The sequence below is a fragment of the Enhydra lutris genome, unplaced genomic scaffold, assembly GCF_002288905.1.
Source record: "Enhydra lutris kenyoni isolate GAN:26980312 unplaced genomic scaffold, ASM228890v2 scaffoldscaffold66, whole genome shotgun sequence".
NCBI lineage: Eukaryota > Metazoa > Chordata > Mammalia > Carnivora > Mustelidae > Enhydra > Enhydra lutris.
Window position 1 is genome coordinate 5,889,187 of NW_019154150.1, and position 144,179 is coordinate 6,033,365.

General features: G+C 41.5%; 1 protein-coding gene and 1 pseudogene across 7 annotated transcripts; both read right to left on the minus strand.

Annotated features, from left to right (window-relative positions):
- Nucleotides 1–604: 604 nt before the first annotated feature.
- On the minus strand, nucleotides 605–58,735 carry LOC111159116 (SNF related kinase). 7 transcript variants are annotated; one of them, XM_022521529.1, is made up of 8 exons: nucleotides 58,678–58,729; nucleotides 45,125–45,186; nucleotides 41,987–42,112; nucleotides 41,418–41,891; nucleotides 16,484–16,625; nucleotides 10,644–10,856; nucleotides 8,223–8,357; nucleotides 605–4,497 (listed from the first exon to the last, which is right to left on the minus strand). In XM_022521529.1, the coding sequence occupies exons 3-8, from the start codon at nucleotides 42,057–42,059 to the stop codon at nucleotides 3,306–3,308; spliced, it is 2,229 nt and encodes a 742-aa protein (XP_022377237.1). In that variant the 5' UTR covers nucleotides 42,060–42,112; nucleotides 45,125–45,186; nucleotides 58,678–58,729; the 3' UTR covers nucleotides 605–3,305. The 7 variants fall into 7 exon arrangements, with proteins under 7 accessions (XP_022377237.1, XP_022377236.1, XP_022377233.1 ...); XM_022521528.1 differs by lacking the exon at nucleotides 58,678–58,729 and adding an exon at nucleotides 58,547–58,572; XM_022521525.1 differs by having other exon boundaries at nucleotides 41,418–42,112; nucleotides 58,678–58,735.
- A 45,299-nt stretch (nucleotides 58,736–104,034) lies between these two features.
- Nucleotides 104,035–104,456, minus strand: LOC111159011 (annotated as a pseudogene).
- Between the last annotated feature and the right edge of the window lie 39,723 nt (nucleotides 104,457–144,179).

Genomic DNA, 144,179 nt, shown 5'->3' on the forward strand with positions numbered 1-144,179 from the left:
TGACCTTGAGCAAAGCAGTTATAGTGGGGTGACAGCGGCAAGAGCCTGATTGGAAGGGTTCAAAGAGCAAAGATGAGCGAGAACAATAAAGACATCTCTTTAAGGTAGGGGAATAAATTCACATTTGTTTTACTTGCTGTTAGGAATGACCTAGCAGTGAAGTGAAGATTGATGATGCAAGAAAGAAGAGAATGAGTAGTCCTTGTGGCTGCCTCACTCATCCCCATAAAGCCTCAAGATGTGAGTAAGGGAACTGACCTTGGGATCACACAACGAGGAGCAAGGGCGGGGCATGAGGACTCAGATGAAGGTGGGAGGGTGAAGAGGGAGACTGTGGCAGTTCTAATGGCTTCAGTTTACTCCATTATCTGGGAGCATGGTGACAAGCCAAGTGAGGGAAGCAATGAGTTGGGGAAATAAAGTAAAATTAATGGGGCCTGGGGCCACCTGAGACTTGTGGTCGAGTTCAAGGCAGGGACAGTCACAATGATATCTTTCCAGTCACACCTGGCAGCGCAGGTGCATTGCACATGCAAAGTTGTGAGTCACCCAGGCTGGGTCTGTACAAGGCTACGTTCAGAAGAAATAGAAACATGGGACGTGGTTTATATTGCTGAACACCAATATGCCACTTTATTATTTGGATTTTTTTTTTTCCCATTTGTCACATACCTGTCAATGTTTACACAATGAGGAAAATCAACCAGCAGTGGAAGCGACTGACCAAATCAGCTGATAATTCTGTACCCTCTTAACACACATCAATTCTTACTTGGTAGGGATATCTTTACTTTGATTCAGTCTCACAGCTATTCTTAAAATCGGTGTCAAGATTGTCACATCTTTAAATACAGATAGAATTGCCAGAAGTACATAATTTTATATATATATATGTATATATATATATGTGTATATATATATAATATATGTACACACACATACAGAAAAATACAAGACTAATTGTTTTTCCACAATATTTAATTTACACACTACTATAACTCTATGCAATTTCTGAAGACAGGTTAAGGGGTACAAGAAACTGTTTAGAGCTAGTAAATAGTTTGGTCCAATATTATCTTAATGTAATGGTTATTTGCTCCCTCCCTTTTATGTGACGACATACTATGACATACAACACATGCACAATCATTCACTTATGAACAAATGAGTAAGACGCCACTCAGACTAACATCTGTATACCCAGAGGGTCAACCAACCACACACAACTAATAAGGCTATAATACAGCTATGCAGCATAAACGGTCAACACTGCTGATCCTAAAGTGAGCACCATATATACATCTGAATATAAAAAAACTATTGAAAACCAAACACATACGGGTTAGTTAAAAGGTGCCATTCCAAGGCTATACATAATCACAGGAAGAAGTATTTACATTACTTGGAAAACAGCTGCAACAAAGAGTTTATTGCCAATGCCCTTTATAAACTTCTCTCCTACGTTTAATACAGATGTTACGCTCACTATCTATGTGAACCACACATCTTATTTCTGGCCCTTTATAAGATCCCTGCTCAAGAATTTCAAGCAAATATGTTCTATGGCTTCACCCACACATCTTTTCTGGTAGCTTTCAATTATAAATATCACAATGAACTAGAGCTGTAGCTTAAAACATATCTAGCCTAGGTCTAGAAAGCAAAATAAGTATTTTAGGTATCATCTTAGTTTAGTAAGTATATTGTGAAATTCAGAGTTCGGAGTAAAATCTATGAATCCTAAGTAGCAGAGTCAGTGTGTACTTGGAGAAACCGTGACCAATGAAATGCAGTCCTTTGGTGCTCTGCCCACTCTACAGACAAAGTGACTGTCACTTCAGAGCCATGAAGGAAAGCTGCTGAGTGTGGGAAGGTCCCCCTCCCCCAACTCCGCCCAGCCACATCCTATCACCAATGTGGATAAGGGTTGCTTTGAAGACCCCCAGGGCACAGCCTGAAAAAGTAGCATCTGGCCCCTTCCAAAATTAGCAATCTGCAATATACTGCGTCTTACAAGATAAAATGCCATGAAAGATGATTATCTGGTCAAAGTAGTCTTTGTACAGGAACAGTTTAAAGCAAGAGTTCTTTGATTATTGTTTTGGCAGGAAGGCAAAGTGAAAAACACTCCCAGAAAAAAAAAAAAAAAAAAAAGCGAAAACCAAAACGACAACAACAAAAAACAAAGCAGGCTTTGTGCATTTTTGTTTGCTGTATGTGTGAATTTTGGTCTTTTATATGTGTTTTTGACCAGCCAGTTTTCATAGCTTACTAAGCTAAAGGACATAGTAGAATGGAAAAAACAAGAGAGACAGCCTAATTACCAAACTCCTAAAAATCAAATCCCAGTAGTTTTTTTTTTTTTAATTTATAGGGTTTAGACTTTGCCAACCTCTGTGTGCACCTTTGCTCCCATATTAGGCCCTACAGTTTCTTCTATCTACATGGTTTTAAAGGAAAGCCTAGGGTGTGCCCTCTAGGAAGGAATTTACACCGAGCATCTGTTTGTTCTGTTAGACAGACTATACACTCTATAAGTAGAGTTAAGACACCTTCAGTTCATTTCATCACATTACAAAATAGGATTGTCTGCTTGTAATTTATCACTACGGGGAAGCCGCCTTATAAATCGAAGTACTTCGTATCACCTCGTACAAAACAAGAAAATCTTTTTCAGGTACATTTTAAGAGCCCAAACTTGTTTTCGCACTATAGCTTAAGACAAACAGGTGTGGGTGTGTTGAAATCATGGTTTTAAGGTTCTCAGTGCCGACCCCCGCTGTACTCTGCTCCGCACAGGCCTCGGAAGGTGGGGCGCGCATGCGCTCACAGGCTCCAGGCCTGTCGGCATCACCACGTTATTGCTTTGGTTCTGTCTCAGACACCACAGAGTGTGCCTCCGAGCACGGAGTCCCCGTTAGCACAGAAGGTCAGGACAGGAATTTAGATTTTTCACAAGGAAACAAAAGCATTTTTTTCTCTCTAGATTAAGTGCAGAACATCAAATTTCTAAGTGCTCCATTTATATTAGGTTCCAAATATACATTTTAATTTAATCCTGATCATCCACATTAAAATTATAAATGTAAAAATTACACAACAGACTTCTCGGCTGGAAAAGAAGTGTCTAGCAGCATGCACAAAGACCATGCATTGTCACATCGTCAGGCGAACAAATGAAAAGGTAATAAATAACTGCTTCTAACGCCCACTTTAAAGAGTAAAACCAAAAAGAGAAGAGTGAAGCGAGCCAGTCTTCACCGCTTCGAGCAGGAAGAGTGCCCCGTGGCCAGAGCGGGCTGCAGTCAGATGACATGGCAGCAGCTGGCCTGGCTGGAGGCGCACAGCAGCCCGTCCTTAGGGTTCCGCTGGATGTTCACAGAGATGGTCTTTTCACACAGAGGTAGCTGTAGCACGTTATTTTTCAGGTTCTTGCTCTTTATCCGTTCTAACTCAGTGCTGCTGTCTGCCACGTGGTCAGAGAAGAACTTTATGCTGCCCACGCCTGGGGCCTGGCCCGCGTTCCCCGTGGAGCTGATGCACATCTTCCACGTGGACTTCTCCTGGACCTTGACGCTGGAGAAGGACAAGCCGCCCTGCGGGTCGAGAATGTACTTGGCGCCGCCGTGCAGCTGGGAGCCGAGGCAGAGGCTCATGAGTTTGAGGCTCTGCACCAGCTCGCCGGGCCCGGGGCCGGCGCAGCGGCGCGTGCTGCCCGATGTGCCGGTGGGCTTGCCGCCCGAGCCACCTGCAGGACTGCCCCCGCCTGCGTTGTTCTCGCTCGGGCTGGCCTTGTCCGCACCGCTGCTGCCGGCGCTAGGCTTGCCCTGGCCCCCGCCATCGCCCTCGCTGCCAGGGGGCCCCTCGCTGCTATCCCGCCGGTGCCAGGAGTAGGTGAAGCCGCTGTCTTTGTCCAGCCGCCGCCGGCTCTCGGAGTCGTCGTCGCTGGTCTCTGAGCTGCTACAGCTGGAGCCACGGCCCTGGCTTTTCCTGCGGTGGTAGCGCTTGTGCACCGTGCCTGGGGAGGCGATGTTCATCTTGAGTCGGCTCAGCTTGGGGGGCAGGTTCTCATCCATGTCAAACTCGTCATCTGACTCCCCTTCCTCAAAGATCTGGTTGAGGACGGGAGCGCTCTTCCTTGACGTCAACCGGTTGGTCACTGAGGGCTTCCGGCGCAGAACCACTTGTGTCGAGAGGGACATAGGCTTCTTGTCCTCCTCATCTTCCTCTTCGTCCTCCTCCACGCGGAACAGGCACTTGCGCCCGCTGGCCGTGGGTTTCAAGCTTGCCGAGGACACCGTGGAGAGTGCCGGTCCGGCCAACTCAGGGAGGTCGTCCTTTTTAGACGAGTCACACAGGCCTTTGCTCCTGTGGCCATTGAGGACATTGTCGGCAGCCCGAGCAGGAGACTGAGGGACAGTCGCATGGGACAGAGGAGTGGCCGTGAGATCATCCTCAAGGTCCTGGGGTACATCAATTTTGGTGGGCCATGACTGTCTGTGTAAACAGATTGGAAGAAGAAAGCCATGTAATATGCAGACTTTACTCAAACTACATCACATAACACTGACTGGGGCAAAATCCACAGACTAAGAAAAGAAATATATAAAAGAGAAAAGAAAAGAAGAAAAGAAATAGTAGCTTCGCAAACCCATTCAACATCCTATAAAGATCAGCAAGGACACCAGCAGGGCACATGTGCTTCTGAAACATGGCTCAGTCTGTGGCTAACCAGGCAGATAAGAACTTCATCAGAGCTGTCAGGACAAGAGGGCCAAGAGCTATACTCCATCTTCCCTATATGAGTCTTACACAAGAAAAACAATTTTAAAAAGCACAAGGGAGATCACCAAAGCAAAACCAAAACACCACACATTTTGTTCCTCTGGGTCTTAGGTCACAACCTTTGAAGGCATATGGTTTGCTAATAAAATTCACCTAAAAATATATATATATATAATTCACCTGAAATTTCCAGTCTTCCAGATATGACGGGATGGTGTAAAAGTTTTGTTTATAAAAATAAATAGAAATAGTTCAGTGGATTAAACATAGGAATATGGCAAAGAAAAGTCAATGTGCATGGGCACACATACAACTCTTCTTCATCAATTAAAAAAACATGATGCTAAATATGAATCCATGTATTTTTAAATGTCCACCCAAGTGTAGTAAGTAACATATCCACAATTATTTAAACTTTGATTTTACTCCCCAGTCTAGTGTCACCCAAGTAATAAGAACATTGCTTGGCAGCCAAAGAAAAAATATTTTTGAAAATGAGGTCTCTAGCCTGTTTTGGAATTCTTTACTGTCCTCTCTGTCCAGGGGAACAGTAGATGCCAGAGATCTTTAAAATAGCCACTTCCACACTACAACACTTTCATTTCACACCAATTATGTTACCCTACAAGTAAAACACAATTAAATCTATAGCTCTGAAAAACTCACAGGAATTTACAACAGACATCTTTCCCCCAACACAGAGCCTCCTCCTCTTTGTCCATGCAGTGGACAAAGTTCTTAAAAGCTGAGTGTTGGATAATGTCTCTGAGGTCATTAAGTGTCTCTAGACAAGTCATCTGCCCCCATCATCACAAATGCACGAAGCCTTGGTGATGCCTGTGGCTCTGGAGAATGGCACTTCCAGTTCCTGGAAGAGCAGCCCTGCCCCTCACGCCCGCAAATAACCTCGGGGCCCTGCACTGGTGGGGGCCCAGGTGCCAACTGTGTCTGACCCGCCAGAGTGGCAGCCAGCACTGTCCAGGCTGAGGGGGCCCACACAAGGTAGAGGCTCTTCTCTCCCCACCTCCTACCCCACCTGAAAAGAAAGCCAAAACCGTTCTCAGAGCCCACCCCCCAAAACAGGATGGGTGGGTACGGCCACTGGGCTGGCTCCTCCACGGGCCACTTCTGAACCAAAGGCTCTGATTTACAGGAGTAAGTCGAGTCATTCAACTGCTCACACTAACCAAGCACACATCTGAGCTCCATGTTGTGCCGAATGAAGTATGTGATCTTCACTGCCACAACACTGGAAGCAAATTATGGCTTAGCTTGACAAAAGAGAGGAGAGATGGCTAAACAAGAATTACAGAGGAGCCACGGGGACAGAATAATTCACAGGGCCTGAGCGCTTCTCCGAGCCAGCACTGCGGGGAGAGCCAGACAGGGGTGAATGCACTTTATCACTTCATCCCCTCAGCTCTCCACAAGTTGGCACCATGTTCCTCCCCCAAGGTCATGCAGGCTGGGTCCCAAGGCTACCACCCTGCCCCTCCACCCCATCCCCAGGGGCAACCTTGGAAGCTTCTGAATGGCCACTGCCCAGCCTAGCCTCTGGTCTAGCCTCAGGGATTCTCCTTACTCCCTGGGGCCAGAGAGGATGCTGGCACCAAGCCCTCCAGTGCTGGGGTCCTCTGCTAACATGCAGGCCATGCCATGCTTCGGGTGCACCCTGGCAGGACCCAAAGGAGGCGCTCTCTCTGCAGGTGTGGCTCCCTGGCTCACCCTGCCTACCCCACCCCGAAGAGCTGCAATTGCTTCCACATCTGTCTCCTGATTCAGTCCAGGGTCCTGAGCCCCAGGTCACTCTGACCTAAAGGCATGTCCACTGACAGAACTAATTCAGGTCCAGGGTTTTAACAATAAAGTCACAGTGACAGTAAAAAGAAGGCAAGGAAGCAGATGTGCCACCTGCCCTGGGCTGGGGAGGAGGCGAGGCCCACTCCACTCTGGTATCCCCAGGATGATAAAAGGAAAACTTGAGGGAAGGCTCTGATATTTCTTTATAACCTCCATGGACTTTGTAGCTTTTATAATAAGGACAACCAACTTAAATCATTTACATATGTGATCAACTTTAGATTGAGTTCTGATCTGTTCCACCAAAAACGGCTCAAATCCAAATATTCCGTTCTCTAAGGCTGGACTGACTCCAGACTTGGTGGCCTGATGTGTGGTGACTGTGCTCTTCCCCATCGGGGGCTCAGGTCAGGACTAGGATGACCTCACCACTTGAAGTCACCATCCTGGTTGGTCTCAAGCCTGAGTCCCTGGCTCCCGGATGCAGTCCTCTTCCACACAGACAGCAGACAGCCTGCCTAGGTTTAATTACAGAAGCCTCCAGCTACGATCTAAACGAAGTTACTAAGTCAACTTTCCAGTTCTAGACTTCTAAATCTTTATTCTTTGGCCACCCAGCAATGTTTTTTTTTTTTTCTCTTCTCTGTTCCTGCATCCCAAGTAACAACCTACATGGTAAGCTGACTGCAAGTAATTTAAATCCAATGGCTTTCTGCCTATTTTAAATAATTATTATTATATATTCACACACAGATATTTGTATATGGATGTACACATAGAGAATGTTCAGAATTGGGAACATCCTTTTGTTTTTGAATCACTACACTTCCATGGATTACTTTATCTGAAGAGGGAGATAAATTCTACAAAACTTTCATAGTGGTGATGTAAAAATGTAATCCTTTCATCCTTTGATTTTAAATGGAAAGCTAATATGGCAGAAGAAAAAGCAAGGTGGGAAAGAGGGAGCGGGAGGAAGGGAGGAGGAGGAAAAAATGGGATAGAGCATATTTATGACTTGGCTGAAGACACCAGTGGTGGTGAAATAGTCGTAACAGTGACAGCGAACACCTGGAGTCCAGCTAAGGAGGTGGATGTATTATACTCCCATTTCACAGACCAGGAAGCTGAGTCAAAAAGAGGTGAAGTGATCTCTCAAGGTCAAGAAGCCAATAAATCAACTAGCTGATCTGTCAAGTCACTGAAATCCCGAGATAATATCATGGCACAGAAATGCCCTAAATGTTCTTAAAAATTATTTCAAGTAACATAGGGAAAATTTGGTCCTGTTTCTGGAATGAAAACTTGAAGAAAATAACACATTAATACATATAAGATCTGGAAGAGTTTAATGAAAATAGTTGACACTCTGCTTGAGGCTGCTTCTCCAAACATGTTTTCCTGGCCAGGCCAGCAGCCACAGCCCCACTCCCCTGAGCCCAGGAAGGAAGATGTCCTTGGTGACAAAGGAACAAGACTCCCCACACAGGAAGAGCCCATGCGTGGCCTCTCCAATGAGGCCGTCACCACTGTTTATACTCTCAGGCCCCAAAGAGTTATTAGGAAGCATATTTTTTAAAGGGGTTCTCTATTTCAAAATGTTAACTTACTAAAATCAGTGAAGATTTTTTTCTCACCTAAACTGGGCCTTGATATTGCTAGGACTTGCAGATCTGGTTTGTATTTCTTTCTCTTGCTTCTCCCTCAGGATCCTTTCAGCAAGTAAGAAGTAAGTGGCTGTGATATGATTATACCTGTTGGTTTCCAGGGCCCTAAGGAAAATAAGGGAGGATAAATGTAAGCCACATCAGCAGGTTTGCTTTTTTATAAGTAGAACTCATTTCCCCCCACTAAAGTATAAGCAAATAAAATCCAATGATCTGGAATCTTTAAAATTATTAAAACAAAACAAAACAAAACAAAACACAAACAAGAAGAAAAACCTAGTAGTTATTTAGATCACTCATGAAATTCTAAAAAACAACTACATAAAAATGTTCAGTAAGAAAAATCCAAAATGCGAGAGCAGCTGAGCTGGATGTCAGTTTTCGACGCATAAAAAAGGTGATGAAGCTTTCCAAGAATGTATGCATTATACAAAACTTTAATCTGTGTCAAAGTGTTCATTTTCATTAAGTTGGCTTACTTGACTCCATCAGAAGTACAAAATGAGCTGTATGAATGTGCACTGAAATACTAGCATCAATCAGAAAAATAAGGGTAAGTTTTTATTTTTATACCCTTTGCATTTAATGAATTACTAATGTAACTGAGACCATATCATTAGCCTCTTCTTTGAATAAAATCAGCATATTCGTTCATCCACTTCAAAAGAGTGCTCCAAGTCCCTAGTTTGAACAGGCACCCTGCAGGCCAGCTCAGGACATTCCACCCATGGGGCACATGGCCACCTATCCTCCCACAGCTGGCCTGGCCTGAGGACTGCACAAGAGCGCTACAAAGGGTCTATAAGGGCCCAGACACCGTCATGGTGAGTGAAAATACAAAATGAACACTTAGGAAAGAAGCAATACAGGGATCCCTTTTCATAAAATTAACAGGGGGGCATCACAGCTAATGAGGCAGGGCAGACTTAACTCTAAAAGTTAAGAGCCCTGATGAAACTCAGGGCTCAGAATGACTTCGAGTGGTTTCCTAAGCTGAGTACCAGCTAAGGGCACTGGCTTCTTCTGACAGGACCAAAAACATGTGGCTTTGAGTTGAGGCATCGTGCTCAGGAGGAGGAGCACAGATGCAAGCCACGAGCAAGAGCTGAGGCCAGTTGGGGGCCCTGAGCTCGGGCCTCCCAGCCCCTGCTTCACCGTGCACCTGCCCACTAGTGCACATGCAAATGGAGTCACCTGAACCAATGAGACTGACCCTCCCTGCGGATAGATCATTGAATTGACATGAATCAAACAGTTCTAAATGACACCGCTGCACGTATTCATTTAAGCTAAGAACATTGAGCCAATTCAGAGAGATACAAATAAGCCTTCTATGCACTCAAAATGAAAAACCACTTTCTACACATTCCTAAAACAAGTGTCCTTGGCAGGCACAGCCAAGTGTCCTGCTCTCTCTGTTCATTTAGGTCATTAAGTGTGACAACTCATAATGCAGCTGGAAATATGCAGAAATTTGTACTTAAACCAAAATTTTGAATCTGAGTTTTTTGGTTTTTTTTTTTTTTTTTTTTTTTTTTGCCTCCCCACCCCTCCGCCCTGAGTAACTCCTCTTTTCATCATAACTGATGGTTTCATTCAACAGGTTAAAGAACACTTTGACTTTTCATTTGTGGAAATACTTCATGATTTTCTAAACAGGACCTCTTATAGAAATAAATCATTACTAAAACAAAGCAACTGCATCTTTATATTATCCTTGATTCCAAACTTCTCAGATTATTAAAAACTGGCTTTGGTTTTAAATGACTTAATTAACAATTTTGTATCTTGTGGGTTGCAGGTTGCTCCAGCAAGGGCTCTGAAGGGCCAGAAAGTAAACATTTTATAGGCTTTGTGGGTCTGTGGTCTCTCTCACAACTACTCTGTCTGATACTGTAGCACAATGTGGCCAAAGACAATACCCAAGGCATCTGGCATGACTGCAGTCCACTAAAACTTCCCTTACAACAATGTGTGACCAGTCCCATGTGTCAACCCCTGAATTAGAGAACTGTGGTCTGCCCCATTCTCCCCACTCACTGTGGGGAGCAGAGGGAGACACAACAATGAAGATGATGCTATGGAAAAGACATGTACTGGGATACAAAAGAAGCTACTCCAATCCAGCCCGACAGGAAGGGAGAGAGGCCACAGCATTTGATGACGCCACCCAGCAATGGCGTACTTATTCACTAGCATAAAAATAAAAACAACACAACAATAAAACCTATGAGACAGACACTGGGCCAGGAACTCTAGAAATAAATGACATGACTTCTGCCAATTGGGAACTCTACTCATTACAGCATCCACAGGCCCTGACAAGCTAAGAGGAGAGACCATTCCAAGAATCCTAAACCCATGGCCCCGTGCTGGTGAGTGCTGACATACTCCACAATGGCGTCGCGGTCTGCTATGTCCCCGAGCACCATGCGCTGAATGATGCTGTTGTGTTCCTCCTCTGAGAGGTTTTTGTACGACACGAGGGGGATGTTATACTTTGTTGCTGGTGAAGGGTCCACTCCCTGAAGCCAAGGATGATTTTCAATCTCTTCTAAGGAGGCCCTTCTCTTGGGATCTCTCTGCAGCATCCGTGTGATCAGGCTGGAAAGGAAGGTAAGTCCACTGTTAGAGCAAACTGTTGGCAGGGCTTAGTAATGGTGGATTATTTTATTAATCAGAATTCTTTCCTACACTTATGCCATCAAATTTCATTAGGCTCACTAGTGGTGGTGGTAGTGTGGCAGATGGTAATAAAGAAAATTTAGTGCCATCAGATTCATAAATAGAAAATCACAACTGTCAGGGGTACCTGGGTGGCTCAGTGGGTTAAAGCCTCTGCCTTCGGCTCAGGTCATGATCTCAGGGTCCTGGGATTGAGCCCCGCATCGGGCTCTCTGCTCAGCAGGGAGCCTGCTTCCTCCCTCTCTCTCTCTCTGCCTGCCTCTCTGCCTACTTGTGATCTCTGTCTGTCAAATAAATAAATAAAATCTTAAAAAAAAAAAAAAGAAAATTAGAACTGCCAGATATACTGGTAAACCAAAAGCTTCCTATCATCTTGAATTAGCTCTAGATATCAACATCTTTGCTGAATTAACTGTGGCTTAGTGGCATGCCAGAACCATATATAATGATCAATGATGATATACAAAATACAGTACATGAGCCAACTTCTGCTTCAGAAAGAATAAATGATCCTGATGAAAACAATCAAAATGCCACAGGCTTTTAAAAATATATTTTGTTTAAATGCATTGTGTGGTCAAAAAAAAAAAAAAAAAAAAATATAAATATATATATATATATATATATATATATATATATATATATATATATAAAGATGGAAGGAAGGAGACTCAACAGGAAAAAAAACGGAATAAAAGCAGGAATTTTAGGAGGCAAATGACAAAGCTAACCTTTGACCTGAAGGCTTCTGCTTTGGTTTTGAAAGCTATACTGAGTGCAAAAAATAGAATATAATGTGTAGGCAGGGAGTACAACTAGAGCCCTCATAAAGAACTAGGGTCCCAGCTTCAGTGGCAGGGGGAATGAGAAATGAGAAACCAATCTGTTACAATATCAAGAAGGAAAACTGCCTGCCTCACCAGTGGCTGTGGAGGTGGGGCAGGGAAATCTCTTCTAAGAATTTCTAGCCACATGCTGGTCCTCACACACATTTGTGGTCCAAATCAATGATATCTGTGTGGTACATGTCAGGAAGAAGTTAATTTCAGGTGGTTTTAAAGCTGGAGTGCTCCTAAGTAACCAGAGTAGAGAAGGAAATGTAAAACCTTTCCCTAGGAACATAACTTAAAAGAACTTCCCACATAATATTATAAGGAATATGACCTCATAGTCAAAAAATACCAAGGAAATAAGTACTAACAAAAACTAGTAATACATGATGGCAAAATCAGAATGCAAAGTCCTCAAATACTGAAATTTTCAGACACAGAAGATAACTATGTTGAATATGTTTAAGACATGGAGAAGCGTGAAATACAAAAAAGACTGAAAAAAAAGCAATAGACAAATTTTTTAAATTAGATATAAAGAGAATTAATGAATTGGAAGACAGAGCCAAGGAAATAACCCTGCACTAGTGGACTAAGAGAAAATATGAAGAGATGAAAAGACAAGGAGAGAGTGAAAATACCTAACATATATCTAATCAGAGTTCCAGAAGGGAATAAAGGAATGGGCAAGAAACTATATTTGAAATTATCATAGCTAAAGATTTTCCAAATTCATGGATGAACACAAATCCTGACCCAGGAAGCCTAACACATCCTAAGCAGAATGAACAGAAGCTCTTAGAGCAGCCTGAGAACAGACAAACACCTGAGCAAGAACAATAACAACACGAATAGATGATATCCCAAAAGCAACAAGACATATCAGAAGATGTGGTAACATCTTCAATAACCTGAGAGAAAACTGTCCACACCTAGAATTCTACACTCAATGAAACTTTCAAGGGCATATGTAACATAAAAAGATTTTCAATGAAAAACTAAGGAAGTCGATCACCAATAAACGTTCCTCAAAGAAATTCTAAAAGGTATAATATTAGCAGAAGAATGTGATCCCAAGTGGAAGGATATACAAAGTTTTTAATCAAGCATCTGGGTAATTCTAAACAATATTTTTACTATACAGAATTATAATAATAACTGTTTAATTTGTGGAGATAGAAAATATTGAATGGTAAAGTGTCCTAAGGACTTTGTGTTGTTCAGGAAGACATAAAGATAAGGATTAACTATCAATTTTATTAAATTAAGCATATAGGGGACACCTGGTGGCTCAGTCAGTTAAGCATCTGCCATCAGCTCAGGTCATGAACCCAGAGTCCTGAGATCGAGCCTCACAGAGGGGGCTCCCTGCTCAGCAGAAACTCTGCTCCTCCCTTTGCCCCTCCCTCTCCCATGCACTTTCATCCCCCCTCAAATAAATAAATGAAATTGTAAAAAAATTATAATTAATTAAGCATATAAGTATGTATGTGTGTGTTAGAACAGGAGACTCACTAAAAACAAATGACTATACCTTCTAAGCTAGTTGAAGGGAGAAAGCCAAGTAAGGGGAAAAAGAAAAATCTCTAGCCAAGTAAGGGGAAAAAGAAAAATCTCTATCAATCCTAAAGAAAGAATAGACCAAAAAAAGGGGGGGGGATGTAGGACAAATATGAAGCATATAAAAAGAGCATAAATATATCTACATCTCTCAGTGAAGACAATACGAATGAGATAAACTCTGATGAAAAGACAAAAATTCTTAGAAGGGATTAAAACCCAGCTCCCAGCTATTAAAAAAGACTTACTTAAAACCAAGACAATGAAAGGTTTAAAGTAAATGAACGGAAAACTAGATAGCACATAAATGCTAACCAAAGGAAGACTGGTGTGGCTAGCTAAAACTAGACACAGACTGACTTTAAGGCAAAAGGCATCATTAGAGATAAACAAGTGAATTACAAGTTCAATTCACCAGTAAGATACAATTTGTACCTAATACCATTGCCTCAAAACACTTAAAGCTAAAACTGACAGACCTCCAAGGAAAAAAAACAATAAATCTACCATCATAGTGGAAGAATCTTAGTAACTAATAAATCAAATAATCAAAAAACTCAGAAAAGATGTAAGTAATTCAGAACAGCATAATTAACAAGCTTGATCTTAAGGATTTATATATCTCTGACCCCAAAAATGGGAAAATATACATTCTTTTCCAGAACAAAAGGATCATTTACAAAAACTGACTCCATGGTAGGTGTTAAGCAAGCCTCAACAATGTGAAAAACAGCAACAAAAAACTAGTACTATATAGACTATATTCTTGGACCACAATGGAATTAAGTTAGAAATGAATAACAAAAAAGTAATTAGAAAAATTTTATATATTTGGAAATTGTAAAACACCCTTCTAAAAATCTTAGCGGTCAAATACAGCATGTGAAGCTAGAAAATACTCAGAACTGAATAATAACAGGGCTATAAATCAAAACTAGTTAAGGTACCACAGAAATGGTACAAGAAGGCAAATCTGATAGCCTTAACTATGACATTAGAAAAGGAAAGTTTGTACAGACGAATGGATAAAGAAGATGTGGTGTATATACACAATGGAATACTATGCAGCCATCAAAAGAAATGAAATCTTGCCATTTGCGATGACATGGATGGAACTAGAGGGTATCATGCTTAGCGAAATAAGTCAATCGGAGAAAGACAACTATCAAATGATCTCCCTGATATGAGGGAGAGGAGATGCAACATGGTGGGTTAAGGGGGTAGGAGAAGAGTAAATGAAACAAGATGGGATTGGGAGGGAGACAAACCATAAGTGACTCTTAATCTCACAAAACAAACTGAGGGTTAATGGGGGGAGGGGGGTGGGGGGGTGGGATTATGGACATTGGGGAGGGTATGTGCTATGGTGAGTGCTGTGAAGTGTGTAAACCTGGCGAATCACAGACCTGCATGAGTAAAAAAAAAAATTTTATTTTTAAAAAAAAAAAAATTAAAAAAAAAAAAAAAAAAAGAAAAGGAAAGTTTGTGAGCCAAGTCTCCAACATAAGAAAAAAAGAAAAAAGAAGAGACTCAGCCCATGAAGTAGGTAGAAGGAAATAATACAGGTAAGAGAAAATTTATAATGTAAAACAAAAAAATACAAGGAAATGAATAAAGATAAAAGGCAGTTCCTTGAAAAAGACTAATAAAATTAACAAATCTCAGGCAAGACTAATCAAGACAAAAACAAGAGAAGGCAGAAATTCAATACTGGAATGATAAAGGTCAACATCCCATTGATCTATATACTTTACAAATATACGAGAGAATATAAATACTTCAGGCCAATAAATTTGAAAATTTAGATAAAATGGGCAAGCTCCTTAAAAAACAGAAGTCAGCAAAACTGACACAGGAAAAGCAGAAAACTGAATGGTTCTACAGTTACTAAGAATAATCCCTCTCTACAGGGAAGAAATAGAGAAGGCTCCTAAGATATTACAACTATTCTATTTCTGACTCTAGGTAACCGGTTCTACCATTCTCACATCATCAGTAGATAGAGAAGCCTATATCTGAGTCCAGAGAGTTTGAATAGGTAAGATAACCATCCACCACACTGGGACTAAGATGTAGGTCCACTTGGAGAAAAGATTTCTCAAACCATCAGATTTCCTTCTTACCAGCTGATGGGAAAAATTCAAAACTTTGTTCCTGCAACAAAATCCTTAAAGTAGTAGCTATAATCTCAGCTGAACTCGCTTAAAAATATCACCCATTAAAATAAATAAAGTGTATATATATATATATATATATATGTACATATATACACACACACACACATATATCACCCATAACGTCCATGAAATACTTGAGCTTCTAACAGTTCTTTTATTCCATTATATTTCTCACTATACATATTACAGAACTATAAAGTTCTTTAAATTCCAAATCATCAAGTTGACTGTACTTCTGGTTGCTGGTTTCCCATAATCACATAAACCAACAGGGGAGAGTGGTATATGGATAAAATTAAGGGACACATTATGTAAAACCTAAAACGGTGTATTGGTGGTCTATTTCAGGAAAAGAAATGCCCTAATTTTTCTCTGGAATTTAAAATAATTCTAGGTGGTCTTCCCTTTTTTGCTTATGCAAAAACAGAAAGGTAGTTCCCATGGAACTATCTTCAAGTGAGTAACCACCACTCCTGGAAGCTGAAGAGGCATGTAATGGGTTTCTTGGAAACAAGCATATTTAAGACATAGACTTACACATTTTGTACTCTAGTATTAAATTTCAAATCACATTCTGGGGTTAACGCCCCAAAATATACTTAACAAAAATAAAATATCAAGTTCAAAAATTAAAATGAACTCAGATGTTTATATATTGAAGTCACTTCAATTTTTTTTTTGACATGTTAATGGAATAAAACAAAACTTCTGAGGGTGCCTGGGTGGCTTAGTTGGTTAGGCATCCAACTCTTAATTTCAACTCAAGTCATGATCTCGGGGACATGAGATTGAGCCCGGAGTAGGACTCCTTACTCAGCACAGGGTCTGCTTGCAACTGATTCTCTATCTCTCTGTCTCTCCATCCCCACCCTATTCCCCACCCCTCCCCATGCTTGCACTCTACATACATACATACATGCATTATAAAAAAAATAAATTAGACTTTTGGTTTTAACATTCTTTTTCTACTTTTACTTACTCTTTACACTCTTTGGACACATGGGATGGTACTGTATATTTGCAATCCATGATCATTGTCAATGTTTCACTGTCATTGGCCTCTTGAAAAGGTGGTTGCCCACACACCAACATGAAAAGGATCACTCCCAGACTCCATATATCTACAAAGCAAAGACATACTGTTAAATATTGGATGAGTGAGAAAACCAAAAGCACTAAGAAGAGCAAAAGTAGACCAACAATATTATTTTATTTGAATAGTGAAAAGCATTTATATCTCAAAGGAAAACATCTAAGGAAGAAAACTTAAGTCCCAATAAGGCAGGGGAAGGTATCTGTCTTGTTCACTGTTTTTTTTTTTTTTAAGATTTTATTTATTTATTTGTCAGAGACAGAGGGAGAGAGAGTGAGCGAGCACAGGCAGACAGAGAGGCAGGCAGAGGCAGAGGGAGAAGCAGGCTCCCTGCCGAGCAAGGAGCCCGATGTGGGACTCGATCCCAGGACGCTGGGATCATGACCTGAGCCGAAGGCAGCTGCTTAACCAACTGAGCCACCCAGGTGTCCCTTGTTCACTGTTTTTATATTCACCTCAGCCGCATAGTGAATAGTCAATAAATGTTCAACAAAGAGATAAATTAATTCATTAATGGCAAGAACATCGAGTAGAAAGTACCTATCAAGGTTCTCATGCCACTGAATAAGAGACTGCTGTCTTTCTCATGACATTATTTACCAGAGAAAATCTAAACCTAGTATTTTAATACTCTGAAACATGAAAAGGATTTTGCCTAACATCACAATTATCTCAGTTGTTCTTTACCTCAATCCTGGTGAGATAACCAGATGATGTAAATCACAGTCACTTTATAGTTAAGAAAATTAAAATTCAGAGAGAGAAATATTTCTGTGCTGTCAATGAAGAAAAAGATAAGTTATAAATTATTTCAGAGGACAAAATTAGGTCTGAAGGTGTAAGTAACCAGGAGGCACACTTTGGCTTAAAAACAAAAGAAGCTACTTAATAAAGCACTGGGAAAGACAGTAGGCTTCCCATAACTCTAAGTATTTCGGCAAAGTCTGGGCAACCATCTGTCTAATACTCTGCATAAGACATTCCTGTAGTGATTGTAAGACTGGACTAGTTGACATCCGAGGACCCTACCAACTGTAGCATTAGCCTAACTCCTACAAGTGCCAATAGCCCCCTACTTCTTGCCATTAGATAAAATCTCACCAATCAGTTGGAAAAATGATGGCTTTTCAAGTGAAAAAAGGATGAATCCATCATTTAGGAAGGGTATCACAAATCATTCACTCATTCCAGAAACCTGAAGTACAGACATGATTACATAAACATTAATATAACAAGAGATGAATTCAAGAAGCTTTCTACCACAAAAGGCTTAGAAGAGAATGTAAGCCACATGGACTCTGTCACATCTGTTAATACTCAACTGCTGTTTTCATTTAGCTTACACTTCCAAGATAATGTAGGATCCATGTTATTTGCAGCAGAATTATAACTTGTTAATAAAATACCTTCTCCTTGGTCCAAACTAAATAAAGAGGGCAATAAAAGCAAAACCCCAAAAGTTAAACATACTGTGATTTTTTATACATACAACAAATTTTACTAAGGATGCTTTAATGAAAATTGGTTAAGCAGATAGAAAAATCTACTAAAATTAAAACATTACATATGTAAGAAGAAAAGGGACCTAAAGATCATTCAGTCCAAACCCGTGGCTCTTCAGTGTCCCTAAGAGGTGGTGTGCCTGGCATTGCTTGTTGGATGCATAAATTATGTGACCTACAGCCCCAGGACAGCAAGTTGGCTCAGGACTCCACTCAACTCACTAACCCACATTTCTTTATCTTGATCTTGGAATGCAGAGGGCCATCCCCATACAAAGTCAAACAACATGAGTAATGGTGGCTAGATGCACCTGTTCTTTAAATATCCAGTGAGAATTTAAAACCCCAATACTAGCTCTAACTTATTAAGAGTTTCAAGGGAAATCTACATAGTTGTAACTTAAACCCTCTCTGAACAACCTGAACCTATTTTTGGTTACCTGCCCCAACTCTCAAGCCACTACTGTGAACAAGTGGCAATTATAATTATTCTCCCTTTAATACATGTGTCCCTTATTTTACAAAGCAGTTATATTCCTGAAATTCACTATCAAGTAAACCCATCTTTTCACCAATGTTTATTAGATAAGAATGGAAACACACCATGGCTTTATTTTTGGTTGATTTACACTATTTTGTTTAGTTTTGTCTATCTCCTCCTCAAAGAAGAGAAGGGATTTTGTAAGTGGTTTGCAATAAAAACACATAAACATAAAAATCAGGGTAGTTAGAACAAAACACTCTCTTTTATTGTTCAAATACTGACTAATGTCTAAGGCTACCACTATAACCAAGCCCAAACATTAATACACATGTATTTGAGATATAATAAATTCTTATCTTTCTATATAAATCCTATAAAACAATTTTTATAAAATGAATTTGGTTACATTATTTCTTCTACCATCTCATACTTTTAACTGTGGATAAACCAGTTCAGTTATTTAGTTTTTTACTTTTTCTCCATGCTAAATTGGAGTTGATATCTGACAGTACAATTATACAAAGCTGAGGTTTTAAAAGGTTAGCAAATAGTATAAACATCCAACTAATAATTACCCACAAATTCTTATCTGGCTAAAGGAAACTTTCTTTTCCTGTTAAATATCAACCTCAACAGCAATAAGGAAGTCCAATTATCTGGAAATGTTCTCTTCAGGATCATCTGGCCAAGCAGACTCACATACCATTTGCTAGGAAGTGGTGCGTGATTCAAAGGGAGAAAAAACAACTAAATATATATACTGTTTCTACTGTTTCCAGTCAGGGATCAAATAATTTCTGAATGAAGAAGTGCTTAAAATGTGTGAAATTTAGAAACACAATTCTGTGCCTGGTAGTTTACGAAGCGAAGTGACATGACGTGAAGCATGTAAAAGAGCAGCACTGTGACCAAGGGAGCCAAGTTTCAGAAAGAGCAAATGACCCTCTCACAGAGACAACGTGATTATTCAAGGGGTTACTTATTCCATTTACTTCCATTTAGATTTTATTTCTCTTCTTATTCTTGTCTTTGAATGATTTTACTTTTCCATCCTAAGGACCAAAGGAAAGAGAGAAAAACAATCACGAAACAAACACAGAGTGGTAGGACTTTAACCAAGTATTTAAACGTGTTCTCCATCGTTAAATGGGAATAGAGCAGTAATGCAATTCCTCTTAATGCTGTGGTGGGCATGAAAGAGATGAAAATCAAATCCATGCTGAGTATTCGGGACAGAGCCCAGAATACAGAAAGCATTCTGAGGCGGCAGCACTGTCCTGCCCTCGTTCATCTGTGCCGAGCGGGCATTGTTCCTGAGCACAGAGGACACAGAGATGAATGGGGGACGCCCTTGCCCTTACAGGGCTCTCAATTCACTGTGAGAGACCGCCAGCAGATAAGCTCAAGAAGGCACAAAGCCAACACAGACAAGAAAAACTAGTGAAGATGGGGGGAGAGAACAAGAATGGCCTCTTAGTAATGCAGCTACAAAAGGGGACAATTTAAGATCTTGGGTCCCCAGGACAAGACATCTGGTATTACAGGACTAACAACAGCATCAAGAAGGATTATCTATTACATTCCCCTCAAGTGGGGGAGGGAGCTGCTACTTGTCTTAAAAACTCATGTTTGTGAATATTTTAAAATATCTTTTTCCTTTTTTTTTTTTTAAACTTGCTTACAAAACTATATATTCCCAAGATATAGATCATAGGATCAGCTTGGGATCCACCAAGTCCATAACTGGGGACAGTGGATGGACAGGGAGAAGGTGAGAGAAAGATAATGGAATAGGGACTTCACATTATATTTATTTCAAAAAGATGTTAATGGAATTGTCTATTCATATTCAAGGTACACAGGTTAAGAAACATCAACCATCTGAAAAATCAAATTTAATGTTGATACCATCTGAAGCATATGTTTTTATTTCAGACCCAGCTATAGAGTCTCCATTAATAAAAAGGGAAAAAGAAAGTATCACTTCATAAATACAGTTCCTTTGGTTAAAAAACCACTTCCAACTCATGGAACTGTGGGAAGGGGTGGAAAGATAATGAGGTCTTTGTTAGTACAAAGAATGGGAGTTACTGGTCCCCCTTACTGGCAGCTCTCAAGCTAGCTGGAAATAAGAGCACCAAACTGAGCACTGACGTCTCTTTCACCTGCTAACAACACTCAGCAGGTCAACTTGTCATAACACAATATATGCCATTTCTAGGGTTGGAAGTGGAGTTTCTACTACAAAGGTCATGTTAGGCAGGCTAACAAAAGATCAAAATGAAAACAAAGCAGAATAAAAGAACATGCTAGCGATTAATCTGAGGAAAAGCTACTGCCAGATGGTGGGGTGGGAGGAGGGTTGTGGTAGAGGATGTCATGACTGCTGAAAAGTTTTCTAAAAAAATCATTTCTGAAATGAATTATCTAGAGAGCAAAAGAGCAAGCATTGATTAGAAAGTAATAAAAATGGGAAGACCAGAAGAAAAGTTTCAGATGGAAACTTCTATTTTTTTTCTTCTGGCTTTCTTTTCTCAGTGTGACTATCAATCTAACAGAAGCAACAGAATGTTTTAAAATCACTACAGATGAAGCAGGGACCAGCACCTTTTATGACACCACTTAAAACCAGCAGGATTTATGCAATCACTTTTCAGTTCCAACTGTGGTTACCAGTAACTGACAGATGACCCAAAATTAATGTAAAAGGCAATGCTTTCTTAGAACAGCAAGTACTGTTACACAAGCATGTAGGTCTCAGGACCTTTGTTCCTTGTACGGATATTCAGAAACCCTAAGATCAACTGATGTGAATTGCTCCCTACACACCAAGAACTACTCGTGTGCATTCAACATCACGTAGAGCTCTGGTTATAAAAGATTCTTACTCGCAACAAGATCAATGGTTGGTTCTGAGGGACCGGACTAGAGACCATTCTACAAGTGGTCTTCTTGACTAACAGGGGAAGGGCGGGGCAGAGGAGGAATGAAGCATTTGGACAAGTTCCTGTTTTATGGTATCTATATTATCCCTAGTTTTACTAACACTTTAGTTAGAAGCAAAGTTTTACTATTTAACAAGTAATCATTTCTTAAGTAGAAAGTCAGAATGAATGCCATCACTCATACCTACTTCAAAAAACTTTCCCACACCTGAATCCATCTAAATGCCCCCTGAGGACTTAAAAAAATCAATGCTGTCCAAACAAAGCTTATCACCTTTTAAAAAAAACCTAGTTCTCTCACCTGGGTTCTAGTGTGGTCTGCAGTACCTCCACCTCTCCAATCAAAATTCAGAAGGCACCCCAGACTGCACCTCTCATTCAGGTCAGGAAGATCCTGCCAATTCCAGTACATGCCCAGAATCCTCCAACGCTCCTAACTGGTGACCCTCAGCTCCCCGTGAAAGCTCCCCAAACTGCCCTCCTGTATTCCCTGAGAGCAGAATACATCCCCTGTACCCTCAGAAGTTTGCTGGATGTCAGAATGAACCTACAGCTAAAGAGAATGCAGTACTTTTGTTAACACTGTTGGGTTAGGGCCTCCAAAAAGGCAGCTGCAGCAGGGGGCAGTCCTTAATTATTAATGACCTTCAAATAAAAACTAAGAGAAAAAGAAGACTAAGTACCTGCAATGGGGGAAGGGGGCACCAGTGAAGACAAGCTACAGTTTGTTTTAGTTAGGGGTTTAATGCCTTGTGCAAACTTGTTTTTTCAAATCAAAAGAAAACAGGGAAAAGTTCTAGAAGTCCAAAGATTATCAATCACACACTGTGGGACTGTACACGTTCATAAATCCAAACCAGACAAGCAGAAGACACCCTTTCAACTCAGCATTCTTCCATAAATCACTTTACAAGTCTGATTTTAATGAACTTCAGAGAAGAAGAGCAAAAAAAGACAGGCCAGGCTAAAATCATGTGATTTCCCTCAGTATGGCCTGATGAAAAGAGCATGCCTGGGCTAACGCATAAGGCGGCCCTGGGCTCAAATCCTACCTCAGCCATTTAATTAGTTACGTATTCTTGGCCAAGTTCTACCTGTCTTCTGTGCCTGAGTCTTCTCTTTCACAAAAGGTGGACACCACCACTCATCTGGCAATTTCTGAGAGGGTGTCTGGGGCAAAGAGCTACATGTATCAGTACAGAGACTGCAAGAATTGAGAAAATCCTTACCTCTAAGTACAGGAGGGAGACGGGCAGGGAAAAGCAAAAGGAATTTAATACTTCTTATTCAATCTACTTCTGTACTATCTGAATTACCTTACAGGAACTTCATTTATTGCTTGAAAAAAAGTAATTAAAAATTAGCTGTGCTTAACAGAACATTGTGAAGTATATGCACTTCAGTGGGATAAGCAGAAACGTCTTTAGAGGAGTGTAAAGGAAATAAAAACAAAAAGCCTACTCTCACTGAGACAGTGATTCTCAACCTGTGGCCTGGGGACACTTGGTTCTCTGCAAAGTTCCCTTAATGAATTCACAGACCAATCTCTCTACAACATAAACACTTACAGTAGGAATAATTTTAGTTTGAATTTTTAGCCAACTAATTTCCTTCAAGGACTTAAAAAAACTCCTCAAATATCAAAATGCGAGGTCTTGTCAAGCCAAGGAAGGGGCCAGGTCCATGCTGCTGGCCATTTCACCCTCTAGTTCCATTTCTGTGCTTCAGGACTCACCTGAGGTTTTACCAGGGGAAGGGGACACCAAAGCCAGAGCCCCCAGAGTGCAACCCACCTCAGGGACATTCCCAAAGTCTGTCTCCAAATCTCCACCTAACCAAAATAGTACCTCTCAAGGCATTTCTAAACACCTAGGTGAGGCAAGAACCCATTACAAATTCAGTTTTACAAAATTACATCTTTTAAATTACATCCAAATTTACATCTAATACCTTGTGAAAACCAAATACTTCCTTTTACACCAAGCTTACAGGAGGAAAATCTCTGGCTTTTGTCCAGTTTTATAACACTAGCCAGAAAGTCTAAAATATTCATATTTTAGAAATACTTTTAAAATGTGGAGACAGGGCCATCAGCCTGGCAACATGTACACGAGCACCTGCTATACATTTCCACATGAATGCTCTTCAAGGAAGGGAGCTGCTGCTGTGGATACACAGCGACTATAGATGGGGTTTTCAGAAGTGATTTCACATGTCAACTTCCCACAAGATTATGACAAATGCAAATTTCACAAGTCTAACTTTGATCTAGAAAGTAGGAATGTTCAGATTTAGTATCAAATCTAAAAATGTCCAGTTCTATTTGTCTAGTCAAACAATATAAACCATGCAGACTAAAGGACTGTATGATTAGCATTTTATAAATGTGAAGTCTGCTTGATGCTTTAGTTTAATAGGTAGTGAGCATTTTAATGTTGTCTTAAATGTATTCTAAAAACGTTGAGCTTTTTGCAGAAGGTTGAGGTATGCTAATGTAAGACAAATATACAAGCCATTAAAATATCAGTTAATAAAAATCACCTGCATATGCCCACTCCCATGCGTTCTCTTTCAAAAGGCACACATTATTCAACGAATGTGGGGGATACAAAGTCAAATGAAATTTGTCCTTTAACAGAACACATTATCCTAGATTGCCCAAAATGTTTAAGCTTGTCAAAAAGACTTTAACTTTCTTGAGGATAAAGAAAAAAAAAACTTTAAAATAGTGTATTTGCCGTAACAAGATTCAAGATTCAAAATGTTGATTCTTGAAATGTTTGATTCTGGTTAGTTCTCCATGCATAACACCTGACAGGCACGTGGTTGAAAAGTGTACACAACTTATTTTCCGACATTGAAAAAAGTTAGCAAGACATGTTATATCTTCTTAGAATTATAATAAACATACAGCCTGGTTGGTTCTACATAGGATTAGGACTATTCCTTCATATAAAACTTTAGCTAGAAAGTTCTCTCAAATATAACCACACATTTCCCAGTTTTTAAGTTAACATTTACTCCTTCAGATTATCAAAGTAACACATGTTCAGTGACAGTAAAATTCTATTAGCAAACCCTCCCACCCCTCAACACTACAGACATTCTTTAATATTAATTAGCCTATCAGACAGGTAAAGATATGATTGGTTTGCTCTTATTTGTACTTCCTGATTATTATTCCCTCATTTCTTCAAGGTTTAATTTACATGCACTGGAAGTCACCATCTGGGAGTTCTAACAAACGCAGTCACGCAACTACCACCACAATCAAGATAGAGAGCAGCTCTATCACCCCAACAGTTCCCTGTACTTCGTATTCCACGGTTCCTCCTGGCCAGCTCCGGGCAACCACAAGTCTATCTCTGTCCCTTTAGGTCTTGCCTGTAAATGGAATCATACAGTACGTAGTCTGGCTTTTTTAACTAATGCATTTCAGATTCATCCACGTTGCTGTACGTATCAATAGGTCATCACTTTTTTATTGTTTGAGTGGTATTCCACTGCACAGATGTTCCAAAGATTATTTGTTTGGGGCAATTATGAATAAAATCACTAAAACCATCTGTGTACTGACGCTTGTGCAAGCTTAAATGTTCATTTCTCTTGGGTAAATACCTAGGAACAGGCTTGCTGAGCTATATATTAAGTCTTTATAAGTAACTGCCTAATGACTTTCCAAAGGTGGCTCTAGGATTTTATAGTCTCATCAGCAAAGTATGAGGATTCCAGTTGCTCCATTTACATTCCTGGCAACTCTTGGTACTGGCTGTTAAAAATTTTTAACCATTCCAACAGATGTAGCTTTAATTTGCATTTTCCCTAATGACTAATGATGTAGAGCATCTACATGTGCTTATTTGCCACATTATGTCTTCCTTGGTGAGGTGTTTGTTCACATCTTTTGCTCATTTTAACATCGGATTGCCTTTTAATTTATTGAATTTTGACAGTTCTTTTTTATGTACAATCTCTAGCAAAAAGGCTTTATTTTAAAACAGTCATATTGGGCCCCTCGGTGGCTTAGTCGTTAAGCATCTGCCTTTGGCTCGGGTCATGATCCCAGGGTCCTGGAACTGAGCCCTGCATTGGGCTCTCTGCTCAGTGAGAAGCCTGCTTCTCCCTCTCCCACTCCCCCTGCTTATGTTCCCTCTCTATCTCTGTCAAATAAATCTTTAAAAAAATAAAAAATAAAAGTCATATTGACTGTACTTACATTATTTCCTGAAAATAGCTAAGAAAGCTTTTAAAAAGAATTACTGAAGTATAGTTGACATACAATGTTGTATTAGTTTCAAGTGTACAACATAGAGATTTGACAACTCTACACATTACTCAGTGCTCAACCTGGTAAGTGTAGTCACCATACAACGTTATTATAATATTACTTGTACTTTCCATTTTCATGACTTACTTAAATTTCTACCTCTCAATCCCCTTTATCTATTTCACCCCTCCCCCTTCCCACCACCCCTCTGGCAACCACCCATTTGTTCTCTGTACTTAAGAGTCTGATTTCTTTTGTACCTTTTGTTTTTTAGATTCCACATGTAAGTGAAACCACATGGCATTTGACTTTCTGACTTATTTCTCTAAGCATAATGTCCTCCTGGTCCATCCATGTTGTTGCCAATGGCAGATTTCATCCTTTTTATGGCTGAGTAATACTCCTGTGTGTGTGTGCATGCATGCACACGCATTACATTTCCTTTACCCACTCATCCATCAATGGACACTTATGTTGCTTCCATATCTTGCTACTGTAAATAATGCTGCAATAAACATAAAGGTGCATAAATCTTTTCAAATTATTTTTGTTTTCTTTGTGTAAATATCCAGTAGTGGAATTAATGGTATTTCTGTTTTTAACCTTTTGAGGAACCACCATACTGTTTTCCACAGTTGTTGCACCAAATTATTTTCCCACCAACAGTGCATAGGAGTTCCCTTTTCTCTGCATCCTTGCCAACACTTGTTACTTCTTGTCTTTTCTGACTTGTATGAGGCGATTTGCTACTGTGGTTTTGATGTGCATTTCCCTGATGATTAGCGATGCTGAATATCTTTCATGTGTCTATTGGCATCTGTATGTATCCTTGGGAAAAATTCGGCCCCACTTTTTAATTGGACTATTTGTGTTTTTGCTAGAGTTGTATATGTTCTTAATATATTTTAGATTTTAACCTGTTGTGGATTTATCATTTGCAAATATCTTCTAAGCTTTCAAAATCTTTATATATTCTCTATCAGATGTGTGATTTCCAAGTATTTCTCCTTGTTGGTGGTAGCTTAACAATATCTTTCAGAAGCAGAAGTTGATTTCTATAAAATCCAATTTATCAAATTTTTCTTTTCTAGATCATGCTTTTGATGTTTTATCTAAAATAGTTTTGCCTAAGTCAAAGATGCAAAGATCTTCTATGTTTTCTTCTAGTTTACAATTTTATGATTCACATTAAAGTCTCTGATGCACATTGAGTTTTTTTAAGTGGCATAAGGAATGGATCAAGGTTCACTTTTTTGCATATAGATATCTAATTGCTCCAGCAACATTATGGAAAAACTACTTTCTCTATTGAACTGCTTCAGCATTTCTGCTGAAAATCAATTGACCATGTATGTGTGGATTTATTTATGGACTCTATTCCACTGATCTATATGTATGCCTTTTTGTTAATATCATACAGTCTTCATTACTGTAGTTTTATACTAAGTCTTGAATAGTCCAATAACTTAAAAATTAAACTTTTCCATCTTTATTGGTTATTTATATAAAATTTCTAATGAATTCTTTCCATTTGTCTTCAGGAGAGTTCCTCATTAATTTGTAAGAGCTCTTTCTACAGTAAGAATAATAATCATCTATAATACAAATCATTGCCTTGGTTTCCATAATGATTTCTAAAAAAAACAGATGTGTACCATACCCAAAAACTATAATCAAATCTATTACTCTTCCTTATGATACCTATTTGGAAAGGCCAAGATCATATGAACATTACTTTTGGGGCAGGTGGCTTAATTCTTTATATACAAATCCTTAACTTACCTAGAATTTATTTTGACACAGAATACAGATAGGGATCTACATTCCTTCTTCCTTATTTCCACTATAATTTATTAAATAATTTCTCCTCTGATGCCTTCTGATAATTGAGGAAGTTAGAACTATTTTGAGCCGGTTTTTCTACATCACTTAAAATTACCAGCTAAAGAACCTGCTAAGCTACAATGGTGTCCTTGGGGACATTGGTTCTTATACTAAATAGCTACAAAGCAGACAGTGACATGAATATTCAAAAAATGTGTGGTACCATTTGCCAGGCACTGTGCTAGGCACTGTGCTATGATCATAATGAGACCTTAGAGGTTGGCAATGAAGGGAGAATGTCCAGGAGAGATGACACTACTGCCCTTTATGTCCTTGGCACATAATTTTTCTCTGTTCCTTCATTGGCAGATGTCTGGCTTATAAAAGATGGCTCCATCTTCTCTTTCATTTAGGATATCCCTGTTAGTGCTGCTTCAATAACAAGTATATACCTCGCCCTATATCCAAGAGCCCATAAGCAATGCTAAAGGCCTGACTCCATGTAGCGAACAAAGGGGTCTATCATGTTTGGTTTTTTTCTCCTCCCAGTTTCATTGAGCACTGACATACGTATGTTTTAACTTTAAGGTACACAGAATGATGGTTTGGTTTATGTGTGTTGTGAAATGATTACAATAGATTTAGTTAACAGCCACTATCTCACAGATACAATAAAAAGAAAAATTAGTAACTCCTTGTGATAAGAATTTTTTTTTTAAGATTTTATTTATTTATTTGACAGACAGAGATCACAAGTAGGCAGAGAGGCAGGCAGAGAGAGAGAGGAAGGGAAGCAGGCTCCCCGCTGAGCAGAGAGCCCGACGCGGGGCTCGATTCCAGGATCCTGGGATCATGACCCGAGCCGAAGGCAGCGGCTCTAACCCACTGAGCCACCCAGGCGCCCATGATAAGAATTTTTAGGACCTATTCTCTTAAGTCTCCTATATATCATACAACAATGTTAACTATTGTCATCATGCTGTTCATTACATCCCCAGTACTTATTTATCTTATAATTGGGATTTTGTACTTCCTGGTACTTTGCCTTTCCCTTGCCTCTTTCCCTTGCCTCTGGTAACCACAAATCTCATCTCTTTTTCTAAGTATGGTGTTTGTTTTGGTTTGGTTTTAGATTCTACATATGAGTGAGATCATACAGTATCTGTGTCTTATTTCACTTAGCATATCTTCATGGTTCATTATTGTCACAAATGGTAGGATTTCCTAATTTTTATGGCTGAATAATATCTACTGTCTGTGTGTATGTATATATATATATATATATATATACATACACACATACATATATATCTATCTATCTCACAACTTCTTCATCCATTTATCCACTGAGGGACCCTTACAGTTGTTTCAATGTCTCGGCTATTGTAAATAATGCTGTTCTGAACATGGGGGTGTAGCTATCTTTTTAAGTTAATATTTTCGTCTCCTTTGGATATATTTCTTCTAGAGGTGGAACTGTTGAATCATACAGTAGTTCTGCTTTAGTTTTCTGAGGAATATCCATATTGTTTTCCATACTAGTTATACCAATTTACATTCCATCCAACAGTGCACAAGTGTTCCACTTTTCTCAGCATCCACACCAGCATTTGTGATAACAAATGTCTTTTTGATGATGGCCTTTCTAACAGACATTAAGGGAATGTATCATTGTGATGTTAATTTGCATTTCTCAAAAGACTAGTGACACCGAGCATCATTGCTGAGTATCTTTTCATGTATATTTTCTTTGGAAAAATGTCTATTTAGGTTCTTTACCTATTTTTAACTAGATTATTTGATTTTGCCACTGTTGAGTTGTAGGAATTCTTTATATGTTTTGCATACTAATCGCTTACCAGATACATGATTTGCAAATATTTCTTCCCATTCCACAGGTTGTCTTTTCACTTTTTTAGTGATTTCTTTTCCTGTGCGGAAGCTTTTTTGTCTGATGTAATCCAACTTGTTTTTTATTTTATTGCTTATACTTTAGGTGTCATATTCAAAGAAATCATTACCAAGACCCATGTTAAGGAGTTTTTCTGTTTTCTTCTAGGAGTTTCGTGGCTTCAAGTCTTATACTTAAGTCTTTCATTCATTTCAAGTTAATTTCTGTGAGTGATGTAAGACGGGTAAAGTTCTATTCTTCTACATGTGAATATCCAATATTTTTCAATTTATTGAAAAGAGTTTATTGAATGAGTATTCCAGGTTCCCTTGTCAAATATTAGTTGGCTGTATATACTTGAGTTTATTTCTGGGCTCTTGATTCTGTTCCACTAGTCCATTCGTCTGTTTTTATGCCCATACCATACTGTCTTCATGACTACAGCTTAACAGCATAGTCTGAAATCAGAAAGTATGCCTCCTGCTTTGTTCTTCTTTCTTGGGATGTCTTTGGCTACATCTTGGGTCTACTATGATTCCATATAAATTTTAGGAATGTTTTTTTCTATTTCTGTAAAAAAAAAAATGCCACCAGAATCTTAATAGGAGTGGCATTAAATCTATAGATGGCTTTTGGTAATACTGACTGACATTTTAACAATATTAATTCTTCCAATCCAACACAAGCTACTTTCCATTTATTTGTATCTTTTATTTCTTTCATCAATGTCTTATAGTTTTCAAAGTAGAGATCTTTCACCTCCTCATTTAAATTTATTCCTAAGTATTTTATTATTTTTGATGCTATTGTAAATGGGATCAATTTATTTGCTTTCAGAAAATCGGTTAATGTATAGAAATGCCACTGATCGGTTAATTTTGTATCCTGCAATTTTACTGAATTTGATTAGTCCTGAGAGTAACTAGAGACAATTCTACTTCTTCCTTCTCAATTTTGATGTCTTTAATTTCTTTTCATTTGTCTTGAGAAACTTTCACTTCCTTTTTTCCTCTTTGATCCATTGGTTGTTTAGGAATATCATGTTTTTAAGTTCCTGATTATGATTTCATGATTCTTTCTCATCTTTGCTATCAGTGTGCCAGCCTCTAAAAAGTCCCTAATGTTACCACCTATGGCCCGAAGGTTGAAAATACAAATCGACTGAAACTGCTAGAATTTTATATGTAAAATTAACTAAGTAAGGATCCGAGTAAGGCCCTGAATGAAAACTATGAACAAAATACATGAACTTTTACATGGGCTTATTCAGACAGTCCATTTCAGCATCCCAGGAGGTTTTCTTTGCTTGCTTTCATGGTGCTCTGCTATAGGACAACTCAAGAACTCATCTAAAGAGAAATGACCAATAAATAGTTCTCTAACTGGTAAGGGGATTCTGAAGTTCATTTCTTACATGAGGTAACACAAGAATGAAGCCTTAGAAAGCAACCTTACACACGAAAAGCAATCTCCTTTTCATGGCAGCAGCTAGAAGAGTCAGAAGTCAGAAACAGAACACAACTACTCTAACTATTCTTGTCTCTGCTGACTAAGGAATTCATTTTGATACTGAAGCTGGAGAGTAAATCCAAAAAATTTTTATCAAGCTTTTTACTGATAACTTGACAAAAATGGCTGTCCTTGTTTGGGACAGACAGAAACATATCGTACTCACAAACTGATGACTGAGAACAAAATTAGAATTAAACTAAAACCACTGGGAATTCTCTGCTTCTAGGTAGAATATAATGTGATAAGCAAACTGAAGATCCTGCTACCACAACTAGAAACACAATAGTAACTTGCAGAAACCATGTTTTCAAGGCCTTGGAAGGAAAAGAAATAAATGAACTGAAATTCCAGAATTGGGAAGGGCCCCTTCTAAGATCTGAGGCAGAAATCCAAACAAGAATCATGTGACCTCAGGAATATCAATGGATCACAAATGTTCCTCAGAATGGTTTAATCTAATCAATTTATACTATCCCTAAAAGAAAATCTTATGTATGCCAACGTTTTAGAACCTGAAAAAAATAGGTAAATTTAGGAAAAATCACTAATCTGAATCAAGAATATAAGCTTGCAGTGGACTGACATTTAAAGTCTCCTACATCAATTAATTGGTATTTGTATATATTAGTCTCCTAAGAATTTGTTAAGCCAGTTTCAGTCTTCTAGGAACTAATTACCACTGAGCACAAAACTGAAAATCACATGTTGGAACATGGAGATCACACCATCTGAGGGGCTTCCCTGCCATCTACTGGAGCCCCTAATCTATGTTAAGCCTCTTTAAACTGTAACAAGGACCTTCTAATATCAGTGAACAGTTGATACATATAGTTAACAACATAAAATGGGTTTACAACCCCCCCCCCCGCCAAAAACTGGATATCAAACACACTAAATACCTACAAACTGACTCTTTGATTTTAAAAAACAAAAAAGCACACCATATCCCCATGACTTGATCTTCCTTTTGGAAGAAGCCGTGTCTATAAGCTTACCTCCAATTTTCCAATACAATCTTCCCAACTCATAACTAGGGAATTTAAAACACGGTAAGGAAAATGAGAGATCTAAATGTATAAAACAACAAGTCAGAGTCAAGTAGACAAAACACAAAAATAAGGACACTATTCCTTACCTATAATTTATGCTCCAAAGCTTATTTCAAAACTGCCTATGCTCATCCTTCCTGTCAAAGTTGTGAGCCCTCTTTTTTTTTTTTTTTTTACTCAGCCCAATAAGCCTACAAGATCAGATCCAAAAAAGGCTTCATAGTGATCCATAACATGCCTGAGACTGCAACTCTGCCTCTCCATGAAGAGAGAAACCATGGTTTCCATCAGACTCATTAATATATATACATTAATAAATGTACATATATATGTATAATGCATATACATGCATTAATATATGTACAGAAAGCAGGGGAAAAGTTCCAACCTGAGAAAGGACATCAGGAAGGACCATGGGAAGTGGCCACAATTATACTTTGTAAACAAGTTTAAAGGAATGTAAATTTTCATTTCTTTAGTTTGTCTCTGTAATATTTACTCATTTAAACAAACATTAAGAACTTGTGGTATTTACCAGGTGATAGGGATGGGACACAGATAAGATATAAACACACAGCTCTCTCTCTCAGAGACCTTACTATTGAGCAAGGGGGACAAGTGAGCCATCTGAACTGAGCAAGGTCTGGCCGTCACCCCATCCAATTCCAAAGGCAAAAGGCCGTCAGGGCATGTGTCCCCTGCACCTCATCTTCCTGTTTTTAAATGCCATCTACAACCCCTCTGTTATTTTTATCTAGTACACCTACTCTGTGCCTGGCTGCATTCTAGGCAGAATTTAAGATGTATCTACAAAGAGGATCTCATTTCACAAAGTCATGTTCTCCTACTCACCAGATAATGCTTCAAACACTGAGGTCTTATGATATTTGCCTTAGGTTCCAAGGTTTAAAATAAGTGAATTATAATATTAAATTAGGTACTGTTCTATACTATACTGGATTCAATTTTAAAGATATCACCATAACGCTAGGTCAGTAAAAACCAGGTAAGATAAAACAATGTTTTCCAAAGACAAAGTGGGTTAGGTAGCAAATGGTAGCAAATTATGGAGAATGGGTTATGGAAGAAGACATTTAAAAACAGCAAAGACATGTATTTGGAATCACAGGTGTAAGGAAGTTCTGGTTCTACAGTACATCTCTGCTAATTAGCTTGGCTTAGCTCTGTGGTGCCCTGTTCTACGTCTGCTCTCCATCTTTCTCCACCAAAGGCTGTGTCAACATGTGAGGATCTAACTGAGAGAAGCCACAGCCCTTGAAAGAAGAAAACCACACTACTATGTATGTTAATGTGACTGTGAAAGCATTTCCCAAGCAGCTGCTCTGGGAGTCATGACAACTCCAGGACCACACAGGCAATTTCCTGATGTGGAGGGACAGTTTCCCCAGAAACGGAGATGTGTCACTAACAAGTCCCACCAGGCCGTCTCAGAGCAAGCACAAGAGCACAACTAAGCACAGCACCTACATGTCAATAGTTTTCACCAGTTCTTAAAAACACTACAGTGACTTTATGCAACATTTGCGTTTGGCGTCTGTCCATCAATGTATATTGTGACTAACAAGTTTCCAAGTTTATTGTGTTAAAAGTTTGTGCTAACTACTTATTTTTTGTTTTGCAAACTAGTCTTTCTTCAACAGAAAACAAACAAACAAAAAAAAACCAGAAACAAAAAACAGAAAACAAAAAAACAAAAAAACCTCAAGCAGATTTGATGTTTTCAACTCCCTAAAGGTTTCCTAGGCTATAACCTGAAGTAAATAGAAGTATATTTAATTCTATATTTCTGTATTAAGATAGTTAGCTATTTTAAGTGGTTTAAAAAAAGCTCTTCTAAAGTTCCAAGAAACTAACCAGTTATCAAATAAATACTTCCCTTTGCTTTTATCTAACATAAAACACATACACACACACACACACAAAGAAAAATCCCTACTTTAGAAGTTAACCTATTTCCCACATTCTGAAAGTTAAATACAACTAAAAACATGTGTGAGAAAAGCTCAAGAGCAAAGGTCCTGGGCCTGCCTCTTCCTCCCAGTTTTCCCACGGCAGCCAACATTTCAGAAATTCCCCTGAGGACAAATTTCCAAAGGAGAAGAAAACACCTCGAAAGGAAAGATCTTTAAACACCCTTTGGCACCACAGTCCTAGTACCACAGAAACAAGGCATTCTGTGATCCCTCCAAAAGGCTGACTGAGACAGTTACATCTGACATGAAGACTGATTTTGTGTCTGGTATTATGCTAAGTACAAATATGTTTTTCATTCATCTAACTCCTTCAACAATCCTAAAGGTGAGAACTAGTACATTTCACAAATGGAAGTAACAGAGACCACAGAAACAAGTCAAGTGGGGAGGGAGAATAGGCAGTGCTGGGGCCCTCCACCTTTGGAGTAGAGGGTGGGGCTGGGCTAAGGGGGCAGCAGTAGGCAAGAACCAAAGTAGAGGAAAGGGAGACAGAAGGGCCCCAAGGCAGGACTGGATGTGGAATGTGACTAAGAGCAAGAAGGCAGCATCGTTGGAGCTGAGCAAGCAACTGAAAAAAGAGTGGGAGGAAAAAGTGAGGGAGAAAATGAGGAAGCCAATCTTGAGGCCATGCTGGCCGCTGTTGAGGACTCCGGTTTTGACTGTGAAGGAAATGTTAAGTCTTTAAAGTGTTCTGAGCAGAGGAGAAAGATGCATGTAAATTTTAAAAGGAACTGATAAGAATTTTTTTCCCTTATGAGTGGTAACTACCTAAAACTGCCACCTCCATAGGAATTCCCCTCTCTTACAGCTGTTCCACACAACAATTCATGGCTTACTGTTGACCAGAGCCCCAGAGCCTCCTCTCACCTGCAACTGTCAATGTCTGAAAACAAGCAGCACATACAAATGACAGGAAACTTGTCTTTAAACTCCCTTCCTTCTCTTGTCTTCTTTCAAAGATGCGCACAGTCACGTTAGTCAGCCCAATTCCCACTTCCTCACATGAAGTACCAAAAGACTCCGAGCTTGGGCACTAGTCTGCAAAGTAAATAAATAGTAACTTCCAGTTTTTATTCTAGTGAGACCTATGATTATCAGTCCTGCACACCTTCATCTCTCCACACAGGCTGTGAGAGGAAAGAATTAAGAGGAGCACCAAGGCCCATGTAAAACCAAACCAAACCCAAGTCTAGTTAGTAGCAGCAAGAGCCTTAGAAAAGTGCGAAGGTGCTATAAATCTTCTGAAGAAAATGGTTTTATATAAGGCAGTGAGGCAACCTTCTGACCTGCACAATGCCAAGGAACACCCTGACAAGCAGCTCCAGGCACAGCAGTGGAAAGCAAACAAGGAGGACAGTCTCCGGGCTCCTAACAGGAAAGGTAAGGGGTGTCTAGCCTGAAGTTCCTGGCACTGGAACAACATTGGAAAAAATTTCCAAAGGACCTGAAATTTGGTTTTGACTTACTTATCCCTAAATAAGCAAAGGGTGTGATTAAAATGGGGGAGGGAGAACAGAGAGAAATTTAAGCTCAATTATCAACATTGAAAAAGAATATATGTTCTTGTTCAGTTTTTGAAACTAAAGAGGTTTAAACATTTTTTTCTGAACACTTATTCTTTAAAGACTATTAGAATTAAAATGTTAGGAATCTATTTTTCCACTAATAACCAAAAACATTTGACTCTAGGATTTCACCTCATAGGTAGGCAAGGCTAGAAGCCCATCAGAATCTCACAAAAGCTTCTGGATGAGGGCCTCACCTAAAACTAGGTGAGGGGCCTAGGGTGGGGCCCTCACAAGGTTTGCTTGGTTTTAAATCTACTCTAGGTGAAACTTAAAGATGGGAAGGAGAGAACCACCAATTTAGATCTTACCATATCACCAGTAGAATAAATTATACTTTTCAAAGTAGTGTCAACATATTATTTCACTTGATCTGAATCTTAAAACACAGTGAGAACAATAAGCACCAGAGGTAAAAATGCAGTAGGGAAAACATGAAAAGCATGTAAGTCATTTTTACCTCATTTCCTCTCACTAAAAAAATCAAAGGTTGAGTTAGCCTAAAAAACTCATTTGTATGGTACCTATAGATTACACTACCCATAACATTTCATGCTCAAGAATCTTCATGACAAATATTAAATCCAATAATGGCTTATTTATAAAACTGAAAAGATTTTACTCAGCACAAAACTTTTGTTGTTTCCTAAATACATAATTAAACAAATTCACACTATAAAGCCAGTATATCGTGGATACAGAGCTAATACCATAAAGTGCTTTTATTTACACAGGGTTCAGGTCAGATCAACTTTTAATTGTGATGTCTGAAGTAACTGTCACTTCTTATAGGCATGTGAAACTTCCGAAAGTTTAGCATTTTTTTCTTTTGGTTTTATATGACAAGGATGATGTCACACTCTGTAAAGGTATCTTACAGAGTCTGTGACCATGCACTTGGCAGCTAGATTGTGAGGTGTGGGCCACATTTCTATGGATACAGTTTTCAGTTCTGTACAACTGAACACCACAGGGATTATGTAGATCTTTTTAAATAAAAGAAACAAGATACTACTTCCCTATGCACAAGAAAAAGCACAAATCATCCCTTAAAAAGTGTATAATCCCAAACTCCACACTTGAGCCTAAAACTCTGTGACACAAGCCAACATCTTCTAATCTGGAATACATCAGGGCCCACAGTCCAAATGGGCTGTGTAAGAGTAATACAAACTGTGTAAGAGTAATACAAAATTTAACCAGAATCTGACTTGGAAAAGAGAAGGTTCAAGTCGGAAAACATGGTAACATTGCTAAGACATCTATCTCTAATAAATGGGAGGGAAATGAAACTGTATACACTCAGATTTGGGGGGGGAACTATAAAAGCAGGCACATTAACAGGTTTTCTGGAAGAAATCAGAAATAAAAGCAAGGACTTTTCTATTAATAACAAACTATAATAGCAGATTTAGATAAACCAAAGAGAAAACGACTGATTTATGTCCTTTTGGACTATTCAAAGTTCTATCACAAAGGTATTACAGCTTGGGCTGTACAATCTGTATAGAAAGGAGTAATCCTTTTAAAAGTTTTCAAAGAGAAAATAATTAAACATATTATAACACATAGTAATACAGTCACAGTTCTGGTGGCTGCCCATTTCCTAAACTCTCTAAGAGACTCTTTTGTAGGAAGGAGCATGCTGAGATATTTCTGCTGAGATATTTCTTCACAGCGCTAAAGCAGAGCAAGGAACAGATTGCCTTAATTACATTCAATGTGGTTTCTAGTTAAACCACAATTCTTGGCTTGAATATGCCAAGATATCCAAAACCTGGCATATTATATAAACTATAAGTCACACATAAATTAATAGTCAAGAATGTCTCAATTTATGTTTTAGTAATCTAATTTTTCACAAGATGATGCTTTTCAGGTAGACCAGCTAGTCACCCCCCCCACCCCCGCCCCCAGCTAGTCACTTTTAAATTCACAGTAGAGGGTGCCTGGGTGGCTCAGTGGGTTAGGCCTCTGCCTTCAACAGGTCATGATCTCAGGGTCCTGGGATCAAGTCCCACATTGGGTTCTCTGCTCAGCAGGGAGCCTGCTTCCCCCCCCTCTCTGCCGGCCTCTCTGCCTACTTGTGATCTCTGTGTGTCAAATAAATAAATAAAATCTTAAAAAAAAAAAAAAAGAAAGAAAAATAAATAAATTCACAATGGATTTTGAGATGTTCTTCACATGCAGGAAGTTAGGTCAAAGAAAGGAATAATTGAAGATGCTTAAGAACAAAATTTTAAGATTTATCTATATTCTTCATCAGATCTTAAAGCATTACTGAACCAGAAAAAAGGTATTAAGAAATAAAGGCAAATTACAAATCTATAACTAAAAGGGAAGTAAAAGCAAACTACATATAGTTCTTGTTTGTAGGGCAAAGGGAATGATATGGATATCAATTAGCACTGAATATTAAATTAAGACACTAATACATCCTAAAACAAAACAACAAAATAGAATCCATGGCAACAAAGCACAGTTTCATATTGAAAAAATGTATACTCCATTATGTAAAATAAATCACAAAACTTTATATACCTCACACGGCTTGAAAACATATATAAAGTAAAAATTGATTGAAATACAAAATCCAGAGTAGAGTAGGAAACTAGCATAATTCTCTCAGAAAATAAAATCAGAATAAAAACATGACACAAAGGAACAAAATACATAATTAACAACCTTAATTATGCATAAAAACTTTGTATATGCTAAAAATATGATTATTTTAATCATACAAGGAATAATCACCAAAAATCACTGTATAATAAGCCACACAGAAAATCTAAAAATACTTCCCAAAGCAAAAACCAATCAGGTTGCAGTGTACATTACTAAATGCAACGTACTAAAATTACAAGTAAAAAACCAAATACGTAAAGGAAAAATAAATCTATCCAATTTGAATTAAAAAAAAGAATTTTGGGTTAAACAAACAAAACAGTAAAGATAAACTTGAGCAATAACGGCAGAGTGAAATCCCCAGGATGTGACCAGAGATTGCAGGAGAGAACCACACACAGCCTTAAATGTGAAAAATTAAGACAATAAAGAAAAAAAGCTTTCAATTCAAGAAAAAAGAAAGAAAAAAAGGAAAGAAAAGGGAACCTGAAAGATCCTGGAAAAATTTAGTAACAGTGAAAAAAAAGGTAATGCCAAAGAAAACAGAAGTGCAGCTGATACGTAAAATCAAAATCTGACTCTGAAAATAACAGATGATTCCTAAACCAAGTGTCAATGTTAAGGACCAGTACACTCTAAAACACTTATAAAACTGAACCAAAGTTGTTTAATTCAGCAACATCTGGTAATTTAATAAAAGGACAGATTTTAATCTCTGTACTAATTCTACTACATATTTGTGAAAAATCACTGACTCTGGCACAATAAACTAGCACTACATTAGCAGAAAGGTAACTGTCCATTTGTTTTTGAAAGCAATTCTATATTTATATCAATCACACAATTACACAAAATTAAAGTAATCAAATAAGAAATAAGAAATCAAATAATCAAATAAGAAAAATTACTCATGAACTCCACCCAATACATATTCACCAACCATTTATCAGACTGGTAAGCATCTTCCCAGACACTTTTCTTTTCCTTTTTAAAAACTTTAAAGTTTTATTAGGCAATACTTAAGGAAAAAAAAGAGAGAGAGAGAGAACATTACAGTGAGTACCTAAGTACTCACCACCCAAGTCAGGAAGTACACACCACCAACACAGCTGAAACACTCTAGGTACGCCTGCCCTTTAGAAGTAACTATCTTAACCTCATGCATTCATCAGTACCTTACTACATGTGCAAGCAACCCCCTAACAATATAACACTGCTTTGTCTGTTTAAAATTTTATATAAATGTTATAATACTGTAAGTACTACCACCGATTTGATCTTCTTAAATAGTGCGTTTGTGAACACTAGCCATGACATACATAGTTCATTTATTTTTACCAATCCCATCATATGAATATGAAATGATGTGTTCCCCTACTGATGAATACACAATAATGCTGTCAAACAAACATTCTTTGAAAATCTGTGTACACGAGTGAAAGCAAGTCTAGGGTGTGTATACAGGAAGAGAACTGCTGGGTTTCAGGATTACATACATCTTTAACTTTAGTAGACACTGACAAATTGTCTTCTACATACTAGAAGAGTTCCCAATGACCTATAGTCTTACCTATGCTTAGATTTGTCTGACTTTAGTTTTTCCTAATGCAAAAAGTATGAAACGGTATCTGATCATGATTTTATCTTCCCTGATCATTAGTGAGGTTAAACATCATTTTCATGTTCAGACATTTATGTTTCCTCTTCTGTTAATCCTTGGCTTCATTTTCTGATTAGCCTGCTCCACTCATCAAAAATCTCTGACTCAAATATTCTAACGAAAAGTTTTGGTGAAACCTTGTTATCTGTAGTGGACAGGAACCATTCGATAACCCTTTCTTTTCCAGAACAGAGTCTAACATGAAACGCAGTGTCTTGGTGTACAGAATATTCAGTATAAAAATCAGCACTCTTCAATGTGCTCTTCAATGTGTGTCTTTCATATTCTGTAACATGCATTTCAAACGACTCCTATCTATAAAGCATGATATCATATACATGTAGTATTAGGGCATACTGTTTCAAACTTAAACTAGAAACTGTAAAAGCGGACCACACATTTAACTTAGCAAATCCTTAAAAATTATAAACAAATACTCATATAACCTTCAAAACAGATATGATCCCAAGGGACAAAACTGACATAAGCTGAAAAGCAATAAACACTTCTACCCCAACTAGATAACTCATCACAAGAGAGAACACAATAATGTGCTGAAGTGGAAAGAGGGTAGCTGGGAATGCCCAGGGCTACCAAGATTCTGGATGTCTGTATGTCAACTACCTGTCCTATAAAATGAGGCAGACAATAACAGCCCCACAGGTCTCTGTGGATGGTAAACATGATAACACAGGATGTGATACCTCTATCTGGTCCAATTTATTCCATGGATGAGGAAATAAAGCAGAGAGATCAAGTGCACTCTTCAAGGTCACAACTAATAAATGATTCCCATGTCCAAATTCTCCATAATGTATTTTAATATTCATAGCATCTTTCCCATATAAGTCTTAGTGACTGTTAAAGTATATACACAGAAAGAAGCTGACTAGGGACACTACCAGAAGTCTCTAAGAAGACTCTAAGAAGATAGGAAACGTACTCAGACCTTCAAAAGAATTACAATGAGTAGATGATGGTTACCTTAAATGATAACTTACTCATTTTTCTTTATGCTGAAATATACTTTAAACATTTGCCATCTAAAGGGTAAAACAAACTGACTGTGAGCTTTATGGATATACGGCATTCATGAAACCAAATCTGTTAATTAAGATACATTTAAGAGGGGCGCCTGGGTGGTTCAGTGGGTTAAAGCCTCTGCCTTCGACTCGGGTCATGATCCCAGGGTCCTGGGATCGAGCCCCGCATCAGGCTCTCTGCTCAGCAGGGAGCCTGCTTCCTCCTCTCTCTCTGCCTGCCTCTCTGCCTACTTGTGATCTCTGTCAAATAAATAAATAAATAAAATCTTAAAAAAAAAAAAAAAGTCCCTTAAGAAATTGTTTTAATTTCTAAATTTAATTGTTTTAATTAAAATTGTTTTAATTAAAGGGACTTAAGAAAGTCCCTTAAGAAATTGTTTTCAGATAAACACCAATTTGACCAACTACATTCTAGCTGGTGGAATTCAAGTGGGCAAATACTGGAAGGAGGTTACCTACCTACTGCGGGTGCATCATACTCATCACCAAGCAGAATTTCTGGAGCAGAATACGCAAGAGATCCACAGCTTGTAGTAAGCTTCTTCCCTGGTTGAAATTTGTTGCTGAAACCAAAGTCTGTCAACTTTACAAGACCTTGTTTTTCAAAGAAGACCACATTCTCTGGTTTTAAGTCTCTGTGAACCACATGGAGTTTATGGCAATAAGATATGGCATGAACAATCTGAGCAAAGTACTTCTTAGCCAAATCTTCATTAAGTCCCTCTTCGTGTTTCATTATATAATCGAACATATCTCCTCCATCCCCAAGTTCTAGAATAAGATATAGTTTGGTCTGGGTGTCAATAACTTCATAAAGGCGTACGATGTTGGGATGCTGCACTAGTTTCATGCATCTCACTTCTTGGAAAAGATGACCAGTGGCTAAAGTGTCCAATTTTGTCTTGTCAATAACTTTTACTGCTACTTTTTCACCTGTAAAGACATGCCTGGCAAGTTTAACCACTGCAAAATGACCTCGACCCAAGGTTTTATCCAGATCATATAATCCAGCAATCTTTCCATCATACCCTCGCTTGAATCCTGCCATGCTGGTCCAACAGAAGGAAAAATATCTAGACTGTTTGAAACGGATCTTCTCATATAAGAATATCTGGTGAAAATAAGGAATTCATTCTCAATATCGCCATGGACATCTACAAAAGAAGAGGAGAAACAAAATTAAGTTTCTGTAGCTTTTTCTCTTATAACTCTTTCTTTTTAAGTTTTAAGAGAAACCTGAAGTAAACAGAGACAAAAAATGAATAAGGGCTATTTATATAATCTATATATTTTGGGTTTATGTTACAAAGGCTGAGAATTTAAATGCCATATTAAAATTTGCAAACTGAAAGAAATTAGTTGAAATAAGTTTTGGTGATGTCAGAAATAAGAAAACTAGCAAGTTTGATAAACTATGTTTAAAAAAAAAATCTTACAAAAGTAATCTCACTTAGTGTCTTAAATACAAGGCAAGAACTGACAAAAAAGGGAAAACAGAATAAACATTTGGACAGAAACTCAGCAACTTTTTCCTGTTATTCCAAAGCTAGCACTATTTCCTGTAAGCACAGACAGATCCCTTTAGTGAGGCCTCCTCTAACCCTCCCAGCTGGAATGACCTTGCCTATTCTGTATCTCCAACAGCAGCTCAGGACCCAGTGTGGTCTTATTCCATGGGTTTTTGTATACGCCATCCCCATCCTAAGACTGTGAAGTTCTGAGGACTCTAAGGTTCTTTTTTTTTTTTTTCCCCTTCTACCCTCCTTTGAACAGTCTTTAACATACAACAGGTAATCAACAGTTTATTAAATTCTGAAATTCAATTTTTTTTCAAAATGTTTACAAGGCAATTGTTTGCTCTTCTTGTCACACTAGTGCCTAGAACAACACGTTGACACACAGTAGGTGCTTAATATATGTTTGCTGACTGACTGGTACTCACTCTTTGTACTTACCAGTTATGTTTATCTTTATTAGTTTTCCAACTCTCAAACATAACCCACCATGATCTGATTATATTTCAAAAATGAACAAGCATGCATTCGTAAACCATCTTAAAGACCATTCAGTTTTAAAGACCATATCTCACATGGCATTTAAAATTCTAAACCTTTATAAACTCTAAATACAGAAACAGGCTCTTATAAAATTATACAAGTTAAGATATCACCTTAAATCTCACAAATCCAACTCCCATTATTATTCTTCCTGACCAAAATTTAATAGAATTATAGCAAAATCCAATGGAGAATACAGCCATCTCCCAAGACTAGCTCTGTCCTGTGAGTACATAGCCCTCCTTCTGTGAAACCTTTTGCGTGTTTCCAGTAGAAACAGAATAGTAGTTACATTTATCTATTCCTGCTTAGATGAAAATACCCCAAAAAAGTAAATTGTACATAAAATGAGGTGTTTTTTTTATTTTAAAGCTCTAGCATTACACTTCTTTAAATCTCATTTTTGCTTAAAAGAAGAAAAGCTAACGTTTATTAAAAGCCTACTATACATATTTGTGCAAAATGAATCAAAGTGCTACAACTAAGCTTTAAACTGAATTATTTCAAAGCTCATCTTCCTTATAAACATTTAACCACTCTAAATGATGTTATATTAGGATAATATCTGGAGAGTTAAAGTACCAACTCTAAAAGAGGAATAAAGTCATTCTCACATGCAAATTGAAATTATCGGAAACACGTATCTGAAATCACCTGAAAATATATATAGAGAGAAAGAGAGCGAAAGAGAGCTTAAAAAGCCAATGTTAGTATGTTTAATGCTTTTTTTTTTATATTTGAGCAATTACTATAAATATAAATATTAACTACCATTCACTAAGTACAATATGTCACTCATATACCAAATGCTTTATGTCATCCTCATTTAATACTTACAACTGCCCTAAGAGATAGGGATTATTAGCCTCATTTTGAGTCATAGAAATGGTAACTCACTTGGCATTGGCTACCAGGCCAGTGTGTAAAAAAGAGCTAGGATTTGAACTCAGGGCTACCTGACCTCAAAGTCTCTGCTTTTAACTATACTACACTGTTTCTACAAACTTATTTCAAAACCAAACTAAATTAATCCTGTTTCTATAAAGATGTTTAAAATAAGAAGCAGGTGTTGGAGAAAAAGCAAATTTCTTCCATACTGTATATTACCTCATCATCTGAGCTATTAATTTTAATGATGAGATTAACAGGAAAATCTGAGTGAAAAGATCTTGCTTTAATCGGACAGCAGTTCTCCAAAAGAAAGTTTAATTTAGGCATATTTAATTTTCAAAAATAGAAACTCTAAGCTAACTCCAGGGGGCAGAAAACTATCTTTAAATCTCTAATTTTGATTAATTATAAGGGCAGTAATTATCCTTAAAATTCTATCTGAGTCTATGTTTCTATTGTACAAGCTTGTAAATGCAACTTAAGCTTTCAAAACAATTTCAGGTCGCCTCCAGGTTATACAATATTTGTTTTTTCATCTACCACTTTAGTTTAGATATATTCTTACAAAGTGGCATATAAATCAGATTTTAGGAATAAATCTGAATTTAATTATATTTTAATTAAATTAATTAGGTTTTCCCAGTTTTAATTTTGCCTTATTTCAAAAGTAACAAATGTGTATACAGATGAGGAAAGACAGTCTTTTGTTAGGGTCTCCAACACCCAGAAACGATTACAACTAACATTCTGAGGTTTCCCTTCCCAGAACTGTGCCAGCAAAAGGGTACAATGAAAACAGTTTTTAATCTACTAAAGAGTTCATGGGAAAAAAATCTAAAAAGGTCTCTTCACAATGAGACTACTCTGGAGTGAAATAGTAATCACTTCCAGTATTAAGAAACTCTTTTTCTACTTTGTTTTGTACACATATCCCTTTCCAGGGTCTATGAAACTATAATTATATACCTAAAAACAGGATGTTATGATTATCTGAAGGTTGGAAGGAGAAATATCCTTGTTACTGAACATCTTCTTTAAGTACCAGCCCACTGTGCAACCCCACCATCGAGTGCATTTCGTGTTGGCATAGGAGTAACTAAATTGTCTTTGATCTCTGAGGACCTTCCAGAGCCACAAGTCACTCTGAACATCAATGCCGAACATGCATATGTGGCTTATAGCAAGCGCAGATGACTCTGTGATGGCTCCAGCACATACCCTGCAAACCGCACACTGAATAATCCTTGTTACCACTGTCTTTTGTTAGTTGCTTCTTTTTCCTAAAAGAAAATACAGGAGATTTTAGTTTAGTTCTATTTAACTTTGCTTAAAGTCAAAATATAACATCTTAAAGGTGGATCCAGACAAACATATAAAAAGGGCAAGTTTCTTTTAGTGACCCTGCCTCCTCTCCCACCATCTCTCCCCCCTCTGTGAATTATAACCCATTCAAAGAATCTTGAGTGAACAGGAAGTTAACAATGAACAGATACACAGAGATAGTTCCAGATAGCCCGATCAGACAGATTGTTCCACTAGGAGGAGGAGGAAATAATAATCACAAACAGACGATTTGCCATTTTCTGAATGTTTCCTGGGTAAAACAGGCACCAAATCCACATTTCATGGATCATCACTAAGAGCCTGCAAGCTAGGCACAATGAGGCTTGACTTGCCCAATCAGCAGCAGTGGGCAGCCCCAATCCTGCCCAGCCTAGATTCCAAGACCAGCTTGCCTGCATGAACCCTGGACGGTTCCTGCAACACTCACTCCCACAGCGAGGGAGGGCAACCTTTACAACATATGATCTTCTAGCAGGCCAGCAGAAATCAATTACAATGCCAGCATCTGAGAACACACGAAACACCTTCACACCAGAGGCTTTCCATTCAAAAGTAAAGAAGAACTATCACTATGAATACAGAGAATGTGAACAGATGAATAAACATCTAAGTCTGTGGCACAGTGAAGAGTACTTGGCTGAGGTGCCCTTACAGTCCTTTCCACAACACTGAAATATCCCACAAATACTGAAAGGTCTAAACATTCACACTAGGCCAAGGCAATTTACACAACACATTAAAGGTGAGCATCCAGGTAATCATTAAGCTCACAAACAGGGCCAGCAAGGTCATGGGCACAAGGCCACCTCTAGAGACCTGCGAACGCTAGAATGATACCTGCTCCTTCAGCTCCAAGGGATGTGGTGGCTCCTGACATTACCCTTGCTTGCTTCTCTCTTTCCACCATCCAGTCTCTAGGCAAGGCAGGCAGTGTGGCTGAGCACTGGTTCTGAGTGCCGGTGACTGGATCTGAACCCCACCTCACCTATTACTAGCCACAGGACCTCAGCAAGACCTGACCTCTCTATGATCAGCTTCCTCATGAAAAAATGTTAATAGTAAGAGTACAGCTTCATAGGTTAGAGTGAGAATTAAATAAGTTAGTACAGGAAGAGTATTCAGAGTGAAGCCTGGCACAGAGTACACAGGAAACACCAGCTATTACCACCAGAATCATTGTTAAAACAATGGTACTCTCCCTCATCCAAGCAGAAATTCTTCTACCCTACTTCAAGAAAATGAATTCACGGACTTACTTTAGTACATTACTAAAATGTACTAAACTGAAAATATGACTGATGTACGACCATAATATAAAGAAAATAGTAACTCTAGTTGGGCATCAAAGTCTGATTATTTTTCAATAAAACATCACACAAAACCCAAGTATTTGTTTTTAAAATGGTATCAAGATGACTTTCTTTCAAATCTACCTTTTCAAAAAGAATTAAATGCTCCTTCACATTTTTTCCCCCAAAAGTAATATATTCTTACAGAAAATCTGGAAAATACAGACTAGTAAGTAGAAAGAATAAAAAGGCATCCATCGTTCTACCCCTGAAGATAAGCACTACCAATATTTTGGTGATCTTTCTGCAAATACTTATATACAGCTTCTACTTTATTTTGTCTTACAAAGGTGTGATCATTCTATACATAACTTTATATCTTGTAGCCTGCTTTTTCCACTTGACATATCACTTTTCTTTGTTTTAGTATTTTGCTTCTATTATGAAATTATGAAATACCTGTATAATATAGGAAAATATACAATTAGAACATATAAACATAAAAAAATAATTTTTTATACAGATCATCCATTATTCTACTCTCTGTGACAATCTCTATTAACAGTTTGATACACACCTTCCTTCCCAATTATTTTCTACATATAATATATACCCAGACACAATTTTTTTTTAATAAAATGGAATATAAAGAGACACAGACACAGAGAGAAGAAGAAAAGTTTACAACCATTTAAAAAGTATTTCTCTCTACAAAACAAGTTGATACAATTTACCTCAGAAAATTCAAAAAGTACAGAAAAGCACAACACGGGGTGGGGGGGAAATCACCTGTAATTTCATCTAAGATGATTTCTCTTTAACTATAAGTATATATCCTTTATACCTATGTTTCTTTACAAAGCTAAGATACTATATATGAAGTTTGAGACTACCTTTTCCTCTATATAATGAACATTTTCTCATGCACTGAGTTCTTGTAAATCAGTATTTTTAATGACTACATAACAAAGACGCCATCTTTTAAAACAGCAAAACCACTAAATTAGACTATTCTAAAGCAATCTTATTTAGCATATGTTCACACATGCATATAACGGGGCTGGACCTAAATGAAACAGGCCAACTAGTCAAAAGTGTTTATAATACGGAAATTCATGTTTGAGAAATAACCACCAGTGTATGTTGCAAGAATATACTGATGTTCTCCCAACTAGAGAAGCAAATTGAAGTGTGCGGGTGTGGCTGGAGAAGAGGAAGGAAGTGTGGGTGGCCCTACACACATTTTGCAAGCTGCTGAAAACAGTTGTAGAACCAGCCTCTGTTAAATCTACTGTCAATTTGGAATTCACCCTGTTATTCTTGTCAAAATTCACTTTTAGATTTTCATTGACAACATCACTACTGTAGTGTGGTCTGTATATCAAACAAATGTCTCCTACCCACATCTCTAGGGGAGGACAAAACAGCACACTGAACAAAAGGTAGCTCTGCGCGGCCAATCCATGGCATGACAAAGTAGAGGAGTGGAACAAAAAGGACAATGTGCTTCTCTACGTTTTATTTAGGATATTATAAATTTCCTAAAATCAGACCACCAATATTTAAATATGCAAAAATCTCCCCCCAAATTAAGTACTTAATAAATCTGTGCCAATGCTCTTCCTCTAATACAGATAACTGAAGATGAGTTTTTGTAAAGCCACACTAAAATTGCCATTTAAGCTTCTTACATATGGAATTATCTGGTATCTTTTACAAACACCAAAAATGAAAACTGTAATTTTTACTCATGGAAAATACTAAACTGCGTGTTTACAGAAAAACTAATGGAAGTAGAGGAACACTCACCCAATGATTACTACCACCCCAGTCTTACCACTAAATTTCAACAATACCCATAGGCTGAAAGGAAGACAGTAGACTAAATCCTCTGAGAATATCAACAACCGCCTGGTCAAGCAAAATAAACACAATCCTACATGCAGTTGCCACTGCTCTTCCCACTATCCAAAATAAACAGTATTCCACATTTCTAGAATAGCACTCCTCCCCCTGGTAGTTACCAACATAAGCTATAAATCAAAGATAAAGAAACCACAAATAGGTCAAGAGGTCCTAAGTTACGGAAGGATCAAAAGCTTTTCACTGGATTGGCTGAATATTACCACGTGGTTATCAATGTAGTATTATGTGGTTATAAGGCTACACTCACTGAATGGACTCAAGATAGGAACTATAAATTAAAAGGTTAAATTAATTAATTAATTAGATTTTTATCTATCCATTTGACAGGGAGACACACAGCAAGAGAGGGAATACAAGCAGGGAGAGTGAGGGAGGGAGAAGCAGGCTCCCCACTAAGCAGGGAGCCCGATTCGATTCGGGGTTTGATCCTAGGACTCTGGGATCATGACTAGAGCTGAAGGGGGACACCCAACCAACCGAACCACCCAGGTGCCCCAAAGGTTAAATTATTTATTATGAGAAATGTCCAAAGAGGTAAAATTGTACCTCCAAATGTCTAGGAAAGTATTTTCCAAGGGAAGATAACTGCCTCCTAAAGTATGTTCTATTAAGTTTTCTTCCAAGCAGTCAATTTTAATGGACTGGGGGCAACTGAGGTGAGCAGGAATGGCAGGCTGAAAGGACTGCTCTGCTCTCCAGGAAGCGACTGGGTCACCAGTGCAGACTGATCTCATGAAACGTCAGTTTATGTAATCTTTATTTTCTCTAAGTGAAACAAGCAATGGTCCGGGATATACCAAAGAATTTTAATGTATCCAGAAGTCAGGCAATTTATTAACTGATGTAGAGTAGTACTAATTATTTGTAAAGCAAAAGGGGTTAACATCTAAGACCCAGGCCAGCAGTGCAGACAGATATTAAGTTCGAATTCCTAAACAGAATCTGCCTCCTGTTAAAATGATGAAAAATGCTAAGTGTGTCACCATTTCTGGTGACAGCCCTGATACAAAGTGCTCGCATAACAAACAAATAAAGACTGAAGCAGAAGCTGGTATGTAGAAATAAATAAATAAGGCTCCAAAATAAATAAGGCTAACCCACAATTACTCCTTGTTGCCAGGAAGACAATATAAGTTGGAAGCTTGGAGAATTCAAAAACTTAATAATCTAAATCTTCCAAACTTTTATTAAAGCTATCAAGACTCATTTTCACCTTCTGTTATCTTTTTCTTTCCCTGCTGATAGTGTGATGGTAAAATGGTTAAAATGGTTAAAAAATGGTTAAAAAAGAATACTGGAACAGAAAAAAGTAAACTAATCTATGAACAAAAATACTGGTACCTAACATTACATTGACTTTGACTTAAAAGACTAAACCATTTAAGATTCTCTTACACTGTTAGGACTGTAAATTATTTCACATGCCTCACACCTCATGTAAGGATTAACTGGAAATGTGTAATATCTCTAAATGCAAAACATGAAACTAGAAAACTTGCAGAAGAAAAAGAGGCAAATATGTTGTGGTCTTAAGCTTGGCAAAGATTTCTTAGACACAACAGTAAATTCATGATCCATAAGAAAAAAAGAGAGACTGCAAATTATTTTATTTCTGAAAATCTGATTTCTGAAATTTCTGAAAAGCAATGTGGCAATACACATATCAAGAGCCTTAAAATAATTACTCTCCATATAATGATGTCACTACTAGATTATGTCTTAAATAAAAATTTTTATAGTCAACGATGTTCAATGATATTTATACATTCAAAAAATCAGAAATAATCTAAAGATCTGCATAAGATAACAATTAAATCACAGTACACCTAACATTAACACTATGCAGTCCTACTTTGAGGCTATTTAATCTCAAGGGGGAATTCTCACAATAAAATGTTAAGTTAAAAAAATTCATACACCAAATTTCATGGCATGATCTCAATTTAAAAAAAAAAAAAAGCATATAATTTGTCTGCATATATATTTTAAAAATACCAAAATGTTAAGTTGGTAAGATTATAGAATTTTTTTCTCTTTATGCTTTTCTGTTCTTTTCAAATTTTTGGCAATGAATGTGTGCTGCTTTTATAATCTAAAAAAGATAGTTTATTAAAATTTTGACTTTTTTGTATATGATTTTCAATTTACTTTTCCACTGAGATCTATGAAAAGACTAACTTCCCTAAAAATATATTGTCTAAAACCTACTTATTTCATCTTAATAAACAAGACATTCAAGGAAATATTTTGCTTTCCGGAGGGACAAGGTATGCAATTCCTAAGGCTGAGGAATGAACAGGAACAGAGTCTATTTTCATTAGCAAATATTTGAGCCCTAATTGTGTAGAACACAACTGATTTACAACCTTACAAATAAGTTATCTACATATAAATAGTTAAATAACTATACAGGTTAACCTGGGTGAGGTGTGCCAAAGGAAGAGTAGAGGACACAAAGAAGGCAGGATCCCCAAGGGCAGGGCAGCCCATAGACCAGAGCTTAACCTTCAAGAGGGAGCAGTGGAATGCCATTCCTAAAAGTGGGGAAAACCAAGGCAGCAGAGCACACAGCTGGCTGGCTGGCCAACCTCCTCGGAAAGGAGAACATCAGCTTGGGTGAAGTTATGACTTGGGGTAGACATGAAATAAGTTAGTAAGTTTAAGGAGGCTGATCCTGAAAAATACCTACTGGCTTACCACCTAGGCAACGATGATGGTCTCTTACTTTCTCAAAACTAATGACTGGAAAACGTGTCATACTCATTTCACCACTTATCTATCTTTGAATTATATTTAAGTTTAATTAAAGTGCCATTAAAGAGATAAAAATGCACAGAACCAGCTTCTAATCACATAGCTGATAAGAGGTCTAAACAGAAAAGGAAAACTCTTTGGGTAGTAACAAGAAAACAACATAGAAATAACGTCATTAGAGAAGTTAAACCAATTTTAAAAGTTCACTGTCCACTTTAATGTTCCATAAAACACCAATTTTCGTTCTGACTTAGATTAGAATGCTCTCATTATACCCATACTACCTTCCTAAAACCCCACTACAAACCTAAATACATGTATATAGAAATGCATCCAGTCCCATTAAAAAAAAAAAAAAAAAAATTTGATTTTGTCTCACTTCAAATTTCAAAAATGTCTTTCATACCACAACAGTTCATTTTAGAATTCCAGTTTTGTTTTAATGCAGGTCTCAAAAAGGGTAAACAATGTAATAACTGGGAATCTATGTTGGTACTGAACTCTGTATTTGTTTCATCACTTATTTCACAAAACCAGCAATATAATGGAAATATCATACCCATTTCACAGATAAGAAAGCAGGGCCAAAGAGGATAAGGACTTCCTTTGCCCCAGTCCTACACCCAGCTAAGCACTGCTTGGGTTGGACTCCAGGTCCTCTCCCCAACCCGAGTCCTGGGCCCTCCACTTTTTCCTGCAACAATACAATGCCTCCCGTTTACCTAGGCCTTTCTAGCTCCCAGGGAAACAAACAGCACTAAAATAAATCAATTTGGACATTTATTGTGTTCTTCCAATTTTGATATGCTATGCTAGCTACCTAGCCCAGCAATCAATTAAATGGAGGAAATTCCCTAGCACCACTTAATAAACATTATTAACAAACAATTCCATTAAAGGTTTTGAAACTGCTTTTCAAGAAAGGAAGTAACAGGCAAATAACTTTTCAAAAAACAGGTATTTACTGATCATGTAAAAATGGAATGGCACATTAAAAATAACTTCACCTTAGAATTTACATACAATTTTGTGATGGCAAGAACAGCTACAGCCAACACCAAGCAAGTAATTCAGATAAATTTAGGAAGGTTCTATTTTCTGCTTAAAAACTGTATCCTTTCCCACAATGCAATTTTAATATACTTTGCAAATTACATTTTCTCCATTTGTTTCTGAAAAAGCATTTTCCTTCACAAGAGAATTAGCAAATACACATAAAATAGGAGCGTAAAGAACAAAATCAAGCTCTGAAACTGAGAATGTATGAATATACTCATTCTAAATTTCTTCAGCAGTCCTCAAAATATTTTATGCCAATAAAAAAAAAAACTGTTTCACCTGTAGAAAATAAGCTAAAACAGAAAGCTAAACCTTACTTTTAAATTCAATTGCTCTGCTTTTGTCCACTGCTAAACAAAAGGCTATAGAGTATTATGACTATTGTATAAAGAGATCCAGAGATACGTATGTTCTAGCTTCATACTCTCACCATGAATATTTGTTAGTATCCTGTTGTAAGGCTGAAATGAACTTTATTATACCATAAGCATAAAACTTACATTATCTAAAACGTAACTTCTCTAATAAAGAAAAACCAACACGGATGAATGTGTATTAAATTTGGACGTTTTCCCCAGCTATGCAATATAAAGACAACCCCAGCTATGCAATATAAAGACAACATAATAGCCTAAGAGGTGTGTACACAGAGGGGGAGGGAACATCAGAGAGGAGAGAGGATCCTAAGATTCAGCATTTCAAACTACCACAAGGTCAAACTTTCTTATTATATCCTCACCACAGAGGTGCACTTTAATAAAATGATCAAAATTCATTTATTCAGCAACATAAGCAGCAGCATCATAATTCAGTAGAAAGAGTACCCCAGAACCTGGAGCCCAGCAAGTTCCTCAACTTCTACAAACAGGCACATCTTAATCTATAAAACAAAGATAATCACCACCTTAGACAGTTATTATTAGGAAGGCTAGGTGGGATAATATATATTAGCAAGATGCAAAGAGGCTCAAAGTCATCCACCATTTAACCCCAACTTTTCAGAACTGGCTTTCCTCCCAGGAGAGTCTGATATTTGAGAAGGGTTATATACTTAGTTTCCCACCTTATTTTGATACCCCCTAAAGATTTTTAAGGGGTATCAAAATAAGGTGGGAAACTAAGTATATAAGCCCATCAAGCTGCCCCTAAATGCCTCTACTAGACATCAGTAAGATCCCTGCCACAAGGTCTGTATAATGTCTTACAGGGACAGATATAACAGAAGAGGTGTTCTTTCCCCAAAACCTACCTTGGGAAGTTCACAGGAGGCATCTCAGAGAAATGCATTTCCTTGTTTGAGCTAAGAATTGTAATTGGCAACGATGGGGAAGAGGCTTTTCAGAAAAGACACCTGACAGAGCTCAGTGTGCCTGGGACAATAATACATACAGAGCATAGGAAATGAGATCAGACAGGTAGACAGGGGCCAGATACCCAAAGGGGCCTGTATACCAAGCAAATCAGCTGTGATTCCTTGGATCTGGCAAGCCCTTACCAGAGGGCTTCAGGGCCCAGCTGAAAGGTCACCCTCCCAAGTGTGTCCTTCCCCTTCCCACACCCCTGCATACCAGCTCCCATGCACTTTCACAGCGCCATTTCCTTCCCATCAGGGCCATTATCACAACTGCAGTTATATAATTACGTGAGTAATAATCTGTGTCCCCACTCAACTAAATGATAACTTCAGTCTGTGTAAGCCCCATGTCCATTTTATTCCACTCTGTATCCCAAAGCCTGCTGAGTACAGCATCTACCCAAAATATACAGATACATATTATTAAATGAACAAATGAAAGCTGGCACTAAGAAGGGGGCACCTGGGTGACTCAGTCAGTTAAGCTTCTGCCTTCAGGTCAGGTCATGATCCCAACATCCTGGGATGCTCCCTGTTCAGTGGGGAGTCTGCCTCTCCCTCTTCATCTGCCTTCCCCCCGTCCCCAACTCATGCATGTGTGCTCTCTCTCTCTCAAATAAATAAAATCTTTACAGAAGAGGAAAAAGCAGCAGCAGCCACCACTGCTGCCAAAGAAGAATTCTGAGCAGAGGAATGGCAATCAGAGATGACAGTTACAGAAACCACTCCGGTAGCAAAGTGAAGACCAACCTGGCAGGGCAAGACTAGAGCTGGGGGACAGGTAGAGACAACTGCAAATACCTCCAGGTAAATGATCACTTAATGACCTAAAAATGAAAGCAGCCAGTATGTGGGCAGTGATGAGGATTAATCAAGGAGATACACTTAGAAAGTAGAATCTCAGAACTCAAATGCATGGGGGGCAAAGCAAAGAAGGAAATCCAGAATGATTCTAATAGAGAGAGGTAGCAAATGGTGCCATTCACTCAGACCAGAAATATATAGGACAGGAACAAACATTTCCTGGGCATCTACTACATGCCAGGATCAAGTGAAAGATTTGCTTCTAGTTCCAAATTCTATGATTGAAAAACAATTCAAATTTAGCCCAGTTATATTAAAATGGGGTACGTCTATTAATAGGCTGATAAAACCAATAAAATAAGTTTAGATTTTTGAAGTTTCTTCATCGAGACACCACATGAGGCATTACGCTCATCTGGGGATGTTGAAATCAAAGAAGTGGGCTCTGCCTTCGAGGAGCCAACAGTCTTTTAAGTTTGAGAAAAATAACTGCACATTGACCAATGAGCAACTGAGGCCCAGTGGGGCTAGGATCTTACCATTTATATGACCTGTACCCCACACATCTGGAGCACAGACTTCATAATCTACATTTCCAGGCCAATATGTAGTTGAGGGGTATGTATGTAGGTACACCCAATCCTGCTTCGAGTCTGGCTTAAAACATCACAGCACATGGTCTGTGAATGCCTTTGAAGTAACTGCTGAACAGCCACATAACAGCACTTTGGAGGGTACAATGCAACAGGTCAGGAGAGAGAAAGAAGCCTGATTTGTTATGGAAGAGCCTACCTGAGCAGAAGCCAAATGTTGGAGGTGCCAAAGCAGAATCTCAGGAGGCTCTGGAAGCAGCAGAGATATAAAAATTCAGGGAAGGTACAGCAGGAATCCTCTTTAGACAGGCTCCTCCCCTACAACCAGCAAGGAATGGTTTCTCATGGGATATAAGGCCTCAACCCGAAGCAGACTTCTAGAAAAACAGATGAGGAAACCATCCACCAATGTGAATAATGTAGCTCCGGATCATCTACAGCCTCTCATGAGTCTGACAGATTTTACACCAGCTCTTGGCAAACAAAAACAGAATACTGAAAAACTTCCCTCCCCATCCCCCCAAGCTCCTGTCCCATTCCTTTTCCTTCCTTTTCATATTCTTAAAAAAAAACAAAAACAAAAACAAAAACAAAAACAAAACAAAAAACAAAAAAAAAACAAAAACTGCTGTACTCTCTTTACCTCCTCAATTCCCTTCCATCCACTTGGATCTAAGTTCCTTCTCCATCACTTAGCTCTGTCTTCTCATCCTCCCTGAGCCCTCTGAGAACTTTCCCCTTTTCTCTGCCTGGGAACTCTACTTGTACTTTAAGATGTGTTCAATATCACCTCCTCTGTGAAGCATTCCCAAATCAGATTGCTCCTTGCCCCCATCTTTGTGCTTCCACAGGGTTTTGCCTATGCTTCGCCACAGCATTTGCTGGATTCTACTGTTACTGTTTACTTCAGTGTCCCCAATAGCCTATAAGCTCCTCGAGGCAGTAACAGGTTTTTATTCATTTTTCTATTGCTACCCTTGAACCAACCCAGAGCCCTGAAAATAGACACACAAAGGCGCCATGAATAAATGATCATAGGTTAAGTTTATTTTCAAAACTGCTAGAATTGGGGCGCCTGGGTGGCTCAGTGGGTTAAAGCCTCTGCCTTCGGCTCAGGTCATGATCCCGGGGGTCCTGGGATTCAGCCCCACATTGGGCTCTCTGCTCAGCAGGGAGTCTGCTTCCCCTTCTCTCCCTGCCTGCCTCTCTGCCTACCTGTGATCTCTGTCTGTCAAATAAATAAACAAAATCTTTAAAAAAAAAAAAAAAACAAACTGCTAGAATCTACTCAAGTTTAACTTTTCTACTGAAGTTGCTCTAAGAATTTACCTGCACACTCATACACCTAGAAGTACCTAAATTATGATTAATAGTTTTATTATAAAAGCATTTGGCTAAAAATTCCATCCTCTGGCTGTTAAGAAAACCACACACGCAGTTAAAATATGTCTTTAGAGTTCCTCATCTATGTTTATAATTCCTAAAATTCTGGCCATGTGAAAAGTTCACTTGTGTCCTTTCCTTCCTGGGCAGTGTACTAAGTGAGCTCTTAGGTTCAGACAAGCTGCTACAGAGAAGACATCATGCCTTATTTATACCAGTGCTTAGAACCATGGCTGCTCAATTATCTCCAAGAATAAATAACTTTTTTCCCATTTAGTTTCACTTTCTATATGACAGAAACACCCATAGTAAGGTTTAGATGAACAGTATTTCCTGTGACCAGTAAAAATATCATGAAAGCCCTTCCAACTTTAATAAGGACATATAAAAGCCTGCATTTGAGGATTATGGGATTAAATTTGAACATAAAATCCCAATTTATATTTCCGTTCTAGAAAAACAGAAATTAGGATAACTTCTGGGTTCTTGTATGCTTTAAATTAACTGATCTTACTGCAACGATGCTGAAAAATTTACTCTAAATAGTAAAATATTAACAGGGTGAGAGCCATTTCTACACATAAAATAAAACAACAAAAACTGAGAGTGCATATTTAAAAAACAGAAAGGTGACACTCGAAGTTCCCTGCCTGGAAAACCCTGAATATGTAAGAGAAGTTAGCACCAGGCACTTAATTTTTCAGCTACTACACTGCTTTAGTATGTGACCTTGGGAATGTCATGTAATTTCTCTCATTTCTTGTTCTGTAAAATGGGCATGCCATGTTTTCCTAAGAGGGACAATAAGCTAGTTGGAGAAAAGAATCAATACTTTTTTTTTAAAGGAAACTTGTATAATTAGTATGCTTAAATCACCACTTGTACAGTACATTCTTCCTCAGGAATCCAATTCCAAAAGAAATATTTAAGCAGATGCTGAAGACAGATTTCCTTAAGGGAATGATTTTATAAATTTGGAAAGCAACGTAACAAGATTATAAATTAACAAACTGATTACATAAACCTTGACAGCCCCTGGCTTTAAAAGTACACTGATACACATTCTGATAAATTAGGCTGATTCGAGACAGTGTCCCAACCCCATACAAGGAACCCCAACTGAGGCATCTGATGTTTGACAGAAATTTGGTGAAAATTCAGCAGGATACTCAACATTTGCAGTCCCATGTAAAGCCATGCTTCACCTTAAAACCCGATAAAATGTGAAACTCATTAAATCAGCTTTACTACCCGCATCTAAGACTGAGAATGCACTCAATTTTTAAAAAGAGAAAAAAGTAACCTGACAGAGTAAAAGGTCCTATATCCTCAGACCTCTACAGATTTAAGAACCCTACGGTTAAATTCTCCCCAATTACTAAGCTTGAACCGATCTTCCCAAGAAGCTATCGAATCGGATCGGATCTGATTCAACTATTAGGAATAGCACAGCCCCAGGATCCCCCCCACACCCCCCAGGATAAGACTGTCACTTTTCTAGATCCCAAGTCCAAGCGAAAGGCAGGAAGGTTTTTTGCAAAATGGTCCAGAAAGCAATCAACAGGCGATGACTATGGAGAAGAACGGAGGTTTCCCGATCGGGGCGCGGGGGGGGGGGGGGGGGTGGGGGGGGGGGGGGAATTCCAGCTCTCCCTCGGGAATGGCACTGCTCCTCCTCCCCTACTCCGATGCCCTTTCTCTACAGACAACAATATCCCTATTCTATTGTAAGGCTGCAGTTTTACCAAGGAACCCCCCGCCTTGCTGCTGCCAAATCTCCAGATTCGTTTGAAAAAGGAAACACATTCCGAGAACACACACCCCGTTAGAGAACCTGGGCGCGGGGAGCGTGGCCCGACCTCGGGGGCCCCGCGGCGCCGCACTCGGCCCGCTCGGGGCGGGGCGCGGGGATGCGGGCACCTCCCGAGGTGCCGCAATCTGGCCGCGGCCGCAAGGGCAGGGCCTCCGGGAGCCCGCGGCCGGCCGCCGCAGTGCCGGCTCCCGTCGGGCCCGCCACCGCCCCGCCGCCAGGCCGCGCCACCGCCGCGCCGGCTCTGGCCGCCGCAGCCCGGGCTCCGCATCCTCCCGGGCCCGCGCTGCGGCCGGCGCGGGGAGCGCAGAGCGCGCAACTTACTTTCAGCCTGCGGCGAGCTCCCCTGCCCAGACTCCCAGCCCGGCAACGGCGCAGGCTACCAGGCGGCGGAGGCCGGCCCGCACCGAGGTCCACGGTCGCTACGCCCAGCCGCGCTCTGCGCTCGCTCCTACCTCAGCCGGCAGGCAGGCGTCCGTCCGCAGCGGCCGCGGCGCCGACGACTCCCTCCCGGCCGCCGAATCCCCGCACCCAGCGCTAATCATAATACCGAGCGGGCGACCGGCCGCGGGGAGGGGGGGGGGGGGGGGGGCCGGGCTGCGCCTGCGCGGAACGCGCGTCACTGTGACGCAACGCCGGGGCGGGGCCGCGGGGAGGGCGGGGCCGACAGCACCTGCGGCTCTGGACCGCGGGCGGCTGGAGGGCATACTGGCGGCGTCTCACCCCAGCGAATTTGGCTGTGGCTGGCGGTTGGAAGCAGGCGAGGCACCCGAGGAGAGGGGACGGTGAAGGAGGAAGCACCAGGGATATGGGACAATGGCTTAAAAAAGTAGCGCGAGCTGTCGGGGGAAATCGGAGGGAGGGACTGCGTGCGCACCTGACTGCGTCCTGGAGCTCGGGCTAAGGGCAGCAAGCACTTCACCCTTTTAAAGGTTCACCACATTTCCCGCCCAAGTTTAAGCACGGGGAGGGGAAAAATTAAATATACATTCATATGTATATATATACTCATATGCATATGTTCTTTTTTTTCCTACAATTTTATTCCTTGGGAACCCAGTTTGAAGGAATTTTATTGATTTTGTTGCTATTTAAACAAAAGGAAAAAAAGCTCACCATCTGAATGCGGCGCTGGCTTTAAAGGTCTACTACGGGAGACACTAGCGCGGCCCCATCAGTTACCTGCCTCCCCTGGAAACCGCCTGGAAAGGCAAAAGGTCGTGGAGAATATTAAAGCAGGTGAAGTCCGGGATTCAAAACAGCAGACATTAACCGTGGTTAACTAGATGGTTAGCGCCATGGTCACCAAGCCAGGTGTCTGGGGAAGGGAGCTTAGCCAAAACCAGAGAGGGGTGCTGGAGGCGACGGTAGGGGGGTGGGGGCGCGGGGGCCTTCTGACTCCCACCCTTGAAAGCGTGTCTTGCAATGGCTAATCAGCTCTGTGAGTTGCCTGAAAGGGACAGCCAACAAGCCAGGTGCCAGGTTTCTCCAACCCGCTTTTCCCTTTCTGTTTCTGCTTTCTTTCCACCCTTCCAATAAAAACACCTAGTGAAGAAGGACACAAGAAAAGATAAATATACAAATAAAAGCTGCTTAGATGCTCCAAATTTGATTAGATTGACTGGGTGTAGAAGAGAAATCTAGATGGCTTTAGCAAATGTCTTTGTTGACCTGCAAATGTCAGGGTTTGTTTTGTTTTGTTTTGTTTTCCCAGACTCTCCATAGCATCAATTTTGCGTGTCTGAAGAAGATTGAAAAGTAAGAGTCGATTGTGGGAGGTGCAAACTCTCAGGGTGATAACATAAGGTTTTCTGTTAAAGGGGGACTCCCAGTTACCCTAATGCTCTAGCATGGAGTGATGAATCATTGGCTGGGGAAAGCCTTGGGCTCTAGGACTCTCCCCCTTAAGGATGAGTCAAAACCCAACTTTGGGATCACTTTGATTTAGGAAGATCGTAAAAGAAAAATCTCATTTTGATGCTGACATTCTAACTCTAGCCATATGTTAAGCAATAGCTCCTTTGTGGAATTCAGTCCTTTATTGCTGAAAAGTTGGAAGACCATGCACTTTTCCCCTCAGAGAGATAGCACTATTTAAGGAACCCTGTAAAGGGAAAAAAATGCTACTCTAATGGTCTCCCATGGGAATTCCAGTAGTTCATAGCCTCTGCCACCAGGCTTATAGCCCCTGAGATGTAACAGTAACCACAAAACAATGGCCGTAATAGGTAAGCCCTTGCAAAACAGTTTTTATATTGTTGCCATGTGACTCATTTTTTGACTAAAATCTGTAAGGTAACAAGGACATAAGAATAGCAAAACAATAAGTGAAAAGCAACAGAATAATAAATTGAATCAAATAAAGTCAGGGATACAGTCAGTACTGGTCACATGGTAAATCATTTATTCATTCCCCATGTTTCTTGGGAAACGGGAGTGCTGCTGGCAAGAACATGACCCATTTTCAGTTCTACACCATAAACGTGGTAACATGATCTGATTATGCTTAGGCAATATTTAAGAATATTCAAGTGCAAATTAATATATTACTTAACTTTGAATTCAAGCAAATATGTTTATTGTTAATGAAGAAAACCCTCCTCCAATCTTCCCAGGGGCTTCCTCCAACACAGACTGCTTTTTTAATGTTAGGTCTTTTTATGGACCCGTAAGAAGCTTTAATTAGATATACAGCACTCTACAAAACGACAAGATGGAGCATGCAGGTTTGTATTACAGTCTCTGTGATTCAGATCTCAAACATAATGCCACCAATTTAAGGAAGAAGTTGTTTATTGGAAGGCAACCAGGGAGATGCTATAAATTATATCAAGATGTGAAAAGCAAGCACATTCTTGAAAGAATTGCAATTTTCATCTTGGGGTGCCCTCCCCCACCCCCCAACACACACAAAGCATCATATGATCTTCTCCAGATATCGTTAGTTTTCATAATTCATAAAAAAAAATTAAAATAAACCTATTTAAAATAATAGATATTAAGTACTCATCTGCAGTTCAATTTTGAGCTGTGACATGGTATTTAAAGATTTTCTTTTACATATTTAATCAGTCATTTTTATATACTGATACTTGTGCATTTCTAAATCCTGGCTTCATCCCACTAGGATCAAAATAATACTCTATTGGAATGGCCCACAGAGTTCCTCAAAGACTTTCTTACCACCCCGTTGGCATCAGCATGTTTCAGTCTTGTATCTCAGATGTCAGTTGACCAACCTCTGTGCGTGTGTGTGTGTAATATATTTTTGATAGTTGTAAACAAAGATTGAAAATGCCAGCCCTTAACCCCACTTTTTTGCAACCCGTGAACTAGGAGACACGGCAGTCATTGCCTGACATTGAATCCCAGCCCTATCACTAAGGCTGTATGGCTTTGGGCAGGTTGCTTAACTGTTTTCTCTTCTATAACACTGGGATGGCAGTGATAATGATACCTTTCTTCTAAAGTTGATATAAAGCCACTGGTAAACTTGGTGTAAAGCAATGGTTCTCAAAGTGTTCTCCCTCAACCAGCAGCATCAGCTTATTCCAGGGACCAAATCAAAATGCAAATTCTCAGGCTCTACTCCAGATGTACTAAATCAAAAATTGTGGTGATTCTGATGCAAGTTAGAGTTTGAAAACCACTGTTGATGGGATTAAATGAGTTTATTTAAAGTATTAAAACAGTGCCTGGTACCCAGTAAGTGGTATACTAATGAATATGTTTGAGTACATATGAGTACAATATGATGTTGCCAAGATTTACAAAGTTTAATTTAGGCCAAAAGAAGCATGCCCGTGTTCTCCAGCAAGTAAATTCCTTCCTAATCTCATGTCCAAAAACTTTTTTAACATGGCCTGCCAAACCCTTCATGATGTGGCCCCCACCTTCCTTTCCTGCTCTTTCCATTCTCCATGTGCGCCACATCTCCAGCCTCCCCAGTTCTCAAAGGGAACTGCTTTTTCACACCTCTAAGACTTTGCCGATTCTGTTCCCTCTGCCTGGAAATGTCACCTGCCCCTTTTCCCTACTTCCCACGTTTGCAATCTCCTGAATTCCTACTCATGCTTCAAACCTAACTGTAGCATCCAACCTCCTCTGGTACTTCAGCCCACACCCAGTCAGCGCCAAGGACTCTCTCAACCCATACCTCCCTGCACAACCCACTTAGAGCATTTATATTTAGCTTGTTGTAATTGTTTACTTTCCCCTTTTTTGCCTTTGGATCTTCAACTCCTAGAAAACAAGGATTTTATTTCACTTAAATTTCTATTCATGCCACTTGGCCCTGACATTTCAAGAGGGTGGCCCAAGGACTTACACCACACACTTGGGGTATTTTTTTTTTCACAAGAATTTGAATTTTTAAGAATTTGAATTAATTGTGAGCACTTTAAAATTGGGAGATTTAATTTTTATTTTAACCACTTTACTGAGGTCTAATTTGCATATTGTAAAGTTTACCCGGAATACATGGTAATTCATTGATTTTTAATCAGTTTATAAAGTTTTAAGGTGCAGCCATCACCTTAATCCATTTTAAAAATATTTTCATTTCTCCCAAAAAGTTTTCTCATGTGCATATATTGTCAATCACACTCTAATTTCAAGTCCTCAGCAACCAATAATTTGTTTTCTATCTCTATAGGTTTGCCTTTCTAGAAATGTTATATAAATAGAATTATATAATGTGTAGTCTGTAGTGTCTGACTTCTTTCATTTAGCTTAAGATTTATCCATGTTGTAGTTCATGTAGTTTTATCAGTTCTTTCCTTTGTATTGCTGAATAGTACTCCATTATATGGATAAATTATACTTTATTTCCACATTTTTGCTATTGCAGGTCATGCTGCCATAAATAATTATATAAGCTCTAATGGGAACATGTTTTCATTTTTCTTGGGTATATTGCTGGGTTGAATTATTGGGTCATGTCATAACATTTTAAGGAAGTGATAAATTATTTTCTAAAGTGAGTTACTATATTGAATTCCCATCATCAGAATATGAGGGCTCTAGTTTCCCCACATCCTTGGCAACACTTGGCATTATTTGACTTTTAGGTTATCACTATTCTAATAAAAGTGTAAAGGTATCTCACTTTGATTTTAATTTGCATTTCTCTGATGACCAACAATGTTGATCATCTTTTCATGTGCTTTCTAGTCATTCCTGTATCTTCTTTAGTGATAGATCTATTCATGTCTTTTGCCCATTTTTAGTTGGATTATTTGTCTTAATGAGTTCTAAGAATTTTTTATTTATTTCCAATACAAACCCTTAATTAGATATATGACTTGCAAATATTTTCTTCCAGGCTGTGGTTTATCTTCTCATATTTTTAATGATATCTTTAGATGTGCCAAAGTTTTGAATTTTGATGAATTCCAATTGATCAAATTTTTCTTTTATGAATCATGTTTTGGATGTCATGTCTAAGAAATTTTTGCCTGAGCCAAAGCAAAAGATTTTTCTCCTGTGTTTTTTTTTTCAAGTTTATAGTTTTCAATTTGACAATTTAGTCTGTAATCCAATTTGAATTGTCATGCTGATATAAAGTAAGTGTCTACATACTTTGTCAATTAATTCATTTTTTGCATATGGGTAGTCAGTTGCCCCTGAACCATTTGTCAAAAAGTATCATTTCCCAATTGAATTGCCTTGTCACCTTCATTGAAAATCTATTTACCATAAATTTAAGGATTTTTCTGGACTTCCTATTCATTTCTTTTGATCTATATGTCTATCCTTACATCACTGTGACATGGTCTTTGACTACTGTTGTTTTATAGTAACTTTTGAAAATGTACAGAAGTACTCCAACTATGATCTTTTTCAAAATTGTTTTGCTATTCTAGGTATGTTGCAATGCCATGTAAACTTTAAGATCAGCTTGTCAATTTTCAAAAAACAGTTTTTTTGGAGGATGGGATTTATTGGAGTTGTGTTGTATGTATAGATAAATTTGGGGGGAATTGCCATCTTAACAATAATATTTTAGCAGTTCATGAACATGGTATATCACCCCATTTATTTAGATCTTTTAAAATTTCTGTCAGCAATGTTTTTTAGTTTTTAGGTGTTACACATTTTTGTTACCCTTATTTCTAAGTATTTTGCTTTTTACTGCTACTGTGAATTGCATTATTTTCTTTATTTCTAGGTTATTAATTATCAGAAAATAGAAATACTGATTTTTATATCCTTCAACATTCTCATTCATTAGTTCCAATTGGTGTTTTCAGATTCACTAGTATTTTCCAGATACAGGATAATATCATCTGCAAATAAAGACAGTTTTCTTTTCTTTTCTTTTCTTTTTAAGATTTTATTTATTTATTTGTGGGGGGACACAAACAGGGGGAGCAACAGGAAGAAGGAGAAGCAAGTTCCCCACTGAGCAGGGAGCCCAATGCGGGACTTGATTCCAGGACCTTCAGATCAAGATATGAGCCAAAGGCAGGTGCTTAACCAACAGAGCCACCCAGGTGTCCCATGACAGTTTTATTTCTTCTTTTCTAGCCTAAATGCCTTTAATTTCTTTTTCTTATCTTCTTGGCAGCCTATAACTTACTGTATGTTATTCAATAGAAGTGATTAATTCTTAGGGTTGCCTGGCTCCATCAGTAAAGCATGTGACTCTTGATCTCAGGTTTGTAAATCTGAGCCCCACATTGGGTATAGAGTTTACATAAAAATAAAATCTTTTTTTTTTTTAAATTGATGAAAGTAGATATTTTTGCTTTGTTCTCAAAAACACATTTAGTCTCCCACTGTTAAGTATGATATTTGCTATAGGTTTCTCTTAGGTGCTTTTTAACTGAATAAATTCCATTATATTCAGAGTTTTTTGAGAGCTTCATCATGAATGAGTTTTGGATTTTGTCAAATGCTTTCTCTGCATGCATTGACATGACTATGTAGGTTTTGTGTATTACATTAATATGACACATTGCATTAATTAATTTTCAGATGCCAAATTAACCTTGCATCCTCAAGATAAATTCCATTTAGGTCATTGTTACATGCTGCTGGATTTGATTTCCTTATATATGTTCATGTGGCATAATGTGATAACTTCAGCCTCAATGAGCTTGGAAATGAATTCTTTTCCAAAACCTCTAGTTAAGAACCTGTCCAGCTAACACCTTGATTTGAGCCCTGTTGAGTCTGCCTGTACTTCTGTCCTACAAGAACTGTGAGTTAACAAATATATGTTGATGGGGCTGTTAAGTTTGTGATAATCTGTTACATAGCAACAGAAAACTAATATACCAACTTTGTCTGATTTGACTCTGCCATGGCTAGAAGTCCAGCCTCATGGCAGAGTTAATTTTAAAAAATAAAATCAAGATTTCTGGGCCTCTTGTAAAATGGGAAGATATGACAACTTGAGATTTTAGTTTTTCACATGTCAAACTAGCTGTTAGAGCTAAGCAATGGCTCTCCCCACCCTCTTTATTAGCCTGGGCCTAGGTCCTCCTTCATGCGCTCTGGTCCCTCAGCCCAGGCCAACATCTCTAATTACAGGCCTGGCCCTGGGACATCTGAATCTGTAACACCTCATCAGCATATGCCCAACTTATTGAGCCCAAGTGCTCAATCAGTATTTGTTGAACAAGTGAACCAAACCACAGAAAATGGTGACATGGGGGAATTTTATATAACAGTGCATGAATGGACATTTGGGATGACTGAGGCTAATGGCGGTATACCCTTCAGTGCACTCAGGGAGGAGTTCTGAGACTATCTGCCTGAAGGAGTTTCCCTGGAAGTCCCATGGATTTTCACATGCATATCATTGGCCCTAAGTGTATCATATGACCAGCCCTATTTCCAAAGGAGGCTGGGAAATGTGGTTTTCAGCTCCTCAGCTGCCATGTCCACCCCCACAAGGAGATCAGATTCTGATAGAAAGGAGAAAGGAGAAGATAGATACCGGAGTTAATGACCATCAGTTTCAATACCTAGATCATGAAAAAGAATAAAACCAGCACCCCAGAGACCTTCTTGTTCCCCTTCTTTACCCATGCTTCCCCCCCAAGGGTAACCACTTGTGACTTCTTATAGTCTTTCCTCGTCTTCAACTTATTATTAATGGAATCATATGGAGTGTGTTCTTTTGTATCTGGCTTCTTTTGCTTGCAGCATGAATATTAAAGGAAAAATAAAACTAGTATCAGAACAACTCAGGTTCTCTAATATGAGACTCATTAGCCTCAAGGAAATCAAGATTGTCAGTGATGGAATTACCCACTTCCATTCCTTGAGTTGGTTATCAGTTGCCTTTCAGCCATGGACAGTCCAGAAAAATGACCAGTAGGAATAGTAACAGTGTTCTTTCTCATGGAAGATAGTAAAAAGATTTTTAAATTACCTCTAAATGTACAGACATGGAATAGACAGCCCTGGTGCTGGTGGGAATAGTGTCTTAGGGCCCCTGCTAGGCCCGGCCTTGGCTTTCAGTTGCTGGATTGTAAGGAGATCATAGGCAAGGGTGGTGGGTTTCTCAGAGAGGAGCCGGGATGGCCAAGCCAACAGGACAGTGAGGCTCCAGGCAGTGGCTACCTATAGGTCAGGGCAGAATAAGCTCAGTGCACCAGTGTCAGGGGAGTGCTGGCTGCAGGTTAGCCTTTCTCTTGGCCAGAACAGAGCAAAGGTTGAGTGGCTTCTGTGAATCTGTAACCTCAAGGTATTCTGGCGTCATGTGGATCACTACAGCTCAGATGAGGTATCTCTCTTGATGAAGGCGAGACTGCTCTGTCCCCGGGCAGACAGGAGACGGGAACTTGGCTGCGCAGATCCTGCAGCTGGAGTTGGCATCTGATAACTGAACAGAGCTGAGCTGAGCCATCAGGGCACGGATGTCAAAACAGCTGATACTCATTTCCTTAGAGCAGTCCTACAAATGAAGCTTTATTCATTTCCAGCTCATAATTCTTTTCGACTGCCCCCCCCCCGCTTCAAGATGAAGGAATATTAGACATTATTTAAAAAATTTAAAATAGGTACACCTGAGTAGCTCAGTCAGTTAAGCATCCGACTCTTGATTTTGGCTCAGGTCATGATCTCATGGATCCTGAGATCACCTCCCCACCCCAAGTTGGGCTCCCTGCTCAGCATGGAGTCCACTTGAAGGGTCTTTCTTTTTGCCCCTTTCCACTTCATACACACACACATACTCTCACACACACACGTGCGCCCACGCATGCATGTGCTCTCTCACACACACACACACACGTGTGCCCACACATGCATGTGCTCTCTCAAATAAAATATTCTAATTTTAAAAAAATAATATAAAAATTTAAAATAGAGTATAAAATGTTGATTCAGGACTCAAGACTACTCTTCCAGAACTAGTAGCCCTATATTCACTCTCAGACCCCACTCCCTTGCCTGCTTCGACTATGGAACCCAGCAAAACTAAGCGCTCACTTTCCTGGCCTCCCTTACAAGTAGGGGTGTCCATTTAATCCCTTCTGGCCAATAAGATCTGGGTAGAATTCAGCTTGGTTGACGGGGGGGGGGGGGGTTGGTTTGCGGAAAGCTTTTGCTTTTCTGATACAAAGGGACAGCTGCAGCTGGCTCTGGCCTTCCCGTTTCTTCCTGCCCCAATTGGGCATGATGCCTGGAAGAGGAGCTGCCATTTTGCAACCAGGAAGGAGAGGCCAAGAGAATCACAGCAGTGTTGGCTCTGGACCTCATGAGCTGCTGAACAAATGCTAACAGCTGCCTGCTCCAGACTTTGTGTTCTGTGAAAAAATTGAAAATTCTAGTTTTTCATTATGCTTGCTTATTAGCTGAAAGCCTTCCTGACTGATACAACTAGTATAAACTATTACTTGTCATGGATAGGCCAAAAAAAAGTAGTGGGGATGGGAGTATAAAGATTTTCCCAAGTCTAGTGAATTCATCAAAAAGAAGCTGTGGAGAGGCGCCTGGGTGGCTCAGTCAGTTAGGCCTTTGCCTTCAGTTCAGGTCATGATTCCGAGGTCCTGGGATGGAGCCCTGTGTCAAGCTCTCTGCTCAGTGAGGAATCTGCTTTTCTCTCTCCCTCTGCCCCTCCCCTGCTCATGCATGCACACTCATACTCTTTCTCAAATAAAATCTATTTAAAAAATCAGTAAATAAAGAACCTGTATACACTTGTTTAAAAAGCAAGGGAGGTATCAAGTCCTGCTAGGGTCAGTTCAAGACGACCCAGAGGTGACTTGAGAAGACTTCACTGTCCAAGGAGGAGACCGTTTGAGCATTGGAAAACAATGCCTCCAATTGATTAAATTGAGTTTAGGGTGGGTAAAGGGAGACAACCAAGCATTTCTCCTGCCTTTCTAGTATGAACTGTATTTCAGAGCAACCAAAGAGATGAGGAGTTCTTTGTAGAAGAATTCCAGCTAATAAAGACAGGAGGAATGCTAGAGTTAGAAAACTACCACACTGGAACACCTAATGAAATAAAGAATTCAGGCAAACACCATCAATAACTATTACACGAAAGGTTGACAGGGAACCTTTGGATGGAACATGCTGGTAACGCCAAAACCCACTGATGAGTTTTTCCATTTCTAAAAGTAGGACAGTCAAACACCATGCACCTCATGATATAATACATCAGAAAACACAAGGCATCTGTGAAGTTTACTAGCCAAAAAATATTTTAACAAGAATCTAATCCAGCTTACAATAAATACAAGAACAAGTTGAATGACGCTAGGAGGAAGCAATCAGCCAAATCCAGAATGCAGGATATCGTACAGGGCAATGACTCATTTCTCCCCTTCCTCAAGTAAATGGTATAAAAACAGGGAGGGGAGAAGAATTTGCAGAGTGAAAGAGACTTAAGAGTTCTTTCAATTAAACATGATGTGTATATCTTTTTTTTTAAAGATATTATGTATTTATTTGGGAGAGAGAGTAAGAGCGTGAGAGGGGAGAAGGTCAGAGGGAGAAGCAGACTCTCTGTGGAGCTGGGAGTCTGATGAGGGACTCGATCCCAGGATTCCGCGATCATGACCTGAGCAGAAGGCAGTTGCTTAACCAACTGAGCCACCCAGGCACCCACTGTGTAGATCTTATTTGGATCCTAATTTGAATGAAACAGCTATAAAAATATTATTGGAGCTATTTAGGAAAATTTGCTATGTTCTCGGTATTGCATCACATGAAAATGGTACTGTGGTTATGTTTTTTAAAGTTATTCTGTGATAGAGATATGTACTGTAATATTTAGGGATGAAATGAAATGATGCCTAGAATTTGTTTTTAATTATTTGATCAAAACCAAATAAAAATTGTGTTGTATATGATGGGGGAGGTTATAGAGAAGACAAATCAGGGGTTCATTGTATTTTGTCCTTCACTTTTATGTATGGTTGAACATTTTGTATGAATTTTTTTAAAATATTACTATTCTAATGGGGTTTTCCTGCACTGTAGATGCTAAAAGCAACAAAAACAAGAAAGCAAGTTAAAAAAAGAACAATCCTGTCAAAGTCCCTAAATTCTGTTTCCTTCTTTCGTGGTGTTATTTTCATAAAAGCTAAATAAATGCTATAATCACAAAGCTAGGATATAAAACAGTGTCATGTGACTGTACTTGAAAGCATGGGATGTTAGGGGCACTTTAGAGACCCTAATCCTGCCGAGCACACTATCCATGTTCTTGTCCACGTGTGGAACACCCACATTGGTTCTGCACTCTGTTCATGCATGTTGCCAAGAGTACCTTGCTCTTTCCATTGACTTGCAATGACTTGTCCATCCTCTTCCACCAGGCTGTGAGCCATCCCCTCCCTAACTCTCAATCAAGGACCAAAACATCAGTGCCATGTACACCATTTCCAATGCTCCCTCAACCCCCAAGCCCTCACAACAAATTCATAGTGTCACCACCATGACATTCTTGCCTCTTCCTAGAAGACATTACTCCAATTTGTTTTAAACAGGGGAGATTGTAAGTAGTAACATTACACAGACAACAGAGTATTGTTTTTAAAACTAGCAACAACAATACATGAGATCCTGAGCACTAGTAACTCTAGTTACTTAGAGCTAGTAACTCTTCCTTTCTTTCTCCTCTAGCCTCTAATTTGCTAAGTCAAAAAAAGGGAATCAGGAAATATCCTCAGTGTTTCTTGAATTTTGGTCCCAAAGTCATGGGCACTGTGGTATACATGATGACCTATTCCTAACTGAAAATAACCTTGGTTTTCTTTGAGTTTTGATGACCACTCTGAGCCAGCCTTTGGTGAGAGGTTGGTCATACTCAGGTAGTGCATTCAGCTGACCTTTAGGAAAGACCTATCCTTTTTCTGATACCCCCAAAGTGACAAATCACAGTGATGGAAAGGCAAACTGCGTATCTATTTCCTATGTGCATTATTGACTTCTGTGTCTCTCAGGTCTTAGCTGCAACGTCATAGCGTCTTATTTGCCCCCTCCCCAATCTGGATTTGGTGGTCTCCTTTGTGTTCCCATAACCCATCATGGGCCATGTGACATGGCTCTTCCAACACATGAATACAATCACCTCTTACCTTCAAGCAACAAAAACAAGAAACCAAGTTAAAAAAAGAACAATCCTGTCAAAGTCCCTAAGTTCTGTTTAAGGTTCAAGATTACAAGCGCCTCCAAGATGGAGACTGAAAGTGTTCACCATTATATCCCCAGTGCTTTGCACATGGTAGCTACTCAATGAACGGTTGTTTAATAAATATACAGTAATCAAATGAGTGGCTTTCAAGATTCAAAAGTTCAGAAGTAAGACTCTAAATTTCAGTCATCCTCCTTCTTAAGATGTTGAAAACCCTTTGTTCTCAAAGAATAATGTTGAAAGAGAAGGAACCATCTCGTCCTCAGAAAACAGTTGAAAGGTTACAGAGGAGAAGTTGGATGAGTTAGGCAGGTGCCCACCACCCACCCTCTCTTTCTCTTCTCAGTCTCTCTCTCTCTCTCTCAAGCCACTCCTGGAATGGCCAGCCTGAGGTTTTGCTTGTCCTTATCTAGTCATCTCTTCTGCCCTGTGGAGTGGAGGAGGATTGGGCATGTGGGTAATGGTTAAAGGAACAAAACAGCTGGCAAGAGCTGAACCCTCCTTTAACAACACTTAACGCACTCCTTTACAATGCTTGGGGGCTTGACTCACCGGACATGACTAAACTCTGGTCCCCAGTCAGCACTCGGGTCCTCCCAACAGGGGCCCTTTGCCTGAACCTGATGCTAATTAGTAGCTCTCAGTCTGCACTGTGGATGGCTGTGGTTTATTCGTGATAATCCCCAAACTTCTTAAATAGTAAACTTATGGTTTAGTGGAGTATTCGTGTGAGTTCAGAGCCAAGGGAAGAGCCAGAAATTGAGAGTGAAGACAGGATAGATTCTTTTACAGTCTGTGAGCTAAATCTAACTCAGCACCAAATGGAATCAACCGAAATGCCCTGATTCAGATTTCAGGGGCTAATCATGGTTATGAACTGGGGTGGGGTGAATCACTAGTCTAAACCAGCTGAGGTTCAACGAACATGAAATGTAGTGTCTACAAACTCAGGACTGGATTGTTCAAATCATTAATATTCACAAAGGTATCTTGACATAGATGTACCCATCATTAATTCTGGTAGGAAAATACCAGTTGTATTACCATTGTAATCATACATTCAATGTCTACAATGGCTGGCCCAGCTGAAAGGCCATTTAGCAAAGGAAGAAGGCTAGGGACTCTTGGGCCTAGGGCCATGTTCAGGGCTCAAAGCCAGTTACCCCATCATCTTGAGCATCAGGAATATGAAAACTCTAAGCCATGCATTTGATCTTGATGAGGCTACTGTTGGTTACCGTTAAGGTGTCAAGTAAGTGCCTGTACATGGTGTAGACCCATAAGAGCATGGGTTTTAGAGACAGAGGGGGAAAGACTGTTTCTTTAAGCAGATATGTATATTGCTTCTGACCGATACAGCGTTTTTGTCCCTACAGCTTTAATGTCCACTGGTAACTAACTTCCTTGAGGGAAGGAACTGGATGTATTTTGTTTACCACCGTAGCTCAAGCACCCTGCAGCAGTGCAAGGCACAGACCAAGAGCTCAATAAACATTTGTCAAATGAATGAACAAATGGGCGTACTGTTTCATTGTTTATTTAGGGAAAGAAAACTAAGAAATAGAGAGGCAACTGATGTGTTTGAGTTGGTGGTCACCCACTCAGCATTTGCCCATAGGACTCATTACAGTTAGTTGCTCATAAAACATAGCTAAACTTGTGTCCTGGTGTTCCTTTCATATTTTTCTAAAAGGCAGGGGAACATAGAAACATGAATAAATGACAAATACATGTAGAACTAAGGACAAGTCTTAACTTGTGTCTAAAAAGCGATGTCTACCATCTTCTATTCATAATACCATAGACATGAAGAAAAATCCTTAGGAAGAGAAGAAGCAGGGGCCAGAACATGGGTTTTGATGTTTTCAACAGTGGAATGACAGTCTCTAAGCCCCCTTTTGTTAGACTATGCTGCTGCTTTGCTCTGTAGCCACAGTGCCCCCCAGTTAATCTTCTTGTATTAGTAAAGGACAGAACAAGGAATTTATGTAGGTCAGAGAATATTTTGAAATTCCAAACAGAAGAGCTGCTAATGAATTTAGTTTAGGGTGTCTTGCCACCAGAAAAATGATAGACCTTCCCAAACACCTTTGGCTGTTTTCTCATCAAGAAAAGTCACACATTTTCTCTCTGTAAAACTGGCAAAGAAAAAAACCAGGCGGAGTGTAACTGTGCTCCTGAAGGATGGAGGCCTGGGGCTGCTGTTAAATTCAGCATCTATCACTATAACCCTGGAGAACTGGAAGAAAGTTCCACTCAGAAGGCACACGAGGTCAGTGGCTTCTTATTCCAGGTCAGGGAAAGAGCCCAGGTACAGCGGGAGATGCTGACGCCCGGGCATATCCTCACTCATGGACAAAAACAAAGTTGGCTTATGTTTCTTTTGTTTCCAATAGTGCTTTTTTCAGTGACTTTCCCCCAGATTTCTGTGTCTGCTGCAGCAGCTCCTAAGGAGCCTTTGACCGGCATCTAGATGAAGCTCTGGACGGGACTTTTACATATTATAGCAACCCCTGCATTGCAGACCCTACCGGTTTTACTATAAGGGTAATTTCTTCATGATTTCTTGAGATAAGTCAACTACGAATATGCCTTTGAACAAGTCTCAGTCCAAGTTTGTGAGTTTAGATCCTGCTGGTCCCTTGCTTACCCAGAATCTGAACAGCCAGTGAGGGAGTGCACCAGACACTGACTTGGAATCTCACATGGGCTCCCTCGTTACCTTCCAATCTTGGTCAGGGCCTCAGTCTGGAGCTGGCATTCTGGGAGTACCCACCTCAAAGGATCAGGTACGTGGAAACAAAACAAGGAGCCCATGGACGGTGCTGAGAAGGTTCAATGTTCATCGGCTGTACTGATTCTAGGAAGTGAGATCAAGCGCCTTTGGAGCATCATCTGTTCCAATGCTGTAACATAATGTCCAGTTCCAGACTTCGTGGGAAATCAACCCCAAAACAAAGAGATTAAACTTGAAGGTACAAAGCTCTGCCCCATTTTGGCAATAACATGTAAACACGTAAAATGCTCATTCCTCCGTGACCAACAATTCCATTTTCCTTTGCTTTTTCTGTACTAAAGAAACCCACACACTCTGGTGCAAGAGGTGTGTTCAAGAACGTTCACTATAGCATTGCAGAAGAACTGTAAATAACCCAACTGCCCACTAATGGCTTAAAAAAATGTGTATAAGGGAATAGTTGGTGGTCTTTGTACAAGGAGGCCCTCTGCTTTCTAACACAGAAAGTTTCTCAAAACATATTGCTGAATGTGAAGAAGAAAGTTCCAGAATGACATGAAGGTTACCATATGTATAAAATGTAGAATATGTGATTTCTCTTGGAATTATACATGTGTATATAAATACAATGAAGTTGCTCTGGGAACGGGACAGCCACAGGGTATGGTGGTTAAATGAGAGGTCAGCCTTCTCCCTTATGTTCTGATTTGTTACAATGTGTTTCATGTATTAAGTAAAAATCGTCACATACAGAAACAAATAACATATGTATTTTTAAAAGATGTTATTTACTTATTTGAGAGAGAGAGAGGGAGAGAGCACCAAGCAGAGGGGGCGACAGGCAGAGGAAGAACTAGGCTCCCCACTGAGCAAGGAGGCTGATGTGAAACTTGATCCCAGGATCCCAGGATCATGACCTGAGCTGAAGGCAGGCGCTAAGCCAACTGAGCCACCCAGGTGTCCGTAACATACATACTTATATTTGATATCTAATGTCTATAGCAATGTAAACTAATTTATAATTAGTACAATTAAAATTATTATTGAAATAATTTTTAAAATTTACTTACTATTAAAATTATAGTGATTTGTGATTTTTTTTATTTATACAATATTCAATTTATAAAGAAAATACAAGAGAATCACATCAGGGTGTCAAACATGAAGATTCCTGGGTCTCATCCCCAGAAGTTCCAATTCCTCTATCTTTGGGATATGACCAGGAGTCTACATTTCTGTCATGGTGGTTCTGCTGCTGTTGATGGCCTCAGGGCCCCACCGGAGATCATTTCATATCAAAGTTTCTTTTCCCGTTGTAAGGCACATGGAAACCACACAACGATCTGGGGAAGCACAGCTCTGTGGTTGAAGGTCTGGGGTGGTCCTAGCATTCTATGTCTTTAACACACTGATGATGCTTGTCCTTGGGCCCCACAGTGAAGCTTGACCTGACTCAGGTTTGGAAATGGGTAGAAATTCAATGGGAGCAGGAAGGACCTCTGAAAAAGAGGGGCAGATGCTTGGGGGCAGAAGCGAGGAAGCATGGGAGACTGGTCTGACCAGTCTGGAGGGAGTTTTAATGCCAGGCTGAGGGTTGGCACTTGGTCCATAAGGACTGCTAGTGGCTTTAGGGAGGGGCCCAGCATCCCAGTAGCAAGGGGGAGGGAGAATAAAGATGGATGAGAGCCGGGGGTTTGCAGGAGCAGCCAGTGACCCAGGGCTGGGCCTGGATCTGAGGTCAGGGCTATTTGGCAAGACTTCCCCAGGCAGAAGGAAGTCATTCCGGTCCCTGTCCTGGGACAGAGGTATGATCCCAAATTACAGGGGGCTCCAGAGCTGCTGATACTCTGCAGTGGACAAAGGACCACTTTCCACATTCTAAGACGAGGGGAGTATATTCTGAGAAACACTTCACACTTTTCTTCATGTGAAATGGCACTTCTTCCAATGTGGTAAAAGAAAGCTTTAATTTGTCAGGATTCATACCCACTCATACACCTTTTGAGATGTCTTGAAGAGAAAGTTGATGATTACAGTCAAGCTGAGAATATAAGATGGGGTAAGGCAGGGGCAGAGTACTGCAAAACCCCAACATTCCTTGGTCACATAGGACTCTTCCTTTGGTGATTGGACAATGAATAGTTAATTCTCTGCCTCACTTTGCAGAAGGGGATGGAGCCACCCACTTTTTTCCAAACTCACATGTAGAATGATTTCAGAGCAGCAGGCTCCCCTTAGCACCCATTCTACATCTCCAGCTTCAGAGGCAGCTTCTTCCACTCCCCCAGCAGGGAGCTAAGGTCAAGTGGTATCACAAAGAGTGGCACAGGACCTTCCCGGTCCCGCCTGACACCACCACCCACACACACCATGACGATGATGAGTGGTCTTGAAGGGGCTGAAGGGACACACCTTCAGAACCTCTACGTGATGTAGATCAGCAGCTGGGCACTTTGAACACTTGTCAGTTGAAGATTACCACACATCTGCTCTAATTGCGTCGGCAGGAAGTATACGCCAGGCACCTGCAGTAAACCTCGACAACCCCAATCCCATTGCATCTTCACAGCATTATTTTTACATGTGAACAGCTATGTGCCAAACCAAGAATCCGGTTTTGTCATCGTAGTAAGATTATGGATTATTACATCTTTTACACTTTGACCATAATGGTGCCACTCTGTTTTCAATTAAAAACAACACTTATACAAACTTATCCACACTATTTTCTAAACCAAGCCATTTAATTATTTTTACTAAAAACACTTCATTTCCTAATTTAAAAAGCAATACACGCTATTGTAGAACACAGAGAAGGTGTAATAAAGACAATGAAAGTCATCCACCATTTCTCCATGCAGAGGTTTATATTTTATAACACTTAAAAATGAGAAAGTGGATGAAGTCTTTTCTTAAATAAACTTTTTATGTTGGAATAATTTTAGATTTACGTAAAAATCGCAAGGATGGGGCACCTGGGTGGCCCAGTTGGTTAAACATCCAAGTCTTGATTTCAGTTCAGGTCATGATCCCAGGGTCCTGGGGATCAAGCCCTGCATCAGGCTCTGCACTGAGCATGGAACCTGCTTGGGATTCTCTCTCTCCCTCTTCTTCTGCCACCCGCTCGCCACACATGCTCGTACTCTCTCTCTAAAAAACAAAACAAAACAAAAACAGTTGCAAACAAAAACAGTTGCAAAGATAATACAGGGTTTGTGTACACACCCTTCGCCCAGCTTCCCCAGTGTTAACATACTGCATAACTTTGGAGCGTTCATCAAAACCAAGTTAGGAACACCGGTAAGATACTATTACCTAAACTGCAAAATCTATTCAGATTCCTGTTTTTCCATTAATGTCTTTTTCTGGTCCAGGATCCCACCCAGGGTACAACACTGGGTGGACTTAGTGCTTAGTTTTTGTAAGTCTCCTTTCTTCCCAAGTCTCGTATGAAAATACTAATAAGAAAACACCACATTTATATTTGGTATTTTTTGAGCTGCAGAAGAAAGCATCAAATATCTATAGCCTTCCTGTCTGACGTGTGGTGTAGTAGGTGTCTTAGTCCTTTCGGGCTGCTATAGAGTGCCACAGACTGGGTAATGTATAAGTAGCAGAAATTGCATGTATCAAAGTATTTCCTCTTTTAAGGACAAAGATAAGTGGGAACAATATCATAATGTGGTCACCAGAAGGCCCAGAGGGAGTGCTGCAGCCCTTCTATCCTCCCTCCCTCCCTCCCTCCCCCCTTCCCTCCCTCCCTCCCTTCTTTCCTCTTCACCTTCACCTCTCTGTTCATTTATTCAACAAATGATTCTTGCGTGTTAGACACTGTAGCATGCAGTGCTGAGGATGCCTCTGTGAACAGGACAGGCACTATCCCCGCTCTCACGGTGCCTGCTGTGTATCAAGGAAGAAGGCCTTTCTTCAAACAACCCCACCAATAACTGGCTACACAATTATAACTCTGACATGCGCTGTCTGGTGAGGTACCAAGGTCCCGGAGACCTAATCTGAGCATGAAGGGACTAAATGTGAATGATGGGTAAGAGTGGTTCAGACAATGCCGAAAGAGAAATCTGGGCAGGGGACACAGCTTGGGCAAAGGCCCTGAGGTGGGAAAGGGTGCTTACTGACATGGCACCTTGTGCAAAGGAAGAGGCCCTTCATAAACTTTGCTGAAGGGATGAATACATTTTTCACCTCACAGCGTATTTGAAGGGATGTTCACTTAAGCCCAATCAACAATACTTGCCAAGAGCACACCAAATCCCCACCATGGCCCTCAGTGTCCCAATCCCTGTCAAAACAATTCCTCAGCATCACCTGGAATCTCCAGGTAGCCTCCTGCTTCTCTTTCAGGGCATCGGGTGGCCCAGCATGTGGTGAACCACTATCCTAGTCACTCTTGTTGGAGTAGATGGTATTGTGCTCTCCTGGCATGGGCCAGACCCCAGCATTGTCCGTTACATCTCCCTCTGGTGCCAGCTGGGTCCTCCTCTGCTGCCCAGGGTGAGGAGGGAGTCTTCTGCTCAGATTCAACTTCAGCTCTGTGTATTTTGACAGCTCAGCCCTGTCACCCATTGAGTCTAATCACAGAAAAACACATCATTTCCTCCTGCAGGGTCTGTAGACCTGGGAGTTAACTTCATGACTGCCAGTGTCACTTCATAGCCAACTACCAAGAGACAGCCAGCTCTCAGCGAGTCAGGAGCTCACATGGTTGACCGGAGGCTGGAGAGCCAATCTGGGAGCTTTGGCAGGCCACTCAGCAGAAATGACAAGTATGACCTCCATCTGCCCTGGCATCACTGTGTTCCTTATGCTCTCTGGAAGGATGGCCCGGGCAGTGAGAGGAACATCTTCCCTTTCAACTCCCCTCACTCCCAAGGCCACACACAAAGAGAAGTCTCAAAGAGTGACCAGAACAGAAGAGGACAGGAAGTTGGACACAGGACAGCCTGAAGTACGACATATGTCCACTACAATGATTTTATTCCTTCAGCCATTATCTGATGACTGCTTGATACGAGCCAATCCCTGGGCCAGACACTGGGGGCCCAAAGGTGAATTTGACATGGAACCTTCTCTCCAGGGGTCTTCCTTTACTTGCAGAGAGTAGCAGATGGGAAACACATGGGCACTCTGAGTGTTGAAGGGCCTGTGGCATGTCTGTACTGACACAGAAAGGGAGGGGTGGTTAATTCTGCATGGGGAGGCCAGGGGGTGAATGATAAAGCTTGATAGTAGAGGTAACACTGAAACTGTGTATTGAAGGAGGGCTGTTTGGCTGGCAGGCAGTTTGCGGGCGTGTTTGGGCAGGAATGATAACATTCCAGGCAGAGAGAACAGCAGATGCCAGTGCATGGAGGTGTGAAGTGGGCACAGGGTTTTAGGGAGTTGTAAGTCATTTGCTATGGCTGGAATTCCCAGTTTGAATGAATTCTGGCAAACAAACTTGCTCAAATAGGGCTAGGACACGCCTGGCACTTGGGATTTTATTCTCTAACTCTGCAGTGTCTAATGTGTAGCCTCTAGCCATATGTGGCAATTTCTATTTCAATTAATCGAAATAAAATGCAACTAAAAATTCAATTCATCAGACACATTACCCACATTTCAGGTGCTCAGTAGTTACATGTGGTTAGGGTCACTGTATTGGACAGCAGAGATGTAGAACATGCCCATCGTCACAGAAAGTCCTGTTGAACAGTGCTTCTCTAAGCTGCAGGAATCACGGGAGGATTTTAGGCAAGCAAATAACAGCATCATATTTCACAGAACACTCCCTGTAACCGGGGAGGATGGATCCAAAGGGGCCGTGACAGAAGGCTAGAGACCAGTTAGAAGATTATTGGACCAGTCCAGCCAACAAGCTGCTTTTTGGGAACTGTCCCCTTTTGCCTGGAACTTATCCTTTTCCAAAGTTGGGTGGAGAATCATTCAGGACGACTAATGAATGTTTCACTGAACTCCGGATGTCCACCCACCCTAGCCTGAGAGGCAGGCGCCCCCAAAGGATCATAGCAAAGCTGGGCAGTCAACACAGTGGGATTGGATCTCGTTTCATGGCCAGTAAGGCATGAGGCTTGTTATGTAAGGTGAGGGTGTGTCTGCAGGCACAAGGACCCCAAATCTAGGCCACCTCACACCAAATGGATAAAGAAGACTCAAGTTTTGCCACCATGAAAGTCAGGTCCGATGGTCAACAGAATGCTCAGTTGCCTGTTGTCCTTAACACTGAAGCAGTCACAAGTTGGGAGACGGAGAAAGCAGGAATATTCCATGAACCCCAATAAATACCCCGTGAGCTCCTGTAAGTTTCCCTGCCTGTTTGCAGTTGCAGACATAGAATCTGGGAATAATGACACATCCTTGCTTTGAGTATAATTAATGACAATATGCCTAGTGTGCCATCGACTCAGATGGAACACCTGACAGAGATTTCCCTTGAGGCTGCACTCTGGGGGTGTAGGTGTGCCCGCATGAACCACTCTGAAGTGTGTGAACATCACCCCTGTGTTTCTGGCTGAGTCAGAAGAAGATCTAGGGCTTAGAAGTCCTGGTCCAAAGCCTAGCCTTGCCAGTAAGCTAAAAACAGTCTTAAGAATGCTTCTCCCACTGACCTGTAGCCCTCACTATAAGCAGCCCAGTCCTGGAGATATTCGTTCACTTAATCCTCATAACAACTCATGATGCTGATGCTATTATTATCTATACTTGACTGAGGAAACTTAGGCATGGAAGTTAAGCCACTTGCCCATGCTTACATAGCTACCAGTATCCAACCCTAGCCCCCTGCTCTAACATCCACCCACTGTGGGCTACTGAGAAGCACATACCTGGTATGAGCCACTGCCCTGGGGAAGCCTTTATTGCCAGACAAGTGAGTGCTTTTGTTGTTAGTGCTATGGTCCTCCTGGTGATGGTGATTCCGTGGATGGGCACAAGTTCCTTTGGGGAGGGCTTGCTTCAAGCACCCGGATCACACACCAAGTCCACAACTTTTAGTACTACCCCAAGCAAGGAGGTTTTGTCGCCCTCATGACTGGATGCCACCAGGATGATAATCCTATACTGGTTCCTCCCATTTCCCCCGTGGCAATACCACAAGCCTCCACCACAGGCTTTGGAGAAACACCTCTTTCGGAGGAGATGTAGCACATGGCATGCTGGCACAGGGATGACAATACACACCTGCAGGCATTCCCGGTGCTGAGCCAAGCGAAGCCTGCCTCCCACGCCACTCCAGCTGCAGTGAGCTGGGCCTGCTCATCTTCTCACTGCCAGCTTCAGAGGGCCAATGTGGGTGTGTCTGAGGATAGTTTGGATTACTGAATATGCTGCCCAGAGGGGCTGTTGCTGCAGAGGACCAAGTCCATTGGTGAAAGACATCACCAACCAAATTCTGGCCCTGGGGTCAAGGTAGTGATTTGAGAGCTCAGCATCTACAGAGTTAGATATTTCCATTGTTCTATTGGAAACCAGCAAACTATGTAAGAATCTAAATGTAATGGAAAAATCCAAGGATACCTCTCTGGCTTTAAGTGTAGTTTGATCCAGGGCCCAAAAGAGTGTCATTAGGACTAGTTTTGCCTAGATATCATAGCTCTGCCATACATTGTTGGCTCCATTTTTTATCTCCGTGTCATGACTGTCTCCTTACTAAAGCCAAGATGGCTGCAGGATGACTAAGTTCAGGGTTTCACTCAATGGGAAACAATAAAAAACTCTTCCAGTGACTTCCACAAAAATTCCTAAGATTCACTTTGACTGGACTGACTTAGGGTGTGTGTCTGTCCTTAAACCAATCATTGTTGCCAGAGGTATGAGCTCCACTACTGAAGAATGAAGCAAGCAAAAATCAGAGGCCTTATTAGACAAAAGGGAACAGATGCTAAGTAGTCAAATCACAGATGTCCACAACAGGTACATAAGAAAATTTTCCTCAATGAGACTTGGACAAATGGTGTGATATTTGCAGGACAACAGGGCAAGAAAATGGCAGAAGGAGTAGTGTCTTAAACCCATCTTTAAGATCTGCTCTGTACATGTGAACTGACCTAACCCTGGGTGTCCCAATTGGGCTAAAATGTCAAAGAGAAGCCCAAATAGGGGCTTTACAATGTTGTGTACATGCACAGACTGTCCTCATGGATCCTTTTTATTTTATGGCAAGGTCTGATGTTGCCTATACATTTATTACCCTCAATTACCTCCTTCTTTACATTTTGTCTTGCCTCTACTAGATTATTGCAACAGCCCTCCAGCTTTCACCCTGCTCAGCCTCTACAACCCTTCCTGCCCACTGCAGGGAACAGCCTTTCCCCACTGCAGCTCTTCAACATAGAACACCCTTCAAGAATGGTCCTGCTCGTATGATAGAGAGGGAAAAACCTACAGCCAAGAATACTCTATCCAGCAAGGCTGTTATTCAGAATAGATAGAGAGATGGAGTTTCTCAGACAAACAAAAACTAACCACTAAGCCAGCCCTACAAGAAATATTAAAGGGAACTCTACGAGTGGAAAGGAAAGACCATAAGTGAGAGTATGAAACATAAAAACAGTAAAAGTAAGTATTTCTATAAAAAAAAAAGTCAGTCAAGTCATTCACAGAATAAAGGGGTGTAAAGTATCACACCATATACCTAAAATGTGGGAGGAAGAGGAGGAAAGAATCAGTTCAAACTCAAGTGACCATCAACCTAATATAAATTGCTATATGCAGAAGATGTTGTATACAATTCTAATGGTAACCACAAATCAAAACCTGATAATAGATATGCAAAGAATAAACAGAAAATAATCCAGGTATGTCACTAAAGAAAGCCAGCAAACCGTAAAAAATATTTAAAAAAAGGATCAGAGAAAAACTACAAAAACAACCACAAACAAGTAACAAATGGCAAAACATACATAGCTATCAATAATTGCTTTGAATGCAAATGAACTAAACACTTCAATCAAAGGACATAGCGTTGGGGCCCCTGGGTGGCTCAGTGGGTTAAAGCCTCTGCCTTCGGCTCAGGTCATGATCCCAGGGTCCTGGAATCGCGCCCTGCATCGGGCTCTCTATTCAGTGGGGATCCTGCTTCCTCCTTTGTCTCTCTGCCTGCCTCTCTGCCTACTTGTGATCTCTGTCTGTCAAATAAACAAATAAAAGAAAATCTTTAAATCATAAAAAAAAAGATATAGGGTATCAGAATGGAAAAAAATAAGACCCATCTATATGCTGCCTACAAGAGACTCATTTCAGACCTAAAGACACCTGTAGATTAAAAGTGAGGGGATGGAGAACCATCTATCATGCAAATGGATGGATGTCAAAAGAAAGCCAGAATAACAATACTTACATCAGACAAAATGGATTTTAAAGAGAAGCCTGTAAAAAGAGACAAAGAAGGACACTATATAATGATAAAGGGGACATTCCAACAAGGAGATGCAACAATGGTAAGTATTTATGCACCCAACATGGGAGCACCCAAATACATAACCAGTTAATAACAAAAATAAAGGAACTAATTGATAACAATACAATAATGGTAGGGGACTTTAACACTCCACTTACATGGATGGACAGAGCATTGAAACAGAAAATCAATAAGGAAAGAGAGCCTTTGAATGTCACACAGGAACAGATAGATTTAACAGATATATTCAGAACATTGCATCCTAAAACAGCAGAATATGCTTTCTTTTCAAGGGCACACGGAACATTCTCCAGAATAGATCACGTATCGGGCCACAAAACAAGCCTCAACAAATACAAGAAGATCAAAGTCATACCATGCATCTTTTCTGACCACAATGCTATGAAACTAGCAATCAACCACAAGAAAACATCTGGAAAGAACACAAATAATGGAGGTTAAACAACATGCTACTAAACAATAAATGGATCAACCAGGAAATTAAAGAAGCAAAAAAAAAAAAATAGATGGAAACAAACAAAAATGGAAACACAATGGTCTAAAACCTTTGAGATGCAGCAAAAGTGGTTCTAAGAAGGAAGTTTATAGCAATACAGGCCTAGTTAAAGAAGCAAAAACAATCTCAAATACACAACCTAACTACCCAGCTTAAGGAGCTAGAAAAAGAACAAACAATACTCAAAACCAGCAGAAAGAAATAATAAAGACTAGAACAGAAATAAGTGACATAGAAACTAAAAGAACAATAGAACAGATCAATGAAACCAGGAGCTGGTTCTTTGAAAAGATCAACAAAATTGATTAACATTCAGCCAGACTCATCAGTGAGAGAGAGAGAGGACTTAAGACTCAAATAAAATCACAAAGGAAAGAGGAGAAATAACAACGAATACCACAGAAATACAAACAATTGTAAGAGAATATTATAAAACACTATATGCCAACAAATTACACAACCTGGAAGAAATGTGTAAGTTCCTAGAAACATATAAATTCCCAAAACTGAAGTAGGAAGAAATAGAAAATTCGAACAGATTAATTACCAGCAAGGAGATTGAATCAACAACCAAAAAACTCCCAACAAACCAAAGTTCAGGGCCAGATGGCCTCACAGGCAAATTCTACCAAACATTTAAAGAAGAGTTAATACCTATTCTTCTCAAACTGTTCCAAAAAATAGGAGAAAAAGAAAAACTTCCAAATTGAATTCCATAAGCCAGCTTTACCCTGAGGCCAAAACCAGTTAAATACACCACTAGAAAAGAGAACTACAAACCAGTGTCTCTGATGAACATAGATGCAAAAATCCTCAACAACTACACCAGCAAATTGAATCCAACAGTATATTAGAAAATCATCCACCACATCAAGTGGGATTTACTCCTGGGCTACAGGGGTGGTTCAATATTCACAAATCAATCAACGTGTTATGTCACATCAATAAGAGAAAGGACAAGAACCATATGATCATTTCAGTAGATGCAGAAAAGGCATTTGACAAATTACAACATCCATTCATGATAAAAGCCCTCAACAAAGTAGATTTAGAGGGAACATACCTCAACATAATAAAGGCCATCTGTGGAAAACTCACAGGTAACATCATACCGAATGGGGAAAAACTGAAATCTTTTCCCTTAAGGTCAGGAACAAGACAAAGATGTCTACTCTCACCACTTTCATTCAACATAATATGGAAGTCCTAGCCACAGCAATTAGACAACATAAAGAAATAAAAGAGATCAAATTGGTAAGGAAGAAGTAAAACTTCCACTAAGTATAAATGACATGCCATATTTAGAAAACCCTAAACACTCCACCAAAAAGTTACTAGAACTGATAAATGAATTCAGTAAAGTCACAGAATACAAAATCAATGTGCAGAAATCTGTTGCATTTCTACACACTAACAGTGAAGCACTAGAGAAAGAAGTTAAGAAAACAATCCTAACTTACAATTGTACCAAAAATAATAAGATACTTAGGAATAAACCTAATCAAAGAAGAGAAAGAACTATAATCTGAAAACTATTAAACACTGATGAAAGAAATTGAAGATGACACAAAGAAATGGAATGACATTCTGTGCTCATGAATTGGAAGAATAGATAGTTAAAATGTCTGTCTTACCCAAAACAATCTACACATTTAATGCAGTCCCTATCAAAACACCAATAACATTTTTCATAGAACTATAACAAACAATCCTAAGATTTATATGGAACTACAAAAGACCCTGAATAGGCAAAGCAATTTTAAAAAAGAAAAGCAAAGCTGGAGGTATCAAAATCTCAGACTTCAAGTTATTTTACAAATCTGTAGTAATGAAAGCATTATGGTATTGGCACAGAAACAGACACATAGGTCAATAGAATAGAATAGAAATCCAGAGATAAACCCACAATTATATGGTCAATTAATCTTAACAAAGCAGGAAAGAATATCCAATGGGAAAAAGAATATCCAATTGTCTCTTCAACAAATGGAGTTGGGAAAACTGGTCAGCTTTATGCAAAAGAATGAAACTGGACCACTTTTTTTTTACATCACACACAAAAATAAACTCAAAATGGATTAAGGACCTAAATGTGAGACCTGAAACCATAAAAGTCCTAGGAGAGATCAGAGGCAGTAATGTCTCTGAAACTGGCCATGGCAACATTTTTCTAGATTTGTCTCCTGAGGCAAGGGGAACAAAAGCAAAAATAAACTATTGGAATGACATCAAACTAAAAAGCTTACTCTTATTTCCCCTGTAGAGCAAGGGAAACAATCAACAAAACTAAAAGGCAGCCTGTGGAATGGGAGAAAATATTTGCAAGTGACATATCCGATAAAAGGTTAGTATCCAAAAAATATAAAGAACTGACCCAACTCTACACTAAAAAGACAAATAATCCAATTTTAAAAATAGGCAGAAGACATGAACAGATACTTCTCCGAAGACATCTGGATGTCCAACAGACACATGAAAAGATGCTCATCGTTACTCATCATCAGAGAAATGCAAATCGAAACTGTAATGAGATATCACCTCTCACCTGTCAGAATGGCTAAAATTAAAAACACAAGAAATAACAAGTGTTGGTGAGGATGGGGAGAAAAAGGAACTGTCTTGCTCTGTTGGTGTCAATGCAAACCGGTGCAGCCACTGTGGAAAACAGTATGGAGAGTCCTCAAAAAGTTAAACATAGTAGTACACTTTGATGTAATAATCACACTACTGGGTATTTACCCCCAAAATACTAAAATACTAATTCAAAGAGATACATGCACTCCTATGTTATAGCAGCATTATTTACAATAGCCAAATTACAGAGGCAGCCAAAGTGCCCATCAATAGATGAATGGATGAAGAAGAGGTAGTGTATATTCAATGGAATATTTTTCAGCCCTAAAAAAGAATGAAATCTTGCCATTGGAACAACATGGGTGGAACTAGAAAGTATAATACTAAAGCAAAATAAGTCAGAGAAAGGCAAATACCATATGATCTCACTCATATGTAGAATTTAAGAAACAAGCAAAGGGAAAAAGAGAGGCAAACCAAGAAGCAGACTCTTAACTATGGAGAACAAACTGATGGTCACCAGAAGGGAGGTGGATGGAGGACAGGTAAGATAGGTGATAGAGATTAAGGAGAGCACTTGTTGTGGTGAGCACTAGGTGATGGATGAAATTGTTGAATCACTATGTTGTACTCTTAAAACAAATATAACACTGTATATTAACAATACTGGAATTTAAAAAATATATACTTTTTTTTTTTTTTTTTTTGGAAAAATGGCCCTGTTGGCCTCAACAGGCCTTTCCCCACCCAGGTATGCTCAGGCTGGGCATCAAGTCCAAAGAGAGGCCAATATCCTACATTCCAAGGCATCACGACCTGAGGCTGCACCATCAACGAATTACTCCTTTAAGAATAAGGAATCCTGTAAATTGGGGAAATATGGTTCTTACTGCTTCTAAATCTTCTTGAGGCTCTATAGCATCCAGTCATTGGCAGCCCTCTGACGCAGTATTCTTCAACTGCCATTCCCCTTGGCTTGGCTTGGCTGACTTCTACTAATCTTCCACATCACAGTACGTTGCTTGTCTCCCCCCAGAAAGTCTATTCCCCTCTAGAGGAGCACCTCAGTTTCCTCATGGACAATACCCCACAGAATGCGGTCTCATTAGGGCAGCAACTACAATGACCCTCACCTCCTACAAATGTAGGGCTCATCCCTACCATGACCATCTCCACACAGCAAGGGACAGAAGTGAGGCCTGTGTTTGGTCTGTAATGCTTTCTCCTAGAACACACAACATTCTTCTGCTATTAAACCATTCCTGTGGTTTCTCCTTTTAGTCCCTCCAACCTGAGCTGCTTTTCCTGTTTCCAAGGCACTTCTAAACTTCTTCCAATTCTGTGGCTCATTAGCCTGTCAATAAATTCAGTTTTGCTCCTCTTAGACAAAATCTGTTTCTGTTGCCTGCAATCAAGGTCCTCGACTGACACAGTTTATTTCTATTTCTCTCCTATGTGTGTGATGTCCCCAACACCCCTCATGGGTGCATGGGTTGGCCCCAGCACAGAGGAGGCGCCAAATGGCTGTTGCATGAATGCCTTATGAACTGGCTCCAATGGGCCACACCTCTTGCTCTAGACCTCCACCAGCTGACATGGTTGTCTCAGACCACAGTGTGACCAATTCAGTCACATGGCAGGAGCTTGGGCCACCTACCTCCTTGTTCCCCACTCAGTGCACAGTAAGGACCTTGCTTTTTTCCCAAAGGCAGAAGCTGTCTTGCTTTTGGATCAGTACCTGTAAGACCAGTACCTCTCATAGCTTCTGCTCAGCCAACTATCCTATTCCTCAAATTCTCCTTCCTCATCATTTCATTGAAAAACACATTGGGTGTTATTGATGTTGGGTGGTATTACGGTAATCTTAATGTCCTATAGTTTAGTAACAAATGGTCAGGGCCCCATTTTTATTTTTGTTTTTCACACTATTCTGATTTAGGATTTGGTTATTTTCAGTATACAGCCAAACTGCAGAAGAAAATGATAGGAACTTTCTATCTACCTACAGATAGAGAGAAATTCACCTGAAGTATAGATTTCATTCTAGGCTCGGCAAAACTTTTGATGTTTTCTGGACCCACTTTCCAAAACGAAATCCATATGGCCATTAAGTGTGGGCCTATCACTTCATTTGGAGGTGGTATGGATATATTTTTTTAATTTTTAAGTGTAATACACTTGAATCACAGTAATGTAAGCTCATGGTAATGAATTAAAGAGAACAGAAAAACCAATGGTGGAAAGCAAGTCTCCTACCTCAATTCCAACCCCTCATGGTTATTGGCATCTGCTTAACTGTCTCTATCTCTATGATTCTGCAGTAAGCCTTTTTCCTGAGTATAGCTTCCCCCTATGTCTTGGGTCAGGTTCCCCAGAAGCAGAGCCTGACGTGGGGTTCAGGTGCATGTGATTTCTTGAGTGTAGGCCTATCCTCAGGGCAAGAGTGAGGGGAGTGGGGCAGCAAGGGAAGGAGCTGAGCAAAGATGGACTCTTGGCTGGAGTTGGCCTGTGGCTGATCCCAGGGGAGCTCTGGAGTGTGAGCTGCATCACAGAGGTGATCCCCTCTTGAGGCAAAGAAACTTGAGTCAGTTATGGGCTGAGGATTGCCTGGGGTGGTAGAGGAGGGCACATAAACTCTCTGGCGAGTCAGCTTGGGGAAGGGGTCAGCTGTTTGTTGCCAAACAGTTTCCACCCAGGGGTGGAAACGGTGCTCTGACATTGTTAAGGGGGTATGGGTGGGGCATCAGTAGTAACCGTTCCACCCTCTTTGGGTGATCTCTTTGGAATATATTCCAAGAAGTGAGATCATTTGATAAAGTGGAGTGGAACAGGCTTGTAACCCTTAATACCATTTCATGGTGCAGGAAATACAGACATTAGCCCAGGCATGAATACTTTACCATGAGACAACTTATCAAATGTGACAGCCAAATGGGGCAGGCCCCTCAGTTGGTAAAATGGAATATGCTATAAGTAGGTTTGGGTAGGATAGGAGAGCTATCTCCCAAGGTTTCTTGCAGAGAGCTGCAGAGAGGGGAGGGGAGGGGGGAGATGGGCAGGAAGGGGAGAAGCCATTCATGGGGTAAAGGCGTTGAGTTTCTGATCCAGGTGGGTCCACAATACTAAGTGGGGGGTAGGGGTGGGGAGAGTCTGGAGGGCATTGGATTTGTGCTTGCTAAGAAACTAGTATTATACCTCGACTTTGTTCCTGTGTTTCCTTGATCAATTATTTTCATTGTTAAAAAAGCTTCCAAACAACTCAGAAAGGTGCAGTACAGAAAGACACCCCCTTCCGTTCCTCATCATAAACTCATCTGCCAACAGCAACAGCTGTTAAGATGTAGCTTGTGGATAATAACTGTTCTTTGGTTTTGTTCATCTTTTTGAGAGAGATAAACCCTTCCTCCTCCTCTTAGCTTACAGGTGTTTTCAGCTTCCAGATTCCATGAAGTATAAACAGTAATAGAGATAAAGGACTCAGAGCCCAGGCAGAGTGTCCCTACCAGGCAACAGGACCCTGAAGGATGTTGCTCCAGCCTCAGGCAAGAGACTCAGAACTTGTGGCTACTGTCATGGGACTTGGTACTTTGGGCTCCTGCTTGGCTTCCCCAATTCTCATATTCTCCTTCCACGCCCATGTTCCTCTCGGAGCACAGAGGCAGGTTTCCTGAGGTGTCTTGAATACTTCTTTTTCTGCCGTGGGTCATCAACGGTGCACCCAGACCATCTCTCCAGTTTGCGTTTCTCAAAATTTCCATGTCAGGGAAGGAGCTCTGTTTTCATTCAAACTGAAATGATATTCCAACTGGTTTAATCCTAGAGAGGCAGAAAGGAAACTCTTGTTTAACCAAAATCTAAATAATATGGAAGCTTGAAGAGCCAGACAATATTCTACACATCACATCTCTAAGACACAGATACAACGGGAACAATCTGAATGGGGCAGTCAGTCCAGAGAGCAACCCCCAGAGCAATTGCAGTCTTGCTTCTAGTTCCTGACACTCCTAAATCTACAGGACCATGTGAGACAATCAAACAAGAAGGAGAAAACCTTCCAGGCTCTCCTCCAGGCTCTGCCAAGCTCTGGCCCAACAGAGTCCATGACACTTCTGTTTTGTGTGGGCAGAGTTTGGTAGATCCACCCATTCATTGAATTCATTGAATTATCTCCCATGTGTCTGGCTGAGTGCCAAGCACTCTGTGGGATCAAAAATAAATAAATCAGTCCAGGTGTCTGGTTTTGAGGACACATGACAACATGTTGTAATCTCAGGACAAGGAACCATCGTGCAGAGCAAGGTAGGTGAAAGAGCTGGCAGACGAGTTCAAGGTGTTGGAGTCCCATGCAGGTGTGGCAGCTTCCAAACAGGGCTATAGGGAGGGCTTCTTGGAAGAGGAAGGGGCATTTGCCTTGAATTCTAAGGGTCGGTGTTGATTTGGCAGGTACTTGTGGAGACCGGGTTGGGACAGTGAGGGACAGAACTTCTAGGTGGGAGGAGTCAGGAGCAGAGCTGCATGGGCCTAATTATACTCTTTAGCAGTGGGGCAGAATTTCATGCACCCAGTGCTGAGTGAAGGAAGCTGCTGGAGAGCTATGTTTTATAAAGTTTAAAAGGCAAACTGAACCATAGTGATTAGGGACTCACATTTAGTGGTGAAAGGATAAAGAAAAGCAAGGGAGTCTTTACCATAAAAACCAGCAGTGCTGTTCCTCTTAGGAGGGGAGGGAGCATCACGACCTGTCTGTTGCCCCCCGGTGGCCATCATACAGGTGTTTACTCTCCAATAATTCATGAAGCTCTACAGGTATGTTTTATTTTTCTATATTTATGCTGTGTTTCATAGTGGCCCATAATAACCTCACCTGTCCATGCTTGAAGGTGAAACAGTTCCTGTGTCCCTTATCTCCCTCTCGTCTTTGGAATCTAGTTCACCTGGTTTCCTTGTGACCTTAGTTCTCTGATGAGCTTTTGTAGATTGTATGTCTTTTCACACTGTGGGAGGTGGTTGGGAAGGGTGGAGTGAAGTTCTATTGTTGCTGTTCTCAAACTAAATGGGATTTTTAATGTTATAAATCATAATGAAAAAAATTTTTTTAAAGATTTTATTTATTTATTTGACAGAGAGAGATCACAAGTAGGCAGAGAGGTAGGTTGGGCGGGGAGGGCAGGCTCCCTGCCGAGCACAGAGCCCGATGCAGGGCTCCATCTCAGGACCCTGGGATCATGACCTGAGCTGAAGGCAGAGGCTTAACCTACTGAGCCACCCAGGTGCCCCCAAAAATGTTTTTTTAGAAAGGGAGAAAGAGGCAGCATCAGCCAGAGCATGTAACGCTGGACAAGAGGGTACCTGCAGGGCTGTCAGGGAAGTGAGGTTGAGGATGGGGTGGGGGGAAGAGAGGGCTTGATGTGGAGTCAGGCTGGGGATGTGGTCAAGTCTGGAAGGCGATGGGGGGCAGACGGCGGCAGGAGAGGACAGAGGCTTGGGCACATGGCTCAGCAGTCAGGGCAAGAGTCCAGCTGGGCTGCAGAGACCTGAGCAGGGGAGGGCAGGGGGAATGGGAAAGGAGGGGATGCATGTGAGCAACATGGTGGCTGCTAGGCGAGAGGGGTTCAGGGTCTCAATGGTAAGAGTCTAAGAATGTCCTGGGCAGGGGTGATATGGGAGCATGCCAAGACATTGTCAGCTAAGAGGTGATGAATGGGGTGACATTGATACCACATTTGGTGCCAGGAGGACATCTGCAGACAGTTTTAAATGGGGAAAATCTTAGTACCCCTCTGAGAGCTGCTAGGATGAATTAGGAAAACAAGGAAGGACTTGGTGATACCCAATAGGTACTGTCCTCTTGGAAGGTGAGAAGCCTGTGCTCCACAGCAGACTGGGGGATAGTTAGTTCGATCCTAGCATTCGTATTTACTTTATTTTTTTTTAAGATTTTATTTATTTATTTGACAGAGAGAGACACAGCAAGAAAGGGAACCTCAGTCTGGCTGGAGTACAAATAGAAGGGTTTATCCTCCACATTTGCAATTCAGCTCTGGAATCTGGAAGCACAGCCCAGTGTTCCTGTCACAAACAATACTGTTGATTCTTCGACTTTTAGCCATGCCTCAACCTTAATTCTAAGCCTCACTCTCAACTCTTTATATTTGATTTCCTGGAATATCACAACTTATGTCAAAAAGTCAGCCCAAAACACTGGGGGGAAAAGTCCATTTTGTTCCTAGAACCTCCCTGAATTAAATTCTTCAAAATATAAAAGAATCAACATCAGTTTGTTGGTAAGGGAGTCTTGTTTTCTGATTGTCTGGGATTAATTGGCATCATGGGCTCCCCTGCCCCATGGGAAAGAACTGAGGAAATTTCCTCATGGTAATCTTGAGAGCTTCTGGGGACCAGGATGGAATACAATCCCTCCAATCTTTAGTGGGTCTCCCAAGGGGGCAAGGGGCACTGGCTGCGGTAAGTTAGACACTAAGATGAAATAGACCATTACAGAGAGGCGTTTCACTAGAACAGAGGCATGGAGAAAAAAACATGGTGCCTGTATAGGTTAGTTAGTAAAGTTTTAATACTTAGAGCAAGTGGTGCCTTAGTCTGGGTCTTATTTCCCCTAATCTGCATGCATACTCTAGGGAGTGGACAGGGTCCCAGAAACTCGGGATGTGCAACTTCTCATGATCTTCTCTTTCAATCTCCCTTTTTAGCATGGTGATCATGGTCTTTTCATAGAAAGAACGAACTGTTCCTAGGTCTGCCTGAGGCATTTCAAATGAACTGCCAATGAGAAGTTCTTGGTTCTTATATTGCCCAGTGAAACTGATGGTACTTACCTTGTTTTACCATGTTCTTTACTTTTCCTTTACTCCTCCTAATATCATCCGTCTTTTCTTTATTCAAAAGTTTGAGCAAATTAATGTTTAAAAAATTTTGATGGGTAAGATTTATAGAGTAAACAACATAAAGAACACTGGTTTTAATGTTCAGCTCAGTTTTTAGTGAGTTTTTTGCAAGTGTGAAAATAAATGAATAAAGTAAAATAAACAAGTGGGAACAAGCAGAAGCTATTTATTCAGAACTTGCCCTAGCAAGGGAGTTAGCAATTGCCTTTGGTAGGGATTCCAAGGCAGAAGGGTGGGAAAGCTCTACAGGGAAAAAACTGATGGCCTCAGGAGTCCTCTGATTAGAGGCTGGAGGAGGGGACATGGGTGAGCCAGAGGCCCATAAACTAGAAGCAGGGTGTCCCATGTAATTGGTTAGGGGAGCGTAGTTGGTATTAGGCTTCCTCTAGCTGGCCTAGAATTAGAAGCAGGCTGTAGGGTCAGTGGTGGCAAACAAAACAAAGCAAAACAAACAAACAAACAAACAAACAAAAACCAAGGGAAGTTGGCCACTATTGACCAAATCCTGACTCTGTTCTGGGCCAATTGCTATAGACACTGTGGTTTGGCTCCTTGGGCTTCTTGTGTGAGTCAGAATCCTATTGTCATACATGGTCAGGCTGTTGTCCATTTGCTATTCTGTCTCTCACATGTGTCCATCCATGTCATCACCAACCAGAACAAAGACAGAAGTGTGTTTGAAATGTATTTCGTGGGGCGCCTGGGTGGCTCAGTGGGTTGAAGCCTCTGCCTTCGGCTCAGGTCATGATCCCAGGGTCCTGGGATCGAGCCCCGCATCGGGCTCTTTGCTCCGCAGGGAGCCTGCTTCCTCCCCTCTCTCTCTCTCTCTCTGCCTGCCTCTCTGCCTACTTGTGATCTCTGTCTGTCAAATAAATAAATAAAATCTTAAAAAAAAAAAAAAGAAATGTATTTCGTGTCCTTGATTTGTGTGTTTGAAATTTATTCAGTGTTGTTGAGCCCATGGAGTACAAACAATGTTAGAGCCACTTCCTATCTATGGAAGGCCTCCACTGTATTTAGAGAGGTGATTGTTTAAAGTGGTCAAGTTAATACATAGAGTTACATCTAGAAAAAAATCCTTGCCAGATTTCATGAAAGATGGGACTTTGTCTTTCCTTATTTTTAAGCTTCTCCTCTTTGTGTGAAGAAGAGAATATAAAAAGAGGAGGACAAAAGAGAGTTCTGTTTGGGACCATGGAGCCCGGGAGGAAATTGATATGACAAAGAGGAAGCTGAGGTACTGTGTGGGGCACAGGGAAAGAAGTGCTGGGGTTAGAAGAGGACGAGGAGGGACAGCTAATAAAGGAGCATGGAATGGAAGACTTCTAACAGGGAGCCAAAGATTTGACTGCCATCTCCCTTTATGCCTTCAGACTGCCTCTCTCCTCCTTCTGAAGAAATACAATTCTTGGCAGGGTGCATGGCTGCCCAAAAATAAATTACATTTCCAGTCTCCCTTGCAGGTAGATATGGACACATGACTGTCTCCAGACCAAAGGGAAGGGTTATGCAGAACATCCAGACTGTTCTCCTGTTGGGTAGAGGAGTGCCCTGCTTTTCTCCTTTGCTGCTGGAATGGGCACATGGTGGTGATGAGTCATCTTGAACCATGTAGATGAGGGGAATACCTTAGGGACAGTAGAGAACAAGATTGAAGGAGACTGGGTCCCTCCATCATAAGCCATCAGACCTGCCCCGGACTCTTGATGTCTAGGTTGTTACAGGAGAGGGAAGTAGCTTCCATCTTGTTCAAGCCACCATTATTTGGATCTCTCCTACATTATGTCACCTTCTGTGAGGCTTACCTTTTCTATCTACTGATTTATGTGCTCTGCTGTATATAATAGTTGGTACTTTGCTTCCCAATACTCCCCTTGAAATCTGCCCAGAGACAAGCCTACTGGTCTTATCCCCAAGGCATCTGCTGGAAGTAGCCTAAGAGGGAAGGGAAGCAATCACAATGATGCCATGGGCGCCTTTTGGTTCTGACTTCATAACATCCACCAGCAAACCAAGATGTTACCACACTTGAACACCAGACCTCCACACTCTGACAGCCAGGCTCACTGGACATTTATGGCCATGAGGCTGGTTTGGGGATTTCATTGCCATCCTTTCTTGAGCACAGCTGACAGCTTTAAGCTGACAACTTTTTTTGGGTCCTGAATGGAAGCATCTGTGTTGAGCATCATGGTTCTGTTCCAAATCTAGTTTTTGTTCATCAGCTGCGTTGTTAACAATATCGGTTTACTTCTTTTCTTCTTCTTCCTCTTTTTAATCTATTAGCACTAGGGTCTGGGTCAATTCACCCCAGAACACCTGTGAGTCTCAGGGAGGCCCAGCTCCCAGCAAGTCTAGTGTTTGTAAAACAAGGACCACTTACTTTCCTGGACTATTGCACAACTAAATTAACATTCATAAAACTTCCTGAGATGTTCCAGGCACAAGCCATTACTCACAACATGTTGCTGTGTTCCAGTGGGCCCCTTATACTGCTAATTGCTGGAGTTCCATAATTTTTTGCCCTGATCTGTGCAGAGGGTGGCCAAACAGTGGTCTCTCTACTATTTCCTCTTGCTTGATTAATTGTTGCCAGACTTGCTGTTCTCTAAGCTAGAAACCATGCCAGCTGAATCGGCTTTGTGTTTGGGGCATTTGCCTCAAATGATGCCAAATCCATTCTTGACCCTAATTATATGAAATATGCTTCAGTAATTTTCCACTAGGTGAATTAAAATAATGCCTGCACCGCTGCTTGAACCTCCCCCCCTCATTGTAACATGATTACGAAGAATTCAAGGATCCTGAAAGATATCATATATTTCTTCCCAGGCTATTATACTCCAGATCCCTCAAGAAGCTGCCACAACCCAAGCGTAGTGCCAGGACTCCACTGAAAGAGATTGAGATGAATTGTGGGCTGAATTTTAATTGTAGAGCATTTCCAACCACTGAATCTGAGTTTCTCTGCTCTTCTCTCTCCCTCTCTGCCTCTCTCTGTGTCTCCTGCACAAACACGTTTTATTTGGCTGCTAAAAAACTTTGCTCCCAACTTTTTCCCGTACAACTCCTTAACCATCCTTTCATATCTGTTATCCAGCAAAGTTTTGTTAAGGAGCCGCTCACTTTGAGAACACAGGGACCCCAGCATTTCATCGGGCAGCTGTTTGTTTTGACTGCCTTCCAGATGGATTTTTCCGGCCTCATTGTTTACCATGGGACACACACGCAGGCTCTTGTTTCCCCTCATTCTTCTCTGGGCACCAAGTTTCTCTGTGTCTCAGTAGTCACGGAAATCTCTCCTCTAAATACATCCTGTGAAACACAAAGACTAAAACAGCCCAAACTGGAAGGGTTCTTGTGCTTGTTTCCCACTGCCCAAGTTCATCAGATTTTACACATTCTAACAGCATGTGTACTGCTAGCCAAGAAGGGGAATAATATTCTGTTGTCAGGATAAATGATTTTACTTACTGATTTTACTTCATGTCTCTGAATAGATGCCCAACCATCGTACATGTCTAGTCCTTTAAGAGGCCCAAATGTGTAGAGTTAACGCTGGTCCAGTTGCCAAGATGACAACTGGCTTGACAGTGATCCTCCTTGATCTCCATATTTGTTTCAGCTCTTTGCCAAAGCCCCATATTCATTTATCTTCTCTGCATAAGGCTGGGAAGCTCAACTCTGCCCTTGTCTCACTCTCTAATGAGCCTTGGGCCAGCTGATGGCAAGACTCCCCTCAGGCAGGTTTCATTCCTTTGCTGCTAGGGGAGTCCTAGAAGACCCAAGAACCCCTCAACTGGCCACCACACTCCAACTCCAGTGGAAGGGTTGGCGATTCCTCTCTCTTTCAACAGTGTTCTCACTATAAACTTCTTTAGGAATATGTCCTCCCCAGGTGAGCTGGGTTGGTCCAGGGTTCTGGGCTATCTATCTGTCAGGAAATTGTCCTGGCCTACTCCCCAACTTCTTCATGGTTCTCTGAATTACCATGACAAGGAGCTCAGCTGTGGCATCTCATGGGTCCTTCCCTACAGGGCACTCTTCTGTAAGTAAGAGTGCTATCCCTCTGTGTCCCATCTTCCCAACATCAATTAACCTCAAATTCAATTCAGTATGCAAATGTTGAACACCTTCTCCATGTCAAACAAAACAGTCAGTGTATTCTTAACCATTTTTGAATCTTGCATCTCTTTGGAAATCCCATGACAGCTATAAATCACCTTTCTAGAAAAATGCACAGACTTTTCTAGGCAATCTCTCGAAGCCAGACAAAAGGCCTAGATTTAAAAGCTGCTAAATGAAAAGAAAGAACTTGGTAGCTCTGTCATTACCAACAGTAGGACCAATGGGGAACCCCCTCAAACTCTCCAACCCTTAGTTTGTTTAACCATAAGATGCGACTGGTAGTACTTGTCCAGATTATCCTTGTGGGATTATAGTGAGGCTTTACCAGAGTATGGTTGTAAACAGAAAATGTTCCTGAGAACTTCCCACACATGAGAGTTGATAAGGATTTCAAATCTCACCTTTTGGAAAGGAGGGAAGTGAGGATTTGTGATTGCCAGTGTTTTACAAATGGAGATTCCAAGGTGGATTAGATGACGTTCTTTGCCAAATAGAATCTAATCTTACAATTACACAGGGACAGGAAGATAATCAAATATCGGGGGTTATGGAGTTTTCCAATCAGGTTCAGGCTCTGATTGCCTTAGGGAGCCCCCTCTCTTGCCAACAGGGTGAAGAGCTACCTTGGCCCTCATCCCTGGAAACATTCCTGTTGGTCAATGTCTCCCTGAAGACTGCAACGCTGGAGTGGGGAAACCCATTTGGCTAGAAATCCAATGTAGCCATGATTCATTTGGCTCAGAACTAATCTGGGAGAGGTTTGTTGGGGGTATTAAAATGTATCCCCTTCATCTTCAGTGCTTTCGTAGTATTCTCCAGGGATTTTGCCCTTACTCCAGCTTCCCCAAGATGATTTTAGGTTGAGAGTTTTGATGATGCTGCCAGAAATGTGATTGGTTCAGAAAATCTGAGCCCATGTTCTGTGCTAAGAAAACGGTGAAGGGTCCAAGGCTTGGCTCGCATTTGCTTTCGATGGTTTTGTTGATACTCAGACCTGGAGCAGCTATTCTGCTAATACGTGGGGAGGTTGGAAGAACCGGAAATTTTCTGTTCAAAATCTATCAGAGCTGGACAGAATCTATTCCCCCAGAGGTTTCCAGAAGCTCCTTAAAACAACATGTGATTGTGTTTACTTCTAAAAGTAGAGCACAACAGCTTGGTGTACAAAAGGTATGTCAGCAGCCCTGTGTGCCAAAGGTTTCAACATCACAAAAGTTTGGAAGCCAGGGAGGGAGGAAGGAAGTAATGAAGGCCAACAGAAAATCGAAGCCAGTATGAAAATTCAACGTCAGCAGTTCCCAAATGAACAGGAACTGAATCTGTAGCTAACAAGTAGAGTAGGAACATGGTCTAGGAGGCACCTGTCTGTACAGGGCAAGCATCCTCTTCACAGGGGTGTTTCATGGTATGTATCTGAGGACACTGACCCCCTCCTTCCATATTTAAGATTTCTTTGAGTAGGAAAATATTTCACTAAACCTTTTGCTTTCTTAGATGAGAAAACAACAACACTGGCTGTTTGGAGAGTCACTAAAGATACTGTGTAGCATCAAAAATTAAATTATATAAAAAATAGATAATAACAAGGAACATTTGCATTGGGTTTTCCAGTGAACATCAGACTTAGGTAGATTTTTATTCCTTTGATCTTTTAACAGCCCTGCAAGGCAGACAAAACAGGTATCTTTTATTAATGTCATTATGGGATGAAACTAAGGCTCTATGGGATGTCCAAGCCTACAGACTGTCTGGTCTCAGCCTTGTAGTTCAATTGAAGTTCTCAGGCCACAGCAAGGGAGATGGAAAAAGCCCTAAATCTATAACTGGCCAAGGGGAAGGGGATAGGAGTTGGGACATGGGATTTTATGAGCCCCCAGAAACACCAGGTACAATCCAGGACTGCTTAAGTCTTAGTCTGAGGAATAAACACAAGGAGGGCTAAGATGGCAAGGAGGCTATGGGAGTGATATGCAGAGCTGCCTGAGGAATTGGAGATGCCCACATCCTCTTCTGGGAGGGTTTTCAGTGAAGGGTGTGAGTCTGCTTCCATTTGACTTTGATGGTTTTGTTGATACTTGAACTGGGACTGGTAGTCCATAATGCATGGGCAGAGCTTCAAACCCAGGTTTTTTTACATTCCTCACTTAGTCCAGTGTTCTTTCCACTTCAGTCAATGGTTTGTGAGGGAAAACCAAAAATATGTGTTTGTATTTTAACAGCTTGTTTCTGGCAGCAAAATGAAAACCATGCATCAGCTAGAGTTAAATTCTGCATGCAGGACATACCTGATCCTAATCACACAAATGTGCCTGTCAACAAGGGGCTGGAAATGCTGGAAAGTGCTCATGTGCCTGAGCCATCTGGGAACTGACACCGCCCAGTTAGGGGATGCTTCATTTCTTCTGCAAGGAGGTAAGTGAAAATACCTCCCACCCACCCCGGGCCTGTTGGAGACTATATGTGGTTTCCCATAGGTAAGCACAGCAAACCTTCTTTTCTACTGAAGAAGTTTCCACTGTGTTACGGAGGTTATCCAAAGGAAGGAGTGGGGGCCAAGCATGGCATTGAGATCAGCAAAGATTCAACAGGCTTTCCACTGAGAAACCTTCAGAACCCTCAATACGTCAAAGCGCGTCGTACAGCTCCAGGAGGGACATTCAAGATAGAGGTGTTCCCAGATTTCTTTGATCATGAGACTCTTGTTGTGAGCATCTTGGGGGAAGGATAGGCCTCAGAAAAAACTTCTTGGGGGAAGGATAGGCCACACATCATGAGACTCTTGTTGTGAGCATCTTGGGGGAAGGATAGGCCACAGAAAAAACTCTGGCATGATTTGGATCTTCTCACATTGCGTTCACATGAGCAAAGGAAATCTAGTTCTTGCATTTTTGTCAGGAGAGCCTGCCCTGTCAGGTAGCAGGAGTAAGGGACAGGAGCAGCCATGTTTACAAGGTCCAGTGCACTTGGTTAAATGCAGTCACTGACACAGTCTTTCTAGGTCTTCGGGGGAAGTGCTCCACTTTCTGAGGTGATGTGTAAATATAAGGGAGAGGGCTGTATATTACAGGACCCTGTGATATCAGAAGGAGGGTGGGATGGTTGGATAGATATGAGGGCCAGTCTCAGCCATGGGGCAGCAGGCTGGGATTGCTGTGTGGATGGATGGTGACCACTGGGTCTGGGTGTCCTACTGGTGTTGCTGCTGTCACTCACAGACTGGTCCCTCTCAGGCTGACTTAGCCCACTGTTGCTCCTGTTGGCACCACACAGTCTTCTGAGTGTCTCTCCCACTCTCCTCTGCTCAGGGACAACCTCACCTTCACCAGGGGGCTCTCAGGAGGCCCAGTGTCTCTCAATTCAGCTTCGTTGTAACCTGAGAGGGCACATGGGGACTGGGGAGTATCTTCGAAATCACATAAGACCAAAACTCCTTCTGTCAGATCACACTGGGCCTCTGAGTATTCTCTGATGTGGCTTCCCATGGTAGGTTGGTGTGGGGAGCTTATGGGGTCATCTCCTCCCAGGGTCCCAAATGAGACGTGGGCAGAAGTGGTGCCCCCAGTTTCTCTCCATTCATCTGACATGCTACGCAAGCCCAGAGGTAGTGTTTAGGACACACCCAACACTAGCTTCTCCCTCCTAAGCCCCTTTTCTCTTCCTGATTGAATAGGACTCTGTGACCTAAAAGGCTGGGGTCACCCTCAGGTCCACCAGGACTGCCATTCTCTCTAAAGGGTAGGGAAAGAAGGACTTACAGAACTTTTTTTCCCTAAAGCACTTCTTGATTTAAAATCCTAGTTTGGGGGCACCTGGGTGACTCAGTCAGTTTCGGCTCAGGTCATGATCTCTTGGTCTTGGGAATGAGCCCTGTGACCCACTCCCTGCTCAGCATGGCATCTGTTTGTCCCTTTCCCTCCACCTCTCCTTCCCCCTCTGCTCCAACCCCTCCCCATCCCCTGCTCCCTGCACTTGTGTGCTGTGCTCTCTCACTCTAAAATAAATAGTTAAATAAAATCTTTTCAAAAAAATAAAATCCTAGTTTGGATGTTAGATGCTAAATGCATTTATAAGATCCTTAAAACTCCCCAAGGCCAAAGGATTCCTCTTGAAGAAAAGGGGGAGGCATTAGTACCAGAAAATACATATTTTAAAATATCATTTTGATTAAATGGTGTTTGCTGCTCAGAGAATTGGATAACCATGCCAAATGCAGTTAGTGGAAACTAAAACATTTAATTGAACAAAATGGGCGGGGTCATTCCTATGCGGGTTACTGAAAAACCGTTGTTTTTAGTCAGTCTATACAATTACGAAAAGCATGAAAGTTAAGTAGTGGAATGTGTACTGCACTTGACTCCCTCCAGCTTGACTGAGAAAGCCCAAAATGTCTGCTGGTCAGTGGCTGCCTCATCCTGCCGACTGCAAACTTAACCCTAGCCCAGTCCCACACATGCACAGGGGCAGGTAGAGCCCTGGCCAGCTTCCAGATCTCCACAGTCCTAGTGTGTGCTATCACAGGCTTTCACTGGGATGATAACAACCCAATAGGTTTACAACTTTTCGAGTAATCCAGGCCCAGATTTTAGGGGACAAATATGCACAGTTCTACTTGAGATTGTCCAAACTCATAGCTTTCATGGCTGGAAGTTCTTTAAAATTGTTATTATGAAAAATTTCAAAAATACAGAAATGGAGAATAGTAGCATGAATCTCCACACATCCATATTTGAGATTTAACAATTGTTAGCATTTTCCTGTATTTGCTTCATTTCTTGTTCTGACGTGATTTTAAAGTAAATTACAGACATCATGGCATTTCATCCCTCAATACTTCTATAAACTATAGACACAATTCCTTATATAACCATAATATCATTTCTTTAAAAGTGGACTTTATTTTTTTAGAGCAGTTTTAGATTTCCAGCAAAATTGAGTGGGAAGTGCAGCGATTTCCCATATATCCCTTGCCCCACACACATATACACATACACACACACTCCTCCATTATGAACACCTGTCACGAGAGTGGTACATTTGTGACAACTGATGATCCTACATGACTCATCGTGATCACCCCAAACTCGTACTTTACATTATAATTCACGTTTGGTGTTGTGCGTTCTATTGTTTTGATAAGTGTATAATGACATCTATCCACCATTATACCATCATGCAAAATAGTTTCTCTGCCCTAAAAATCCTGTGTGCTCAGCCTTTTTGTCTAACCCCCCAACCTTTGGCAACCACTAATATTTTCATTATCTTCATAGTTTTGTCTTTTCCAGAACATCATATAGTTGCAATTATAAGGTATGTGGTCTTTTCAGATTAGGTTTTTTCACTTTATAATATGCATTAGGATCTCTCCCTATATTCTCATGGCTTGATAGTTCATTCCTTTTTAGTGCTGAATAATATTCCATTGTCTAGATGCACCTCAGTGTATTCATCCATTCACCTACTAAAGGACAGTAGCTCTTGGTTGTTTCTAAGTCTGGGCAATTATGAATAAAGCTACTATAAATATCTATGTGCATGCTTTTGTGTGGACATAACTTTTCACCTAACTTGGGTAAATACCAAAGAGCACAGCGCTGCTGGACGGTATGACGAGAATATGTTCAGTTTTGTAAGAAACTGCCAAATCATCTTCCAAAGGGGCTGTACCATTCTGCATTCTCACCAGCAGAGAGTGAGACGTTGTTCCTGTTGTTCCACATCCATGACAGCATTTGTTGTTGTCAGTGTTTGGGGTTTTGGCCAGTCTTATATGGAAGTGTGTAGTGGTATCTTGTTGTTTTAACTTGCAATCACCTAATGATTATATGATGTCGAACACCTTTTCATATGCTTACTTGCCATCTACATATCTTCTTTAGTGTCGTTAAGATCTTTTCCTCATTTTAAAAATCAGATTGTTCATTTTCATATTGTTGAGTCTTAAGAATGCTTTGGTTTGGATAGCAGTCCTTCATCTCTTTTGCAAATGTTTTCTCCCAAGTCTGTGGTTCGTCTTCTTATTCTCTTGACAGAGTCTTTTGCAGAGCAGAAGTTTTTAATTTTAATGAGGATCAACTTCTCAATTATAAGGCTATGATTATGATTTTGATGTTATATCTAAAAAGTCATTGCCATACCCAAGGTCATTTAGATTTTCTCCTGTGTTAGCTTCTAGTTTTATAGTTTTGCATTTTACATTGAGATTTGTGATCCATGTCAAGTTAATTGGTGAGGGACATAAGGTCTGTGTTTACATACATATTTCTGATTGTTCCAGCATGGTTCATTGAAATGACTTTTTCCCTGCATTGTATTGTCTTTGCCACTTTGTCAAAGATCTGTTGACTATATTTATGTGGGCCCATTTTTAGACTATTTATTCTGTACCATTGATCAATTTGTCTATTCTTGATTAATATGTCTTTATCTTAAACCTTGAAGTCAGGTAGTTTCAATTCTCGCCATCCTGGGAATTTTGCCATTCCCAGTACACTTTAGAATCAGTTTGTTAATATCCACAAAATAATCTGCTGGGACTTTGATTGGGATTGGGATTGAATCTATAGACCAAGTTGAGAAAAATGGGTATTTTGGGGGGGGGGGGATATGACCTTTATTGAGCTTATCCACTGGAGTGGAAATAATGTCTGTACAAAACCAAATGTTTGTTACTATAACTTCTGCATCCCAATTAAAATCCAAACAGTTTTTTAAAAAGTCAACTCAATCAAAACCTACTACTTCAGAATCAATAGCTTCTTTGAAGCCACAATAACACTTAAATATGGTTAAGACTCAAACGCAGAAATTTGGTTGGTTGGAAAGCTAATTAAACTTCCAACTTGCTCAAATAGAATTACAAAAAGGCAAAATTGTGTTTTTCACAGTGATACAGTCCCCGGAAATCGCCAACGCTGGACAGCTGTTAAGAGTATTTAGAGTCCCAAGATAATAAGGAATCCAGGCATCCTTGAAACAGTCTTCCTTTGTCCTTTCTTCCCAATCAGAGAGTTGTGGATGTGTGGAATGGCACCACCACCAGCAACTGCAGCCTTGATGAAAGCCCAATTCTTGATCTCCACCAATACCAAGCTGCAAGTGAGGAGGAGTGATATGCTTTACCTTTAAGTCTTTTGATGCATTTCCTGCCAATTCAAGTACCTCTGCGGTTCCTTTACTCTAGGAAGCTGCACTGTACACAGCAGCAGTCGTGCGCACACATCCATAACTGGTTGTCCTAGTTTCAGGCGTCGATGAAGGCGGCCCACTGGGAACTGCAAGCCGGCTTTCTGTGAGCGGGAAACCGCCTTTGTCGTGGCCTTTCCAGAGTCCTTCCCAGCCTTACCGCCAGCCATTTCGAATTCTGCTGAAGCTCAAACAAGCAAAGCTGAGAAAGAACTAGTCAGCCAGTGAGATCCCACTGCCTACTCCTTCATCTCACCGCGATTCAAACTGCGGAAAAATGAGCATCTTGACAATTTTGAGTCTTTTTATCCACGGACATCTATTTATTTAGTTCTTTGATTTCTTCCATTAGAGTCTTGTAGTTTTCCTCATGTATAGCTCTTGTACATGTTTTTTGGATTTATACCTAAGTGTTTTATTTTGGGGGTGCTAATGTAAATGATGTGGTTTTCAAAATAGTTTTATTTAAGTATAGTTGACATAGGTAATATGTTTTTAATTTCAAGTTCCACTTGTTCATTGCTGTTGTGTAGAAAAGCGATAGACTTTTGTATGTTAATCTTATATCCTGCAACCCTGCTATAATAGCTTATTTGTTCCAGGAGGTTTTTTGTTGTTGTTGATTTTTTCAGATTTTCTACATAGACAACCACGTTGTCTGTAAAAAAAGACAATTTTATTTCTTCTATCCCAATCTGTGTTGTTTTTCATTTTCTTGTCTTATTGCATCAGCTAGGACTTCTTGTACAATGTTGAAAAGAAGAGGGAACATCTTTGTTTCGTTCATGACCTTAGTGGGAAAATTTTTAGTTTCTCCCACATAATGATGTTAGCTGTAGGTTTTTTTTATAGATGTTCTTTATCAGGTTGAGGAAGTGCCCTTCTATTCCTCCATAATATTTTTATGCCTAAAAAATTAACATGAGTTCTTTAATGTTATCTATAATTGGTTTCAAAATTTTCCAAATATCTTTTTACATTTAGTGGTTCAAACCAGAATCCAATTAAGGTTGGCCTAAAATTCTTTTTTTAAATTATTTTTTAATGTGTATTGTTTATATTGACGATGATAAATGGACACATATTTACCCCTTTTCAAAAGGGACAGATCCAGCATGTGGTAGGAAATGTTTAATTGGCTTTCTGGGTCAGGTTGGGGGTAGATCTTATAGATTTTGCTGATTTCTGTGATGTAATTACCCTTACAATGCCTGATTTCAACCTACCAATGTAATGCTATTGAATAGGACATTTTGAAGAGCTATGAGCAACTGGTTTTCTTAAGCCAGTGGGAACTAGCTCTGGCACACCACTGGTTGAATTGAGGGATTAAACCAGCAGATTAAAACCAGGGTGTGGCAGCTCATGTGAACCTGGAACTGGCTAGACTAAGGACCATGGGATCAGTAGGTGTGAAAGTAGGCCAGTCACAGATGAGAAGAGTAACTACATAGAAAGGTGGATGTACACAGGGTGGGTCACCCACATGTTTTGAGGGCTGAATCTTGGTGCAGCTAAGAGACTCTTTTGTGATGCAAATAGCCTTCAGAGTCACAGTAACCTGCTCAAGAGTCTGCTGCCAAGGTTCTGTTGCCCTATGATAACAGTGCAGTCAGCCAGATCCAACAGTCTTCTGAGCCATGAAGTGCTGCATGAGGCTTGCCTGGGGTGACTTTGCCTCCAGAAGCTGAAATGAAATCAAAGAGAGAGGATAAATGGAGGCTTTTCCTTCTCTTTGGTGTGGGCCTATGTGATATAAGCATATTTTCTATCAAGAATTAGTTGCTTAGAGAAGAAGGATCCAAGCAAATCTGGACCAGGTATTCACTCTGCCTAGTCCTTGAGCCAAGAAAAACCATTTTCTGGGCACTGAGAAGAAGGAAAAGGGGAAGGCTAATTAATGGTCCTCTTTCTAATCTTTTCTGCTTGTCCCAGGGACTGGGCTTCATTTGACCCTTCAAGCTCCAGTGGGCAATGGGACCTTATTTCTGCAGAGCATTTTCTGATGGTCATGAGGAAGTCACCCTGTGGGGAGTTTTAAAGATCGATGACTTCCTCTATGAAGTCAAAGCTTTACCTGCAGCAGTGTCTTTAGGAAACCAATATAGGTAACAGAAAATAAGAAATTCAGCTACTCAATCTGGGAAGGGCAAGCAGAAGGCTGTGGGATGTCACATAAGCAGGCTGATGGATTTTTCACAGAGTTGACGGGTGTTTTGGCAGAATTGTCCTGAGTGACTGGTTGCTTAGGCGATGTGCAGACACAGCTTTCTTCTAACTCAATATGATGTCAATTATCTTTCTCTTTACCTGCTAGACTCTAGGAGAAATAAATCTGTATATTTTAGGAGGGTGCATATATTTTCTTTGTGAGTGAAATGAAACCAAGGGGATAATTTTAATAAATTATGAGTGCTCATTTATTCTGAAGGGGAGAAAAGAAAGGGTGATTCTCTTTCCAGAGCAGTCTCTTGATCTGTCCAATCTCTTAAAGAATAATTGAACCAGCAACAATCACTTCCATGAAGTATCTATTAATTACGCTGCTCTATAAACAGTCTCTGCATTCAGACATGCTGACTGCTAAAAACGGATCATTACATCAACAAGAGTGTCGTTAGAGTTTTAACTACTCCCAGATTCAGATCCAACCCTGAAAAATCAGGGCTGTTGCTTTATTTTGCCTTTCCTTACTGTGCCCCAAATCTCATCTCACATATTCTGAAGCCTTTGCTTTCCTCCAGATTCAAGTCTTTTATCTTCTTTTGTGTTATCAATCTCATACGGTATCCCAAAATACACCATTTCTCTTAAATGATTCATTTTTTTTCTTATTCAGCAAACTCCCCGACAGCTGGCAGAAAAGGCACCACGAACCAAGCCTGATATAGTCCATTCAAGCCTGCATTTTTATCTTTCAAATGAGGAAGTTGGATTATGTGTCACTTAGGATTAGGTTCAGCTGTAATGGAGACCAAAATAACAGTGGCTTAAATTAAACATGGGGTAATTTCTCTCCCACATAGTGAAGCCCGGTGGTAAAGAGTACAGGGTTGGCACAGTAACTCCGTGATCATCAAGGACCCAGGCTCCTTCTATCTTGTTGCTCTGACATCCTCCAAACTTGACTTCCACCTCCTGGTCTAAGATAGCTGCTTTAGATTAAGCTGGCATGTCCACATTTATTTAAGCTATCAGTAAAAGAGGGTGCATTGCCTCTGACAGGACACTACCAGGAGTCACACTCAATACTTCCACTTAAAAGCTACTGGATAGCTGCAAGAAAGTCTGGGAAATTAGGTGTTTATTCTGAGAAGCTACTGGCTAGCTAAAAATTGGATATTCTATTACCATAGAGGAACAGGAGAATAGATACTGGGAAGAGTTAGCTGTTTGTACCACAGATTAGATCTGTGATTTGAATTCCTGTCTTCAAAGTCCTAAGGTTTAGGTGTATTGCCAGGGACTACTGTGGGTTTGAGAAGGGGTGATGTATGGGTAAATTTGCATAGAATCCCAGAAATGTTCTCAAAATCAGAGCATATGGATCCCCCACTTTGAATTGCATCGAACATTTCTGATGAGAGGTGGCGGTCTAGACTGAGAACCATGGGCAGCCAACGTATAAGAATTCTCAGAGCCCCAGGGTAAGAGGTGGTTCAGGGAAGTGCCCTCAGTTGGTCAAGGTGAAATTTGAGTCTGGAGCTGGGAGCTAATTTGGACAAGGACACATTGAGCTGATGTTTAGACTCGTTTTCATCACTGACCTCATGTATGTAGCATTGACAGAAGCACCAGCAGCTGACAGCTGGGCCCTGAAATTGAACTGATAAGATTCTTTTTCTCCCTGAATGGGTTGTGATCCAATTGATGGTTACAATAGAGTAGTGTTCTGAACCTTGGCATGATTGACACTCTGGGCCAGATGATTCTCTGTTGTGTATAGCTATAATGTGCATTGCAGGATGATTAGCAGCATCCTTGGCCTCTGCTCAACAGATGCCAGTAGTATCCCTCCCATTGCAAAAACCAAAAATGCCTCCAGACATTGTCAGATGTCCCCTGAGGGCAAAATCACTCAGCATCCAACCACTAGACTAGGATCTAGGTAATGGTGCCCATTTTTGTATTTGCTCATGGTTGTGTAATTTGGTGTCCACCCTTTCAAAAATTAGATGGGCTACATATCAAAGGCCTTAATATGTTCATGACTTTGACTTAATAATCCAATTTCTTGGCCTTTGCCCTAAGGGAAAATATTGCAGGAGGCTTTCTGTCTAAAAATGTTCCTTGTAATACCATTTTCAATAGAGAAAAGTTGGAAACAATAAAAAATATTTAAAAGTAAGGAACAAATTGAGTAAACCATGGTAGATCCTTGCACCCACTGAAAAGCATATATGAGTTTATCATAACATGGGAAAATACTTATGATAAGTGAGCACATAAAAAACTATGCAGAGAAAAAAAGCAGGAAGGAATTCACAAAAATGGTAGACTCTAGGAAGTGGGAATTAGGACCAGTTTTTTCCTCCTTCCATTTTCCTATAATTTCCACTTTCTAAGCTCAATATGAATGATGTTATAGCAAACTACAAAACGAAACTTAAAAAAAAAAATCCTGATTTTAAAAAAGATTTCAGGTGCTCAAAGGAGGAAAGCAATTCTCACAGCATTCCTTGGGAAAGAGTGCCTGTCTTGGAACATCCACAGACCTTTATAAACACTCCTGGAGGGGTGCTTGGGTGGCTCACTGGTTAGGTGTCTGCCTTTGGCTTGGGTTATGGTCCCAGCGTCCTGGGATGTAGCCCCATATCAGGCTCCTTGCTCTGCGGGAAGCCTGCTTCTCCCTCTCCAGCTCCTCCGTGCTTATGTTCCCTTTCTCACTATCTTTCTCTGTCATAAATGAATAAAATCTTAAAAAACAAACAAACAAACAAACAAAAAAACCACTCTTAGAAGCAACACTGTGGGCAGTGAGGCCAAACCGTGTGTCATAGGACCCTACCAGCTGACATTGAATGGGGAATCCCTAGTAAAGGCTCTGATAGGCTAGATGGAAGGAACCCACACCACCTATGAGAAAGCTTGGCCGAAGCCACTAGCAAATAAGAGTCCTCGATATTGGATAGTGAAAAACAGGGCCAATCAGATCCTGTCTCAGGACGAGTGCATAAATCCACTCCCTGAGGACTCTTCTCTGACCACTCCTGAAAGTCGGGAGGTTCAAGGCAGTAAGCCACTGAGTCCTGAGCTGTGAGAGCTATTTTCCTCGTTCCTCTCCAGACAGGAAGATGGCTTTCCTTACTCCGTCACTCTCTTACAACAAGTTCCTGCTGTAGGTGGAGAGCAAAGCAGCGTGGGACCTGTGTCTTACAAAGCTTGTTTCCCTTTGGGTGTGTGTAGTAGACACTGCGGGGGCAGTTGGAGCCCTCCTCTCTGCACCTGATGGCTCCATAGGCCACCCTAGAGATGAGTGGCACAGAGAACTTGTATTAAATTCCAGATTCCCAGCTCCTCCCCAAGATAATCTCATTTAATAGTCTTGGAAAATGGGGCACTCAGGATTTTGCATGTGAGTTCCCAGGTAATTCTGATGCATAATCCAGTTTGGGAACCATTGTTTTGCCCACTCCTGGAAAAACTACACCCTCATGCTCTTCTTCTGAAGTAATCCTTAACAGTATGGAGGTTCCTCAAAAACAGAACTCTGTATCCCCATGTTCATAGCAGCATTATTCACAATATCAGAAATGTGGAAGCAACCCAAGGGGCCATCGCAGATGAATGGGTAAAGAAACCAAACGTGGTATAGCCACCCAACAGAGTATTTTTGTTCAACCTTCAAAAGGAGCAAAATTCTGACACATTGTATCAGAGATGAACCTTGAAGACATCATCCTGAATGAAATAAATCAGACAGGAAAGGACCAATATGGTGTGATTCTGCTTACCCGTGTTTCCTAGAGAAGTCAAATTCCTCCAGACAGAAGGTGGAACAGTGGTTGCCGGGAGCCAAGGGGCAGGAGGGGGGGGGGGGAGTTATTTAATGGGTATGGAGTTTCAGGTTGCAGAAATGAAAAAATTGTGGAGATAGGTGGTGCTGGTGTTCTTAATGCCAGGAAACTGGACGGTTAAAAATGGTTAACAGGGAAAAAAAATGGTTAACAGGGTAAATTGTACATAAAAACCCCAAGAAACCAGCCAAACATCAACCAAAATAAAATCTGCAATTCTTTCTAGCAAGGAAATAAGCCAACATGAAGAAGCTTAAAGCCAAGAAAAATCACTTTTTCGGGACTACAAAATACTATCAGCGACAAAAGTCTTTAGGAAAGAAAATTAGTACAAAACACACTTCTTGTATCATATTGGGGTCCCTTATAAAATAAATGGAAACAGGAACAGGGAGAAAAAAGTAAATCTCTGGTTAAAGGGGAAAAAAATAATTCCTAAAAGTTTATGAGCAGGTCTTTTTGGGTCTTGAACAATGTCTCTGAAATGTTGGAGTTCAAAGCTTTCAGAATACTATAGCCTCCTGCCCCCACTCTGCAGATGGGGGACCTGGGATTACTTTCTTTCCTGTAAACATAGTCTGTATTTGATTCGGAGACTCTGGGGTCTTCTTGTGCTGGGTGCCAACAGAGGAGCCCCGTTCCTTGCATCAGCGGGAAACCCTTCTGGGTGCGTGATGACTTGCTACATAGACTAAAGAGAGCCTGGTCAGTTGGGGACTGTGTGATCTAAAAGGGTCTAGTGGGCTGGGGCCTTGTATGAACGTGAAAGATTACTATTAGGGTGGTTAGCTGCTCGTCATTATTTTCCCAGTTTTACATATAGTGTGAGTGATGTTTCAGTTCGGATTGGATCTGTCCTTTCTGTGTGAGTGAAAATCTAAAACAATAGTGGCTGAAACAACACAGAAGTTTATCTGGCAGTCCGGTAAATGCATCCAGAGCTAGGGAGTCTGGGCTGCTGTGGTGGCTCTGCGAAGCTCTTTAGGGATTCGGGCTCCTTCTGCCTTATCACGGCCGTCCTGGGCTCATGGCCCAATACCATTATTTGACTGTTCGGCTTCAGCCATCTAGTTGATGCTCTGGTCCAGGAAAAAGAGGAGGGGTACAGAGGCCCACTCCTTCCCAAAACACCAGGTGCGCAGGACACTCCCATGTAAATGGAGTGTCCCAAGGGCCAGAATGTCCTCTATGGCCACAGCTAGCTACAGGGGAGGCTGGGCCATGCAAGCTCTATTCCAGGGAGCTGTTGCCTGGCTAGGAAGGAAGGGCTGATATTGGGGTGAATGATTAGCTGTCTTTGTTCCCAGGAAGACAGTCAGAAGACAGGATACTGGCAGTTCTTCTTGAGCCCTGTGCTGCATGTCTCTGTGAGACTTTTCCGGGCCCTCGGACCTCAGTGTCTCTTTTAATTTTTACAACTTCCCCAGGTTTCTGTTATTTTTCACTTTACAAACAGAGGTACTAAGACCCTGAGAGCTTATGTCACTCGTCCAAGGCAGCTCCATAAACAGTGCCATTGGCCTCCAAATTCTTCAAAATCAGCTTTGGGTGGTCCCAAAGCCTTTTGTGTGTAGCACCCAATGGTGCTAAGTAGCGTCTGGCCCCAGGGATGCCTGTGTTGGTCTACTGTGGGTCTCTCAATTCTGGGCAGCGTCACCTCTAAACATATGTCTTGTTAACTCCTGAGTCTGCTATGCCAGAGCCCAGGCACCCATTGTGCGGAAAGCAGCACATCAGCCCTGTCTTTACCCAGGAAGCACAAAACCCTTAGTTGGGTTGCTGCCTCGCTTGTTTTTGAGCTCGCGTGAGCATTCCAGTGTGGATTTACCATCCTAGGTTGGGCTGCTGTACACACTTTAATTAAGGACATGCACGTGCTAAGCGGGGGAGGAGGATGCTTGTTCCAGACCTCAGAGAGACAAGGAGAAAAAGGAGCATCCGTCCAGAGCTGGGCTCCCCCAGTGCTGAGATGTCTGTTGGTAGAGGGAAACATCTCAGAACGAGAAAGCTGGGGGGAAATATCCCCCTTTGGCTCCATTTTCTCTTGATGTTTATATGAGTTCCTTCCATACTTTCAAAGACTACTCTTGAGGGATTAGGGAATTACATGTTTAAATCAATGAGGAATAAGTCAAGAAGTGTAGCTTTTAAGAAAGATGTTGGTGTCCTGGGTTTTGTTCCAGCCCAGGAGCTGCCCCTCCCCCTCGCGTTTACCCCTGTCCATCCCCGCTGGTGGAAGTCTTCTTCTTAGGGGCAGTTCTAAGATGCACTGACAGCCCTGCCTTGCTGAGGGAAGACCACAGAGGCTTCTTTTCAGCTTCATGGCAGGGTTGTTCTATGCAAGGTTGGGGCTCAGTGCCTTAGCATCCCATGTCCTTTGAAGGAGCACAGAGTAGGTTGCATGTTCCTTTCCCATACTTCTTTTCTTTCATGGATGACACCTCCACCATCCTGCCTTTTGGCTGCTACAGAGAATCCTCTAATTTTAGCTCTTAATTTCTGTTTTTAAATAGCCTTTCAACAGCAAACATAAAAGTAAATTCTTGTTTATTATTTTAAAAAGTTTAGAAAACAGAGATACCTAAAAGAAGAAAAGAAAATGTGCCTCTTATTCTATTACCCAGAGATAATTGTGACCAATTATTCATACATCTTTCTAAGCACCTAAGCATATGCATGTGTGGATAAAAAGCATTAAAGAAGCAAAAGTGAGGTCAGGCTACTTTATAACCAGCTTTTTGTCTTTCTATGTCAATAAATACATTTCTGCAGTATTGTTCTTAATGGCTGAGGACAGTACATCACACCATCATTTTTTGTTTTTGTTGTTTCCACCTCTGTTTTTTTTTTTTTTTAACATGTAATGTATTATTTGCTTCTGGGGTACAGGTCTGTGAATCATCAGTCTTATATAATTCACAGGACCCACCATATCACATACCCTCCCCAATGTCCAACACCCAGCCACCCTATCCCTACCCCCACCCCTACCCCACCCCAGCAGCCCTCAGTTTGTTTCCTGAGATTAAGAGTCTCTTATGGTCTCCCTCCATGGTCCCATCTTGTTTCATTTTTCCCTCTCTTCCCTTCACAAGCCTGCACCCTGCCTCTCAAATTCCTCATACCAGAGAGATCATATGATAATTGTCTTTCTCTGATTGACTTATTTCGTTTAGCATAATACCCTCTAGTTCCATCTACATCGTTGCAAATGACAGGACTTTGGGGGGTTTTGATAGTTGCATAGTATTCTGTTGTAGATATATTTACCACATCTTCTTTATCCATTCATCTGTTGATGGACATTTAGGTTCTTTCCATAGTTTGGCTATTGTGGACATTGCTGCTGTAAACATTCAGGTGCATGTGCACCTTCAGATCACTACATTTGTCTCTTTAGGGTAAATACTCAGTAGTGCGATTGAGGGGTCGTAGGGTAGCTCTATTTTCAAGTTTTGAGGAACCTCCATACTATTTTCCAGAGTAGCTGCACCAGCTTACATTCCCACCAAGAGTTGAGGAGTTTCCCCTTTCTCCACATCCTCACCAGCACCTGTCATTTCCTGACTGGTTAATTTTAGCCATTATGACTGGTGTGAGGTGGTATCTCACTGTGGTTTTGACTTGTATTTCCCTGATGTCCAGTGATGTTAAGCACTTTTTCATGTGTCTTTTGGCCATTTGGATGTCTTCTTTGCAGAAATGTCTGTTCATGTCTTCTGCCTATTTCTTGATTGGATTATTTGTTCTTTGGCTGTTGAGTTTGATAAGTTCTTTATAGATTTTGGATACTAGCCCTTTATCTGATATGTCATTTGTAAATATCTTTTCCCATTCTGTCAGTTGTCTTTTGGTTTTGTTGATTGTTTCCTTTGCTGTGCAAAAGATTTTTATCTTGATGAAGTCCCAATAGTTCATTTTTGTCCTTGCTTCCCTTGGGTTTGGTGATGTTTCTAGGAAGAAGTTGCTGTGGCTGAGGTCAAAGAGGTTGCTGGCTGTGTTCTCCTCAAGGATTTTGATGGATTCCTGTCACATTGAGGTCTTTCATCCATTTTGAGTCTATTTTTGTGTATGGTGTAAGAAAATGGTCCAGTTTCATTCTTCTGCATGTGACTGTCCAATTTCCCCAACACCATTTGTTGAAGAGACTGTCTTTTTTTCCATTGGACATTCTTTCCTGCTTTGTCAAAGATTTGTTGACCATAGAGTTGAGGGTCCATTTCTGGGTTCTCTGTTCTGTTCCACTGATCTATGTGTTTGTTTTTGTGCCAGTACTACTTGATGATACTGTCTTGATGATGACAGCTTTGTAATAGAGCTTGAAGTCTGGAATTGTGATGCTGCCAACTTTGGTTTTCTTTTTCAACATTCCTCTGGCTATTGGGGGTCTTTTCTGGTTCCATGTAAATTTTAGGATTATTGATCATTTCTTTGAAAGAAGTTGATGGTATTTTGATAGGGATTGCATTAAATATCCCCTAATGTTGGGCAATAAGATTAGTTCATTGTTCTATTTTTGAAAAAATTACTATTTTTTAATCTTTATTTTTAATATAAATAAGATCTTAAGGTGCATCCTTGATTATTTCCTTAGAATAAATTCCTAGAAGTGGAGTACTGTGCAACTTTTAGGGTTTTTTAAAAATATATATGTCAAATTTATCTGTAGAGAAGCAGTAATAATTTACACACATCTGCCATGGAGGATTCCCTGCATTCTGGATCAGTGTTTTTCTTTTTTATTTTTCTGACTTTATTTAAATTAAAAAAAAAAAAGATTTTTAAGTAAGCTGCATGCCCAGCATGGAGCCCGATAAGGGCTTGAACTCACAACTCTGAGATCAAGACCTGAGCTGAGATCAAGAGTTGAAAGTTTAACCAACTGAGCCACCCAGAGGCCCTGGCACTATATTTTTCTTTCAAGTTCTGGGAAGTCAATGACATTCTGTAATCTTTTGAGAAAGAACCACAATTGCAGATCTATCATATACAGAAAGTTTTCCTTCCATGACAACTCCATCTGAGAACTCAGGACCAAAGTCTGCCCAAAAAGGAGACAAATTAGACCCAAAGTCAGATATGTCTATCTCAGAACATTCTCTCGTTTCCATCAGCTCCTGAACACACATCTGCCCAAACCACTCTCTGTTATTTATGACCCAGGCTGGATTCAATGCTGACCTAGATAGAGAATACTTTGGATCTCATTACCAGCCCTCTGAACCATCTGGTCCTGGCTAAACACGTTGGCCTGCAGTTGGAACCTTCATCACTCAACCAGCTTTCTGCTTGCCAGTTTTCTAATAAAGAATATTTCTTTGCTTTCTACACAAAAATAAAGGGTGTGGATATCTTTTGTTTATTTTTACCTGATAGCCAAGTTGCTTTTTTTTCAAACCTTGGCAGTCCTGCAGATTTCATCGCAGCATCCTGAAAGCCCCAGGAGAGCGTGGAAAGAGAAGAGAAGAGAAGGAATGGATTCCTGTAGTCACAAGGACTTGGGCTGGAGGAGTTGCCTCTGCATGTTATCTCACTTATGTTAATACTTAAAATATTTGTGCTTGGGGGGAAATGCCAATTATTTTCAAAACCGAGATTCTGTTCTTCACTACAAGCATTTTTTCAAGTTCCTAGAATGAACTAGCGGATTGTTCTTCCAAGCTCATAAGCTATTTTTATCTACAGCAATATGGAGCGCACACACACCTGTTTGCACATACACCTACCTGCATGGACGCTTCATTATGTTGAAGGTAGAGCTAAGAAACAGTAAGCTTGGTGTTTTACCACCAATGTAGAAGTGTATTGTTGGGGCACAAAAGATTGTCTTCCTTCATAGGTACTCATTTTCTCAAATAATACTTTGGAATCTTATAATCAGTCATATGGGAAAAAAAGACCTAGTATTAGAACCTTCTATTGTTAATTGTGTTGTGTTGTTATGGTCTCTATTTAATCATTCAAAGTTTCCTTATCAAGAGCCTACTGTGGGCAAAGCCCTCTGATGGATGCTGTGAAAACCATGAAGACAGAATCCCTAGTCCAGCTCTGTCACCCATCAGCTGTCATGAAAGTGTCCTTTTCCTTTACACGGTCTGTTTACACACCTTTAAAACAAGGCACCTGGACTTATTGCTCATGGAGCACTAATTCCTGGACACTTGTGGGCTCCTTCTGGTGGAGTGACAAGCCCTGCATCCCCTGCCACAAGTCGGAGGGACCCAGGGCTCATTCTGGAGGTGAAGCAGGTCAAAGCTGCAGGGAACTATTCCCCAGACATGGATGCAAGCCCTGGTCAGCCCAACAGATGCTGAGGTGGCACCAAAGGTGTCTGATCCAGCACCTAACATTATTTGTAGTCATATAATAGTAACTTTATGAAAGGTTTGACTACAAAGACTTTCAGAAAATACACAGTGCAGGCAGAAGGGTGTGATGAAAACTTGGGCACTCATTGCCCGGATCCAGCCATTTGACTGTATCCCCTCTTACTCCCTGACTCTGTGAATCCCAGATCCATGTCATTTCAGCCATAAATACTTCAAAGTGCATCTGTAATTGGAAGGACTTTTTAGAAATGTAACTACCACAAATCACTCCTACAAAATTAACAGTCATTCCTTAATATCAGATCAGTTCTCTGAAAGATGTCTCTTTAGTGTGTTTTGATGTGTTTTGTTTTCAAATCAGAACCCAAACATGGCTCGTGCATTTCTTTTGATGCTTCCTATGGCTTAGGTCTTTTTTTTTTTTCAAGATTTTACTTATTTATTTGAGAGAGAGCACACACACAAGCAAGAGGAGGGGCAGAGGGAGAGAGAGAAGCAGACTCCCCGCAGAGCAGAGAGCCCAATGTGGGGCTCTATCCCAGGACCGTGGGATCATGGCCTGAGCCAAAGGCAGATGCTTAACTGACTGAGCCACCCAGGTGCCCTTCTTGGGTCTTTTTTATTCTTTAACAATTTCCACTCTTTTCTTCCCTTTTTCTATGCTGTTGATTTGTTGTGGATACTAGGTCATTTATCTTGTAGAGCATCCCATATTCTGGATTAGGCTGATTGTGTCTTTATAGTGTTGCTTGATTTCTTCTTCAATCCCTATATTTTCTGTAAACTGTTAAGAGATCCCGAGGCTTGATTAGTTTCAGGGTCAATTTTTTAAAGGCAAAGATGTGTCCAAGTTGGTGCTGTGTATTTTACATTGTATCATCTTAGAATGCGCTTAAGGCCCAGTTTATAGTGGTAGATCAGAGGGCCCAAGTGATTAGGTAAATAGACCACCTTGACAAGAGGCAGAGGGGATGGGGTTTGGACCTTCTCAATCTGATCTCCAAATCTATACTTTGAGCCACTACCCCATTCTGCAGGAAGGACAAGTGCTCCATTTTCATACCTTGCTCTCTTCCTGAAGTCCCTGTGACCTGCACTCATGCTTTCTCAGTACCAAAATGCTGTGGGTTGGCTTATATAGATTAAACTAGGGAGGACGACAGGTGCAATGGTTTCAAGTATCAAGAAGGCCCAGCATGTGGCTCCTTCTTTTCTCTCCCAGCTTGGTAGAAGTCATGAGAGGTGGAGGGTCTGGGGAGGGTCTAGCATCTGACAAGTTTTCCTTCCCACCTGCTTTTCCCTTTGGCCCTAAAACCTTCAGGCTCCAGCTGTGAGTATATTACTTGTTAAAGGGATTGAGGACTGTACCAAAATGTGAACACATTTTCAGGCTTCATGCAGTCTTTATTGTGAATTTCCCATCTCCTTGTCTTGCCTCCTTTTTTTTTTTAAGATTTTTTTTTTTTTATTTGACAGAGATCACAAGTGGAGAGACAGGCAGAGAGAGAGGAAGGGAAGCAGGCTCCCTGCTGAGCAGAGATCCCAATGCAGGGCTCGATCCCAAGACCCTGAGATCATAATCTGAGCTGAAGGCAGAGGCTTTAACCTACTGAGCCACCCAGGCGCCCCGTTATTTTCACATACTCTTCTGCCATGATTTTTCTCATATGGTGAGATGGGGTTTCCGCTGGGCTCATCCATCTTGTCCCTTCCTCAAGGGACAGGGAGCTTTAGCACAAACCCACACTGAACTTGCACTTCCAAATATGGCTGAGGCAGCAAGGGAAAGGTGGATGTCATAGGTTCTGCACTCTGAAGTCTCTGAAGGTCCCAAACCTGAGGGTTTACCTCCACCCTGGAGGTAGGGAAAGAGCTGCACAAGAGAACTCCTGGTCAGGTTCTGGGCTCCCTGAGTCCAGGTTGCTGAGGAGTGGAGAAGGCAGAGAAACAAAAGAAGACAGAAAGGCCATCTGAAAGAACACAGAGGAATCCATTGCACCTGCCTCTGGCCCATGGGTTTCTCCTCAATTCACCCAAGTTGAAGGTGTGTTCTTTCCATCTAAGAGCGATCAGTGCTGTAGGCCTCCTAGATGTGGCCGTGAGAGAGGAAGCAGCTGGACATTTGTTCTTGCCGTTTGTGGTGGCTATTATCTTCTGTGCCCTCCTCTCCTTCATTTGCAACTAATATTTACAGAACTTCTGGCAATTTGCAAGACCAGGGGCCCTCGTGGTGCCTTCAGGAGGGGAGAAACAGGGACAACACTCACAGTCTATTTGTCGAGGTTCTCCACAATGAAGTGGCTGAGCTGGGGATTGAACCCACATCCCTGGAATGCTGAGTGACTTCCTCTATGACACCATCCCTGTATACAAGCTTCACTTCAGAAAAGTAAGAGGGGCTTGGGTGTCACTTTCTTCAGGGCCCAGTGACTCTTCTTTTCAGGCTCTTAGGTGAGAAAGCCAATTGCGTTTGCTCTGCCTGTGATCAGTATCCTGCGAGAAAGGGTCAGCTGGCTGTTCAGAATGGGAAAGAATTCTCTGTGAGCACCCCCCTTTTCTGCACTAATTAATAAAGGCATTTATACAGCCCGCTGGGGCCTCCTCAGTACACATTCCTTGTTGCTGTTATGGTTGTTGATATGGTTGGTGTTTTGACTTTTTAAATTTAAAAATCATATTTCCTGCAATTCCAGGTGTTACATGTGCTCATTTTGAACATATTAGAAAAACAGAGAAAAGCATGAAGAAGAGAAGAAAGCTTGTCCAGTCTCCCGCTGTCCTGAGTCAAGCAAGGCTTGGTGGGTTTCCTTCCATCTTCTTGCCACCTATGCCCCTCCAGATCCTTGCCCCACTCTCCTCCTTGTCTCGCACCATATTGGCAGGCCCTGTGCCCTCTCCTAGGGCTGGCTTCAGCAATATGGGAGACCCGCCAGAAGGAAAGAGAGTAAGGTTGAGGAATTTATGTCCCTGGCTCTCTGTACGCAAGATCACCTCTGCTGAAGGCCACTGCTCCTCTCAAGACCCAGGGGCCTAACGAGACATCCTCTCCCTGAAAATTCTCGTACCTAGCCCCAATCTCCTTCCTTTGAGCCTGAAAGTGGTGAGGCCCAAGCCACTGTACCACCGGTTGTGCTTCCACATACCCACACTTTTATAAATAACCCCTCCCCAGATCATCCTGCTATGAATGTGCCATCTGCTTTTCTGCTGGGAACCTGACTGATGCACCTTCAGACTCACAGACATTTTGAGGCCTTTCTCTGGAAGTTCTCATTGCTATGATGTTTTCTGAGGTTTCCAAAGCATTGTATGAAGTGCCCAGAATAAACTTGGGGGTCCTCAGGAGAGAGGGCATTTAATTTCCTGACTGCCGCCTGGTACCCCCACCACTGTGCTGGCATGGAGTCGGACGAGGCCCGTGTCCATGTGTTGTGGTATGAGGGATTCTACACTCCCACCCTGTCCCAAACACCCCAACTCCTGCTGTCCCTACACCTTCATTAAACTCACTCCTTCAATCACCAGGATTTCTCCATTAGGTCCCAGGTAGAGAGGAGGAATGACTGGCTCGTGCTGAGGCCTTAGCATGTAAAGCCACCTCAGGCCCCCACTCACTGTCTGGCTGAGCCTTCCTGCCCCTCTTGTCACAGTTTTGATGAGGCCTCCCCCACGAAGCCTCTGAACCCTCCATCCTAGCTGGGGCCCCTCCTCATGACTCTTACAACAATGTCTTGTACCTCTCCTGAGGCTGTGAGGCCTGTGAGGGCAAGAACTGTGTCCTACTCACCCTTCTTCTTGGCACCCCCCATAACACTTGGCACATGATACATGCTCCATAAATAGGCTGGATATTACACGTTTGGGACACTGTCCAGAATCATATTTCTCCACTGGATCCATTTTGAAAGGACAGTTTCCAGTTGGAAGAATCTTGATTTGAACCAGCCAGCCACTTCTTCCTTGAATATTGTACACATGACAATCCATTCACCCATCCCCACAGGCACTGATGTGAATGGACCCCTAGACAGGTGAGTTTGGTGGAGGTGGAGGTGGACCTTTGTCAGGGCCCCTTGTGGGATTGTCAACACGGGAGGAAGCAGAGGAGTGAGGGACATAGGGAAAAACTATTCTATTGCTTTCTCAAGAGCCAGGTATATTTTAAAAAGGTCACGGCTGCTGACAGTCACAGGAAGATAAACCTCAAAGGCAATTTCAGTCTTCTGGGGTCACTTCTGAATTTATCTACCTTATTTAATATTACCCTTTAATGTGGGGTCAGGGGAGCTCTGTGCATTAGTGAAATATTGAAAACCTCTCTTTTTGAAGAAAATACTCTGTATTGGCGTAAAGCCACACTGAAGGGTTTACAAGAAACAAATATAGTGGTGACTTCTAGGGTGAGCGGTGGACAATCCATATAGACTGGGGAGTGGTGGGAGCGAAATGTTTCAATTCTGCCTTTTAGTAGCATGTTGACTTTTGAATCCCAGGAATTTATAATCTATTAAAAAATAAAATTACATTTAGAGAAGCTCTCCAACGGAAAAAAGATAAGAACTTGTTTGCAATAGCGTCACCAGACAAGTAGCTTGCTTTTTAAAAATTTTTATCTTTATTATTTATTTATTTATTTTTATTTTTAATTTATTTTTTATTTTATTTTTTATTAACATATAATGTATTGCTTTGCTTTTGCAATAGGGACATCGATGATTCCTATCTGAACCACAATGTACACATATCTTCCAATCTAGTTAATAGACAATTATGGGCACCAACTACCAATGGGATGAATATGGGATCCTAAGCACTGAAAAGAAGATCAGATAATCGGTTACCAACTGCAGTACATGGATAACATAGTAGCAACAACTGATGAAAGCAATAACTGAGCTTGCTTCCTCCTCAATGTGGGCATTCTGGCCAGGCACAGTGAGGCATGCCCAGAAGGAGATGTGCAAGTTGCCACATGTGGCATGGCTGATGGAATCTGGGTCAGAATGCAGAGTAAAAGTATTCTAGTCACACACTAATTTTGGTTTGCAAATTCCAAATTCAGTCATCCTTGGTGATTCACTTAATAAGTTACTGGTAAGAAGCGGTGAGTTCTTCATAAACGGCAGTTGAATGATGGTGTGGCATTCAATCAGACAAGCAGAAGTAAGGAATCCCATGTTTGGAGAGCAATTTGCATCCATCACAGAATTCATGCATCCCACCAGTGGCCTTCCAGCCCACTTGGAAAATGACTATGTTAGAATTTCCGTATTGCCAAAGTCATAAAGAATTTGAACTCTGATGGAAAGAATCACTCATCCAAATCATGCTTTTTCCCAGTGGGAAGTAGCCCTTCAAATGAGGAAGGTCTCTGATGTATCAGCTTTGGCATCTAGAACAACTTTTTTAGAAGGAACTTGCTATGTGAGCTGCAAACACTCGGGAAAATCTTTTCACAAGCAGGTTATAAGGTAAGTATTGAGTAGCTCCTTACACTGAGCCACGCCAGGCTTCCCAAGGCAAGGATGATAAGAGTTTTTGAGGCAAGGATGATAGAGTTTTTGAGGCGATGGATTTAGACTCCCTTGCTTGCCTATGCTATGGTCCTCTTGACCCTCTAGAATGCTCTAGAATCTTCCCAGCATCTGCCTTGATTGTCCTGTCTCTCAGGTCTAACTCTACACTTGTCCTTTGGACTTGGGGACACTCTTGGGCTTCTCCAGGTTTGACCATCGCATGCTATCTTTTGGCACTGACCCTCACTTCCCACATCTGTTCACCCAACCCATCTCCAATTCTACATCCAGCTCCAGTGGCCCAGAGGGGAAGTGGCATGTACTAAAATGAAATCTTCAAGGTTCTTGAATCCAAACTCTTCTGCTCCTTGCCACCTGCCATAACCAACCATCATGTATGCTTAGGGACAAGTCTATGTCCAGCCATGTAGGATGAATCTGTACTCTCTAGGAATTGAGAATATGTGTGCATTTAGGGTTGACAGTCTACTTGTTAAACACAGAATTATGTCCCTGTCACGTGATACAGCTATTGTCCAGCTGCCCTGACCACCTAGACTCCTTCTCTGGAACTTCCGGGACCTTCATCTAATCCTGCAGATTTAGGAACATTGCCTGGCCAACAGAGTGTGGAGGTGGGCCTAGTGCCCTGGTTGGGTACCCTGGCTGACCTTCATTCTGATTGGTCAATACCTGAGCATACTAGTTGCTGTATGTATTAAATAACTGCCTCGTGCAAGTGAGCCATGGGCAGGATTTCCATATTAAAAAAATGAAAAAGAAAGAAAGTCAAGGGGCTGAGGGGCTGCTGTCAGTATTCCCAGCCAGCAGCCTCTTCTCTGTAAGGCTGCCCCAGAGGCGTGAGGGTTTTGTTTGCAACAAGCAGATGATTTAGTAAATATTGCTTTTGCCAAATCCCCAGAGGCTCTCGAATGTTAGGTGCTAATACAGCCCATGTTATTATTAGGCATGTGGTCCATGTAGGTCATTGCTAAGTACCATCATGACAGAGAGCAAAGAAAATAAGCTAAGCCCAGACAGAAGGTGGATGAGGAATGGCAACCCTATCTCCAAAGAGGAAACATGCCTGAAATCTCTGTTGTTTCCTGAAGGACTCTGTTTCTTCACCCATAAAATGAGGGTCATGTGAACAACCCCCTTTGCTAGTGTCTTGGGAGTTTGGACAAAAAATAGGCCTTTTCAGTAGAGGGTGGGGGAACCCACTGGGGAATAGCACTGGGAGATTTGGCCCCATCCTCTAGCTGTAGGCTTTCAGGGACGGCCCCATTGGAACAGCATTTGGCTTTCGTTTGACCTAGCGGCCCCAGAGAGAGAGAGTGTGGCTGTGAGCACAAGCAGGAAATAGCTCCAGGAACCCAAGCTCTGAACTGAAGGAAACAGCAGATGTGTGTGCCTGATTCCGCTCGGACACAGGCTTTTTTCAGATGTTCGCAGGAAGATGACTTATGTCAAGCTCTCAACCATTTGGACCAAGTTCAGGATTGTTCTTGAGGGAGACCTCTTCCTGAGCAATAAGGAACACACGCGTTTCCCAAGCATCCTGTTGGGTGGTGACGTGCCCTTCCTTCCCATGGTGCTCAGAGCTGGATGGGTGTCCGTGCTGGCAGGAGAGGCAGCTGGATGGTCTGGAGCTGGGGGAGGGTGCTGGGATTGGGGGTGTCTGGAAATATTGTTGGATCCCAGATTGAGTAGGATGTTCCCAGGGCTGAAGGAAGAGGGAGGACAGAAGGAGGCAGTGAATCTACCTGAGCTGATAGCAACTCTGGGGGAGGTTTCCAGCAAACCTGGGGCATTTCATCTGAGCCTGGCAAAGGATAGGAAACATTCAAGAGAAAGAGCAGGAGGAGCTGAACTCAAGCCATGCTGCAGGGAGGGGACAGGCTGCAAGGTTTACATGACAGCAGAGCCCAAAGTGAGCCCTGAGCATGCTCCATTTTTTTTAAACACGAGTATAGTTGACACATGATGTTACGTTAGTTTCAGGTGTACAACTTAGTGATTTGACAGGTTTATATGTGATGCTATGTTCACCACAAGTATAGCTACCATCTGTCCCATTACATCCCTATTACAATATCACTGACTGTACTCCTTATGCTCTGCTTTTTATTCTTGTTATTTACTCATTCTGTAACTGGAGGCCTGTATCTTCCTCTCCCCTTCACCTATTTTGCCCAACTCTCCACTGGCAACCATCAGTTTGTTCTCTGTATTTATAGTTCTGATTCTGCTTTTTATTTATCCATTTTTCGTTTAGATTCCATTTATGAGTGGAATCATACAGTATTTATCTTTCTCAGCCTGACTTATTCCACTTAACATAATATGCTCTAGGTCCATCCATATTGTCTTAAATAGCACACTCTCATCCTTTTATGGCTGCATAATATTCCTCTGTCTGTGCATGCATGTATGCACATTTGTGTCATATTTTCCTTATCCATTTGTCTATTGATGAACACCTGAGTTGCTCCCATGTCTTGACTATTGTAAACAATGCCACAGTAAACATAAGGATGCATGTATCTTTTTGAGTTAGTGTTTTCCCTGGGTCAATAGCCAATAGTGGAATTACTGGATCATATGGTATTTCTTTTTTTTTTTTTTTTTTTTTTTTTTGAGGAATCTCCTTTCTATTTTCCACAGTGGTTGCACCGATTTACATTCCCACCAATAGTGTGCATGTGTTACCTTTTCTCCACATCCTCACCCACCCTTGTTGTTTCCATTTTTTTTAAGAAAAACAAAAACTTGTCTAGTGTGTACTCTTCTTCCTCCATAGAACAAATGAGGGGACCTTTAGTTTTAGGTATTAAATGAGCACTAGCAGCACTTACTTTGGGCCAGGCACTCTTCCAGAGTTTAGTCCCCAAGAGAGGCAGAGCTACTGTGATCATCCCCATTTGAAAGTGAAGAAACCAAGGCACAGAAGGGTTAAGTGGCTTATCCAAGGTGATGACAGACAGGATTGGGCCCAAGGCAACCTGGCTTCCAAGTGTGTGCTCTTGGCGCTTGATTTTTTAAAAATAGACTTTATTTTTTAGAACAGTTTCTGGTTTACAGAAAAATTAAGATAGTACAGAAGGTTCCAATACATTCCATACCCCATTTTTTATATTTATAAATATCTTATATTAGCTGGTACATTTGTTACAATTAATTAACTAACATATTTTTAAAAGATTTTATCTATCTATCTCTCTATCTCTCTATCATTTATCTAGAAAGCAGAGGGAGAGGCAGAGGGAGAGAATCCCAAGCTAACCCTACGTTGATTGAGGAGCCCCATGTGGGGCTCATTAATGAACTAATACTGATACATTATTAACAAAAGTCCATAGTTGATTTGGATTTCCTTGGTTTTTACCTAATGTCTCTTTCTGTTGCAGGATCCCATCCAGGATGCCACATTACACTTTGTCCCCAGGCGTTCTTAAGATCTTCCCCGTTGTGGCAGTTCCTCTGACTTCCTTGTTGTCAATGGCCTTGATGGTTCTGAGGAGTCCTGGTTAGGTGTTGGGAACACATTTGGTGATTTTTCTCACAATTAGACTGAGGCCTAACCTTGACCTTTGATAGTGACAGGGAGCTCTTATGAGGCAGGTATAAACTCAACAGGGACATTTCTGTTGCTTTATTTGGCAGAATTCCATACTATTGCAGCTTTTTCTCTTACATCTTTGCTTCTTTTCAGAAGGAAAAGGAGACTCCTGTTTTGTAGTTGTGCCGAGTCATCTGGTTCCATTTAAAAGAAGTCATCCTAACTCTGGCTCTCTGCTGGTGAGAGACCCTTGGTCAATGTTGGGCTCCATGTTTCAGGGTCACAGATTGCACTTGGGTCCTTCAGCCCTCCGGCCTTGCCCTGTTCATCACTGCTAAGACTGGAACCCTGAAGCCCAGGTATGATGCATGGCTGACTGCCTCCCAGCTCCCTACACTAGGCTCTATCTCTGCAACTCTCTGTCTCTGCTATCTCTGTGGAGGCATCTCCTCAGCCCAGCAGAAGCTCCCTCAACTCCCTGCCTTCCTCTGGCACTGTCTTGGTGGGTGGACCCCCAGCCAAGGCGACAGACCACACCATCAGATGGATCCTTCTAGGCCAGCCTTCCCCAGGGAGGACTCCAGTACTAAAGATGTTTACACACCAGAGAAGTGCTTGAGATGTGGTCTTGAGATGATAAAAATATACACAACCTTTTAAAACCATGGCAACACAAGAGGCAGGAATGCTGCCTATTAAAAAGCATTTAAAATATGGCTCCAGGCTGCAGGTTTGGAAATAAAGTAGACGAGGAAAACAGATGGATGGCACAGAGTCCTGCCTTCATGCTCGCCTGTGCTGCGGCTCAGGTGAAAGCCCCACCGAGCTCCAAGCCCAACCCCCTATAAATATTGCTCATGAGTGAAGAAAGGGTATATCGTGGGCACAGCCCCTACTTCCAATCCCTCTGCTCCTTCAGTCTGGATGGGCAGGGGGCTAATAGCTTCCCAACCGTTCTAATACCACATTGAGTCACTGATCTCAATCTCCACCTTTGGCTGCATTCATACCCTTTGCTGTGTGATTTTGTGTATCCTCCTATAATTTCTGGAAGGGAACACTTCTCTGCCCCAAGACTTTGGGCTTGGCCAGGGATCTTAGCAGATGTGACTCATACAGCGGTTTGAAATGTGCTGCTGTAATTGGGTGTGACCTCTTGTGCCTCTGCCATTGCCAGGAGAAGAACATGCCTCAGCTAGCTTGCTGGTCCCCGGAAGATGAGAGACATGTGTCACAGACCTGGACCCCAGTGGCAGCCTGGAGCCCAAGCCAGCTGATGCCACCCAACATCTCAAAATGTGGCTGACCTGCAGTGTGTGATTAGAGGCTTAGTTGTCTGCTGCTGACGCTTTCAGTCATTTATCACCAGCAGTAGCTAATGGATATACATATCCCCTTTAGTGCCTCTTGGACACCTACACAGGAGGACAATTTCTGGGAAGAGGAAGCATCATGGGAAACCCTGTCCCAGGAGACCATTCCTTCCTCATGTGAGTCTTGATAGTGATGTCACAGTCACTGTGACTCACCTCTCCCGAAAGCATTAGTGTGTTAGTAATAACAGTAATTAGCATTCACCTGGGGTTTTACAAGCAGGAGGTAACGGCGACATAGAACTATCCCATGAGGTGGAAAGGCCGGGATTATCATGTCCATTTTGCAAAGAGAAAATAAAAAACAGACAAGGTGGGTGACTCACCAGAACTGGACCAGGAGACAGCTGTCTGGAGAAACAACAAGATAAGGAGTTCCTTGTACCCAGGGGGAAGGCACATGTGTGTTTTAATTTTTATAACCTTTTCTTTAAAAAAGGGATACATGCCAATTGTAGAAAAATAGGGAAATAGAGAAAGCATAAAAAATGAAATTTCCCATTCTACCTCATAGTATTTTGGTTTATTTCTCTTTGTGATTTTTATTTATTTTTAAAGATTTTATTTATTTATTTGACAGAAAGAGAGAGAGAACACACTGGGGAGTAGCAGGCAGAGGGAGAGGGAGAAGCAGTCTCCCCATTGAGCGGGGAGCCAGACACAGGACTCGATCCCAGGACGTGGAGATCATGACATGACCTGAGCCAAAGGCAGATGTTTAACAGACTGAGCCACCCTGGCACCCCATCTCTTGGTTATTTTTAATGCACGTATGTTTATTATATATATTTTAGAAATTAAAATCTTACTATCTCTATAAGAGCATTTCGTGAAGCATTCAAAATTCTTTAAAAAAACAGTTTTTAATGCATAGTATTATGTTCTGTGGACTTACTCTAATATGTTAAGCATTCTTTATTATTGCAAATGTCACTCGTTTCTGATTTTTTGTCATTAAAAACAATGTTTTGGTGAACATCTTGGCGGCTAGAGGAGATAATTGATGTATTTGATGCACAGTACCTGGTATGTGCTCAATAAATAGTAGCTGGTATAAATATTTGTCTAAATCCCCGATGACTTCCTTAGAATAAACTGTTTAATCAGCTTTAACGTTTAGTTCTGATGCACGCTGTCAATTCACTTTCCAGGAAGATGTCCCGGGCTCTCTTACTAATCATGGTGCTATAGTTGTCCATCCTACAGGCTCCACACTGTTTTCTTTCAAACAAACCATTGCTAATTTGACAGGGGAAAAAGAGTAGTTCACTGTTATGTTCTTTATTACAACTGAGGCTAAAAATTCTCCCATAACTATCAACCATCAGTAACACATTGGAGGGGGAGGGAGCCATTGGGTCAGGGCCTGGCAGAATAAATAGTTTCAAATAAATGAATTATCAAAGGTGGGCCACACTGTGGGTAAGAGTAGAACCACTAGGGCTGTATGTGAAGGCCTGGAGTTGTGGAATTGTTGCTTATATAAACAGGAATTTATTCTGAGTTTTTCCTTGCTCAATTGAAAGTACTTTCAAATGGACAGAACTCTGTGGTAGAAGGAGTTTTGGGAGTGTCTATCGGGGTGCCGAGAAGCAGGTGCTGGAATTTGGAGCTGACCAACTAGCCAGCAGGAACCCCAATCAGGAAAAGGAGCCCCTGGTCAGCAAACCAAGGGACTGGGGCTGCCAGTGGTACCCTTACTCCTGCGGTCTCCCCGCTCACAGTCCAAGCACACGCTTGTGGCAATGGGGTGTATTTGGGCTCTGCTCTCCAGGAGAAGCCAGGGATGTGGGCTGGAGCTTTCCCATCTGACTGCATCATGATTTGACTCAGCCACCGGCCTGGGTGAACTGGGTTAACCCTTGCCAACTTCCCATGTTTCCTTCCTCCTGGTTGGGCTGAGCCCCCCTTCCTCCTTCCTCCCCCATGTCTCCTTCACCCCAAACCACAGCTCTCTTGTAGTATTTGCTACCCTGAATTGTAAAGTTTCGTTTACCATTCACAATCCTCTCCTTGATTCAAGCTACTTCAGGGTCTTACCATCTTTGTATCTTCAGCAGCTGAGCGTGAGAATGAATGAATGAATATACACTCCAGGAGCATCCAGAGTGCGCCAAGGATAAACTAAGGGCTCCGAACCTATTTGGGAGAAGTAGCTAGAGGTTATTCTCTATTAATATGTTTCATCACAGAGTTCTATTGAATTGGGGAAGTTACAACTCAGATGTTAGACTTAGTGGTTGGTTGGGGTTTTGACATCACATATCCACGTACCCTGGAGGTTTCTGTGTTTGCTCTGATTTGACTTTACACTGAGAGCCAGCTCTTAACTAAAGCAGGATTTTTTTTTTTTTAAACCATCTGCCCAGCTTTCCCTTAAAGCAAGTTCTCAAACTGCTCAATATCAGAATCACTAGGAGTACTTGTCAACACATGGAAAGCTGAGCTTTTTCTTTTTTTAAGGATTTTTTTTTATTTATTTGACAGAGAGAGAGATCACAAGTAAGCAGAGAGGCAGGCAGAAAGAGAGGAGGAAGCAGGCTCCCTGCTGAGCAGAGAGCCCCATGCAGGGCTCGATCCCAGGACCCTGAGATCATGACCTGAGCCAAAGGCAGAGGCTTAACCCACTGAGCCACCCATGCCTCCAGAGTTTTTGACTTAGCATTTCTAACAACTTCCCATGTGGTGCTGATGCCACTGGTCCGGGGACCACACTTTGAGAACCACTAGTATAAATGTTCTAACATGGCATCTGGATAAAGAGACAGATTGACCTTCTCCCGAGGCCAAGGAGCTGGGGATTTGAAATGTTTGGCCACGGTGCCAGGGCCTGGCTCTGTTTACCCTCAGGGTCAGACTTGGACTATCTTTCCTTGGCAGCCTGCAGGGGCACACTGGGACATTCCAGCCTGTGTCAAAAGGCCACCAGGGCCTAAAAATCACTGTAGCAGAATCTGAAGCCTTCTCAGAATACCTACTCGCTTTTAGGAGAAGCACCTGAAGCTTCAGGGAAGAGAATTTTACATCCTGGGAAAACCCCACGCTCCAGGAGCCAAACCTTGAACAGGAAGCAGCAACCAGGGATCTCATTTGCCCCCTTCCAAAGGCCAAGGGACTCCTGGTCCTCATCTGTGAATGTCTCCATGTACTCTCCATGCCACCTGTCTGTGCCTGAGCCCACATCCTCTTTCTCTCTTGACCTTTATAGGAGAAGGTGAGATGGGCTAAGATATGCTTTCCCCTTCATGATTCAAATAAAATCCAAACTCCTGACCATGGCCTGCCTGGTGCTCAGACCCCATCTCCCTGCTCTGCAGCTTCTCAGCTCCCCTCTGGCCCTCTGGCCCCACTGCCATCCCTCAGACACCAAGCTTGTTCCCATCCTGGAGCTCTTCGGTCCCTCCGTCTGCTAAGGCAAGGACCCAGATGGCAGGTGACACCAGTGGTTCAGACATCCCCTCTCCAGAAAGAGCTTCCTCTTCACCCTCCATAAAACAGCCTCACCTCCCACCCTTTCCTTCTGTCCCTATCTTCAGAAGCACTTGCCACTGTCTAACACCACCTCCAGGGTGGCAGCCCCATGAAGGCCAGAACCTTGTCTGCCTCTCTCAGCCATGTCCCCAGCACCTGGAGCATGCCCAGCACACCATACATACTCAATACAGATTTATGGAATGAATGTGTGGACTCTACTGGATACACTATGAGAGGCAAGGTCTAGAATTCTTAAGCGATATGCCCCAGACCTTGACCCTCAAGTCCAGATTCTGTCTGCAGGTCTATTTCTTAACAGTTTATTCAGATGGGAAGGACCAGGGCCATAAATGAGATTTCTGCCACCCTTACTGCCCATCACCCTGAACAAAGCCCTCAACAGGTGTTGACCTGACCTGCCTCACCTGCCAAAGGGTGGGGTAACATTTGTGTCACCTTGCCTCCAAGACCATGCCAAGGCTCAATGAAGTAATTGCTGAGAAACTACTATGCCAAGATAAAGGGGCTGACAAATTTGAGGTTTGGGGATGGTTGTACTTCCCTGTGGCTTTAAAATCTGTACACAGCATATAATTTTACATAAGCTTTTCATTCTGGCAGTTTAAAAATCATAAAGCATTGTTGTCTTCATTAGCATAGGGTAAGCTGATCACAGACGAAAAAAATCTAAGGAGTTAAATTCAAAAAAGAAATCCTGGAATTTAAGCCCCTGCTAAGAATGTCTTACCTTGGTTATTTCTCTGCCTTCATTTTCCTGCCCGTGAACACATTTGACAGCCATCTCCCCAAGGCAGCTGGGCTTTCTGCTTGGCATTAGGGAACTTAAGAATGAGTTAAAGAACAGTTTGGGGTCTACGTTCCTCATCCCAGAAACAGTTGAGAATCTTAAAAAATGATTTTAGTTGACTTCAGATAAATGGCTGGATTGGAGAGATCCGAACCCCCCCGCCACCAACCATTTGGGTGAAATGGAGTCCCCCATGGTTATCAGGCCTTCTGTTTCTTACCTAGGCAGGGAATTAAGGAGTAAAGTCTTCCCGGAGAAGACCTTGGGTGTTGGGTTGCCAGGGTTGATAACTCTGACAAATAAAGACGTAAGATGTCAGTTTCATCTGAATTTCAGATGAGCAACAGATCAGGTTTTATTATAAGCATATCCCATGAGTTATTTGAGACATACTTATACTAAAAATATATATATATTCATGGTTTATCTGAAGTGTAGGTATAGCTATGTGCCCTCTGTTTTATCTGGCCCGCCTACCTTGAAGACCTCTTCTGATCTTCAAGTCCTCAGTCCAAAGAATGTAGGGTCAGGGACACTGTACTTTTCCTAACCCACTTTACCCTACAGATAAGAGATGCTTCGCTCTCAGTCTCCACTCCAATTCCTTTTCCTTCCTTCCTGGCCCTGGCCTGTTGGTCAAGGGCAATAGATGGATGTGACCTTAGGTAACCCGTCTGCCTGGGCTGCTGCTGAGATGCCGCCTACGCAGCCACAGTCCTTGGAATCAGCAGGACATTTACCAAAGCGCAGATGCCAGGAAAATGCTCAGGTCCTAAGACAAACCAGGGCAGGAGTGTTTTGTGGATGCTGGGAGCATTTGATTCTTAGATAAAGGGCCTATGAGACCCAGAACACCTCCCTGAATGCAGAGCAAAACTCCCGTCAGTCTACTTATTTTGGTATTACTAAACACCACCTTTCTTACTAATAATACCTCGCACCCATGTAGTGCTTTTCATCCAGAGATCTCTAGGTGCAGTATTAGCATTAAGGGGCCCAGCCCTGTGACCCATGGATTATATAATTATACAGAGAGCTTCCTCAGGTGGAAGGGTTGGCCCTTCATGGGATAGACCTAGATGGAAGCCAGGAATAGTGGGGTCCAAACCTGAGGCAGGGGGAGAGGGGACAGAAATTTCAGTACATGTTCCCCACCCACCCTATGACACTTTAGCTTCTCAGCTACAAGACTGGCCCTGTCTTCTTCTTCCTTTGCACCTCCAACATTTAGCACAATGACTGGAATGTAGCAGGTGAATGAATGAGTGATAAGCAAACAAATTAACCTGAAAATAAGTTCAGCCTTTCTTCCTTGCTTTCTTCCCTTGCAGATAGGGCATAGAGCAGTGGCTGTCAGTCCTGATTTGCTATTCCCTCCAATCATTTTGCTGTTTCTGGGCACAAGGGTCCTCCTGATGCTTCTGTTCCCAGGCTCACCTCCATCTCTATGTCAGAGGGCGATCCACAGGCTATTTACTGGAACAGCTTTGGCTATGTCCCATATGACCCACTCCTGTACCCTTTAACCAATGACTGAGGGATATAAGCTCTCCAACTCTCTCATTCCTGATGGGGATACTTAGGTGTGACCTATTCTGTGCCAACATTACCCTCTTAGGGACTTGGCTTGACATCATAGCCTTGTTTGTTCTTCTTCCCTTCCCAGCCCCACTTCCCCACCCTACAGAACATGGAGGACACCAGGAACACTTCCTAATGAGTCACCTTCACTGGATTAATCTGTCAGGATCTGCTTCTGGGGAACCTAGCTTAAAACTGGATCATTTTCATTTCTTGACCATGGCTCATTTTCCCCGTGATGCTGCCTCTTTTTCCTGCACAAGGAAGGATCTTCAAATAGAATACCACAATAGTGACAGTCACAAACACTCTACCTATTGGAAGAGAAGCAATGGAAGATAAGGAGCAATCAAGACTTTACAACTGCTCGGGCCAGAATATAGAATTTTGGCTTGGAATTTTCTTGAGCAAAGATAGGGCAACAAAGTAAGCTTCTAATTCTTGCACCCATAAGCATGTGGCCCTCCTTATAGGCTCCCCACCTGGGGGCTCTCTTTAGACAAACCTCTGCAGGAGCCAGAGTGAAGACCAGTGGTTCCTAAATGACCACCACAGGGCCTTATGATTGGAGGCCGGGCAGGACCTGGGTCACCTCCCCCATTTAGATCAAGGGGGCCTTGTAGCAAAGCCATGGCAGGTGCTGCACTGAGACAATGTGATGGGTTAGTGGCCATGTTTCCTCAAAAAGACTTTTAAAGAATCATTTCTCCATTCCCTCGGGCTTTCCCGTCCCCAGACTTCCCATCTTTGGAGATCAAGTTCAGATGTGGAGGGGCATCCAAGGGTTTCAGGAAAAATGGAACAGCATTTAATAACTTTCCTGACCGTACCATAAACACAATGACAGGGGTAGGTGTTCCTGAGCTCCCTGGGATTTTATTAGTTTGTTATACTTCAAAGGGCTCTGGTGATGCTGCCGTAACCTACTTGGGAGGAAAACATTTATTATTAACATTGGTTTAACACTTAACTTTCTAGGGTATTTGTGGATGACACAGTCATACATCTGCCTTTTTATAGTGCTTCACAGCAGAGCACAAGACCTTCTGGCTGACACCTCATAGATCATCAAAATTAAGACCTCTAGGCAAACAGAGGAAAGTAGGGCGGGGGTGGGGTGGGGGACAGCAACTGGGGATGACTCAAATGATTTCCCAGTTAACTTTCTTTTAGAGAGAGGCTGTTTCCATTAAGCAGCAAATTATTCTTAACATTAAGACATCCTTGTTTCCATGGCAACCTATAATAACTGGAAAGGAACGGTCTGCGGTGGCCATAAGGCCAAGTGATGCTTCCTACCTGACAGGTAGCTGGTGGAAATTAAACCAGACATGGGGTCAGCCAGGCAGGGGTCCAACCTCCACCTGCTTGGCATTCAGCACCCTGGTGCTCCCGTGCTAGCCAGAAGAAATCCAGAAATCAGCAAGCCAGGGTGAGAGCAGGCTCTCCAGCCTTTATAAACGGAAACTGTATCTTCATTGTGTCGGGATCTTTGCTGAAGACATTGAAAATGATGGCAGAAAACGATCAACAAAAGAAAAAAAAAAAACACTTTTTTTTTTTTTTTTTAAACTGACTCCCCTTCATGGTCCAAGCAGTGGCTGACATTTTGGGATCTCTTAGACCTGCCTATAAAAAGATAAGCAAGAGGCCGTAATTGTATGCTTTCACATACTCTTACACCCAGGAGCCTTTCTTACTCAAACTGGCCAAATGTGGCAAGTGGGGAGGGAGGTATTTTCCGCGGCCATTTAGTAGAGATCGTGTTGGTCCAGCTTTATGTGGGTCATAAACTCTACTTCGTACAAAGGACCCTGACCTTTATTTTGGGAAGAACAACAATCATTGCCCCTAAGCCCTGAGACCAGCAGTATCTTTGAGGAGGGACAAAAAAGAACCATGAAAAAGAAAATTTACTGACTAGTGGGTAAGAACCCCAAAACAACCATTTGGGGGAATTCTTGCATGAGATGACATAAAACCTTGCATCTCTCCCACTGATAAAGTGGCTGCTGTTTGCTTTGGGCTGTCAGGAATCAACTGTGCGTAGTAGGAAATGTAACACCAAGCCATCTGCTGGGAGCCTTTTCTTGTCTTCTTTTGTCAATGGTATGACATTAGCCACACCATATGACATTTGTGCCATGCATCAAATACATGCCTATTGCTTTCCAAACATCCTGTCCGGAGAGAACAAGAGCATATTACAACTCAAATAAGGAAGCAGGAAGGGGAAGGGCACTCTGCCCCATGCTGTTGCTGGTCAATAAGACTGCCGTAAAGGGGCTATGCCCTGGAAGACAGGGAAAGCAGAGAAAGCCTTTTACATTCTGGAAAAAAGGAAAAACGTGCAGGGAGAAGCAAGGCTGCTCTTCTCAGAAAGATAAAAGCAATTACGTTAAGCCATAGCTTCCTTTCCCTGATGTTTTTTCTTCAAGTCCAGATAGCCAATCTGTACTGGTCAGTACCCAGTTATGTTGTTACATTTGTTGTTTTCAATTCTTGAATGATGGGACACTGTCTGCAGAAACATGAAACACAAACTGTGCGTTAATGGGCATGACGCAGAAGTCTCTCTGGTAGGGGGACTAGGGTTCTCATGCTAAGAGAGGGAAGGCACAGCTGCATTTGACATCACCCTTGTTTGGACGGCTAATCAGAGAGCACACACTACTCCAGAGGAAATGTAATTAGTTTGATTGGTCACAAAAATGGCTAAATGGCACTAGACTAATGGCAACTGATAAACCAGTAAGGGTCAGTGTAAGAACACTGGGCAACACAGAGATCTCTTCATCCTCCAGGACCTTGTGCAAAATGCTTATCTGACTTCCTCTGTGCCTTTGCCCTCCCCAAGCCCTCCCTTCCCTTCCCTTCCCTTCCTTCATTCCCTACCCTCTCCTACCTACCCAAGCACCAACAGGGAGTCGCCATGTCCCTCCATCCTGGCCAGCTGTCCTCCTTCCTCTCTGCTGATGCACACAGGCCGGTATTCTGTATGCAAAGGCGAGGCCAGGTGAACCTGCTCCGCGATGCCTTTTCTACTTTCCTGGTGGCCAGTGGGGAATGCCTTTGAGTCACACTGAAAGAGACAAGATGTGGGGGTGATAAAGGGAGAGTTTCTAAGAATGTAGCCTGGAGGTAGAGCTGGGTTGTGTGTGTGGGCATATGCGCGTGCACACTACTAAGGGACAAGAAAAATCAAGCCAGGGCTTAACCAGCTGGATTCCTGTGCAAAATCGCCAGGCTCCCAAGTCTAACAACAGCTGGGAAGAATGGGCTTCCTCAGACCCCCAGCTGCCCTCCCCTGACTTATCTGGGCTCAGAGACTCCGAGGCCTTCCCAGTGTGAACTTCACCCCCACCCCCTCATCATCTTTAAAATGTCACTAAGCCCCTTAAGCCAGGTTTGAGCAAAGGCTGCATTTTTAAAGAAGTAAAGTTATGGATTCCCTTGTGAAGGGGAAGATTCCTCAACCCTGCTGTATAGACCTGAATATAGACACAAGAGGAAAAAAACGTGTGTCTCCCCCCAACCCAAGTCTTTCCTTGATTTATCCTGAGAAGCAGTTGAGCCTAGTGGTCCGGGACATGGACTGGAGGATCACATTGCCTGGGTCTGCGTCTTGCCTCTGCCAGTGGCAGGAGTGGTGAAAATGGGCAAGTCATTCAATTTCCCAGCGCCTCATGTTTTGTATCTGAAAAGTGGAGTAATAACTTACCTGCTGTTTGCATTTGCCAGGAAGCCTCAATGAGTTCCTACATATAAAGCTCTTGAACCAGTGCCTGGTCACCATAGGCTCTCTCTACTATGCGGATGGGCCGAGCCAGTTCCATGGGAGCACACGGTTACCTGTATAATGCTTTGCTGTCACCATCTTGAAATTATTAATGAGTTTATCTTTGAACTTGGGTTTTGGAAGAGAAGTCAATGAGACAATGGAGCATGCAGGTAAGCAGAGATGTGTGAGCAATATGGATATTTGTCATTCCCCGCTGCCCCAGCTCAAATAGCATTTTTGATGTCCCATGAGCACAGAATTCCCACAGACCCACAATGAGTACAAGGGAAGCAGGTTACCAGTGTGACTGGCTAAGCAGCGGAGAGGAGCGGGGAGTCAAGCTTGCTGCTCAGCCACAGCTGGCTTTGACGGCAGAAAGAAAACAACAGTGTTCCAAGAAAGGCCAAGGAAACCGATCATATTCTTACATTACATCCCTGTGTTAACTAACCACCGACACTGAAAATGAGGATATAGAAGGAACGACAAAGACAAGGCAACCATCTTTTCCTTTCAATCCTTCCCTACTTGTCAGTAAGAGAATGGTACAGACAGTGGATAGGATGCGTGTGTTTCAAGAACCGAAATAAGAATAGGGGCCTGGGGGGCTCAGTCAGTTAAGCATTGGACTCGGTTTTGGCTCAGATCCTGATCTCAGCTGAGCTTCTGGCTCAGCGCAGTCGGCCTGAGATTCTCTCTCTCTCTCGCTCTCTCGCTCTCTCTCTCTCTCTCTCTCTCCCTCTGCCCCTCCCCCCACTCTCTCTCTAAAATAAATAAGTCTATAAAAAGAGAAGTGAAATAAGAACACTATTACATAGCATTTCCATTGTTCTGATAGAAATTAATGATACATGCATTATGAATTAGGAGATATGAACTGTGTCATTTTGGTGATTCCACATCTGTGTTAAAAGCTCTTACAGATTCATTTAAAACTCATTGTATAATAGAAAGATGCATGGTAGAATTCATGATAATAATATTTTATTCATTTATTTATTTATGTTTGCTTAGAGCAGCATTATATGGCAAATAAAACCACGACAAATCAGAGAGAGACCACAGAAGAAAGGTAAAAAACCTTCTATTTTCGTACCTTTAATGATAGTTTCTTCTGCTTTTTTGAACAAGGGGTCCCACATTTTCATTTCCCACTGGGCTTTGGAGATGGCGTAGCAGGCTGTGCCCACAGGCTAACTCCTTGTTTCAGCTTCTTGCGAGCCTCCTGCTCAGTGTCATTTCTTTGACAGCTGGGAGAGTTTAAAGAGAGGCGGTGCAGGGGCAGAAAGAGGGCTACTGAGGGGGGCACCTGGGTGGCTCAGTCCATTAAGCATCTGCCTTCAGCTCGGGTCATGTTCCCAGGATCCTGGGACCAAGCCGCATGTCAGGCTTTCTGTTCGTCAGGCTTCTCCCTCTGCCTGCTGCTCTGCTTGCTTCTGCTCTCTCTCTGTCCAATAAATTTAAAAATCTTTTTAAAAAAGTGGGGGGACTACTGAGGTATTGTCAACAGGGTCTGACATCCCAAGGGCCCTTAATTTCTCAGGAGAGTCCTTGGAGGCCCCTTGGCAACCTGTGAACAACACTGCCACCGGCTAAGAGAATGGTGTGGTATCCACCCCCACCCCCAACCACAGCCCCTGTCCAGTGTTTGCCAGATGTCAAGTCTGAAAGGCAATTCCAACCCCAGGAAGGAAAGAGGATACAGAAGACCCACGTGGTGTGGGTGGGCGTTGCCAGCCAGGACCCACGCCTGGGGACCAGCCTGGCGCCTTGGTTTGAGTGGCAGGAGTAGAGCAGGCTTGTTACTTCTCTTCCTGGGATCAAAATCAGACAACTCTCCTCTCTGGCTTACCAGGCAGTAAGTGGATCACGCCAGTGAATGTCAGTGCAAATTACAGCTCCAGCCTCCTGTCGTCAGCTTTGTGCTGCTTCTTGTCACTTTAATGCAAAGAGACAGCATGGAGCTGATAATAAGCCAGAAGAGTGGAGGCTTGGAGATGGTGGCTGCTTCAGAGACAGGGAAAATGCATGTTGGAGAAATGGATTCAAGACCGTAAAAACCCGTAGCAATGATTTCCTTGATTGCCTGTTGGAAAGGGGGCGTTTAAGGGTGTCAGGACAATGCTTCTTAGATATTCACGAAACTGAAAACAGCTACCTCTTACGTTCATTCACCCACCCATTCACCTCTCCACCCATCTGTCCCAACCCATCCATCTACCAATCATCCATCCATCCACCCACCCATCCATCTACCAACCACCCATCCATCCACCCACCCATCCATCTACCAACCATCCATTCATCCATCCACACATCCATCTCCCAACCATCCATCCTCATCTACTAACGAGTGCTGGCCTAGGCCTCTCACATGCTGAAACTCAGAGGGACTCATGGTGCCTCCGTGTGCTGCTTGCAGCCACTCTTCAAGGGTTGCCTCTAAGAAGAAACTTCGAGAACCAGAGGAAACATCTTTTTTCCTAGCCAAAAAAAAAAAAAAATGTGGACTTCAAGGCCTTTTAATTTTGTCCAAAACAGCCCAGGGATAGCTCAAAAGCTCCAGCTCTCCTCAATTAAGTTGCCTTTTCTAATCTGGTGGGTGAATGTTACTGTTTCAGAGACCCTCTGCTGAGAGCTGAGACCTCCTTCCAGCCAGCAGAAGAGGAAGTCTTGTATTTTGCAGGCCAGGGTATGAGTGTGTCCATGTGTCTTCAAGCCTTCATGGGTCAGCTCCCAGGAACATACAGGCTTGTTGCATCTCCGCCCACATTACACAATTGAGGAACTGGTGCAGTTAAAAGAAGAATCTGGGCCTTCCTAGGGCTGTGCTGGTGAGTTAGTATCTGAGGAATTAAAAAAGGGACAAAGAAGGTAACAATACGGGACCTACATCTTTCTATCTTCTTAGGTTGCTCAGTGACTTTGTTCATTTTTGACTGGTGGCCCACTCACTACTGGATGCTCTCCACTTTGGGACTTGGATGAAATTCCTTACTGTGGGACATGGATTGTGGCTTTCTGGGCATTTATGAAGGGCTGGAAAATTGAGGGAGCCAGCTTCATGTGAGGCAAATACTTTCCTAGGAGATAGGTGATGCGAGCAGGGCAGAGAAATTCCTCCACCTTCCTTTCTCCCATGATCACCAGATCATGACTCCTTCCTGCTTTTCCAGAGAAGTCCCATGCTAAGAGAGCCTGTGTCCCCTCCCTACTCGCAGTGGAACAGGGGTTTTCACAGTGCATCATATGCCTTCTTGTCTCTCTTTCTTCCTTCATCTCCATTGACCTAGGCTTGCTCCTTCTAACCAAATTATTAGAACCTTAGTCCTTTGTCAGGTTCTGCTTTCTGGAAGGCCTGGACCAAGGCAGTGAATAGTCAATGCCTGCTATGTGCCCACAGATGCTTCCAATACATTCGAAAATGGACTATGGAACATGAACACTCATTCAAGAGAGCAGGACAGGAGTCCCCGATCACCTAGAAAATCTGAAGCTGAGTGGGAGTAAAGCTGGAGTGAAAAACAGTTCATGAGAAAAAGACGGAAAAGGGGAATGAAGTGGGGATGGGGTTAGTTTAGTTTCCATGAGGACCTCTCCTCAGGCTGAGTGTTCTCACCACATGGTGGCTGGCATCGCCTAGAGCTAGCAATCCAAGAGAGCCTAGCAGAAGCCACCATGCCCTTTATGACTTCGCTCCAGAAGTCACACACGGCCCTCTCCATTCTATTGTGCTGTTCACATGGAAAGCCAAGATTCGGTGCCCAAGGAGCAACCACAGGGCATGGATACTGGGAGGTGCAGATCCTGGGAGAAGGAGACCGGACCACGACAGCATCCTGGAACGGCAGAACTGGGGCAGTGTTCAGAGATCTCTGTCTCAGCAACCTCATGTGGTAGCTGAGAACCCAGAGGTCAGAGACATTAAGCAGCTTACTCCAGGGCTCAGCAACTCTTCTGGTCACACTTGATTCAGGACGCCGCAGTGCCTGCCGGGAGGCTTGGAGCCCAGCGCTCACCGGCATCCCTGCGCTGACAAAGGAAGTCAGAGGCAATACTTTAAACTAGAACTGCCGGATGAATCCAATGCAAAGCTGATTATAAGAGTTCGCTCATTCATTGCAGAGCTATTTATTGAGTGCTTTCCTTAGCCTGGCCATGTTCTGGGCGCTGGTACACCTGTGAGCAAACGTGGGCTCCTGCTTGCATGGACCTCTCAGCGCAGGGGGAAAGGCAGACATGTGTCGGATAGTCCTGCAAACAATGTGAGTATGACAAGGAGGGCAAGTGCTTTGAAGGGGAGGTTGAAGCATCATGAGAGCACAGAATATGGAGTTCATTCCAGCCAGGGACTCTTCTGCAAGGGAGCGGTGATTCAATTATCACTTGACAGCCTGCGAACGAATCCCACGGTCGAGATAATGAATGTTGGTCTCGATGTGTTTTTCAAATACTGTATTTCCACCTCCAGGAGTTTCATTTGGGGGTTCTTCGATAGCTTCAATTTCTCTCACAGTCGAGTTCATGTTCTGCTTTAACATCCTTGAATGCATTGATAAGATTCATGATGGCTATTTTAATATCCTTGCCCGCTGTTCCATCCTGTCGGCCACTTCTGGACCTGTTTCTTTGTTTGTTTGTTTCTTTTCTTCTGCTTACAAGCCATATTCTCTTGCTGTTTTGCATGCCTGTTAATTTCCTACTGGATGCCAGGTGATGCAAATTTTGCAGTGTTTGGTATTGGGTTTTGTTTTATTCCTTGAAAGAGTGTTGGACTTTGTTCTGACAGTTACTAGGAAACAGTGTGATCCTTTCGGGGCTTGCTTTTGTTTGGTAGAAGCCAGACTTGAGCGTCGGAAGGAATCCTCCAAGGCAGACAAAGTCTCAGGTCCATGATGATGGGATGGTGGAGACATGAGCTGGAGGCAGGATGGTGATAAATAAGCTACACGTTGAAAGTCTGGGGGGCACAGCATCCTGACCTTTTGGTTCCAAGACCTTGGGCCTGACCCATCAAGAGCCACGGGTGGGGAGCTTGCACTTTCCTTCTCCACCTCCACCCCAGGGTAACCCCTAACTCATTATAATGCATTTGTACTGCCCCTACAGCCCTGCCTGATGGGGAAAGCCACCATGACCTCATAGGGTCAAACACTCCCCTCCTGACCTGTGGGAGGAGTTTTCCAAATGACTGGAAGCAGCCTCCGTGAGAGACCACCCAACTCTGTCACAGCTCCTTCCAGCCCAGAGACTCCCAATAATGTCAAATCCCAAAACAACCCAGGGACCAGCTCCACCTCCCAGAACCTGGCTCTTCTCCCACTTTGAGAAGGTATTTCCACCTTAACAGAGTGCTCTGTGCTTGCGACTTTCTTTCTGGCTGTCTTTCCGTGCACTCTGATTCCCACGTAAATGTCTTCCTGGGGAATCTAAGGACCGGACCAAGACCTCCATTCACACAGCGCAGATTCTCTCACTGAATATTTTCATGTTTATGCTAGGCCCAGGACTCATGTAGATCTATTATTAAGGCAATACCCCCTTTTTTTTAAGGTTTTATTTATTTATTTGAGAGAGAGCGCATTAGGTGGGCAGCCCGCTGAGCCCAATGCGGGAGTCAATCCCAGGACCCTGAGATTATGATTGGAGCTAAAGGCAGACGCTTAACTGACTGAGCCACGCAGACGCCCCACCACAATACCTTTCTGAGGACACTACCCATGTATTCCAAGGCCTCCACTTCGGCTAGTGAGAATACTAGTCCTTCCTGGTCCTGTAAGCCCTCCAAGAATTGTCCTGTCTGAGACTTTCAGGTGGTTCTTTCCCCTGTTCAGAGGAGTTTCTTTGTATGCTGCCACCAATCAGAAATTAAAGACTTGAAGTTTTTATCTGACAGTCTCTGGAGTTGTCTCTGTTTGTAGAGCTGCTCCTATCTGGTACTCTGCCCTGCAAAGTTGATCTGTCTTGACCTTCCAGAACTCAGACCTCCTGTCTCCTCCCTCTTCAAGACTACCCAGCTTCATCTGGGTTTTCTCTAGGCAGTAAGCTGGTACCATTGACGGATTCACCTTGTTTGTTCCCCTTCTCTCAGTGATCACAGTCCTGCCTCAACTGTTGTCCAGCATTGGAAATTATTGTTTCATATATTTTTTTTTTCTGGTTTTCTAGTTGTTTAAGGCAGGGGTATATAAGTAGTCCCTGTTTTTTTTTTCTTAAACAGCTTTATTGAGGCATAATTGATATAATAAACTGCATACATTTAACATATACAATGGACAAGTCTTGACATATATGTACACATAAACCCATCATCACATTCAAAACAGTAAACATATCTATCACCCTCCAAAATTTCATCAAGTCCCCTTTCTATCCCCTCATTCCCTGCATCCTTCCCCCCAAGGCAAACCCTGATCTGCTATAAGCCATCACAGATTAGTTTGCATTTTTTAGAGTTTTATATAAATTCCTATTTATAAGGACTTAGGTAAATATATTTTAAAAACTTATATAAATAAGTTTTATATAAATTTTGCCTAGCTTCCTTCACTCATTGTAATTATTTTGATTTACCCACATTGTTGTTTGTATCGCCAGTTTCTCCTTTTTCACTGCTGAATAGTACTCCACTGCATTGCCAATACCACAATTTGTTTGATTGTTTTGTTCATACGGTATCTGTTCATTATTGGTTGGCATTTGGATTGCTTTCCAGTTTTAGCTATTGCAAATAAAACTGCTATTTCACATTCATGTGAAAGTTTCTGTATGGACATGTGTTTCATTTTTTTTTCACTCGGTAAATACTAGGTAGTGGAATGGCTGGAACATATGGTGAGTGTACGTGGACTTTTTTAAAAACCTGCCAAACTGTTTTTGCAATGGCGTTTGTTTCAAAGCCGGTCTTTGTTTGTTTATAGGTCTATATGGGGATGTGGTAAATCAATGAGACGTTTGGATGTCAATGTTCACCTTCTTTTATTCTGAAGCAGTAAGCATGCTATGGCAACTGTTGGCTTGATTCCTGTCAGCCCCCACCAGGTTGGAAAGTGGACTCTCACCACAAGGCGGGAGAGTAAGAGGGGAGAATAGCGAAGGCCTTGTCTGTCAGGGCCTGGCTGACAGCAGTGGGAGAAGAGTCTGAACTCTTGGACTTTTTTGCTTTGAGGCATTTCAATGGAAATTAAAGTGAATTTGCTCTTTTTGGATCGTTCATCTCTTTCTTGTGATTTTTGAAAATATGAAACATGGGAGAACTTGGGTCAGGCTGTTTTTGAAGTTGTGAGCTGTTTCCCTTGATGTTTGGGCTTTGAAACTCTTGTCTGTGAGCAAAGTCAGCCTTTGTTTCACCTCTCCCTGTTGAACAATGCCCATGAATTAGAAGGAAATATCCAGTAGGGATAAGTAGCTTTTCTTTGATCCACATACAAATCGAGCTTCCTGTAACCAATAAG

What these genes read in the sequence shown, in the direction of transcription:
- LOC111159116 (XM_022521525.1), bottom strand. Translation starts at nt 42,006, where the DNA reads ATGGCAGGATTCAAGCGAGGGTATGATGGAAAGATTGCTGGATTATAT. An exon ending in GTATGATGCACCCGCAGTAG is followed by an intron (nt 16,626 to 41,417) that starts GTAGGTAACCTC and finishes TTTGCTTTGTAG; the next exon opens with ATATATGGAGTCTGGGAGTG. An exon ending in GTGTCCAAAGAGTGTAAAGA is followed by an intron (nt 10,857 to 16,483) that starts GTAAGTAAAAGT and finishes CTTCCTTTCCAG; the next exon opens with CCTGATCACACGGATGCTGC.